Source organism: Oryctolagus cuniculus, chromosome 15 (assembly GCF_964237555.1).
Source record: "Oryctolagus cuniculus chromosome 15, mOryCun1.1, whole genome shotgun sequence".
Taxonomy (NCBI): domain Eukaryota; kingdom Metazoa; phylum Chordata; class Mammalia; order Lagomorpha; family Leporidae; genus Oryctolagus; species Oryctolagus cuniculus.
The window spans coordinates 85,127,891-85,254,073 of record NC_091446.1 but is presented as its reverse complement, the minus strand read 5'-3'; the positions used below and the strand labels follow the sequence as shown (position 1 = coordinate 85,254,073).

At 56.7% G+C, this 126,183-nt stretch overlaps 2 protein-coding genes and 2 long non-coding RNA genes across 6 annotated transcripts; 2 read left to right on the top strand and 2 right to left on the bottom strand.

The window, feature by feature from the left end:
* Positions 1-7,839: 7,839 nt before the first annotated feature.
* RASGEF1A (RasGEF domain family member 1A) lies at positions 7,840-65,374 on the bottom strand. 3 transcript variants are annotated; one of them, XM_070058383.1, is made up of 13 exons: positions 65,242-65,374; positions 15,754-15,957; positions 14,080-14,202; positions 13,616-13,753; positions 12,913-13,134; positions 12,478-12,552; positions 12,234-12,326; positions 11,390-11,492; positions 11,224-11,303; positions 9,904-10,095; positions 8,912-9,035; positions 8,669-8,741; positions 7,840-8,207 (listed from the first exon to the last, which is right to left on the bottom strand). In XM_070058383.1, exons 2-13 carry the CDS (start codon positions 15,949-15,951, stop codon positions 8,183-8,185), a joined length of 1,446 nt encoding a protein of 481 aa, XP_069914484.1. In that variant the 5' UTR covers positions 15,952-15,957; positions 65,242-65,374; the 3' UTR covers positions 7,840-8,182. The 3 variants fall into 3 exon arrangements, with proteins under 3 accessions (XP_069914484.1, XP_069914485.1, XP_069914483.1); XM_070058384.1 differs by lacking the exon at positions 65,242-65,374 and adding an exon at positions 63,672-63,781; XM_070058382.1 differs by lacking the exon at positions 65,242-65,374 and adding an exon at positions 30,085-30,198.
* A 13,422-nt stretch (positions 65,375-78,796) lies between these two features.
* On the bottom strand, positions 78,797-84,409 carry LOC138845424 (uncharacterized). The gene is made up of 2 exons (XR_011382632.1): positions 84,123-84,409; positions 78,797-79,811 (listed from the first exon to the last, which is right to left on the bottom strand). It is a non-coding gene; the product is annotated as an uncharacterized lncRNA (long non-coding RNA).
* Positions 84,410-111,096: 26,687 nt separating this feature from the next.
* On the top strand, positions 111,097-114,498 carry LOC103345531 (uncharacterized). Its single transcript, XR_515397.4, has 3 exons — positions 111,097-111,371; positions 111,469-111,617; positions 113,969-114,498. It is a non-coding gene; the product is annotated as an uncharacterized lncRNA (long non-coding RNA).
* An 8,977-nt stretch (positions 114,499-123,475) lies between these two features.
* Positions 123,476-125,810, top strand: FXYD4 (FXYD domain containing ion transport regulator 4; the record flags this gene model as incomplete). The annotated part of the gene is given in 4 exon segments (XM_070058140.1): positions 123,476-123,602; positions 124,792-124,852; positions 125,663-125,695; positions 125,787-125,810. Coding segments are annotated over 3 exon segments (97 nt in total), but the record flags the coding sequence as incomplete, so codon positions are not given.
* Positions 125,811-126,183: the final 373 nt, after the last annotated feature.

The window sequence follows — 126,183 nt, the reverse complement described above, 5'->3', positions numbered from 1 at the left end:
GCACCGTTCACCTCGCTCCACCTCACGTCATCACAGGAACGGTAGGTGCCATGCAGGAACGTATTTTGAGAGACACCACATTCACGTAACTTTTATTCCAGTATATAATTGTTCTACTTCATTATTAATCATTGTTAATCTACTATGCCTAATTTGTAAATTAACCTTGATCACAGGTACGTATGTATAAGAAAAATACAGTGTGCACATGTATATAGTGTATACAAAAACTGTGTGTGTGTGTGTGTGTGTGACACCGCATCACCACTCACGTCCATAGTTAGCATTAGGGTCCACTCCTGGTGTTGTGGATCCCTGCGTTTAGACGAGTGTGTGAGGACGCGTGTGCACCACCGCAGTGTCACACACAGCAATTTGTTTCACTGCCCTTGAAAATCTTCGGTGCTCTGCCTGTTCACCCCTGCCTCCCACTAACTGCTGGCAAACCCTGGTCTTTGCCTCCATAGTTGGAGTCACTCCGGGGAGCTTTCCAGGTGGGTTTCTTTCCCTGAGTAATCCTCATCTACGTTTTTGTTGTATTTTTTCATGGCTTCGTGCTGGAAAGTAACCCCATAGTCTGCACGTTCCAGTCTGTGCCGTCACCCGTCAGAGGACGTGTTAGTTGTTGGCAGTGATGAACAAAGCTACCGTGAACACCCAGGTGCAGGTTTTTATGTGGTCCTAGTTTTCAGCATCTTTGGGCAGATACGTTTACTGGATTGTGTGGTGAGGGCATTGTTCAGTTCTGGAAGACACCACCGAATTCCTCCAAAGTGAACACACCGTTTTGCCCTGCCCCCTGCAGTGAGTGATGTGTGTGATGGCGTCAGCGTTCTGGAAGTTGGCCGACCAACAGGTCTGTGGTGGTGTCTCGTTTTGTTTGCAGTTCCCTGACGACTTAGATGTGCAACCTATTTTCCTGCACTTGTTCTCCTCTGTACCTCTTCTTTGGTGGGGTGTTGGTTTCTAGTTTTTATTGTTGATTTATGACTCGGTAATAGGGAAGGGTTTCTTAAAGACACTGTAGCTTGTTCGAAAACCCTCGTGGGTAGCTTTGAATTTCTCAGGCCTTCAAACGGGAGAGATCTGTGTGTGGTGTGAGGTGAGGGTCACCTTCACTGCTGTCCAGCACCACCTTACTGTTGTGCAGAGCACCCCGTCGTCCACCGGCTGTCCCTGCAGGAGCAGCACTGGGGGCTCCTGTCACCGCACCCCTAACCCGCGGTCTGACTGACTCTAAGCTGGTTGATACCCGGGAGAACTTGTCCACTCACCTTTTCCTGAAAGGCCATCCTGGGCACAGCCTTTGCACTTTGATATAAATGCTAGAGTAAGCTGAGTAAGTCTCATAAAAAACTTCTCTGAATTTGGCTGGGGTCTCATTAAATCTGGCAGCTCCCTTTGGGAAATGCTGACATCTTTACAAGGAATCTTCCAGTCTTTGAACACGACATACTCTGGAGTTTCATAATTTTTCACACAGTAAACACACGTATATTATTTTTTAGATTTTTTTTCTAGATACTTTGCATTTTTATGCCATACCTGTCTTCTGTTTGTTTCTATTGCCTGTTGCTATTTGGAAGTCATTTATTTTTGTATATTTTGTCTTCAGAAACTCTTTAATGATACATTTCTGGTTTGTTTTGCAGTTGCACAACTGTATCATTTACTCACACCACATGAGTGCTGGAAGCTTTCACTTCAGTTTTTTGGTCTTTGATTTCCGTTTTTTGCCTCTTGCTGCTTGTTAGGACTTGTCCAGCAGTGTTGATGGAGGAGGTTAAAATGCACCCCCGCTCGCGTTCTGCAGTGCAAGGGCTGGGAACAGTCTAAAATCCTGTACTGTATGTTGCATTAATGAATTAATCGATTTTCTGAAGTACTTTGCATTCCTGGGCAAACCCCAGTGAGTCACAATGTATTATTATCCTTGCTTGACATTGCGGGATTGGGTTTGCATACATACACACATCTGTGTTCGGTGTGTGTGTGTGTGTGTGTGTGAAATGTTTTCATCCATGTTCATGAGTCAGATTGCCCGTAACTGCCCTTTCTCGTCCTCACTGCACTTTTCTGTTAAGGTTGCTTATAAAAGTAAGTTCCGGAGGTCCGCTTTTGTCCTGTTTCTAGAAGGGATCTGTAAAACTGGAATTACGTCTTCCCTGAACGTTTGGCAAGGCGGCCTGAGAGCCCCGTGGCATGGCAGGAACTTTCTACCCAGGAAGATGACGGCTCATTGGTTCAATTTACTTAATGAGGCCGGCGCCGCGGCTCACTAGGCTAACCTTGCGGTGCTGGCACACCGGGTTCTAGTCCCGGTCGGGGCACCGGATTCTGTCCCGGTTGCCCCTCTTCCAGTCCAGCTCTCTGCTGTGGCCAGGGAGTGCAGTGGAGGATGGCCCAAGTGCTTGGGCCCTGCACCCCATGGGAGACCAGGAGAAGCACCTGGCTCCTGCCTTTGGATCAGCGCGGTGCGCCGGCTGCAGCGGCCCGGCCGCGGCGGCCATTGGAGGGTGAACCAACGGCAAAGGAAGACCTTTCTCTCTGTCTCTCTCTCACTGTCCACTCTGCCTGTCAAAAAAAAATTTACCTGATGATTGTAGGACTATTCAGATTTTCTGTTTTATCTAGAATCATTTGATTGAGTTTATTTAAGGTAAATTGTAGTTCTCTAGAAGTCTGTACTTATAAATTTGAAAACTCAGATGAGATGCATGGAGTTGTTGGCAGTGTGCTTTATCTGCGTGGATGTGCAGGACTCACGGTGATAACCTCTTTCTCCTCCTGATCTTGTTCATCTGTGCTGTCTGTTTTTTCTGGCTCAGCCTTGCCGGCGGCTGGTGGATTTTTTTTTTTTTTCAGTCGTTTCAAGAAGTGGACCCTTGGCAGCCAGGTGTGAGGTTCACGTCCTCCTGAACACAGCACTTCCAGTCTTGTTGAGTCAGGTGCTTTAACTCCTGGTGCGGGTGTGGGTACATCATGTAGCTTTCAGTCAGTCCATCGTCGGGGAGGTGATGGTGAGTACTGTATCACGCTCACTGGGCATTTGGCTGTCTTCTTTTGTGAAATGTCAAGGGTTTTTTGACTTTTTAAAAAAATTGGCTTATGTTTTTTTAAATGAGTTTGTGAGAGTTCTTCTATATTCTGAAGTTGAGTCCTTTGTCAGGTGTATGTACAGTCATCCCTCCGTATCGCAGGACCCCCATGGGTACCACAGTGGGTGGAGGCTCAAGTTCCCTGTGTAAAGTGGCCTAATAGTCACGTGTAACCGAGATGTAACCTCCCAGGTGCTCTAGCTCACCTGTAAATCACTGACGACACCCAGTGCAATGTCAGTGCTCCGTGTCACTCATGCTGTTTAGGGAATAATGACGAGAAGGGAAGTCTGTAGTGTTTTTCTTTCCTAATATTCTTGGTCCATGGATGGTTAATCCATGAATGTGGGACCCAAGGCCAACTGTATTGCAAAGTTCCTCTCCCAAGAGAAGGTTTGCTTTGCACTCCCCTAATTATGTCTCTTACTAAACTTCTCAGCTCTAACAAAGTTGAATTCTTCAGTTTTCTTTTTCTATGGCTAGTGCTTTGGGTGTGCAATTTAAGAAACCTTTGCCTACTCATTGTGTTGCCTTCATGTAAGGTCTGTGATGGCTTTGGAAACAGTTTTGTATACGAGTTGCTGTAGGAGTCAGGATTCATCCTTTAGCGTTTCTGGAAGTGTAGGTCTGCTGATAGCAAACTGAATTGTAATTTGTCTGTAAATATTTTTATTTCATTTAAAAAACGTACTTTTGACGACTCCAGGTTCTGGATCGGCAGTTACTTTTCCGTCTGGCACGTTGCTGTGACTGGATACCCCTCTGTCCCTGACCGCCATCCTTCCTGCTGGGAGCTCTCAGCCTGACAGCTGGCAGTGCCCGAAAGGTCTTGAAGACCTCGCCCCTGCTGCCCCCACCAGAACACCTCTGTATGTGGGCTGGTTTCTGTTTCTGCTCATGCTTTATCAGTTCTGAAAAGCTTTCGGCTGTTACGTTTTCAATGCCGTCTCTGACTCATTCTTTGCATACTCCTGAACATCTTAAATAACATGTGCACCTTCAGACTGTTAGTAACAACATCTTAAAATGGTTATTGTATCTCAGCCCATTTCTTACTTTCCAGCTCTGTTCTGTGTTACAGTCTGGTAATTTCTTCAGAATTATAAGCAAACAGATTTGAAAAGAACCAAATAGAGCAACTAGAAATGAAAGCTACAGTAATTGGGTTTTTTAAAAAAATGTTTTTTCATCTGATTGCAAGGTGGGAGTGGGAGGACCATCTTCCATCTGCTGGTTCTTCCTGAAATGCCCACTGCAGCAGGGATGGACCAGGAGGGAAGCCAGGACCAGGAACTCCATCCTGGCCTCCCATGTGGGTGTCCCGGATGCAAGCACTTGGGCCCTCACTCAGGCCCCAGCATGCGTTAGCAGGAAGCTGGGACAGCAGTGGAGGAACCAGGACCCAGACTGGCAGATTTGTTTAAACCCAACAGACGGGTGTGTGAGATTAGACCCAGTGATGGGGAGGTTGTTAGCACTGGAGTGCAGATCTGCTTGGGGCACTTACGGTTTGTGCCAGTTCAGGGCCACGTGCAGCTACTCACTTGCTCAGCGCAGTCTGCTGGGCCAGTGCGATGTATGCACGACACTCTGACTCCCTGGTTGTGTTCTAAATGACCAGGGGTAAAGTCCCCCGCCTCCATTCAGTGTCAGGGTCGAGACGGGCAGGCTCCCTCACCCTCGCCCTCGTGGGGTTGCAGGTATGTTGCAGGTGGCTACTGGGATGCCAGCTTTATAGGCCGGGGGCTCCCATTTGATCCCCTGTGGACCTGCAGGTGGAAGCTCCTGGCCCCTGCCCTGAGGGCAAAAGCCGGCTGCAGCGCCTCCCCGACTCGTCTGGGTCCCTGCCTTTGCTTGGGTGTTGGAATTTTCCACAGCTTTGTCCATGGGCCAGCGCCTGGTCTGCCAGTGCCCGAGCCGTCAGGCGTGTGATGTCGTTTCCACTGCACAGCCTTGTTGAGCACACACCCCCGCACCCCTGAGCATCCTGGTTCGTCTCTTGGGGTGGGTACTTGGCGGGCTTGGAGGCCACCCTCTGTCTTCCTCACAACAGCCTGACCTCGCTGAGGGAAGTGGGTTAACATGGTGGGAACTGACCGTTAGAAAGTGTTTCCAGCCTCCCGTCTGTGGGGCCTTGTCCTCACCACGCGTGTGCTTGCTACTGCTGGAGACGCTCTGGTGACGACGCCGTGGCTGTGTTGGGACTCCAGGTGTTCCCTTCCGAGGGGTGCCGCGTGGCGAGCTGGGTGCCACAAGTGTGTGCCGTCTAAGCGCCGTGTCCAGGCATCTGCAGCTGGGAACCGTGCCTGGGAGAGGTGGGCTAGGGACAGACAGGAGCGGCCCACGCCTGCAGCCCTCACAAACGTGTGCGGCCAGGCCTCCCGACTTCAGAGTTGCAGGTCCGGTGGGACCTGAAGGTACGTTTCCAACAAGGCTGCTTCCAGGGCCGCCGCCGCCAGTGACCTGGCCACCCCTGGCCAGCCCAGCACGCCCACAGCCAGGGCACAGCCCCAGTGCTGTGCGGCCCCTGCTTTGGCTGAGAGGCACGTGAAACTGGCAGAAGCAACAGCCAGGAAACGGTGTCAGTGCCAGCAGGGCTCACATCTGCACAGGCGTCCTTGTTTGCTCCACAAACAGCCGCACACCTGCCGCGTACTGTCTGCCCCTCAGCCCAGCCTTCAGCCCCGCAGCAGTGACACCGGCCATTTAAACTTGCAGTCAGCTCCGCACGCACACACCGGCTGCATCTCAGTGCTCAGTACCCACCCGTGGTTAGCCGCCACTGAACATTCCTACACTGCAGACTTTTCTGTTGGGCAGGGCTGGTCTATGGGAAGACACTGAAAATGAATTTTTGGGACCGGCACGGTGGCGTACCGGATAAAGCCCTGGCCTGCAGTGCCGGCATCCCATATGGGTGCTGCCAGTTCAAGGCCCGGCTGCTCCTCTTCTGATCCAGCTCTCTGCTATGGCCTGGGAAAGCAGTGGAAGATGCCCAAGTGCTTGGGTTTCTGCACCAGTGCGGGAGACCCAGAAGCTTCTGGCTCCTGGCTTCTGATCAGCTCAGCTCTGGCCACTGCGGCCACTTGGGGAGTAAACCCAGTGGATGAAAGACCTCTCTCTCTCTCTCTCTCTCTTTCAAATAAATAAATCTTAAGAAAAAGAGTGAGCTTTCACTTCTAAAGGCACAGGGCAGGGTCCAGAATAGTGGGACAGGAACTCCCAGGACTCATTCCAGGAGTGCCCCACCCCGGCCTGGGCTCCCCAGCCTCCCTTCCCCGGCCAGAGCCCTACAGCGGGCACGGACGCAGGAGCCCTGTGGTGACTGAGCCGCTGTGCTCCCGTGCCACCAGGGTCTTTGGGGAGCCCACTTTGAGGAGGCCGGCCTGGAACGTGCCTTTTCTAGCCTCGTGTCAGCGATGTGAAAAGTGTGAAAAGCCCGCCGTGAGCAGGGGCTTGCAGGACTGGAGGAAGGCCGCTCGCCCGGTTTGTCAGGAAGCCCTGCGGCCGCCCCAGCGACATCCCAGCTCCCGCCCCACAGCACACACGCAGGCCACGGAGGGGAGCGACTGTTCTTTTATTGATGCAAGTATGTCCAGCCACACCGAGAACTGACATCCTGCATTACGGTACAGCTTTATGTTCAAGAGTTCATGTCAAAAACGAGACAGCAAATTGGGGGTATGTGTCCAATGGGGCAAATCATCAAGTGGCAGACGCGGACAGGGTTTCAAGTAAGGACTAAAAGTGGTGAGCCGTGAAGTGCACACTGGGGGGACGGCTCCGGCACACACGTACAGAACACGTTCCATCACAGGATCCCAACTACAGATTCTCAAGGTGCAAGCCTCTCTCTCAGACATCAACAGAGCGGCCCGCACCGGGGAGCCCGTCTCAAAGTGCAAACACAGGGACAGTCAGTGCAAGCATTGGTTCCGGGCAGCGGGCGCCCGAGGCCTGGCCTGTTCCTCTCCAGCCCCCCCCCACCCCCCGCCTCGGGAAATGTGGAAATCAGAACCTGGCTGGTCCCGGCCCAGGCTTCCCCTCCCTGTCAAGGCTGCTGCCCGAGCCAGGCATTCGGAGACAGCCAAGGACGATGAGCTCTTGCAAGAGACGGAATCAGCCAGGAGGGACCGGCTCGGCTTGTGTCCCGGCCCACGATCAGGGAGATTCACGCCAGGAAGTCGGCCACGGAAAAGCGGAGTGCACACCTCCAGGTGTTGTGCAGTTGGATGGGAACGGGTGCCGGCCTGGCTGGGTCTCCGCGTTTCGCATTCCAGTCGGGGGCAGGACGGGGGAGGGCAGTCCACTAGGACCTGCGTTTGCTTCTCTTTCCCTTGAACCTGGACACCAGCCAGCGCAGCCCGAGCTGTCACCGTCCCCAAGGCTGCCGTGTAGCGCTCTCCTCCCAGCTCAGCCCGGCTCTCAGAGGCAAGGCTGGGAAAACAGCTCCACGGCGCCCCCTCTCAACAGTCTCAGCTTTTCCTCCTCTCTAAAACGTGGCTGAGAAACCACCAACCAGACGCCCCCCCACCCCGCCCCTGAACCCAGAAATCCCTGATCAAAGAAAACAGACATGTAAACTCTGGGAAGCACACACTCCGGAAGGAAGCGCGTGAGCCCCCCAGCCACCCACCCAGCCCCTCGCTGAGCCCCCGCGGCCTCTAAGGCACTAACCCGACGTCAGGGACGCTGGCGGCAAACTCATCCGGGCAGGCCGGGCTCACGTTGGTTTTGGTTGGGTTGTTTTTTTTTTTTTTAATTTTTTTTCATAAGGTGTGAATAATCAAAAGTAGAAAATAAAAATCTACATCTCATTAGAATAAGATGGGATCATGAACGCCATCTCCCATGAGACTCTTTCCCCGCCCCTCCCCATAAGCAGGGCCCTGCCCTGTTATTTAAAATAAACCAAAAAAACTTTGTTAAGTGCCAAAGGTTGATGCATGAAATAATTACCATTTTTTCCATAAAAGTTATATACAAAATGGACCCCAGCCAGTGAGGCCGCCTCATCTGAACAGCCCAGCAATCCGGACGGAAGCTCGCTGCGCGCCAGTGCGTCGTCCTGTGCCTGCAGCACCTCAGGCCCGGTTGAGCAGAGTCGTCCTACAGGTGCACAGGGAACAAGGTGAGAGTCAGGCCCCCGCGTGGGCAGAGGGCAGGTCCACGTTGTGCAGAACCTGCAGCCCCTTGCAGAAGAGCAGACCCGGGGCCGGGCTGAGGACGGCAGCACCGGCATCCAGCATGGGCGCCGGCTCAAGTCGCCACTGCTCCACTTCCCATCCCGCTCCCTGCTAATGCGCCTGGGAGAGCAGCAGAAGGTGGCCCAAGTGCTAGGGCCCCTGCACCCATGTGGGAGACCCAGAAGAAGCTCCTGGCTGCTGGCTGTGATCTGACCTAGCCCCCTGGCCGTGGAGGCCATCTGGAGAGTGGACCAATGGATGGAGGATCTCTATTTCTCTCCAGTTCTGCCTTCCAAATAAATCAATCTTTTACCAGCAGAAGAGAGGTGCGTGGTACCTCCCACCCCCACCCCGTGGGCTCGGGGGTCCCTGGCAGGGTCCAACCTGAGGGTCTTCCAGCTGTCCTTTTCCATGTGGTTCTCAGGGCCTTCACTTTCAAACGAGGCGATGAAGAGACCTGAGAGGCAGAGAAGCCCCTAGATCCCCACCCCCGCACCCTGTTTTCCCCTCCAGGCCCAGGACAAAGGGCGGGTCTCTGGGTGGGTCCCAGGGCTTCCCAGCCCCCCGTTCCCCCCCCCACAGCCCTGCAGGCGGAGCCGGCCAGCCAGCGTCACCTGGGCAGCTCACCTTCCTCATTGTAGATGGGCGCCGTGAGCAGGTAACTCTGAATCTTCTTGTCCTTCTCGAAGGGACACTCTACCTGCGTCCACGTCATGAACTCGTGGATCTGTCTGGAGATCTCCCAAAATTTCTGAAGGCACAGGGTGTCCATCTGTCGCCTGGAGCTTATCACCCTCCCTCAGGGGCCGGGGCTGGGGGAGGCGGGTGCTGGTGCTGCAGGGCCAAGCCCGTGGCCGCTCTGCCCAGGCCGTCGGGCTGCTGTGTGATCTCAGCTCCCCACCCATGGCTGGGGCCTTACTGTGGGAAACGGGTGCCCCGCCCCCACCCCGCCATCCTTGGGCAGGTGCCCTGAGCCCCTCCCTCCCTCTGGAATTCTCTGGCCCCACCTCTTCTCCGCCTAAGCTGCTCTGTGCTTTCAGCTGCCCCCCTACCTGCCCTGTGCCCTAGGATATCTCTCCCTCTCCCTCTCCTCCTCCCCCCCCTCCTCCTCTCCCCCTCTCTCTCTCCCCTCTCCTCCTCTCCCTCTCTCTCTCCCCCTTTCCCCCTCTCTCTCCCCCTCCCTCTCCCTCTCCTCCTCTCCCCCCCCCTCTCCTCTCTCCCCCCCCTCTCCCCCTCTACATCTCCCCTCTCCCCCTCTCTCCCCTCTCCCCTCCCCCCTCTCTCTCCCCCTCTCTCTCCCTCTTCCCCTCTCCTCCTCTGCCCCCTCCCTCCCCCCTCCCCCCTCCCCCCTCCCCCCTCCCTCTCCCCTCTCCCCTCTCCCTCTCCTCCTTTCTCCCTCTCCTCCTTTCTCCCTCTCTCCCCTGGCCAGGTTAGCTGTAGAACCAAGGCCCTGGGTACATGCAGGCTCCCTGGGACTCCAAGCTCTGTGACCAGGTCACCCCACCACCACCAAGATGGGCTCCCATGCCCCCCACCCCCGCCCCCGTGGCTCTCAGTCCTAACCTCCTCCCAGCCTCAGGCAGGGCTCGAGCAGCCCCTCCCCCAGGCCCCAAGCTCACCTTGAAGTTCACGTGGCCGTTGGGCAGGTGGTTGGTGTGGATCTTGTGCAGGAAGTAGATGTCCTTGACGAAGAGGTTGAACACAGGGATGACAATCTTCTCGCGGCTGCTGTTGGCCGTCTGGGACCGCTGCGTGGCCCCCTGCAGGGCGGTGCGGTAATTGCAGAAGTTGCTGGAGGGGTCCATGTGGTGCTGGGGGGGGGGGCAGGGAGGCCCTGGTGAGTGCCCGGCTCCTGCACCCCCTCAGGCCTGCTCTGGGCACTGCCTGCAGCTGCAGGTGGAGCCCAGGAGCCAGTGCGGGGAGGGGGGAGCCCCAGGTAACCGCAGGACGAGGCCTTCTGAGTTTGTCTCACCCTCCTCCCAAAACTTTCCCTTGCTCCTCTCCCAGGCCCGACCAGATCCGCCAAGACAGACATTGTGCAAAGCAGAGGTCCTATGAGGGCAGAGATCAGCCCAGCTGCTAAGTCGCCCGCATCCCCTGTGGGAGCCCCGGCCTGCAGCCCCTGGCTCCAGCTCCCTGCTAATGCAGGCCCTGGGAGGCCTGATGATGGCTCAAGTGGTCCCCGCCACCCACACAGGAGGCCTGGACTGAGCTCCCGACTCCCAGCTTGAGCCCAGACCAGTCTGTCTGCAGGCATCTGGGGGTGAGCCAACGGATGGGAGCTCTGTCTGCCTCTGTGTGTGTGTCTTTCTCTGCCTGTCAAACAAAATAAACTCAAATAAAAATATTTTTTTTGACAGGCAGAGTGGACAGTGAGAGAGAGACAGAGAGAAAGGTCTTCCTTTGCCATTGGTTCACCCTTCAATGGCCGCCGCGGCCAGCGCACTGCGGCCGGTGCACCGCGCTGATCCGAAGGCAGGAGCCAGGTACTTATCCTGGTCTCCCATGGGGTGCAGGGCCCAAGCACTTGGGCCATCCTCCACTGCACTCCCTGGCCACAGCAGAGAGCTGGCCTGGAAGAGGGGCAACCGGGACAGAATCCGGCGCCCCGACCAGGACTAGAACCCGGTGTGCCGGCGCTGCTAGGTGGAGGATTAGCCTAGTGAGCCGCGGCGCCGGCTCAAATAAAAATATTTCTAATGCATTCTCTTTCAAAGATGTCCATAAGGCTGCAAACAAGCTCCCGCCCGGAGCCAGCCTCTGGGTGACCAGATGGCCCCGGAGCAGCGGCCGCGGAGCAAGGGAAAGGCAGGTCAGACTGTGCGGCCACAGCTGTCACTCGCCGTTCTCCAGAACTCCCTGGGGGCCGAGAATAGCCTGCCGTGGAGGGCAAGCATCCAGCCAGCCAGCCGCGGGGGCACGGGCTCGGGGGTCCCTACCTCCAAGACGTCGAACTTGGCCGTCTTGACCTTGGACCACGTCTTCTTCAGCCGTGCCACGGGGCTGAGGTTCATGCCGGCTGCGGGCACAGTGGGGAGGCTGGGTCAGGCAGGGCAGAGGCGGCAGGCCGCAGGGGCTGCCCCGCCCGTGCCCCGGGACACTCACAGATGATGGCCATCATGGAGTTGAAGTTGCCGATGTTGAAGCACTCGCGGGCCACGTCGATGAAGAACTCCAGCATGCGGGTGCGGTGCTTCTTTTTCACCACCTGGAGGGCGGCGGCACGGCCTCGGTGTGGAGTCACCAAGGGGCCGCCAGGCAGGGGGGCCGAAAGGGCCCCGGGACTTGGACGGGCCGAGGGGGCCGGGGCTGGGGTCAGCTCCCTCGGCCCAAAGGGGATGGGGCCACCTCCCTCTAGGGCCTGTGTGGGCTGGCAAAAAAATGCTTGCTGGGGCTGGCACTGTGGCACAGCAGGTAAAGCCACCACCTGCAGTGCCGGCATCCCATATGGGCACCAGTTCAAGTCCCGGCTGCTCTACTTCCAATTCAGCCTTTTGCTATGGCCTGGGAAGGCAGTAAAAGGTGGCCCAAGTCCTTGGGTCCCTGCACCTGCGTGGGTGACCTGGAAGAAGCTCCTGGCTCCTGGCTTCAGATCAGCCTAGCTCTGACTGTAGCGGCCATTTGGGAATGAACCAGTGGATGGAAGACCTCTCCCTCTCTCTCTCTCTCTCCCTCTCTCTCTCTCTGTCTCTCTCTTTCTCTTCTTTTGTAACTCTTTCAAATAAATAATTTTTTTTAAAAAAAGAGTGTTTGCTGAGCATGGGGCAGGGGTAGGGAGGTGGGGCACTCCTTGGATGGAGGCCCCATTGTCACTCAAGGAATTGCTGTGTGAGGGACACCTGACGATGGAGATGCCATTGACAGACAGCTCCGTCATCTAGCTTGAGGCTGGGGCAGCAGCCAGAGCCTCCTGGGGTACCGAGGCACACAGGCATGGCAGTCAGCTTACCCGGCACACTTCAGTGGCCACCAGCATGCTCAGGCAGTTGAACCAGTTGTCATAGGCCTCCAGGCTGAAGGTCTTGGTCAGGTCCCCTCGGCACTGGGAGGGATCCAGCAGGTCAGGGGGATTGGGCAGGTCTGGAGCCCTGTGCCCCCTCCCAGCACACCTCGCCCTCCCATGCTCCCAGAGCAGGTGCTGCAAGGGTCCAGCAGGTGTCACAACCCCACCTGCCAGGGCCCTGCCCACTCACCCTGTGGTTGTCCCGGGAGTCCGTGTGGCTGATGATCTGTATCAGGTCCTCGGGGTGAATGCTACTGACCCTCTCCTGGGGGCACAGGGACAGCAAACGGGGGGCAGGTGACGGCCCTGTCCCTCAGAGGAAAGGGACAGAGCTACAGAGTAGTGCGGTGGGGAGGGGGTGCAGCCCGGGGCACAGACCCTCTGCCTTCTCACAGCCCTCTGTGGTTCCCACCTTCCGGCCACCCAGGGCTGCCAGGCCCCTGTGGGCCTAACACCAGGCACAGGCACCTACTACTCATATGGCCACGCCCAGCCTGAGGCACCCAGGTCAGGGCTCATGAGCCCTCTGCCCCAATTGGCAGGGGCTATGCAGTGCTGTGCACAGAGGGGCCCTGGGTGAGCTGCAGAGGGCGCACCCCGCCACACCTGCACAGGCAGCACTGACCAGTTCGATGTGGGTCAGCTGCTGGGCCAGCACCAGGGGGTCGCAGCACACGCCCAGGATGTCCTTCTGGGCGGCTGGTGGCTTGGCCTTGAGGACGGGCCCTTTGTCCATGGCTGGCTGCCGGAGCTTCTCCCGCAGCTCCTGGAGCTGGTTCCGGGTGGCCAGGGACAGCAGCAGGCTCTGTGTCATTTGGGCGATGGCCTTCTTCACGGTGCCGTTCTCCTGTGGGGGGCCGGGGGGGTGGGGGGGGTGAAGGCGGTGCTAGCATGGGCTGGCGGGACATGCCTGGCAAGGAGCCCGAGACCCCAGCCAAAGCCGCCGTGAACCTCTGACCTCTGACCCCAGAGCCGGCTGCCCTGAGAGCCTGCTGGCTGCAAAGTGTGATTTCTCCCACAGGCAGCCCCTGAGCTGTTTCTGGCTTCTCCCAGGCAAGAGCCGCTGGGAGCCAGGACAGCAGATAGAAATCTTAGAGCCACTCCAACAGGTCCCCACTGCAAGGAGCCGGGGGGGGGGGGGGGGGGAGCAGGGGTTGAGGGAGGGGCAGGGGCTGGGGGAGGCACTGGCGGCGCCAGGTTGCAGGGCCAGCTGAGCTGTCATTAGGGGATCGGGGACCCAGCCGCAGCAATCCCCTAGGGCAGTGCCAGGACAGGGGGCCTATGCAGACCCCCCACCCTCACCCTGCAGGAGCCGAGGGAGCCCTGACCTCGTCACACTGGGTGACACGGTGTGTGATGGCCTTCAGCTCTGCCATGGCCTTCTCGTCCTGGAAGTCGTAAGGGAATGCCTCCGTCCACTCCTTCAGCAGCTGCACGACCTTGGCCGAGAAGGACTTGAGCTTGGCCTGGGGCGGCAGGGGCAGAGTGAGACCCCCAGGCCTGAGCAGGTGGCATAGGCCCCCCAACCCCCAGGCCTGGGCCAGCACCTCCTGTCCCCGCGTGTTCGGGTGCTATAATTAAAAAAGCACCCCATAAAAGCCGAGCGAAAACTTGGCACCCCATGCAAGACTCTCTTGGTGCCCTCTTGCTGAAAAGCAAAGTGGGCAGGTGCAGGGGGCAGGGGGTGGGACCCCCAAAGGGCAGCAGCCCGGAGGGAGTTCCAGAGGGTGCAGCCGGATACCCTCCCCCACCCCCACCCCCGCCGACCCCCTCCAGGGCGGGGTGCCCTTACCTTCTCGGGCCCCGCCTCCAGCCGCTGCCTCTGCTCCAGGCAGATCTGCCCCACGCGGGCCAGCAGGTCATGAGGAGGCACGAAGACCCTGGAGCTCAGCAGGAACGTGAAGATGTATGTCCTCTGAGGAGGGAGACAGGTGCAGGCTGCCTGGACCCTCACTCCCCGCCCGCAGCCCCCTCCCCCCGCTGCCCAACCACCCCAGCACCGGGCCGAACCCAGCCCTGCATGTGGGGAGACTCGCAGGCCAATGCAGACCCCTTGTGCAGCCCACAGGGCTCCCCAAGCCCTCCGTTGCTCTAGACCCTGGTAGGCCTTAGAGGGCAGGGTCTCCCCAAGCAGCACGGGGCCCAGACGGTGGGGCATGGCCTGAGGAGGGCAGAGCTGGTCAGTGGGGTAGGTGTGGGTTTGGGAGGCAGGGCCCGGCACAGCCCAGTGGGGCAGGAGCCTGGGGCCTGAGACCTGGTGACAGGCCCGGGCACGGCCTCTGACCCCAGCTGCCAAGCCAGAGCCCCACCCCCTGCATCCACCTGCCATCGGCACTGGGAGGGGCCCTTCCCAGGGTGAGGAAGGGGGGAGACTCTACCCCAGCTGGGATCTTGCTCGGCCACACGCTGTTGGGAGCAGGGCTCCCTGGAGCAGGATTCAGGGGCCTGGGGCTCCTGCTGGCCGCACCAGCCCTCCAGCTGCTGGGGGAGAGGGGGAGCCCCAGGCAGCAGGTGAGGCTGGGATGTGGAGGGAGAACACACGGGGATCACAGCTCCGAGCTCTCGGCCAGAGCTGGAGCTCCAAGGAGAAGCTGTGTATCTCCAAGGGGGATGGGGGAGGTGGGGGGGGCACGGGTGTCAGCTGCCCACGAGTACGGGGAGACAGTGAGGGAAGGGGCTGGGGCCTGGTGGCTTCTCCTGCCCCCAGCCGGCTCCACTCTCTCCTGGGAAGCTAGTGGCAGTTCTTGGGGTCACAAGACAGGAGGAAGAGGGAGGGGTCGGCAATGCCAAGGCTACTCCTCCTGGACCTGACTCCTCCAAGAGCGGACGCCGGAGGCTGTGCCTCCTCCAGGCCAAGGCCAGCCTGCCCCGCCGCTGCTCCCGGGAGTGCCTTGGTCCCGCCTTCCCTTGGGGGGAGGGGTGCACAGCTCATGCCAAGGGGCAGGCAGGCCTGCAAAGCATGGTTGCTAAGAGACGCCACCCCCACGCGTGACCAAGGACGCCTCCTCCAAGCGCGGATGGTAGCGTCTGCAGGTGCAGAGGCGGCGGCTGCTGTGTGCCCCTGGGGGCGGGGCAGGGCTGGCTCCTCCTCCTGCTGGACCACAGCCAGGGATGGGGGGTGGGAAATGGGGTTGGGGGGTCCCTTATGACTTCCCAGTTGAGCCATGAGCTCCAGGACCCCAAGTGCCAGCCCTGCACTTGGACCCTGTCTCATCTCACAGTCCCACTCAGAACTCAGGGCCCCTGCTGGCCCGTGTGTGTGTGTGTGTGTATGTGTGTGTGTGTCCACCTGCCTGGGGCAGTAGCAGGAAAGCCACTGCTGACTGCCCCAGGCCGGCCACCTGTGCTTCCAGGGAGGGCAGAACAGGAAGTGAGGACCCACGGGGGTGGCACTGGGCCCCGCTTCCCCCCTGCCCAGAAGCAGCACCCCACCCACCGCCCCTACTGCCCCAGGCCCTGCACTCACATCGGGGTAGTAGTCCACCGTGGGGACCAGGTGCTCCATCAGGGCCTCCAGGGACCCCGAGATGAGGCGTCCGTCTTGGAAGATGAGCCCTCCCGGGCCGCCGCCAGCCCCACTTCCCCGCTCGCCCATGCTGGGCTGCATCTGTCCGCTACAGCTGGGCCCAAGGACGCTGGAGAAGACCACGGCCGTCTGGGGCATAGCTTCCTGGGGAGGGGAAAGAGGCTGTGAGCCCCTGGGGGCTGAGAAGTGTTTGTCCGGCCCCTGCTTGGGCGCACTGGACCACGTGGTAGGAGCCTGGACACAGAGCCAGTCTCCTGGTGGTACAGAGGTATGTGTTACAATGCACGCTCACGGCCCATCCCCAGCCTGGCCCCTCACTCAGGCATCCTTCGAAGGAGCAGACCCTTCCTCGTTCCCACATCGCAACCGACGCCCAACAGGAAAGAACTCAACTCAAGAAAGCCTGGGATGTCAATCCAGCCCAGGGGTCACCACCTCCAGGAAGCCTTCCTGGATTGATCCCAGACTGCTGGCCCCCGCAGCTGTGAGTGGCTGTGTCATCTGACTGTGTGTCCTCTTGCCAGCTCAGAGGAGGACAGCGAAATAATAGAAGTGGGTTTCTGGGACCCCAGCACCTTGCCCACACACAGACTGGAGCGGCTGCCCCAGCAGGGCATAGTCCCAGGTTCAAAAGGTGAGTGGCGGGCAGGTGGTGATCTCGCTCTTTTGGCCTCTTCACCCCAAGATCCCAGGCTCATCAAAGATGACAACTCCAGGCCACCAGCCTCTCCCGCCGTTGCTCTGGTCAGGGGGTGTTGTGGGGGGACGTTCTAGCACCCCACTAACTCACACAGCCCCCACCCATCCTCCAGCGCAAGGCCACCCTCCGTCCAGCCTGCAGGGAGACTGGGAGCCAGTCTGGGACCACAGCCACTGCCCACTGCAGAAAGGGGACAGGCGAGTGGGCAGGGCCTAGTCACTTTGGGGGGGGGCTAGGGAGGGCCAGCAGGGGTGCCCCAGGTGGGCGGGGGCTTCTGGGGGCTCAGAAGCCTCCCAGGGAATCACCAGAGCCCACAGCGGCCTGGCTAATAGGTGGAGGGGCCCTGGGGTCTCCCCAGCCCACCTGTCACTCCTGCTGCCTCCCAGGAACCAAGCCTCTGCAGGCCACTCCCACCGGGCCTGCTCTCGCACCTGGAGTCCACCTCTCCTGTGCCAGCCACGTGGCGCCCAGCCCCCTCTCGGGCCGTCAGAGCTGGACGCCGGCCCCGTCGGCACCCCCTGGGAGGGAGTGCACGGCGACAGAGGTCATCCAGCACACCAAGCTGAGACCCTGTGTGTTGCATGTGGCTCCAGGGCTGGCTCTGAGACCCCGTAGCAAACCCCCCCCCCCCCGCAAGACATTCATTACTCTCCAATACTGCAGGTGAGGACAAGGCCCAGCAGGGCAGGTCACTGCCCCAGGTCCCGCAACGAGATCGAAGATGGCCAGAGCCTGAGCCTGCCTCAGCCGCTTGCGGCTTTGGAAGGATCCTCTGACTCCCAGGGCCTCAATGTCCTCTCTAAAATGGGCACAGAGAGGACTACTCACAGGCTAGCCGAGAGGATCAAATGAACCTTCAGCGTAAAGTGCCAGGTCGCCGCCTCCCCGGAGCTGACTCCCACCGGCGTGACTGCCCGGGAGCCCCCACAGCCACAGGGTGCCCAGGACACAGACACCTTGCACGGCTGCTCCAGAGCCAGGCTTGTTCCCTGCCTGCCTGCACCTCCTCCCTGTCAGGTAGCCCTCCCCCACAAGGCACCGCTGTCCCAACAGCAGCAGCAGCGTGACCCGAGTTCCCAAGCATGCCTCCTCCTGCAAGACAGCAGGCGATTCCCACGCAGGTGCACGGAGGCCCGGGAGCTCAGTCTCAGAGAGTGCCCACCCCCAGGTGCCTTGTGCCAGCTACACCGGCCCGTGCTGTCACCTGGGGACCTTCCAAAGACACCCCCAAGAATCCGAGTCCACTGGTTGAGGTGGGGATGGATGGGGGTGCAGCCCTACCACTGGCAATCTCGTGGTTTTCCAGGTGCACATGGGAGCAGAAGGCAGGGGGCGCCTTTGTCCTGCCTCAGCTGCATGCAGCCCACCACCCCCCACCCCCGCCCCAGGCTGCAGGGACCGCTGAGAACCAGGATGGCGCAAGGCTGGCCGGCAGCCGGAGGGCCACAGCAAGGAAGCTGCCGGGACCCCCGCCTCCCCCAAATCCAGCTGGGGGAGGGGACAGGTTTGCACCCCCAAGGGCCTCCTCTCAGCGCCTTGCAGCTCCTCCGTGGTTCAGGCAGGAAGGCAAGCAGTTTCTAATTATAGACCTCAGCCACTCAGGGGGGAAAAAGTGCTCACAGGGAGGCGGGTGCGAGTGATTCACCGTCTCCTTACACTCCCACTCATGCCCCCCCACGCCCCCACGGGCCAGTGGCCCCAGGCTGTAGGCTGAGGGGGAGGGGCCCTCCTGCCAGCTAGAGAGAGCCTGGGACCGCACCGGACTCTCTGGGGGCGCCACAGAGGAAGGGGGGTCTTCCTGTCTGGGACCTCAGAGGACGCCCGCCCTATTACTGCGACAGCCACACGCAGGGGTCTGCACCCCCTGCCGTGACTGGCCCTGGAGGTGAGGTGGGCAGAGCAAGCAGGGGCAGGGGGCTTCTTGGGACCAGCACCGCCGCCCCCCACAACCAGCACCGCTCTGCCAGGCTCTGCCCGAGCTGCCCCAGCTGCCACCTGTGCTGTCGTCAGCAGTGAGGGCTCACGCCTGCCATCCTCAGCCCCTCCCTGGGCCTGGGGAGAGCTCCCCGCGGCTGCAGCCCCGTCTCCCGCACGCCCAAGTCCTGCCCTGCGCTCCCTGCCCTGGGCCCAGATCTGCCTCTGCCTCCACGGGGTGGCTCTGAGCCTCAGTGTCCCCAGCTGTCAGCCAGGGGGCGGGGCCTCTCATCCCTCCTCCCTGCAGGGAGCTGCTGTGTTAAGCTGACAACACAAGGGGTCAGGTGCACCCTGCATCTCTGCCTTGCTCACCGCTGCCGGGGGGGGGGGGGGGGGGCAGCAGGGAACAGCCCGGAGCTGCCAGTGGGCGCGTTCTGCCTGCTCACTCCAGGCGGGCTGCTGCCGGGAGCCTCCCAGATTCTCCCCAGCAACGCCCAGGGAGGCACATGGAGGTGGGATCCGTGGGCTCTGCTCCCTGGGGAGCACGCCCATGCCAAAGCCTCCACTCCCTCGCTCTCATGCCCCCCCCAATCCGGGCCGGGCACGAGCTCCTGGCTCCAAGCACTCTCAATACTTAGTGACTGCTAGGCCAGGGACGCGGCAGACCCTGCCCTGTAAGACCCACCTGGGGAAGGGGAGGAGACCAGGGAGCCATCCCCAGGGCTCAGTCAGGGCTCTGGGGCACCCCCTCCGCTTCCCCGCGTGGAGTCTGGAAGTTTCTGAGAAGTGCAGGGACGAGGACAAGCTTTCTGTAACTAATCGCGTGAGTCGGGGCTGAGCCGTGCGCTGGGTGCCCTCAGAGGAGGGCGCGGGGCTCACTCGGCCCTGTCTGCCCCTCCCACGGCGTCGCAGCGCGCCCCTGAGTGTTCCCCAGGGCGGCCGGCAGGGGGCGGCCTGCAGGGGACTGGCCCGGCCTGAGCAGGAGACACGGGGCGGCAGAGTGCACGGCCCCACACTCTGCCCGAGACCCCAGGACCCACACACTCTCCGAAGACCCCCACGCTGAGAAACTTTTCAGCGTCCGGGAAACCGGGGCCGGATCCGCCAGGAGTGGGGGCGGGGCGCGCGCCGGGCTTGGCCAGGGGGGTTTCTTTCCCAGGCAGCTCTATTTTTTCACCTACTCAACAAAAACCGAGACTATTTTTAGCCCTGCAAGCTGCTGGGCATCACAATTAGCGACTGCAAATTACACATCCCGCCAGTCTGCCTCCGCGGGCTGCCGAGGGGGGCGGGAAGAAGCAGTGGTCCCCAGGGTGGGGGTGGGGGCGGGGAGCTTTCGCCCGCCCAGGGCCACAAAACCAAGAGGGCCCGTGGAGAGGCTGCGATCAGGTGGAGCCGCGCGGACAGCTGGGACCTGGCCGGCGACCCCGGGCCCAGCTCGTGCCGGGCCCCACCCAAGGGACCCCAATAGCCCTTCTTGGGCATCTGTCTGGCTCCGAAGTTCTGGGGTGCAAAAGCAGGAAGCTATCATTCCCTCATTCATTCATTCCCTCATTCATGCATTCATCCCCTCATTCATGCATCCTCTCATTCATGCATTCGTGCATAACTAGGACCCGCGCAGACACTGGATGCACCCACGGAAGGAACGTCATCACTCCCAGGCCCCACAGAGCACCCACAGGGGCAGGAGAGGCCGGCGTGCACGAGGGCCGCGGATAACGCAGGTGGCACCGTGGATCCCAAGAAGCTCAGTGCTCCGGACAGAGGAGAAAGGGGATGGGGGTGCAGGCTTCGCCCAGCTCTGCCCAGGGTCCAGGGTCCAGGATGGAGTTCCCCTTGGCAGGAATTTCTCCCTGGTTCTGGCAGGGACCCCCAACGCCCTTGGGAGTGGTCTCAGAGAGGACAGTGGGGGCCCTCACGTCACCGAGAGCTCAGAGCCCAGTGAAACCTGCAAAGGCAACGCCCAGCTGTGTGGGGGGGCAGCCCTGGGACAGGGGTCCGTGCGGATGCCAGCTTTGTGGAAAACCTTCCCTGGGTCACAGGATTCACTTGCCTCTGTGGATTGTCACCCACCCTGGATGGGAGACGGCTCCAGGCCAGGAGAGCTGTCTCAGAGCTGGCGGGGGCCCCGCTCTCTGGGACACGGGGACTCTCCGCCACGTGTGAGCTCAGCCATCTAACCTTGCAGGAGACAACAGGTGAGGGGTCCTGGGCCTCCTGGTTGGGGAGCAGCTCCGGGACTCGCCTGGGGATAGCCAGCCAGCCTGCACCTGCACTTCCTCCTCCCCTCTCCCCAGCACTCACGCCCCCCTCCCCAACAGATCAGACCAGGGCGGCAGCTGTGTCTCCTCCCCACTCCCCAACCCCTGCCTGGCCCTCCCTGGTCCCCAGATCCTGCCATTCCCAAACGGGGGTTCACAGACCAGAAAATACAGGGAAAAAACGTGGCCAAGCCACAGATGTGTCAGTTCTGCATGGGACTGGGACCCTCCAGCTGATGGAGGCAGCAGCAGAGCTGGGGGAGGGCTGTCCCCCTCCCCACACCTCCTCCCCCGGGCCCCCACCGCAGCTTCTAAGCCCAGTTCCCGGGTCTCCATCTCCCCAAAGCTTGCGAGAGCCCTGGTCCTGCCTCCTGGGCCACACCTGGGAGCCAGCCCTGCTCAGAATGGGAAGATGCTACTGCTTGCCTGGACCGCGAGCGGGAAGTTCAGGACGTGGGCTTGGATGGCACCTGAGCTCCACACTGGTTGGGCCGCGCGGCGCTGGCCTAGGCACGGACTTGGGGGCTGGTGCCACCCTTCCCCGACCCAGTCTCTGAGTGGCCCCTCACCTCCCCACGCCCAGGAGAGACAGGGCCCCGGCTGCAGGTGGGAGAAAGAGGAGGGTGTTGCCTCCTGCTTCCTGGACCCCTGTCCTAGGCCCAGGGGCTCAGCGCCGGTTCTGGTCTGCCCAGGGGGTGGCGCCCTCTGCCAAGAGGCCTCTTCAGTCCCCGCCCCCTTCCTCCCTCTGCACCCCTGTGGCCTCTGCAGCCGAGAAGCCCTGGGGGCACCCAGCTGACCCCAGCCCTGCAGCCCCCAAGCCCCTGGGCAGCGGGCAGGGGACAGGGCCAGGTTTGCCTTGGCACAGCCCCGCTCCAGCGAGGAGGCGGCTCCATGGGAACCCGAGCACTCACGGCACCCAGGCTGGTGTTGGGAGCAGGGCTGATAAACTGGGCTTTGTTCCACACACACAGGGTCCATATTCCCCCACCCTGAATTCCTTCTACTGCCACCACTGTGGAACTGACCCCGGGGGAACCCGCCCTCTTGTCCACCGACTGCCCGAGACAAATTCTGCCAACTTGGGAGTTTTCCTCCTCTCCTTCCTCCTCCGTTCTGTCCAGTCGACAGAGCATCATTGTCCACCAATAACCATCCCGTTACCGCGGCTGCAGAGCCCGTAGATGGAGCACGTGAGGCTGCCGGGAACGCTGGCCCCTTCCTGGCAGGCGGCTGCACACTCGACTTCCCTGCTGGAGCCTCCTGCACAGACCACCCCCTGGGCAGACCAGAACAGGGCGCTGTGCTCCTGCGCCCTTGGCCAGATCCTTCCTGGCTGGCGCCAACTCCAGGGCTCTACCCGGCACCCGTGCACGTGGGCAGGCGGCTCTGGGGCTGAGCAGAGGGGAGCAGGTGCACACAGGGAGTCCCCTCAGGGGGTGCAGACCCTCCACGATCCACTTCCGAGGTGGGGGTCCATGAAGATCGTTGGACCATGCCAGGAAGTCCCCAGGGCCCTCCCCACACTGGCCAAGTGCACACAGTGGGCTTCTGAGCTGGGCCCAGAGCCAGCCCGAGGAGCGGCGTCGAGCGGCCGTGGACAGGGACAGCCGGCAGGCGGGCGGGGCCCCAGGGGCGGCTGCTGGGTGCTGCAGATTCATGCAGGAGTGGGCAGCGGCCTCCGCCCTGCCAGAGGTGCTGGGAGACGAGAACATAGAGCGCTTTTGTTTTTAAATGGCATCTAATTAGGCTGAGCCAAGATTTTTATTTTTTCCTTTGTGTTTAAAAACAACTAAAAAGCGATTTTCTCCGGCTGCAACTGCCGCCTTCCTGGCTGACGCCCAGGGCAGCACCAGGGAGCCAGCGCTTTCCTAGGGCTGCTCAGTGGGGTCCCTGAGCTGATGCTGGGGTCTGAAGCGCCATGGCCCTGTCTGGCGGTCACAGCCCCCGAGAAACGGGAGAGGACCTGGGTCTTGACCCCACCCCTTCTGTGCCCTGAAAACCGTGGCCCTCGTCCCTGGGAGTCAGACCCCGGCCAGCCCCAGGAATGCCACTGGCACTCGGCCACCTCTGCCTGTCACCTCCGCCAAGCTGTCTTCCAGATAAAGTCATCGGCCCCAGGTCCCACAGGTCCAAAGTGGCTGCAGAACTGGGGATTCGAATCCCGGGACTGTAACCATGGTGACCTGACCTGACTCCCAGAGCCAGCGGGGGGGGGGGGGGGGCAGGGGAAGGAAGGGCAGGTGAGGGCGAGCGGTCAGGGCGTGCGAGAGAGCCGAAGTGAGATGCAGAGGGTGCGGGGTGGGGGTCTGAGGGGCCTGGGAGCCTTCCCACCCTCTCCACAGCTGTCCGCTGCTGTCCACTTTCCAGGTGGGGCGCAGGCAGAGCTCCGTGCGCTGCCCACATCGCCTGCTGTGTACTATGGGAAAATGCGGGGATTTCAAACTTTTCTTTGGCATCAAACTTATCTTAATTCCATTTTCCATGAACTTTGTCCCTCCAAGGAATAGCCTTTTTTATTTTATCTTTTGCTTTTATTTATTTGAAAGGCAGAGAGAGAGAGAAAGAGCGAAAGAGGAGAAGAGAGGAGATTAAGAGAGGGGAGGGGAGAAGAGAGGAGAGGAGGGGAGGGGAGGGGAGAAGAGAGGAGAGGAGAGGAGGGGGAAGGGGAGGGAGAGGAGAGGGAGAAGGAGAGGGAGAGGAGAGGGAGAGGGGAGGGGTGAGGAAGGGAGGGAGAGCAGAGGGAGAGGGAGAGGAGAGGGAGAGGAAAGGGAGAGGGGAGGGGAGGGAGAGGAGAGGGATAGGGGAGGGGAGGGAGAGGAGAGGAGAGGGGAGGGAGAGGAGAGGGAGAGGGGAGGGGAGGGAGAGGGGAGGGGAGGGAGAGCAGAGGGAGAGGAGAGGGAGAGAAGAGGGAGAGGAGAGGAGAGGGGAGAGGAGAGGGGAGGGAAGGGGGAGAGGGGAGGGGAGAAACAGAGACAGACGTCTTCCATCCAGTGGTTCACTCCCCAAACCCCAAATGTGCACAGCAAGCTGGGGCTTGGCCAAGATGAAGCCAGGAGCTCCAGCCAGGGCTCCCGCGTAGGCGGCCGGGACCCAAGTACTGGAGCCGTCACTGCTGCCCCCCGGGATGCACTAGTAGGAAGCAGGACTGGAACTCGGCACTCTGTGATGGCACGTGGTACCCAAAGCAGTGCCTTCACCACGGCACCACCATGCCCACCTGCCCTCGGGCTTCTCCAAAGTGCTGAGTGGTTGCCCAGGTGGCAGGGGAGAGGGGCCAAAGGCTGAGCCGGTCACCAAGGCCACAGGTGTGCTCAATCACACCTGCATAACGACAGCGCCATAAAACCCCAAAAGGACCGAGTTTGCAGAGTCTCCTGTCGGTGACCACGTGGAGGCTCCAGGACACGGGCGGCCTGTGCAGTGTCCTGTGTGGGGGATGGGCAAACCCAAGTATGTGTTTTCCTAAAATCTATGAGCAAACAACCCCCAGCAGGGCCCAGCGGGTGAGAGGCCCAGGTCACAGCCTGGGACTTGCCATGGGCATCTGGGGTCGGGGTGTCTGGGCCTGCGCCCTCAGCCTGGGGGCGGGGAGAGGGCCTGATGCTGTCTCTGGGTAGGGCAGGCCAGACTGAGTGACAGGTGCGTGTGACGGAGACTCTGTACTGAGCCACCCAGACTACAGTAGGAAAAGCGCTGGGTTTTCCCGCATCCGTCTTTGTATTAGCCACTTTTTGTTACTTTAGCTAAAGTACCTGAGCAAGAGACGTTAGTCAGGAGGGAAGAGGGCTCCCAGAGCAAGCCCGGGCGTCTGCCGAGGGTGGAGGTGCGGGAGGCAGGGGAAGCCAGCAAGCAGAGGGAGAGGGAGACGGGGAACTGGCGCTCCCTCTCCCTCCGCCTCTCCTTGAACAGCCACTGCCGTCTGCCACCCAATGCAATCCCTTCCCAAGGCTCCCAGTCTGGTTCACTCCCATCTTTAATCCATTACTCAATGCATGGCATCTGGAGACACCAAACTCGCAAGGTCACACAGCCAGGTGGCCGCTAGCCTGGCAGTCAGATCAGCCGCACTCCACAGGGGACTTGACTCTGCCTGACTCCTTGCAGAGATCCTCAGAGGCATGGCGATGGCTCAAGGACTTGCGCACCTGCCAGCTCCATGGGCTGGATGGAGTTCCTGGCTTTGGCCATGGGCCACCCTCAGGCATCTGGGGAGTGAACCAGCAGATGGACTCGCTCTCTCTCTCTCTCTCTCTTCCTCGGGGGTGAGAACCCTCTCAGGAGTGGGACCCAGATACCTGAAGTCCTGCGTCCCACAGAGAGGTGCTGTGACTGCCCTGAGCCCTCGCCCACGCCACCACACCACCAACATCCAACCAAGTCCCCGCACAGAAACGCCCATGTGACCGAGTGACATAGATACAACATAAGCCTCAAATGGTGAACCAAAACCCTCACGTGCGTAATAATAACAATAACAATAACTTTCTTAAACCACACTCACGTCACAGAAGCAACCCCAACTCCGACTCCAGACAAGTGAGAAGGATAACCCCGGATGGTGGCTCCACATTGACTGAGACGTGGCCAAAGCTGTAGTCAGAGAACAATTCATGGACTTCTATACATTGCAGGTAAGCGACAAGGAGCTTCTAAACACAACAGCGGGTGTGCAGCCAGCTGGAGGCACAAGTTGCTCTAAGTTAGTGGATTCAATGAACAAGAAAATGCAGAGCCGCTTCTAAAACTCAAGAGCTAATTTTCTGAAAACACAGAAATGATTTCCATCATCAGAAGGAAGTGAGGGGCAGAGGGGAAGGAAGGAAGAAAAAGACGGGAGGGAGAAAAGGAAGGAGGGAGGGCGGGAGGGCAAAAATACACTGGGCATGAAAAATGGAATCTACGGGCTGGCACTGCGGTGCAGCGGGTTAACACCCCAGCCTGCAGTGCCGGCATCCCACATGGGCGCCAGTTCGAGACCCAGCTGCTCCACTTCCAATCCAGCTGTCTGCTAAGGCCCGGGAAAGCAGTAGCAGATGGCGCAACTCCTTGGGCCCCTGCACTCGCGTAGGAGACCCAGAAGAAGCTCCTGGCTCCTGGCTTCTTATCAGCACAGCTCTGGCCATTGCAGCCAATTGGAGAGTGAACCAGTGGATGGAAGACCTCTCTCTCTCTCTCTCTCTCTCTCTCTCCCTCTCTCTCTCTCTCTGTCTCTCCTCTCTGTGTAACTCTTTCAAATAAATAAATCTTTTTTAAAAAAAATGGAATTTAACTACAGATACTGTAGAAGAAACTTGAAAGGGACCAATGGGGCAGGCGCTGCAGCTCACTAGGCTAATCCTCCGCCTTGCGGCACCAGCACACCGGGTTCTAGTCCCTGTTGGGGTACCGGATTCTGTCCCGGTTGCCCCTCTTCCAGGCCAGCTCTCTGCTGTGGCCAGGGAGTACAGTGGAGGATGGCCCAGGTGCTTGGGCACTGCACCCCATGGGAGACCAGGAGAAGTACCTGGCTCCTGCCATCAGATCAGCGCGGTGCGCCGGCCGCAGCAGCCATTGGAGGGTGAACCAACGGCAAAGGAAGACCTTTCTCTCTGTCTCTCTCTCTCACTATCCACTCTGCCTGTCAAAAAAAAAAAAAAAAAAAAAGCCATCTAAATGTCAGTCGTGGCCGACGCAGTTCCCAGACGCATGACTTCAAGCCTCTGAGACTGAGATAATTTTATATGAGATTTAAACGGTTTCCACTACCCAGTTCATATAGGAAAGCATTCCATTGGCTTTGGAGCGCTAACACAAACATGATTTATAGAGTGACAAATGCGCCTTCTATTAGGAGGCGGAGACAAATTCCCGCTGATGAATATAGATGAAAAACACCCCAGGCAACACGGCGGCGACTTAGCAGCAGTGAACTCAGCTGCACTTGCAAGCACCCCCGGGCCTGACCCAGTGGGACTTCTTCCAGGAGCGGGGGCCTGCTTTAGCTCAGAGACGCTCGTAAGTCAACCCGCTAACAAGTCCGAGGAGGACGGGCACTTGATGACTTCGCAAGATCCAGGAAAGCCTCTGATGAGGCTGCACGTCCCTTCCAAGTGCACACTGCTGGGCATGAGCGTGGGAACGGGCACCGCGCTCGCGACCTGGACCGTCCACCGGAAACCGGGGCCAATTTCAAACTCGGTGAGGCTTCTGAGGCTGCCCCCAACCGTGGCCATCCGGTAGCTAACAGAGAAGAAGTGAGGGTACACTTCAGATGAAGACGCTGCCCCTGCCTTCCACACAGGTGCTGGGACTGCTTTCCCAGGAGGCCAACTGATCATTTACCCAGGAGCTGACCCATCCGCCTCTCCCGGCCACAGCGGCTGCGGGTGGGGGTGCCTGTGTGTCTGAGCAGGTCTCTGTGTGTGCCTCACCCTGGCTCTCCCGGCCCGCACAGCCATTGCACAGAGGCACCTGCTGTCCCCAGTGGGCCGGCTCTGCTGACCAGGTCAGCCATCTGCACCCCCGCTGCCACGCCATGCCCACCACAGTGGGGGCACCCTCCGCAGGTGCCTGGCCTGGGCAGTGTGTGGCCAGGGGTGGGGTGGGGGCGGGGCAGGCTCCGGTTGGCTGGCCTCAGCATGAGGGCCTCCGGGGCTGTTGCTGCCCTAAAAGCAGACCCCATCAGAGACGTCTGACTCACCCTGGCAGCCCCAAGGACAGGCAGGGGCGGCTCGCGCGCTGCCTCACTGACATTTGGGAAATGCCAGGGCCGCCCTGCCAGGAAGACTGGCTGTGCGAGCCGCACAGCAGGGGCGGGACTGTGGGTGCAGTGGCTGTGGCTGTGCTGGGAAACGCATCTGCGAGACCACAAGGCCAGGGCCTCCGCAGAGGACAGAGCCGGGCAGGAGAGCAGGGCAGGGCCAGGGGAGACCCCACCTCCACCTCAAGCCTCCGTACCCAGTGCTTCTCTGGCTTCACGCAGGAGCCCCCCCAGAGCCCACCAGCCTCTGGGTTGCTCCCCGTCCTGGACCCCACAGGGACCCAGGCGGCCCAGCACCTCGCACAGCAGAGACATCGTGCTCCGGAGTTGTCTCTGACCCCAGGCAAGCCTCAGTTTCCCCACATGGAAAACAGGAAGCAGGACTAGAACAGTCTGGCTCCTTCCTTCACTTGTTCAGTCAGCAAACATCCAGGGGCGCCCTTCCCCCCCCCCCCGACCTGTGCCCTCCTACTCAGGCATAGTGGGGAGCCCAGGGACCTCAGTATCTGCAGGAGACGTGCACACACCACAGCACAGCGCAGCCTCCTTGGGGTGGGGAACTGAATCTCAGAAGACAGGGAGGGAGGGCTTCCTGGAGGAGGTGATTTTTGAGATGGGCTTCCCAGGATAACCAAGGGTTTTCCAGTGATCGAGTGGAGGAAAGGCCAGGAGCTGGAACAGTTGGGTCTCCAGGCTGACCGGCCTTCCGCTGGCCACTCACCAGCGGTTCCCCCCAAGGCAAGGCCCAGGAGCCCAGATGTGGGAGGTGTAGGCAGCCAGCCTGGCCTCACACCAGCGGCCCCTCCCCCTGCACTTGTCCCACCAATCAGCCAGCAGCTCTCCCCCATAAAGCCCCTGCTGACTGCCCAGGCCCCATGGACGCGACAGCTCTTGTCCTGGGAGTGACCCCAAAGGCCGTGCTGGCCCCAGTGCTCTCTGATGTGGCCGGGGAGAGGCAGGCAATGGGGGGGCGATGGGGAGCAGGGGATGGAACTGCCCCCTGCCTGCTCCCATCTGCCCTCCCCCGTGCCACATGCAGCCTTTCTCACCTCTACCACCCCCTGCCTGGGGCCAGGCTGACTCCGCCCACTCAGGCCACATCCCTGCCCTGAGAACACATCACCATCTGTGTGCCTCCCACCTCTGCTACCACCCACCCCAGCCTGGAGCTTCTGATTCGTCCTGGGCAGCGGCCCCCCTCTAGCCCCTCCACGTGACAGCCAGAGGTGCCCTTGCAATCCCACCAGGAGCCCACCTACCCTGGGCCCCGCTGCGCCCCTCTCAGCTCCCAGCCTCCGGTCTGGTCCTGGACACCCAGGCGGCGCTCTCTTCCAAGCCCTGCCCTTTGCCTGGTGGAGCCCGGACCCCAGAGCCCCTGCTGTAGCTCTTTCCTTCCATCAGGCCTTGTACACTTACCCCACCACGGAGCCCCTTCCCCCAAGGCATTCGAACGCCACCCCCACACTGGTGGGCAGCCGCTGGGCACCTCTGCATCAGCCCTGTGCTGGCCAGGTGAGCACCTGTGGCCCCAGTGTGGTCGGGTGGGGCTCAGCAGCAGTGAATGGAGTGGGCTGGGGCAGGGCCTCTCTGCCCCCTGCCAGCCCGGTCCCTGAGCAAGGTGGACTTGGGGCAGGGCCCAGCCAGCCCACAGCAGGCCCCCATGTGCAGCAGCCACACCATGGTGCTGTGAGCCACGGATTTGGGGGCTGCAGGGTGCCACAGACTGCGTACTTGTCACATATTCTTTTCAGCACATCCTAAGTATTTCACTTTGCCCCTGTGAGCCCGGGAGGACCAGGACTGGGGGCAGGGGAGACTGTGGGGGGAGGGGGGATGGTTCTGTGCTGAGCTGCAGCACCTGTACACAGCAGGTGCTCAATAAACACACACTGGGTAAGTGAAGGAAGCAAGGAACAGTCCTACATCTTGTACTCCGCTGGGGCTGGCTCTAAACCCCCCATCTGCACCCCGCCCGGGCTCCGGGGTCTGCACGAGCTGGCTCCACGCTCCGGGTGGGGTGCTCAGAACCCCGCAGCACACCGCACACACCACCGCCCACCCTTCAAAGCAGCCTGGGAAACGCAACGCAGGTGTGCAGGATTCACTCCCCGGACCCTGCAGCTGCCTCAACCCTGGGGCCCAGGCTGGGCTCCTGTCTCTTTAAACACAGGCGTGCGTGGGGGACCACAGACAGGCCCTGCCCATGCCGGTCTCACTCTCACGAACACGCCCCCACTCTCGCCCACGCACCACACACACGCGCTATCCCAGCTCCCGCAGCTCCTCCTGGGGTAAACAGGTGGTTCTGCACCTCTCCCGCGACTGGGAAAGGAGCCAGGGTCGCCGGGACCGACCGACTCCCCCAGACTGACGGAAGGGCCCTGTCGCCCGGGTGACCCGCCCGCCAGCCCCCAGCTCCGCCAGTGCGGCCAGGAGGAGCCGTGGCAGCCTGGGCGCCGGCCCACCTGGCCTCAGGTGCCGCGGCGGGGATGAGGAGGAGGCACGCAGAGAGCCAAGCGGGGACCCCCGGGGATGTCCTGGGTGGCCGCAGCTCTCTGTCCCCGAGCTCGGCGGCGCAAGGACCCCGCCCACGGTCCCGCCGCGCCCGCGTCGCCGCCTCCCGCACCCGCACCCGCGCGCCCCGCGGCCCCTACCTGCGACTCCAGCAACATCCCCGGCCGCTGCTCGAGCGCGGTCCCCGGACCGCGGACTTCCCCGCGCTGCCCACTTCCCAGCCGGAGGGGCGGAGCGGGGCGCGCCCGGGGCGGAGCCTAAGCGCGCTGGGGGCCGAGGGGCTAAAGCCGGGTGCGGGTGGTGGGGGGGTGGTGCTGAGCGGGCGCTGAGCGGGCCAAGGGTTGTCCCTAGGGCCCCCGAGGGCCGCCCTCGCCCCCGGATCACCTCACCATGGACACACCCCTGCAGAGCCGCGGCAGGTGCGCAGCGCGTGTCTGGCTCCGGTGCCTTCCCGGACGGGGCGCCCCTTCCACGCGCAGCCCTGGCTCCAAACGCTTCACCGTGCTTGGCAGCTGCTCTTGGGGGAGGGCCGAGACGAGCCATGGCGAGGGCCCTACCTGGCCCAGGGACCCGCGAGGCGCCCCAGCACCATGCAGTCCCGACGAGGGGCAGCAGGCACCCTGTACCCCCGCTCAGAGACTTTGGGGAATGAAGACTTGGAGCGCTCAGATGTGTGGAGTCCGGAGAAGCAGCGGGAGGGGCTATTGGCCGGACAGAGGCAGGGGATGCACAGAGAAGAGGCAGCGACCACCCCAGGAGAGCCGGGCCATGGTGGCCCTGACCGCGTCCAGCAGCCCAGGACGCCCTTCCCCCCTTGTCCACCAGGGGGCGCCAGGCCCCGGGCTCCAGAACCAGCGCTATTAGCGACCTCCCGTTACCAGGGCTGTGGGTGGGAAGTGGCAGGCAAAAGTGAGGCAGCAGCCCCCAGCCCCGTCCTCAGCTTTCACGCTGGTCTCCTCCCCTTGCTGTCCCTGCGCAGGTGTGACAGCATTCCTGGGTGCACCTAATCCACGTCCTGCCTGCGGGTGAAGGGGGGAGGGGAGGTCAGGGCCTGACCCTGCAGGGCAGCCTTCTGCTTGCAGCTGTGGGTGGGGCACACTGAAGGAGCCAGGTGTTGCGTGTGGCCAGTGACACCTGCTGGGACCTAAGACACATGAGGGGGGGGGGGGCGGCGCTGTGGCCCATCGGGTAAAGCTGCCGCCTGCAGTGCCGGCATCCCATATGGGCGACATTTCGAGTCCTGGCTGCTCCTCTTCCGATCCAGCTCTCTGCTATGGCCTGGGAAAGCAGTAGAAGATGGCCCAAGTCCTTGGGCCCCTGCACCCACGTGGGAGACCCGGAAGAAGCTCCTGGCTCCTGGCTTCGGATTGGCACAGCTCCGGCCATTGTGGCCCTCTGGGGAGTGAATCAGTGGATGGAAGACCTCTCTCTCTCTTTCTCTCTCTCTCTCTCTCTGTCTCTACTTCTCTCTCTGTGTAACTCTTTCAAATAAATAAAATAAATATTTTTTAAAAAAGGAATAAAACCTTTGGAAAGTGAACAAGCTCATAGGGGAGTCTCTCTCTCTCTCTCTTTCTCTCTCCCTCCGCCCTCTCAATAACAACAACAACAAAAACTCAGGCAAAGAACTCAGAGATAACTTCACACAGAAAGCAATGTTCAGGCTAGCCAAGGGCAATACTCAGAAGAAAAAGCATCCAACCTCCTGAGTCACCATGGGAACGTACTCACCCACCAGAACGGCTGCAACGCCAAGGCAGAAAATGCCAAGTGCTGGCGAGGAGGTGGCACAGCCGGATCGCCCAGCTGCTGCTGACGGTGCCGGCGACTGGCACAGCTACGTGGGAGCACAGGCAGACCGTGCCCACGAACACAGAACATATGCAGGCCCAGGAGCCCCAGCCTGGGCGTGGGCCTGGCAGAAATGGCGGCAGGCTCACAGCGAGAGACACATCCAGGAGTGCTCACAGCAGCTCCAGACTGTGGCGTGTGCACGCAGCGGAGCAGCCCCCAGCTTGGAGGATGAAGAGAGACAGCCACACACCAGGGTGCACCTCCCAGCCATCGCGTGCCGCGAAACCTGCTGAGACAGCAATGGCACAGGTGTGGCTGGAGCCTCCAATGCGAAAAGCCAGCCTTGGGCAGTTGGCACCTTCGGTTGGTGCTCACCCATGGTCCCAGCATGCCCGCTGGGAGTGGCCACGGCTGCCCCTGCCCCTGGTGTGCCTTGATACCAGCGGTGCCATCAACGTCCCCTTCTGCCGGGCAGGCATTTGGGGCGGCAGTTAAGATGCCACCCCTGGGGCCGATGCCGCCTGTGGTGCTGTCATCCCATGTGGGTGCCGGTTCAAGTCTCAGCTGCTCCACTTCTAATCCAGCTCCCTGCTAATGTGCCTGGGGAAAGCAGCGCAAGATGGCCCAAGGGCTTGGGCCCCTGCACCCATGTGGGAGACCCAGGTGAAGTTCCTGGCTTTGACCTGGTCCAGCTTAGCCACTGTAACCATTTGGGAAGTGACCCAGTGGGTAGAAGATCTCCCTCCTCCTCTCCTCCCCCTCCCCCTCCCCCTCCCCCTCTCTCGCTGTAACTCTGGCTTTCAAATAAATAAGATAATTTTTTTTTGACAGGCAGAGTGGACAGTGAGAGAGAGAGACCAAGAGAAAGGTCTTCCTTTGCCGTTGGTTCACCCTCCAATGGCCACCGCGGCCAGCGCACTGCGGCCGGTGCACTGTGCTGCCGATGGCAGGAGCCAGGTACTTATCCTGGTCTCCCATGGGTGCAGGGCCCAAGCACTTGGGCCATCCTCCACTGCACTCCCGGGCCACAGCAGAGAGCTGGCCTGGAAGAGGGGCAACCGGGACAGAATCTGGCGCCCCGACAGGGACTAGACCCGGTGTGCTGGCGCCGCTAGGTGGAGGATTAGCCTAGTGAGCCGCGGCGCAGGCCAAGATAAATTTTTTTTAAAAAAAAGATGCCATCCCATATCAGAAATTCCTAGGTTTGCTTCCAGCTCCAGGCCGATTCCAGCTTCCTGCTGATGTGCCAGCCCCACGGGAGATCTGGCTTGGGAGTGCAGTTGCAGGTTTCGGCCTGGCCCTCCCTCAGCTGTTGCGGGCATGGCGCAGTGAACCAGCAGGTGCAGGTCTCTCTCCCTCTCTCTGTCTCTGCTTCTCCCTTCTGGTTCTCTCTCTGCCCTTCAAACAAAATGCAAATCAAAGTCTGTTTACCTTAGTATTTCCTTTTGAAGAACAACATGCTAGGCAAACCAATCGCCAGGGTTCTGCACCAGGGGAGTGGGGTGCGTGGGAGGGCGGCTGACCCTTTGGCTGGCCCACAGCATGGAGGCAGCGACATGGCCAGCGTGGACAGCCCAGCAAGGCAGCGGGCGTGAGGCAGGCAGCTCCCTGCAGCCTCAGCTTGCCCTGTGACGGGTTAAAGCTTGTCGTGATGACGGACTTGGGGCCAGCTGCATCGGCCACCCCGGGAAGCAACCACGCGGGCATGTGTAACTGGGCGTGTACCCAGCCGTCACTGACGCAGTGACTGGCGGCTGCTGGCTGCACCCCAGGGCTGTCACCGTCCCTCCGCAGTCAGCAGCCGGGAGTGAAGCCAGCCGGTCTCATGCTGGCGATCCTGACCCCTGCCATCCCCGCCCTGCCCTTCCTGTCTGTTGGTCTGCTCTGCTGATCAGGGGCAGCTGGCTGGTACAGGCAGGCTGCGGGCCATCTGGGCAGGCAGGCACAGACAAGGCCAGGCTGGGCAGGTGACACGTGGGCAGGAAGCGGGTCAGGACAGACACAAACCCTTCCCGGCACGGGGCTCTCCACAGTCACTCTGTCCCCCGAACAGGCGGGACCGGTAATTCAGGGCTAGCACGAGTGTGGGCCAAGGCCAGGGCCCTGGCAGGACCAGGAGAGAAGTGGGCGGCAGACGGGTTTCCACAGCACCTGTGGGGCAGAGGCACGCCCCACAGCGGACATTGCCCGGGGCATAATGCATAATGCAGGTGTGCATGTGGGTGTGTGCACGTGTAGGTGCACATGTGTGGGGGATGGGTATGTACACACGCGCACGTGTGCCTGGGTGGGTGTATGTGAGACCTTGTCTGTGCGTGTGTGCACATGTGCTCTACTAAATGATGTGCATATGTGGAAAGTGTGTGCACGTGTGTAGGTGTTCACGAGTTGTGCATGGGTGTGTGCCTGCGTGCAGGTGTACATGAGGGTGGGGGTATGTACCTGGGTACAGGTGTGCATGAGTGTGTGTGTGTGCACATGTACAGGTGTGCATGAGTGTGTGTGTGTGCACATGTACAGGTGTGCATGAGTGTGGGGGGTATTGTGTGGATATGTGCATCTGTACAGGTGTGCATGAGTGTGGGGGGTATTGTGTGGGTATGTGCATCTGTACAGGTGTGCATGAGTGTGTGTGTGTGCACGTGTACAGGTGTGCATGAGTGTGTGTGCACGTGTACATGTGTGCATGAGTGGGGGTGTGTGTGTGTGTGTGCACGTGTACATGTGTGCATGAGTGTGGGGGTATGTGTGTGTGCACGTGTACATGTGTGCATGAGTGTGGGGGGTATGTGTGTGTGTGCATGTGTACAGGTATGCTTGAGTGTGGGGGGTATTGTGTGGGTATGTGCATGTGTGGTGTGCATGTGTGTGTGTGTGCACGTGTACAGGTGTGCATGAGTGTGTGTGCACGTGTACATGTGTGCATGAGTGTGGGGGGTATGTGTGTGTGTGTGCACGTGTACAGGTGTGCTTGAGTGTGTGGGGGATATTGTGTGGGTATGTGCATCTGTACAGGTGTGCATGAGTGTGTGTGCACGTGTGCAGGTGTGCATGAGTGTGGGGGGTATTGTGTGTGTGCACATGTACAGGTGTGCATGAGTGTGTGTGCACGTGTACAGGTGTGCATGAGTGTGGGGGGTATGTACATGTGTGCAGGTCTACATGTGTATGGACACACATGCAGCTGTGCAGGAGTGTGTGTGTGCACGTGTACAGGTGTGCATGAGTGTGTGTGGGTGTGTACACGTATGCAGGAGTGTGTGTGTGGGTATGTGCATGTGTGGTGTGCAGGAGTGTGTGTGTGTGCACGTGTACAGGTGTGCATGTGTGGGAGGTAGGTGTGTACATGTGTGCAGGTGTGCGAGTGCACAGGTGTAGGTGTGCATGTGTGTGTGCACGTGTACAGGTGTGCATGAGTGTGGGGGTGTGCACACGTATGCAGGAGTGTGTGTGGGGGTGTGTGCATCTGTGTAGGTGTGCATGAGTGTGTGTGGTATGTACACATGTGCAGATCTGCATGTGTGTGTATGTGTGTGCAGGCATACATGAGCGTGTGTACACGTGTGCATGTGTGGGAGGTAGGTGTGTACATGTGTGCAGGTGTGCGAGTGCACAGGTGTAGGTGTGCATGAGTGTGTGTGTGTGGTGTGGGGGGGGTGCTGCGGACAGCAGGTCCCAGGGGCCTCCAAGGGGTTGTCTCTGCGTGAGCCCCTCCTGTCTCCCACGGGAACGTGTCCTGGTGTTCTCAGCCCCTCCTGCAGCTGGTAGACCAGAAGTCTCCACGTGGTGCCAGGCAGGGGCCCCTGGGGGAGATGCCGGAGCGCAGCTGCCCGCTCCAAGCCAGCCTGACACTCGCCTTCTTCCACACAGGCTGGTTTGATCACCTGGGACATGACCACTTGATTCTTACCTAAGACCTATGTTATCGCCCACCCTCTGAATTATCCCTATCCCTACCCCTCTGCCCCCAGTGCCTTTCAGACCCATCCTGCCACCTCCTCCAGGAAGCCATCCAGGCCCCCCTTCGGGTTACCAGCCCACTCACACCGTGCACCTCACAGCCTAGTCTTCTAGTTCACCCTCAGGGAAGGCCAGTGGATGTGAAGATCTGCAATCGAGTGTGCTGTGTTAGACTAGTGATGTCTGACTCAGGTCGGGGTGGGGGGCAAGGGAAGGTGTACCAGGGCCCTGGGGTTTGCATCCTTTAGCTCCTCATGGAAAATCTTCAAAAATGTTGCATTCTTGGGGCCAACACTGTGGCACAGTAGGCTAGACCTCTGCCTGTGGTGCTGGCATCCCATACAGGTGCCGGTTCAAGGCCTGGCTGCTCCACTTCCAAGCCAGCTCTCTGATTTGGCCTGGGAAAGCCGTAGAAGATGGTCCAAGTGCTTGGGCCCCTGCACGCACGTGGGAGAAGCGCAAGGGCTCGACGCCCAGCTCCAGCCTCCTGCTAATTCACACCCTGGGAGGCAGCAGTGATGGCTCAAGGGGCTGGATCCCTGCCGTGCACGTGGGGGGCCTGGATTGGGATTCCAGCTCCCGGCTTCAGCTCAGGCCAGTCCTGGCCGTTGCACCCATCTGGGGAGGGAACGAGCAGATGCCAGCTCTGTCTGTCACCTCTGTCTTTCTGCCTCTCAAATAAATATTTTTTTTTCATCGAAGACGCATCGTGAAAATACTGAACAAGAGGCTGAGCAAGGGAAATCCGGCCTCTCCCACCCCAGGCCCTCCCACTGCTTGTTTGTTTGATTAAAGATTTATTTTATTTATTTGGAAGAGAGAGTTACAAAAAGAGGTAGAGCCAGAGAGACAGAGAGAGAGAGAGGTCTTCCATCCGCTTGTTCATTCCCCAAATGACCGCAACGGCCAGAGCTGAGCTGATCTGAAGCCAGGAGCTTCCTCCGGGTCTCCCATGTGGGTGCAGGGGCCCAAGGACTTGGGCCATCTTCTACTGCTTTCCCAGGCCATAGCAGAGAGCTGGATCGGAAGTGGAGCAGCTGGGACTCAAACCAGCGCCCATGTGGGATGCCGGCACTGCAGGCCAGGGCTTTAACCTGCTGTACCACAGCGCCGGCCCCGGGCCTTCCACTGTTAACAGCAGGCACAACTTGCCTGAGGTCATCAAAGCACTTCCCCGTGCACACGGGGATCTTTTTTCTGAATGAAAAAGGTTCACGCCGCACACTGCTTCAACTCGCTCTTTCCTCAGGGCATCCTGTAACAGCTGCAGTGTCCTGCTTGGCCGCTGGGCTGTCACACGTGTGACAAGTCCCCTGTGCAAGGACACTGAAGTGTCTCCCAGTCTCTGCGACAGCAAACATTCCTGACCCCCGGGGGCTTGACCACATGACCACACACGTGGCTGCTGGCTCGGAGGCTGCAAGTTCACGCTCTTCCAGGAAAAGCAGCAACAATGGCCAGAACCCGCGTTTCCAGAACTTCAGAATTAACCGAAGTCGTGCAAGACTCCGGGGAGCACTCACTCATAAGACAACAGTGCCCCCAAGGGCGCAGAACAAACCTCACTCCCGAGAGACGGCCGCTACTGGACCTGGTCGGCAGTTCCCGGGCACAGCTACTTGCAAGGTGTCCACACGTAACACCTGTTGCCCAGGGCTGACTGCCAAAAACAGCTCCAGAAGTGGGTGCTGTGCTGCAGCCGGTTAAGCCTGGATCCTGCATCTGTGTGCCTGGTTCGCGTCCCAGCTCCCTGCTAATGAGCCAGGGAGGCAGCAGAAGATGGCCCAAGTACTTGGGCCCCTGCCACCCACGTGGGAGACCAGGAGGGAGTTCCTGGCTCCTGGTTTGGGCCTGGCCCAGCCCTGGCTGTTGTAGGCATTTAGGGAGTGAGCCAGCAGTTGACTGCAATTCATTCTCTCTCTCTCTCTCTCTCTCTCTCTCTGCCGTTCAAATAAATAATCTTAAACACAAAAACTATGATGGAGCCATTAAGTATCACGTGGTCCCCAGAGACCTAGACGCAGCTGGGCACCTCGTCCACCCGCAGAGAACCACGGAGCAGCCTTTCCCGAGTGGCCCAGCCTGCTGAGGTCCCCGGGAAGCACCTGCGTGGTCCTAGCCGCTGTTCTGTGGCCCCAGTGAGCTACTTGGCTGCTCACTGGAGCCCTGGGAAGCAGACACGCAGCCCTGCCCACCCAGCCACTGCCCAGGAAGCAGCCGGGCAGAACTCCCTGCACGGGTGGGCCCCAGCCCTCAGATGCTGACAGGTGCTCACCTCACTACCCGGCACCCTGCACGGCATCCCCCTGAGTGATCCCGCACTCTCACAGCTCTGGGACGTGAATGCAAGCCCCACACCTGCCGCTGGGCGCGCCACGCTGAGGGTGAACCACTGAACCTGTAAAAAGGCACAGGGACAGTCCCACAATCCTGCAGCCACCCACACACCTGCAGGCATCACCAACCTCAGTTATAGCCGGAAAAGCTACAGCAAAGCCAACGCAGCTCGGCCAGCCAGTGCCCGAGGACACAGGGCCAGCAGAAAGCCCCTTAACGACCAAAGCCACCCTATAAAACTGGGAAAGCAACTGAGCTGCTAGAGGTACAAAACCCAGCAGAGGGGCACAGGACACATGAAGAAAGAAGGTAATACAACGGCTCTGAATCAATACGATAACTCCAGCAAGAGGACACACACAAAAGGAAACGGACAGATTGCCCAACACAAAATCCAAAATCCTAGGGTGTTAAGAGAATACAGATAATGCAACATTAGGAAGATAATTCCTGATATGAATAAGAAATTCAGCAAAGAGATAGAGGTTGGGGCCAGCGCTGTGGAGTGGTGGGTAAAGCCGCTGCCTGCAGTGCCAGCAGCCCAGATGGGCGCTGGTTCGAGTCCCAGCTGCTCCACTTCCAATCCAGCTCTCTGCAATGGCCTGGGAAAGCAGTGGAAGATGGCCCAAGTCCTTGGGCCCCTGCACCCACATGGGAGACCTGGAGGAAGCTCCTGGCTCCTGGCTTTGGATCAGCGCAGCTCCAGCTGTTTCGGCCATTTGGGGAGTGAGCAGTGGATGGAAGACCTCTCTGTCTCTCCCTCTCTCTGCCTGTAACTCTATCTGTCAAATAAATAAATAAAATCTTAAAAAAAACTCTCCAAAGCATATTATAATCAAAATTTAAAAAATCCAGGACAGAGAGCACTCTAGAAACAGCAAGGCTGGGAGAGGGGTTCAGCCCAGCGGCTAAGACACCCACATCCCACGCTGGAGAGCCTGGGTTCCCTTCCCAATTCTGGCTCCTGACTTTAGCTGCCTTCTAATGCAGACCCTGGGAGGCAGCAGGTGATGCTATTTTTTTTTAATAATGATTTATGTATTTGAAAGAGTGACAGAGAGAGAGGGAGAGACACAGACAGACAAGAGATATCTCCCACCCGCTGATTCACTCCCCAGATGGCCACATAGCCAGGGCTGAGCCAGACCGAAGCCAGGAGCTTCACCCAGGTCTCCCACATGGGTGGCAGGGGTCCAGACACTTGGGCCATCTTCTGCTGCTTTTTCCAGGCCATTAGCAGGGAGCTGGACTAGAAGAGGAGCAGCTGGGGCATGAACTAGTGCCCATATGGGATGCCGGCGCTGCAGGTGGCGGCTTTAACCCCAGCCCCAAGGCAGCAGACTGTGGCTCACGTGGTTCCACCCACATGGAAGACCCTGATTAAGCTCTCATCTCCCAGCTTCAGCTCCAGCCAGCCCTGGCCACTGTGGGCACTGGAGGGGTGAACCAGTGAATGGGAGAATGCCAATACTCTCCTCCCCCCCCTCCCTCCCTCCCTGTCCCCCATCTTCTTCCCTCTCACCCTTAAATAAAGAGAAAAGTGTCGAGTCACTTCTAGGGGAATCTCCTTAGATTAAAGGCAGACCTCTCAGCCTCTCAAAAGTCCTGGTGGAAAAAGAAACCGCCAACCGCGGAGGTGATGCCAGCCAAGCTCCTCTCCAGACGCAGGAGAGGAAGAAAGCAAAGGCCGGGGAAGTCCAGCCCCAGCAGACGAGCCCTGCAAGAAACGCCTAGGGGAGCCCCCGGAGCAGGGGCCGGCGACGACCACCACCGACCACCACCGGGGACAACACGAGAGCGCCCAGGACACAGCAGCGGGGGGCAGGCACACAGAACAGAGCTGAGAAGCCGAGGGATCCACACTCCACGTCTACCCTCTCCTGGACCTCACTTCCTATAAACTTAATGAAGGTGTTTTTTTTTTTTTTCACCAATAACCAGTCATGATCTTTTTGTGGTACTCCTTTAAGTGTTGGTGTCAGGGTTACACTGGTCCCTCAAAATGAGCCGGGCAGCGTCTGATACTTCTCTGTTCCCCGAAAGAACCTATGCTGGAGCTATTATCCCTCTTTAGCTGTGTAGCAGAACTCACCAGGGAAACTTACCTGGTTACCTCTCAGGGGAAGATTTAAAAACGAATTGCATTTATTGAATACATACGGTGCTATTCGGCTTTCACTTTGTTCTGCATCAGTTTTCTGAATGTGTGGGTTTTTGAAGAAACAGGTGCATTTCACATCAGTTGGAAAGCTGTGAGGCTGGCATTGTGGTGCGGTCGTGGCAGCCGGCCTCCGTATGGGCACTGGTTCAAGTCCTGGCTGTTCCACTTCTGATTCAGCTCCCTGCTAATGTACCTGGGAAAGCAGTGGAAGACGGCCCAAGTGCTTGTGTCACTGCCACCCATGTGGGAGACCCGGATGGAACTCCTGGCTCCTGGCTTTGGATTGGCACAACTCTGGCTGTTGTGGCCATCTGGGGAGTGAATCAGTGGATAGAAGATTCTCTCTCTCTCTCTCTCTCCCTCCCTCCCTCCCTCCCTCCCTCTGTAACTCTGCCTCTCAAATAAATAAATAAATCTTTTTTTAAAAACAAAAAAGGAATACAAATTATAAAAAAAAGGACCAAGTTGAAATTTTCAGGTTGAAACTACATAACTAGCCGGCGCCGTGGCTAAATAGGCTAATCCTCTGCCTTGCAACGCTGACACACCGGGTTCTAGTCCTGGTTGGGGCGCCGGATTCTGTCCTGGTTGCCCCTCTTCCAGGCCAGCTCTCTGCTGTGGCCCAGGAGTGCAGTGCAGGATGGCCCAAGTGCTTGGGCCCTGCACCCCATGGGAGACCAGAAGAAGCACCTGGCTCCTGCCTTTGGATCAGCGCAATGCACCGGCCGCAGCGCGCCGGCCATGGTGGCCAGCGGAGGGTGAACCAACGGCAAAAAGGAAGACCTTTCTCTGTGTCTCTCTCACTGTCCACTCTGCCTGTCAAAAAATAAAAAGAAAGAAAGAAACTACATAACTGAGCTGTAGCTTGGGAAAGCAGTGAAAGATGGCCCAAGTCTCTGGGCCCTGCACCCACAAGGGAGACCTGGAATAAGCTCCTGGTTCCTGGCTTCAGATCGGCACAGCTCCAGCCATTGTAGCCATTTAGGGAGTGAACCAATGGAAAGAAGACCTTTCTCTCTGTCTCTCCCTCTCTCTGTCTGTAACTCTACCGCTCAAATAAATAAATAAAATCTTTAAAAAAAAAGGGGGGGGGGGGTGGCACTGTGGCGCAGTGGGTTAAAGCCCCGGCCTGCAGTGCCGGCATCCTATTTGGGTGCCGGTTCTAGTCCCGGCTGCTTCACTTCCGATCCAGCTCTCTGCTGTGGCCTGGGAAAGCAGCAGAAGATGGCCCAAGTCCTTGGGCCCCTGCACCTGCATGGGAGACCTGGAAGAAGCTCCTGGCTCCTGGCTTCGGATGAGCACAGCTCCAGCTGTTGCAGCCATCTGGGGAGTGAACCAGCGGATGGCAGACCTCTCTCTGTCTCTGCCTCTCTCTGTAACTCTTTCAAATAAAACAAATAAATCTTGAAAAAAAAAGACAATCCAATTTAAAATGGGCAATGGATTGGAATAGACATGTCTTTATAGAAGCTCTAAAATGGCCAATAAGGACATGAAAAACTTCTCCGCGGTCTCAGTTACTAGGTGGATGAATCTGTTTTCCATGGCTGTTACGAAACACCTGAGGCCAGAAACTTGATAAAGAAAAGGTGTTTCTTAGCTCACAGCTGGGGAGATTCAAGAGCATGCAGCAGCATCTGCTGAGCCCCGGGGAGGCCCTCCTGGCCCCATCACCACGTGCAGAGCGACAGCATGGTGGGACCACGAGTGGGCGACAGAAGGCAGGACGGCTCAGGGCCAGGCTTGCATTTTTTTTAAATATTTTTTTACGGGGGCCAGCACTGTAGCACAGTGGGTTAACGCCCTGGACTGAAGCACCAGCATCCCATATGGGCACCGGTTCAAGACCTGACTGCTCCACTTCCAATCCAGCTCTCTGCTGGGAAAGGAGCAGAGGATGGCTCAAGTCCTTGGGCTCCTGTGCCCCCGTAGGAGACCCGGAAGAAGCTTCTGGCTCCTGGCTTTGAATCAGCGCAGCTCCGGCCATTGCAGCCATTTGGGGAGTGAACCAGCAGAGGGAAGACCTCTCTCTCTCCCTCTCTCTCTCTCTCCCTCTGCTTCTCCTCTCTCTGTGTAACTCTGACTTTCAAATAAATAAATAAATAAAATACAATTAAATAAAATAGTAATATTAAAAAAATATTTATTTACTTATTTATTCAAAAGGCAGAGCAGGCCGGCGCCACGGCTCACTAGGCTAATCCTCCGCCTTGCAGCGCCGGCACACCGGGTTCTAGTCCCGGTTGCCCCTCTTCCAGGCCAGCTCTCTGCTGTGACCAGGGAGTGCAGTGGAGGATGGCCCATCACCCCATGGGAGACCAGGATAAGCACCTGACTCCTGCCATTGGATCAGCGCGGTGTGCCGGCCGCAGCGCACCGGCCGCGGCAGCCATTGGAGGGTGAACCAACGGCAAAGGAAGACCTTTCTCTCCGTCTCTCACTGTCCACTCTGCCTGTCAAAAAAAAAAAAAAAAAAAAAAAGGCAGAGCAACAGAGAAAGAGAGAGAGAGATCTTCCATTTGCTGGTTCACTCCCCAAATAGTTGCAACAGCCAGGGTTGGGCCAAGCTGAAGCAGGAGCCAGGAGCTTCCTCCAGGTCTTCCATGCAAGTGCAGAGGCCCAAGCACTTGGGCCATCTTCCACTGCTTTCCCAGGTCATTAGCAGAGAGCTGAATCAGAAGTGGAGCAGCCGGGACTCGAACCCGCGCCCACATGGGATGCTGGCACTGCAGGTGGTGGCTTTACCCTCCGTGCACAGTACTTGCCCCAGGACTGCTTTTTAGCTGACTACTCGCCGTCCCGGGAACTTCTCTCACTCCACAGGACTGGCACAAAGGACAATGCCCCCTTGACTTAACTGCCCAGCACTAGGTCCTCTCTTTCCCACCACAGTGGGGACCCAGCTTGCAGCGCAGGCGCCTTGGGGGACCAACACGGCCAAGCCACAGCATTAGGGAAATGCAGAACAAAGCCACAGAGAGTTCCTTCCTCCCACTGCCTGGGATGGCTGTAACGGAAAAAGGCGAGAACCGAAACTCATGCCTGTCTTGTGAGAACATAAAATTGTGCAAACCCTTCTGAAAAGTCTGGTAGCTCCTCAACCTGTCAGAGTTACCCCCACAACCCCAGCCATCCCACAGCCACACGGACACCCAAGTCATTTAAAAGCAAACGTCCACCCCCAAAACTTGTGCACCAGCGTTCGCTATGCACGTTACAAAGTGCAAGCGATCTGAACACCCATCAACTGGTGCATGTATAAACAAAACCTGGGGAGAAGCACCTGGCTCCTGCCATCGGATCAGCGCGGTGCGCCGGCCGCAGCACACCGGCCGCGGCGGCCATTGGAGGGTGAACCAACGGCAAAAGGAAGACCTTTCTCTCTGTCTCTCTCTCTCTCTCTCACTGTCCACTCTGCCTGTCAAAAAAAAAAAAAACCTGGGGCATTCGTGGGACGAAGAAGGAATGTCATCCTGACCCCTGCTGTGCCATGGATGGACCTGGGAGCACTGGGCCGAGTGACGGGGGTGATTCCGTTGATTGGAAATACCCGGAATCCACAAAGCCATGGGTCATCAAGCAGAATCTGGCGATGGGAGAAGGGGAAATGAGGGGGAAGGGGCTGGGCCAGGGGTCTCCTTTAGGGAGCACAGGAGCTGTTATGTTTGGCTTCCCAAACTCAGATGTCCTGTGTGAAGGGCCGATGGGTTAGAGGGCGGAGACTTGATCTGGGAGGTGGACCAAGTGGGAGATCTTTGGGCCGCTGGGTTTGCCCCTGGAAGGAAGTTCTGGAGAGAGAGTTGGTGGCGGCACGCCCGGTGTGCTTCCTGTCTGTCTCAGCCAGCGACCACCCCGCTCCGCCATCCTCCAGCTCACCACACGCTTAAACCAATGCGGCCCCGTCTTGCACGGTGGGCCTCCGACACTGTATGCTGCGCTAAACCTTCCCTTCCTGCACTGTTGTTCCATGCAGCAAAACCAACAGCCGACTAACACAGAGACAGCCCAGAGCGCCACGGCCATGGTTGCTTAGCCTTGTGGATGGACCGAAAAAAAAAAAAGAGGGGGACTGGCGCTGTGGCATAGCAGGTAAAGCCACTGCCTGCAGCGCCAGCATCCCATATGGGCGCCAGTTCGAGGCCTGGCTGCTCCACTTCTGATCCAGCTCTCTGCTATGGCCTGGGAAAGCAGCAGAAGATGGCCCAAGTCCTTGGGCCCCTGCACCTGCATGGGAGACCTGGAAGAAGCTCCTGGCTCCTGGCTTCGATTCAGCGCAGCTCTGGCCACTGCGGGCAATTGGAGAGTGAACCAGTGAATGGAAGACCTCTCTATCTCTTTCTCTCTGCCTCTCCTTCTCTCTGTGTAACTCTTTCAAGTCTTTTTTTTTAAAGATTCATTTTATTTATTTGAGAGGTAGAGTTACAGTGACAAGGAGAGACAGAGAGAAAGGTCTTCCATCCACTGGTTCACTCTGCAAATGGCCGCAATGGCTGGAGCTGTGCCGATCCGAAGCCAGGAACCAGGGGCTTCTTTCCAGTCTCCCACGCGGGTGCAGGGGCCCAAGGACTTGGGCCATCCTCTACTGCTTTCCTAGGCCACAGCAGAGAGCTGGATTGGAAGAGGAGCAGCCAGGACTAGAACCAGCGCCCATATGGGATGCCGGTGCCTCAGGCAGAGGATTAACCTACTGTGCCACAGCGTCGGCCCCAATAAATAAATCTTAAAAAAAAAAAAAAAAAAAAAAAAAAACACAGAATTATTCACTTTGAAACAGACACTGCCAGCGTGCCCCTCACGTGAACCACAATAGAATGATGGGAATAATCGCACTGCAGGCTTCATTTGCATTTCTTTAGTTATGAATTACATTTAAAATTTTTTTTCTTGAATTGTCTGCTTAGGGATTTCCCTTTATTTGGCTGGCTTTGTGGCTTTTTTTATTTAAGATTTACTTTTATATATATATATATTTTTTGACAGGCAGAGTGGATAGTGAGAGAGAGACAGAGAGAAAGGTCTTCCTTTTGCTGTTGGTTCACCCTCCAATGGCCGCCGCGGCCAGCGCGCTGTGGCTGGCACACCACGCTGATCCGAAGGCAGGAGCCAGGTGCTTCTCCTGGTCTCCCATGGGGTGCAGGGCCCAAGCACCTGGGCCATCCTCCACTGCACTCCCTGGCCACAGCAGAGGGCTGGCCTGGAAGAGGGGCAACCGGGACAGAATCCAGCGCCCCGACCGGGACTAGAACTTGTGTGCCAGCGCCACAAGGCGGAGGATTAGCCTATAGAGCCGCAGCGCTGGCCGATTTATTTATATATTTTTGAAAGAGTGACAGAGAGAGAGGGAAAGACAGAGAGAGGTCTTCCCTCTGCCAGTTCACTCTCCAGATGGCTGCAACAGCCAGGGCTGGGCCAAGCCGGAGCCAGGAGCCAGGAGCTTCATCCGAGTCTCCCATGTGGGTGGCAGGGGCCCAAATCCCACTTGGGCCATCTTCTGTTGCTTTTTCCAGGCCATAGCAGGGAGCTGGATCAGCCAGGACTCGAACCAGTGGCCATATGGGATGCCGGCCCTGTAGGGTGCAGCTTAACCCACTAGGCCCAGTGCTGGCCCCTGGGTCGCTTTTCCTACTCATTCAGCTCTTGGTGATTACCCACTGGCACTGTTCTATCGGTGGCGACATGGTCACACACCCCAGTGGAAAAGTCCTGGCCCAAATGAGGCTTACACAGCCAAGGGCCACCACAGGCACCCAACAAGTAAGGCGCAGCAGCCGGCAACGCGAGTGCCGGGCAGGGAACCAGAGCAGCAGGCAATCAGGACCAGGAGAGGCCAGGCAGGTGCCGCCTATCCGTAACTTCTCAGCAGAGACGTTCTCGAAGCGATCCAGGTGGGACCGCAGGCAAAGGCCCAGCACAGGTGCACACCCGGCCTGTTAGGGCAGCAGGGGGCGGTGGGCCTCTGGTCTAGTGGCTATGCCACCAGCTGTGACACCCAGTGCAGAGTGAAGAGGCCCGGGTTGGGCGCGGGAGTGGTCAGAGGTGAGCCAGGTGAGATAGGAGTTGCTGGGATTGCTGTGCAAAGGAGGCGTAAAACCACAGAAACCCCTCATCTCATGGTTTGCAACCAAGCGCCGGCAGGGCGGTGACCGCTCCCCCCTGCCCCGGGTTCCCCTGCCACCTCCAAGCTCCTGGCCATCCTGGGCAGTGCTTGCTGGCAGAACCACCTCCCTTCGGTGTCAGCCCCGTCCCGCAGGACCTTCGTCTCTCTGTGTCTCCGCACCCTCCTTCAAGGACGCGAGCCACTGGGTTGGGGCCCGGCCTGACGCACTGTAAGCTGATGACATCTACAAAGAGCAACTCACACTGCTGGACCAGGCCGGAGGGGGCGTGACCAGGTGGCTGTAGGCTGGGAGGGCTCCTCTTCAGCCCCTGGCCCCTGTGGCTGAGGTGGCCCCTCCCCTCTCACCCCCCACTCATGCTCTCCACTGCCCACCCAGGGGCTGAGCCGGGAATGGCCCCCAGCGGTGGTGGGGGCCGGGCAGGGGGGTCTGTGCCATGGAGGTGGCAGCAGGGACAGGAAGTGGCCAAGCCTGGACTTCAGAGGACGCAGACCAGATGTGGGTCTTGAGAGCACGCAAAGATGATGTCACAGCCATGGTCCCAGGGGCAACCTGGGCTCAGGCACCTGCCACCCCCTCCCTGGTACCCGGAACAGGAGGCACAGAGGGGCCTCAGCCGTGGCTGAGGCTGGGGCCAGGCACAAGAGTACCTCACACTTGCTGGACCACGCAGGAGGGGGCGTGGCCAGGTGGACCCAGCCAGAGCGGGAGAGACGGGCACGCACTGAGGGCTGCGTGGAGGTCTGCCCTGTTGGGCTCACATCCCCGCCTGCCCCGGGGCCACAGGCAGACCCCACCCAAAGGGTCCAGAGAGCAGGGGTTTGGCCTTGTGGTTAAGACACCTGAGTCCCACTTCATCACAGGGCCTGGGTTCAGGTCCCAGTTCCGCTCCTGACTAATAGGCACCCTAAGAGGTAGCAGGTGCCGGCGCCGCGGCTCACTAGACTAATCCTCCGCCTTGCGGCGCCGGCACACCAGGTTCTAGTCCCGGTTGGGGCGCCGGATTCTGTCCCGGTTGCCCCTCTTCCAGGCCAGCTCTCTGCTGTGGCCTGGGAGTGCAGTGGAGGATGGCCCAGGTGCTTGGGCCCTGCACCCCATGGGAGACCAGGAAAAGCACCTGGCCCCTGCCTTCGGATCAGCGCAGTGCGCCGGCCGCGGCGGCCATTGGAGGGTGAACCAACGGCAAAGGAAGACCTTTCTCTCTGTCTCTCTCTCTCTCATTGTCCACTCTGCCTGTCAAAAAAAAAAAAAAAAAAAAAAAAAAAGAGGCAGCAGGTGCTGGCTCTAGTACTTAGGATCCCCTCCACCCTCATGGGAGACCTGGACAGAGATCCTGGCTATGGCCTGGCCCAGACTGGGGCTGGTACGGGCATGTGGGGGGTAAACCAGCAGACAGGAGCACCATCTCTGTGTGTGTACATGCATGTGTGTGTGCGTGTGTGTGTCTGCCCCTCAAACAGCATGTTTAAAAATTACAGGGTACAGGGCTAGTGCCGTGGTGCAGTAGGTTGATCCTCTGCCTGCAGTGCCAGCATCCCATATGGGTGCTGGTTTGAGTCCCAGCTGCTCCACTTCCGATCCAGCTTTCTGCTATGGCCTGGGAAAGCAGTGGAGGATGGCCCAAGTCCTTGGGCCCCTGCACCTGCATGGGAGACCAGGAAGAAGCTCCTGGCTCCTGGCTTTGGATCTGCACAGCTCCAACTGTTGCAGCTAATTGGGGAGTGAACCAGCAGATGGAAGACTCTCTCTGTCTCTCCCTCTCACTGTCTGTAACTCTAATTCTCAAATTCATAAATAAAATCTTAAAAAAAATTAAAGGGTAAGCAGCCACCTACCGTGGACCCTGGTGCCTGGGGGACACCCTCCTGGTTGTGACACCGGCAAGGTTGCTGTCCCTGCACCCACAGCTCCCAGCACTGTCTGGCACCCCATGTGGCGGAGACTCTGAGAGGCACCGGATACACTTGGGGCAAGGAGCTGTGCCTGTGGGAGGCGCCCACATCCCTGTCTGCTGTCTGGCCCGAGGGCACTGTGTGGGAGGGAGACGGCAGGTGCACCAAGGACCCAGACCCAGGAAGACAGGCTGGGATGGGGCAGGGGGGCTTCCTCCGTCACCAGGATTCCCTGACAGCTGCAGATTTCTGCAGCAAACTGACTTTCTGGTCCCCAAGTCCTGGGATGCGGAGGGACAGCCGCAGGCCGGGGAGCCTGGAAGGGTTCCTGTGGGGCCTCGACACAGCAGCCAAGGCTCCCAGTCCAGGCCTGAAGACAAGCGCTGTCCTGGGGACGAGGCCCCTCAGGCTGCTGAGCAGAGGGGAGGGGCGTCTGCACCCAGGAGGGCACCTGAGCACTGTTGGTGGCCCCCTGTCTAGGGGCGGCAAAGGGACTCTACGCCCTCCTGGGGAAGCCTCAGTACCACGTCCAGGTGCAGCCAGGTGTCACAGCTGCAGCTGGAGACGTCTGAGGCTAGGGGCCAGCTGGGGTCCCCGGGGGCAATGCCCCGCTCCACTCGGGGTTCCGAGGGCTGTCCCTGGCTTGCCCCTCCCCCACCTCTAGGTAACAGCAACCCAGAGCCCTGCAAAGCCACTCCCTCAGCATCCTGATGGCCCAGCGACCCTCTGAGCCCACATCACAGCTGTCTGTGCCCGAGACACAGGAGTGGCTCCCAGCCCAGGGCCACCCCCACCCCTGCTGTGCACCTGCAGGCAAAGTGGAGCTACCAGGCCTATGCGGCTGGCACTGCCTAGGGACCAGCTGACCTGCTGCTGAACCCATCACAGCTGGGGAGAGGAGGGAGGCCGGGCCTGTCTCAGGACAAGCCTATGAAGTCAGGGCCGTTTCCAGATATGGAGACGCAGTTGGGCCATCCCACGTCACAGGCCCAGGAGGCAGCGGTCACCTCTCTGATGGACCACAGGCCCAGAGGGAAGGGCTGGGGAGGTACAGGCCCTACAGGAAGGCTGCCTGGAGCCTCACTGGGGAAAGGCATGCGAGTCCGCTCAGTCTGCAATCCCTGTGCACCTGCCGCCCCTGGGCGGGGTGGCGGGGGTCTTCCCGGGGTGCAGGCACGCCACAAGGTCTACTCTCCTCTCACCTGCCCCAAACTCAGGGGTTTGGGCAGCCACGGAGGAGCCCGTGCTGTGCATTGGCCTGAGCCACGTGCTGGCTGGACACCTCTGCAGCGGGCTCGCAGGCCCCAGCAAGCACCCCAAAAGTGGCTTCCTGGCCCTACCCCACCCCCAACAGAGCCACTCCCTCTGCATCCTGACAGCCCAACGACCCTCTGAGCCCACAGCCCGCAAGCCAAGCTCCTCCCCAAGCTCTCCACCGGGAGCACCTGCTCCCCTTCCCTGGGGACCCCTCGACCTAGCAGGGAGCCCAGGCACGGCTGCCACCTCCACGTCTCCTCTGTGTCCATATGGGTGGGGGGCCATGCACACCCAGCCTGGGGGCCCAGGAGCCAGGCTGGGCTGCAGGCAGGACCACACCAGGTCTGGCCGGGCTGTGACCACCCAAGGTCCCTCTGTGAGGCCCCCGTGACACGCCACACTGCGTCCACTTCATCCTGAGCGTCCTATGAGACAAGGCATGGGTGGATGCAGGTCCTCCAGCTCCCTGGAGGGCTGCGGCCATCTTGTCGACCCTCAGGAAAAGCACTAGGCTCGGGGCCAGTGCTGTGGGCAGTGGGTAAAGCCTCAGCCTGCAACGCCAGCATCCATATGGGCGCTGGTTCAAGACCTGGCTGCTCCACTTCTGATCCAGCTCTCTGCTATGGCCTGGGAAAGCAGCAGAAGATGGCCCAAGTCCTTGGGCCCCTGCACCTGCGTGGGAGACCGGGAGGAGTTCTGGCTGTTGCGGCCAATTGGGGAGTAAACCAGCGGATGGAAGATCTCTGCCTCTCCTCTCTCTGTGTAACTGACTTTTTTTTAAAATTTTTTTGACAGGCAGAATGGACAGTGAGAGAGAGAGACAGAGAGAAAGGTCTTCCTTTGCCGTTGGTTCACCCTCCAATGGCCGCTGCGGCCGGCGCACCGTGCTGATCCGAAGGCAGGAGCCAGGAGCCAGGTGCTTCTCCTGGTCTCCCATGGGGTGCAGGGCCCAAGCACTTGGGCCATCCTCCACTGCACTCCCGGACCACAGCAGAGAGCTGGCCTGGAAGAGGGGCAACTGGGACAGAATCCAGCACCCCGACAGGGACCAGAACCCGGTGTGCCGGCGCCACAAGGCGGAGGATTAGCCTAGTGAGCCACGGCACTGGCCATGACTTTCAAATAAATAAATAAATCTTAAAAAAAAATATTTACAAGCCAGGAAGACACACATCCTGGCCATGCTTCCTGGGCTCCAGGCATCCAAGCAAGAAGTTAGGTGGAAAAGGCGGGAAGCCCAGCAGTCGAGGGACCACAGAGGCTGCCTCAGGGCCCCGTCTGTGGCATTCAGTCATCTGTTGGCACTACCAGGGCTACGAGCCACAGCTCTCCCCAGCCCTGCCATGCCTGCTCTGCGCCATGCCCACTGAGGCCACGTGGGACCCCCGTGCAGTCAGCAGCACCAGCCGACAGACGGGGGACGAGCTCCGAGCTCTGGCCCCTCCGGCCCAGCCTGGCGGGGAAGTTGGGGACTTTCCTCCCCCCGGGCAGCGGCTGCCCTGTTCCCGGGCATCTGGAGAGGAAACCGGGAAGAGCCAGGGTTTTCAGCCCCTCCTGGGAAGCCCCCGGGGCCACTGCCTGGTCACTGTGCTTGCCCAGCCCAGGCCCCCCGTGCAAGCGCCCGGAAGGAAGCGTGCTGGGACACGGGAAGCCCTCCAAGGAGTGGGCATTTCCTGTCCCTCACACCCACTTCTCTGCTGGCTCAGCCACGCCTCCTTCCTGCCCTGCCCAAGGCCACTACACCCAGCCTGGCCAGGCACGCAGCGCTGGGTCCTCCAGGGACGCTCCAGAGTAAAGTCCCAGGACACCCACCCTATTTCCTCTAAGCCTGTAAGCTACTGCACCAGGGACTTGGCTCACGGAGCTGCCTCTGCTCCCAGTCCCGCCCCTGTGGGCCTGAGGGTGCCCTTGGGACAGACCCATCACAGCAGTGTTCTTTGCTCCTTGCTGTAACCTGTGAACAGTGCTGCTGGCCCATTTTACAGACATACAACCTGAGGCCAGAGATGTGAACTGCTCTGCCTGGTCTGAGCCGAAATAGCAACCGAAGGCCAGCCTTCAGAGCCTGCTGCTGGGGGTGGGGGGAGGCCCAGCCTCAGCTTGGGGAGCACCAGGCCAGGGGGTCACCCTGGGCTCCCCTGGAAGGAAGGCGTGGGGCTGCTATGCGGCTGATACTGCGCGCCCAGAGGCGGAGGCCAGCGTGGGAGCACGGAGTGGGCTGGCCTTCCTGCCTCCTACGGTTGCCAAGCAACGCCGAAAGCTGCTGCCTGCATACAGATGGGGGGCCCTCCCCTCTTCCCTGTCGCCTACCCCCAGCACCTCTGTCACTCCGTTCCCAGCGGAAGCCGCCCCTTGGAGCTCAGGTTCAAAGAGATGGCCGGAGTCGGAGACCGGAGCGGGCAGCCGTGGGCACAGCTGGGCTCCAGCACCGGCTGCACCTTGCTCCTGCTTTCTCGGCTGGAGAGGAAGCTTCTCCATGCATGACAGAGGCAGAGGGGCTCACCACAGCTGCCAGAGGAGGCCTGGGCGTGTGCCGTGCTGAGCAGTCGGGGTCCGGGGGTGCAGGCGGCAGGGGAGACCCTGGGGCCACCGCCCAGCAGTCCTGGGGTAGGACACTCAGCGGCGTCTCTGACCCCGGGCACCAGGCACTCAGAACTCACAGCCTGGCCTCACACAAGGAGCACCCTGGGAAATCAGCACCTGCCCGCACTGAAGGCAGCGCTCATGTCCCCCAGGGAGAGGTGGGGCAGCCCTGCCACCCTGCAGATGGGGAAACTGAGCTGGGGGTGCCATGCTGCTCGTCCCGGGCCCAGCCAGGCTGTGGGTCTCGGCTCTGGGTGACGTTCCTGGCCCAGAGTGGGGCGGGGGGCAGCGCCTGCCGTGCCACGGGGGCAGGGAAGGAGAGGGTAGCTGAAGACACACGTGGAGCCATCCCTGGCCCGACGGGTCCAGACCTCAGAAGACGACCCAGGACAATCTTTGTGCCCTCAGCACCCTCCCCACGGGGCCTCCAAATGGAGTGCCAAGAGCCCCATGCCTCCAAGCTCCGCCCCCCTCCCCTGGGGGTCCCCTGCAGCCCCCTCCTCACTCCGCAGCAAACATCAAGGCCTGACCCTCCTGGCGAACCCCGTGACCCTGGGTTCCTCATCTGCGAGGAGCAGCGCAGCTAACACAGGTGCGACCTTGCGACACCTGTAGCGGCGTCGCCATGGCAACTTCCTCCCCTCCCCCAACCCCCTCCCCCCAGCCCCTGGCCTGCTGCCCACACAGTCCTTTGCAGAGACCTGCTGCCCAGGCATGCCACGGAGCAGATCTGGGCCGGTCCTGTCTCTCCCTCCCTCCCCCCCCCCCCACACCGCTTGCCTATAGGGTCCCCCAGGCCACACGCCGGCTGCAGGGGAAGGCGGGGCCCTGCCTGCGTCCCCTCCTCCTTTGGCTCCTGGAAAAGTCCCCCAAGGTCACAGCTGGTCTGGGCTTGGGCTTCCTGCCGCTCTGGAGCTTCCACTCTCTGACAGGAAGTGGGGGCTGGGGTCAGGAGGGATGCAGACCGGGGTGTGGCGACCAGGCGGGGTGCAGGGTGAGGGAGCCCACAGGGCAGGCAACGCAGACAGGGGCGGAGCCTAGCCAGGGTCAGGGGGCTTGGCTGGGCTTCAGGTCCAGACCCAGGGCCTGGAGTGGCCGGGACACAGAACAGCCAAGGCGGACGGTGCCAAGCTCCTGGTAGAGGGGCACCTGCCCTTCTGGGGAGCGGGACTGGGGGCAGGGCCAGATATGGGGCCGAGGCACAGAGCAGCGGCTGGGGCCGCTAGCGGCAGGGAGCAGAGGCCAGCACCTGCCATTGGTCAGCAGGTGGGCAAAGGCCCAGAGCTGCTGAGCCCCTGTGTGAGACCCTGACTGTCATGGCTGTGCCACTTCGGGGGCGTTTCTCAGCCTCTCTGGGCTGTGTGAGGTGGAACGGTCTCACGTGAGAGCAGTGGGCGTCCACACACCCCCACGAAGTGCAAAGCCCGCTTGCACTCCCCCAGCTTCTGCTCTCAGCCCCGCCCCTACCCAAAGCCACCCACCAGTGCTCAAAGGATCCCTTTAAAGACAATCTGAGCCAGGCACAAAGCAGGGAGAGGGATGCCAAGGAGACAGTCCGTCCCAGGGGTCCCAAAACCCTTCCAGTTCATTCGTGCCCCTACCCCGAGGAAACTGGGCCACAGCACTGCCTGATGCTGTGAGAGCCGACAGTGTCAGGGCAACAGGCAGGGTGGCCCTATAGGTGGACACAGGAACCCTGGCATCCCCCACGCCCAGCCCTGGCCCTGGGCCAGCCCTGGTGGCCACAGCGAGAGAGCAGTGAGCACTGGCTAGGGAGAGCTGTTGGACCAGGATTCTGTGTTAGCACTGAGCCTCGGCCGAAGGCCACTGGCGCAAGACATGACCAAACGCAAACGTGACAAAGGCCTCAGTGCTCTGCTCTGTGGGGAGACCCTCAGAACAGCCCTGTTGGTCCCCCCCCAGCCCCTGAGCCACTGTCACCAGAGGCCCCCACTCAATTTGCCACCCTGGCTCTGGCACTCAGCAGGGCTTGGGACGGCAGGCTGGGCTCAGAAAGGGCCCAGCCAGGGGCGCTAGCAGGTCCAAGGTGACACTGATGTCGCCGCTCTCGGGATCTGCTGATCTAACGGAAGCAAAAGCCCTGCCCCCACAGCCATGGCCAGGGCGGCCCAGGGTCAGCGGGAACAGGGCCAGGCTGAGTGTGGGGCCTCCGGACGAGGGTCACACTATAGGGGGAGAGCCCCGGCCTGCAAGGAGAAGCCCTCACCTGGCAAAGACCCCTAGAAACGCCCTCTGCCCTGTGAGCAGGTGTCCTGGCCAAGGCCACTCCCCACCCAACCAAGAGCGAGGCAGGACAGCTCCTAGGTGTAGGAGATTCCGCCCCCGTGGGGTCTTCTGACCCAGGACGTCAGAGACCCCCGCTCCGGCCTGGGCCGCACCCCAGCATCACCCACCACAGACTCCTCAAGGCACAGCAGGGCAGGGCTCGGCTCCCCAGGGGCCACCCTAGACGGCAGGGCAGATGCTGAGTCGAGGGCCGGTGCTCAGCAGCCTTTCACAGTGGACACCTGGCTCCTGTGGGCACCCCGGGCTCCCTGACAGCTCTACCTTCCCGCTCTGCATTGTCTGTTCCACCCATCTACAGACACTGTTCCCGGTGTCCTTAGCCATGACAGTGCCCATGCTGAGCCATCAGCCGGGACTTCAGTCTCTTGCCCCCTCCTTAGCCAGTGGCTCACAGCACAGATAGAGAGGCAGGCCGGACATGCAGGATGCAGCTCCACGACCCTGGACGGGCTTCACACCATGCAGCCCCTGAGCCAGCGCCCAGAGAGACCCCCGCCACCACCCCTCAGCACACCCACATACACTGGACACAGGACTTGCACCCGCCGCCCACACACACACCACAAAATACAGGTGTGGGAGCTTACACACGTGAAAACACATCAGACAAGAACCAAACACACGTGTCCATCACTGAGGGAGTGGATGAAAAAAACAACACACAGGGCTGGTGCTGTGATGTAGCGGGTGAAGCCGCCACCTGCAGCATCCCAGATGGGCGCTGGTTCGAGTCCCTGCTGCTCCACTTCTGATCCAGCTCTCTGCTATGGCCTGGGAAAGCAGTGGAAGATGGCCCAAGTGCCTGGGCATCTGCACACATGTGGGAGACCCGGAAGAAGCTCCTGGCTCCTGCCTTTGTCCTGGTCTAGCCCCAGTCGTTGTGGCCATTTGGGGAGTGAACCAGCAGATGGAAGACCTCCCTTTGTCTCTCTCTGCCTCTCTGTAACTCTGCCTTTCAGATACATAAACATATTTTTTTAAAAAGACCCAATTTAATAACACATTTAAATCTGAAAACACAAGATGTCCAATCTGATGCCAGGTGAGACCCCTGGAGGATAACACTCTCACGTCTCAGCCCCGCCAGGCCCAGGAACTGGGGAAGCAGGCACTCTCACACATCACAGACAGACAGAGAGGGGCTGGCATCCCGAACCACAGTGCCTGGTTCAGGCCCCAGCTACTCCACGCTTCCCACCCAGATTCTTACCAAGGCACCTGCGGTGACGGCAGATGAGGGCCCAAGTCCTTGGGTTCCTGCCACCCTGGTAGAGACCCCGATGCAGCTCCTGGCTCCCGGCTTCAGCCTGACCCAGCCCTGGCTGTCGCAGGCATTTGGAGAGTGAACCAGCAGATAGAAGATATTTTCCTGAGTGTGTGTGTGTGTGTCCCTGTTCCTTTTTCCTATTTTTTTTAAAGTGTAGCTGTGGAGGGCAGTTTGACAAAAGCTGTCTCAGTGACAGATGCACCCTTACGTCAATCTAATAGAGAGAGGACGGCCTCTGAAAAGTTCACAGAACTGTCTATTATGAGAAAAAAATTATGCATGGGCTTCCATGTTTTTATTTATCAGGAGGCAGAGAGAGAGACAGAGGAAGCTCCAGGACCAGGCTGAAGCCAGGAGACAACTCAACCCCGGTCTCCCCTGTGGGTGGCAGGAACCCAATTACTTTAGCTTCCCAGGGTCTGCACTGTCAGGAAGCTGGCGTTAGGGGCCGGAGCTGGGAATCGAACCCAGGCACTCCGATGGAGGACATGAGTGCCTTAACCACTAACCCAAATGCCCATCCGGATTTCAATCACGCCTTGCACCAAAATGGATTCGTATTCATGTTTTACCTCCTTTTCTCTACATCTTTTTGGGTGCACTGTGATGAGAAAACAAGGCGCCCACGACGCACGGCCAGAAGATGGTGCTGCTGCCAGTGGGGGGCGGGGGGGGGGGGACTTCCTGCACAGGTGACCTTGGCCAGGAGGGGCTTGGGAAGGGACATGCCCTGGAGACCCTGCTACTTGGGGCTGCTGCTAACAGAAATAAAGCACTAGTGCTCGTGCACACAGGGGCCGGGGCTCAGCCCTGAAACTGGGGGCGTGGCTTCCCTCACTGTGCCTCTCCCTCCCACCTGAGCCTGTGGCTGGGCCGGCTGGGGGCTTCTCTCCCTGTGTTCCTGTAGCCTGGGGCATCAGGCACCACCTCTCCCAGGAGCTTCCAGGGGTGAGGCAGACAGAAGGCAGCCTTGCTGGCCGGTTTCCACGGCAGCAGAAGGATGGAGAGGCAGGAAACCGGGCCCAAGCCAGCTCTGCCACCCACTCGCTGCACACCGAGCAGGTTCCAGCGGGAGCCTTCGCACGGGGTGGGGTCAGGGTCCAAGGCCGCTCCACCAAGCCACTGGGCCCTCCCCTCACTCTGACGGTTCCAGGGCACCTGCCGCGGACTCAGCTCAGCCCATGTCCAGTCTGGCCCAGCTGCCCCCTGGGGCTGCAGAAGAACCAATCTAAGCTGGGATGCAATCCCAAAGACCAGCCTGCTGCCCTGGGACTGCCCACTGGGCCGCAGAACCCCATGCAACTGTCCTGGCCCCTCCCTCCCCCCATCCCATACTCTGCCCTACTTGGACCCCATGGGCAGCCTGCGGTCCCCACCCCCACCCCTGTGCACTAGCTGTTCCCTCTACATGCTATGGAGAGCCCTAAAGAAGCCCATTTCAGAGATGAGGAAACTGGAGTTCAGAGGCAGGAAGGAACTTGCCTGAAACGTTACAAAGCTGTCCTAGCAGAGCTGGCCCCGGAGCCCAAGGCAGGTGATTCCAAGAAAATCGGTGACAAAGGCCTCCCAGCACCTGACCTGCACCCCGCCTCCCACTGCGTGCTCCTCACTTCCTGACAGCCAGGTCTCCTGCCGCAAGGCAAGGGGTCCCTCTCCTGCACCTGCTCTGCTCTCACAAACCTGGGTGTGGGAGGGGGCACCGGCCCAGGCCCCACAGAGGGGCAGCTCTGACAGGCAGGTGGAGACAAATGGGACGGCAAGCGGCAACTGGGGACATCTTGGGCAGAAAGGAGCTGGGGCTGCCCCCGTGAGCACGTGCACTGCGTGGCTGTTCCCTAGCAGAACACTGTGTGGACTGAGACAGGAGCTGCTGCAGAATTGCCTAGAACAGCCTAGAAACCCAAAGAAAAGCATCTCCCTAAGACCACGGCCACCGTCATCATCACCAACACCCACCCCCACAACGCGCCACCTGCACCACCCACGCCACCAGCTCCCGTTCACGGAGCTTACACATCCCAGACGCCGAGCCAAGTGCTCTACATACGCTGTCACAGTTCCTGCAAACCAGGGCAAGCAGCCACCCTCAGCTCCCTCTTGGAGCAGAGCTCAGAGGCTCAGAGGATCCGAAGCCACTGGCCGTCCTGGGGACAACCCCGCGGCCGCACTGCACCTGCTGTTGGGAGAATGCCAACTGTCCCTGAGCCACGCCACCGTCACTGGGCAGGAGGACAGGTCGGTCTTAGAAGGCTGCTTGGGTCCAACACAACAAAAGCCCTGTCTCCCCGCCTCGTGTCCACCACCATGCGGGGGTCAGGTGTGTGACAAGCTGACGGGGAGGGGACACCTGCCAAGGCAGCGAGCAGGCAAGCACTGCACACAGCCAGCATCAGGATCTGGGACCCAGCATTCAGAGGATGGGGACTGGGGGATGGGGGGATGCAGAGGTGGTGGGGGGAGGGATGCCCTGCCAGGAGGCTCCCGCCAAGCAGGACGCCCTGGGAACGGACACGGGCTGACCCCCAGGCAGGATTCCCTGCACGGCTCGCGAGTGCTGCAGCCCTGCCCCGCCCCCACCCCCAGTCCCACCTGGTCGGCAGCATTGACTTCCCAAGATAACAGGCTCCCTCCTTGGATGAAGGGGGTTGCTCCCAACCCCACAGTCCCCAGCCCCCGGGGCAGTGACTCCCCCAGGACAGGGTCCAGCAGGGCGCCATGCCCTCCCACGCTGAGATCGGCCTGGGACACCCGTGTTCCCACTGCCTGCGCCAAGACCCAGCAGGCTGCACTCAGTGTTTTCACGATGGCAATGCAATCTCTGATTTAGGGCCAAGGGTTCCTGATCCCTGCCAGGAGCTCCCTCAGGGGACCAGCAGGTGGCGCTGCAGCTGTGCCTGCTGGCCTGGGGTGGGGGCTCCCCCAGACTGACAGCAACCTGGTGGGGCCAGGACAGGGGGCGCTCCAGTGTCCCAGCTGCAGAGGTTCAGGGACCCCCAGGGGCGTCAGTGGGAGAGCTCTCTCCTGATAGAAACCACATCTACACTTAGCAAGCTTCAGGAGGGAAGGGGGTGCAGCCTCACCTGAGTCCCCAGGAGCCCCAAGCTCTGGAAACCCTTGTGTTCAGCCCTTTATTGAAAGACGGGACAATGGGGGCTGGTGTTGTGGTGTAGCAGATTAAGCCACCACTTGCGATGCTGGCATCCCATATGGGCGCCGATTCAAGTCCTGGCTGCTCCACTTCCAATCCAGCTCCCTGCTAATGGCCTGGGAAAAGCAGTAGAAGATGGCTCAAGTACTTGGGTCCCTGCCACCCACAAGGGCAACCCAGATTGAGTCCCTGGCTCCCATTTTTTTTAATAGAGAGGGAGGTCTTTCATCTGCAGGTTCACTCCCCAAATGCCTGCAAGCGTCCCAGCTGGGCCAGGTCAAAGCCAGGAGCCAGGAACTCCATCCGGATCTCCTATGTGTGTGAGTGGCAGGGCCCCCAAAATATTTGGGCCGTCATCTGCTGCTTTCCCAGGCACAATAACAAGGAGCTGGATTGGAAGCATAGGCCGGCGCCACAGCTCACTAGGCTAATCCTCCACCTTGCGGCGCCGGCACACCGGGTTCTAGTCCCAGTCGGGGCGCCGGATTCTGTCCCGGTTGCCCCTCTTCCAGGCCAGCTCTCTGCTATGGCCCGGGAAGGCAGTGGAGGATGGCCCAAGTGCTTGGGCCCTGCACCCCATGGGAGACCAGGAGAAGCACCTGGCTCCTGCCATCAGATCAGCGCTGTGTGCCGGCCGCAGTGCGCTGGCCGCGGCGGCCATTGGAGGGTGAACCAACGGCAAAGGAAGACCTTTCTCTCTGTCTCTCTCTCACTGTCCACTCTGCCTGTCAAAAAAAAAAAAAAAGCAAATGGATTGGAAGCAAAGCAGCTGGGACTCGAACTGGCGCTCTCTGTGGGACGCTGGTGTCACAGACAGCGAGCCACAATGCTGCTGCCCCTGGCTCCCAGCATTCTCTCCGGCCCAATTCTCGACCTTGTCATGCAACTAAGGCGTGAATCAGCAGACAGGATTCCACCCCCGCCCCCCGGCCCTGGGCTGCCTCTCAAATAAATGATTTTAAAATAATAGCAAGTTTACAAGATGTGTTAAATTAGGTTGCATAAAAACTCAGCAGAGTCCCAGGGCTGGCAGGCTGGTCCCTCCCTGCCATGAACGTGCAGCCACAGCGCACCCGCACACGCCCAGCACAGCCACTCGCAGTGTGGGCCCAGGGCTCCGGCCCCACCCCCACAGCCTGCTGCTCTTGGCCTTGGGCCCTTACTGGCATCCATCCTGCCATGGAGATCTGTCTTGCTGCTCCCCTAACAGTTCCCATATAAGACAACTCTGTATTTCAGGACCTGCCTGGCACCCTCCACCGCGTTGACCTAAAGCCTCAGGTTTACCGCTTTAAAATCCCCAGTGTGTCAGCGAGGTCACAGGCCACGCAGCTGCCCAGCCCCGCCCTGGCCTGACCCCAGGGAGGAGCCAGGCCATCGCAGGCACCCCTGGAGGCCTGGCCACCAATGCTATGGTCTCTCACCTCTGCCCAAGCCACCCACTTCCGGGCCTTTTCCAATCACAGGTGGCCAGCTGCAGCTCTCCGGGCAGGGCGAGCCGGTGGCATGCCTACGGTGGATCGAACAACCCTGGGTATCTTTATCACGTCATTCTTTCTCTACTTCCCATCATCACTGCTTCTTTGATGTGCTATCGGTGCATGTCTTTTAAATTTTCTAAACAGAGGACCCTTTGAGAGCGATTTAATCTTACAACTGCACTTTAGCCAGCAAACACGGTCTGAAGGCCCGTGTTGCTCTGAGAACCACTGAGCTGTCTTCACCGCTGGTGTGCAGGCAGTGTTCCCAAATGCGGGCCCACCAACCGGGACACGGCCAGCGGTGACAGTGGCCCTGTCTCCCCTCCAGGATCCCTCCTCCAGGTCAGGAGCTCCCCTCCCAGCCCTGCCCACCCAACCCTGCCAGCTCAGCTCACTGTCAGCCCCCCGGGCCTTCACCTCCCTCTCAATGCAAGCAGGTGCATCAACCCAGGTGCCTGCAGGTCACCCAGGTCAGAGGAAGGAAGAGCCCTGCCTGTGGCAGGGCTGAGAGGGGGAGAGCCTTAGCTCCCGGTGGGCAATGCGGGTAAGGCCTGAGCTCTCCTAAGGGCAGTTCCTCCGCTGTGGTCTGGCCTCTGGGGCACTCCTGCCCCCCATTCAGCCCTGAGGGAGCCTTACCCACTACAGATCCCAGTGAGTGAACAACTGATGCAGCCTGTGCCGCTCAGAATCATTCATTCACGAAAGCACCGAGGCACCGCCAGGAACCCCCCAAGCCCTTTCTCTGGAAATCTACAACTTCGATGCCCTGAATCCTCCCTGCTGGTCCCCCCGCCCAGCCTCCTGTCTGCCCTCCTCAGCTACAAGGGCAGAGACCTGGGTCGCAGCAGCCACGGGCAACCCTCGGGGCGTGCACCCGACATGCGGCCAGGGGGCTGCCCCTCTCCTCATTTAATCCAGACCTCAGCCCAGCAGAGTTGTTCCACACTCACGACAGAAGGGGTCGGGGTGCACACTCAGGCTGGAGGGGGTCCTGGGAGAGGGGAGGCTGGCCCTCTGAGCCTGGGAAGCAGCTGGGGCCACCTTGGTGCCCCGCCCCGCTGGGGCTGGGACCCCGTGACATGGCACCAGATGGGTCTGAAGCCCAGCAGAAGGCACCCTCTCTCCCAGGCCGCTTCTGCACTTGCAGCATCCTCCAGGAAGCGCCTCTTTGTTAGCGGTGTTGTCACGGCAACCGCATCCAGGGAGAACTCTCTCTTCAAGGTAGAGTCTGAGGGTGACACTTGGAGAAACGGAAGTGGTGGTGACAACAGGCAGGGCGCTGGTCTCCCAGCCCCACCCCCGCTAGGCTCCCTGATGCTCAGAGCTCTGGGGGGCACAGGAGCCTGTCCTTTCCCTAGATGAGGACCTCCACGCTCCCACCACACACAGCAGCTCAGGGCTCTCCACCCCTCCCCCACAAATGTGCGCTGAGCCCCTGCAGGGCCACAGCCAGGAAGCCCGGGCACCCCGCAGAGCGTGTCCCAGCAGGAAGCAGGCTCCCAGGAAGAGCCCCCAAAAGGGGGAGAGTCCAAGGCTAAGATGCACAGGGGGAAGGACACCCAGTCCAGGGGGGGTGACAGGGGACAGGACAAGGCTGCACAGGAAGGGCTGATGACACGCATGAGCTGACAGAAGCAGCGTGGGGGACCCCACAGCCCAGTGGCTTGCAGGAGGAGCCTGAGGTGGATCACGCCCAGGGACACGAGGACAGGGACAGGCCACCTGTGGCAGCACAGGAAGCATGAGGAACCCAAGGACAGGCTGCGGCTGGCATGGGGTCAGCTCAGCACCCAGGAGAGGAACCCTGAGGAGTGTCCCAGGACAGGGAGCCACAGGATCCCAGAGGACCAGCAGGAGAACCAGGGCCAGAGGGGAGCTTGGGAGACAGAGCACTGGGGCAGAGACAGTACACATCTGAGCCAGCCTCCCGTAGCGACGGGCGCCGTCACAGAGCAGTGGGCTGGGAGCGTGGACGGGGCACGGAGCCAGCCATCTCCAGGGTCAGCCTGTGCGGGCGGCAGAGGAGGCAACAGCTGGATCAGGCGGAACAGGCAAGGTTTGCTGTTTCCAACACTGGAGGGGCTTGATGCAAACCACTTCACCTCCAGGGGTCCAGCATCTGCCTGCTGGGGCAGCGCCAAGTCACCTGTGCACCGAACAAGTGCCGATGCCACACCCTGGGGCTCCCCACGGGCACCCTGTGCTCTCCCGGAGGTCCGGCCCCCAAACTCACAGCCAGCTCATGAGCGGCAGCCTGGCCTCCAAGCCCCCCCGCCCGGGGGTGCTGCTGCCTACAGGGTGGCTGGCCCACGTCCCAGCACCTGGACAATCTCCCAAGTCCTGGGAGAAAGGCAAGGAGACCCCTCGGGGGCAGCACCATCGGGGCTGGCCTGAGTCACTCCAAAGGTTCAGAGCCTGCTGCTGTCCCCCTGGGTCTCCTGTTTCACTTCCCTCTGCTCTGTCTTCCCAGGCAGGGGACAGCATTCAATCCACCCCCCGACCCCGTGCCGGGCAGGCAGCACCAGGGAACCCTTTCTTATAGCGCCCAAGACAAGCCATGGCCAGCGGGTCCCAGGAGACGAATCTGAAGCCACGCCCTGGCCCCAGCAAGCAGGTCAGGATATCCCAGGGCTTCCAGTTCTCCCTCAACCCATACCTGCCCTGGGGTTTTAAGACAAGGACTTCCTGCGTCCCCTCCCCCCAGCAGGGACCTGAATGGGTTGGGACAACCCACTCTGGTCTGGGCCGGGGTGTCCCTTGTCCCCTCCCTCTGGGCTCACACACACCAGAAATGAGGGCAGCAGGTCCTCCCCACCCCCACCCCTCCCAGCAGGTCAGGGCACCCATCCCCCACTCCAGGACGCCTCTCTCTCTCTCCCACACCCCGCACACACAGTTCTCACTGAGTAAACTCCGCAAGCCAGTGGGCGGGCGCCGGGAGGCAGGCAGAGGGAGAGGCAGGTTTCGGATGGATGTTCTCGAGCTCAGAGAGGCCCGGGACGGAAGCAGATGGCTCAGGAGGAGAAGAGGGGGCAGGAGGAAGGAGGAGCCCCAAGGAAGGCAGCACGAAGGGACTGGGGACCTGAGCCCTCCTCCCTTCCCCCAACCACGCCCAGGGCACCCCTCCCTGCAGAGATGCAACCCAACACCTGCCCCACCCAGCCCCTCTCCTAGGGGGAGTGAATGGGCCTGAGCCTCTGCCTCCAGCTCCGCCTAACCGGGCTGATGGTCGTGAAACGCGGGTTTCTGTGGCTACAAACCCGAGGCCAAGGCTGTCCCAGGACAGCCCCTCATGGGGAGTCCTAGTACGGAGCCGGGGGGCGGGGGGTGTCGCCACGCTCGGGCACCCAGGCCGTGTCTGGCTATGCAGGCTCCACCAGCGCTCCCTGTGATGAGCCAGGAGAGGGGTGGGTCTGCTCCTTACCTGGCCAGGTGGAGGCAGGCCTCTCCCAGCACTGGGGGCCACTGGCACCTGCGATGCTCTTCAGTCTCTGCCTGGACTCCCAGGCCACTGCCCAGCACAGAGACAGCCTCGCCTGGCATTTCTCCCTCCTCCTCCTCCTCCTCCTTGTCCTCCTCCTCCTCCTCGTCCTCCTCTGTCTGCAGTTGCTAAGTTACACCAAAAAACCCCTCTGCTCTGTGTGAACTGTTCCATTTCCACGATTTGCCAGGTGGAAGGCAGCCATCAGGCTGAGAGCTTGAAGACACCTTCCGGAGAAAAACAAACTGGCTGGCCGGCCTGCTGTCCCTTGTGGCACACCTGGCTGTCACCTGCCTGGACTCCCAAACCTGGGGTCCGCGTGCACAGCTTCAAGGCATCGCCATGGAGCCTGGGGGAGGGGGAGGGGGTCCCCGCTGCTCACTCCTTCCCAGGGACGGGGCCTGTGCGCGACCTCGGGACAAGGACCACCCAGAGAGCGGCCCGGTTCTCTGGACAAAGGCTTCTGAGGGGCAGAGAAGGCACCCCCACTTCCTGGCTGGGGTCCCCACCACCGCACAGCAAGGCGGAATTCGTCTCCAAACCAGGGAAACCACAGGGTCATTCTCCCGCTGGGGAAACAGTCTCGGCGGGTGTCCCACCCCTCAGCCGGCTACGGCTCTGCTCTCCTGGGGCCAGAGCGCCTCGGTGCAGGGGAGGCTGGGTTGTGATGGTCCCCCGTGTGCCTCCCAGCGCCTCGGCCCCCTGGCAGGGCCCTGCCCTCGCCTTAGAGGGGAGGGTGAACCCCAGGGGGGCTCGCTGCCCTGCGCAGGGAAGCAGAGAGCCAAGACCACCGCCACACCTCAGCCCCCAGGAAGCACCCACCAGCCTCAGCGCTCAGACCTGGCCAGGGACCTGCCAGGGGTCCCTCCGAAAGCCGCCGCAGGAGACTCCCTCACTTAGGCAAAGTCGGACCAGGGCCAGCTCCGCCTGCCCCGACTCCGCCCCCCGCCAAGGCCTGGGATACAGGCAGATCGGGTGAGCCTAGCCAGGCGCAGGGGCAGAGGGGCGCGCGTCGCCGTGGCCTGGCCCTGTCCCTCCCCTGCAGCGCTAGCTCCCCAATGCCTCGCCACACAGCCAGAGCGCGCGACGCCGCGGCGGAGCCCGCAACGCACAGGAGCAAATGGAAACTTCCAACTGCGCAGCCCCGAGCTCCGCGGATTCCCCGGCCCCCTCCCCCACGCCAGGCCCCAGGGCAGCGGACCCGCCTGCCGCGTGCGCTCCCGCCACGCCTGCCCGGGGCCCCCCGCAGGGGCAGGGGGCGCGAGGGGGGTCCCCGCGCCGTCCAGCCCCGGGCAGAGTTGACAGCAACTCCGCGCGCGGGGCTCCCGGTCGCCTCCCCGCCGCGCGCCCGCGCGCGCGTGCCCCCCACACAGCCCCGCGCCGGGAGCCCCGCTTCCCAGACCCGCGACGGCCGCTGCGGGCGGGACCCCGGGCCGCCTCACGCCCCGCCCCGCCCGCGCCGGCGGCCGCAGGGGAGGGCCCGAGGGACCCGGGGTCGGCGGCCGCTGCCTACCTCGGTCCGGGCCAGCGTCGCTCCCGCGCCGCCCTCGCGCCGCAGCCGGGCCCCGAGCAGCGCGCGGCGGGTGCCGGCGGCGGCTCATGCTAGGCGCCCGGGCCGCGGCACCCGCCCACCGGCCGCCGCCGCCGCCGCCGCCGCCTCCGCGCTGCGCCAGCTGCGGGCAGAGCGGCTCCCTCCGCAGCCGGCGCCGGGGAGCGCGAGCGAGCGCGGAGCGAGCACCGAGCGGGCACGGAGCGGGCGGGCGCGAGAGCGCGGGGAGCGGAGCGAGGAGGGTGCGGGGCGAGGGTGCAAGGACGCGGGACGTGGGCGAGGAGGGTGCGGGGCCGCCGCGAGGAGTGCGAGGACGCGGGGGCCGGAGCGGGGAGGGTGCGGGGCGAGGGTGCGTGGAGAGGGAGGCAGGCGCCCGCAGAGATTGGGCCACACTTTGGTTTGAGACTGGACAAAGCGAGCAACAAGCCGGAGATGGAGTGGCTGCCTTGTTTCAAAGCCCCGTGGGGACCCGCGCCCCGCCGCACCCCAGCACTGCCAGAGTGATGGTCAGCGCCCTGTGACCGCGACAGGCCTTCTGGGCAAGCCTTGGGCCCTGAGCGACTCCGCTTCATCCTCACCATAGCCCTGGAACTTTGGTTTTGCGCCCATTGGACGGATGAATCAACTGATGCCCCCGGGAATCGCGGGGTCTCAGGGCCAAAGACACCTTGAGAGGTTCCACAGCCCCCGCTGCTCACAGACTCCAAGAGCCGGGTCTTCGGGTGCCCAGTCCAGCCTCCGCCTTCTCTAAGGGGCACCCTCTTGCCCTGAGGGTCGCGAGTGACCCCTGCAGGCAGAGCGGGGTGGAGAGGTCCCGCGGCACTGCCAGAGCGGGCCGGGGACCGCGCTCACCGGTTCCCCTGTGCAGGCTTCCTGAGCGCCTACTCTGCCGCTGCGCGTTCCTGGAGCACAAATCTGACTGAGCTAGCCATGCTGAGCCCAAGGGAAGCGTTGGAAACCAAGGGAGCAGCGAGGGCCGTGGCCTTGGGCGGAGGCCAGAGAGAAGCAGAGGTGTCAGGGTGACCACGTTAGCCATCAGCCCGCTGTGGACTTGATGCAGTGGGGGCTGTGGGCCGTGGTGTGATGGCCCAACTCTTTTTTTTTTTTAATTTATTTATTTGAAAGGCAGAGTTACAGAGGCAGAGAGAGAGAGAGAGAGAGAGAGAGAGATCGTCCATCTGCTGGTTCACTCCCCGGACGGCCACAACAGCCGGAGCCAGGAGCTTCTTCCAGGTCTCCTATGCAGGTGCAGGAGCCCAAGGACTTGGGCCATCTTCCACTGCTTTCCCAAGCACATTAGCAGGAAGCTGGATTGGAAGTGGAGGAGCCGGGACTTGAACCGGCACCCATGTAGGATGCTGGCACTGCAGGCGGTGTTTTTACCCACCACGCTACAGCGCTGGCCCCATGGCCCAAGTTTTTAGAGAGAGATCCCATCTGTCAGGTCACTCCCCTGAACATCCGGGACTGGAACTGAGGGACGGAACTCAGTGGAGGTGCCCCATGTGGGTGGCAGCAAGCCTATTTCTGGAGCCATCATTGCTGTGTCTCTGTGTGCTTTAGCAAGAAGCTGGAGTGAAGAACCAGAGCCAGGAATCGAACCCAGGTACTGTGATGTGAAACATGAGCATGGACTGCTAGAATAATGCCCAGGGCCGGTGCTATGACGCAGCAGGTTAAGCCTCTGCCTGCAGTGCCAGCATCCCATATGGGCACTGGTTCGAGTCCCAGCTGCTCCACTTCCAATCCAGCTCTCTGCTAAGGCCTGGGAAAGCAGTAGAAGATGGCCCAAGTGCTTGGGCCCCTGCACCTGCATGGGAGACCTGGAAGAAGCTCCTGACTCCTGGCTTCGGATGGGCACAGCTCCAGCCGTTGCAGCCAACTGGGGAGAGGACCAGTGGATGGAAGACCTCTCTCTCTCTCTCTGTCTCTCTCTCTCTGTGTAACTATGACTTTCAAATAAATAAATAAATCTTTAAAAAATAATAATGCCTATTCCCTGGATCTTCTCACAATGTGCCTCTTTGCTTGTTTATTTATTTACAAAGGCAGAGAGACGGAGATCTACCATCTGCTTGTTCAGTCCCCAAAGCTCACAACAGCTGGGGCTGGCCCAGGCCAAAGCCAGGAGCCAAGAACTGAATCGAGCCTCGCGAGTGGGTGGCGGGGGTCCAGGCACTTGAGCCATCCCCTGCTGCCTCCCGGGGTGTGCTTGAGCAGGAAACTGGGATCAAAAGCAAGCGCATCCCAGGCAGTGTCTTAACAGCTGCCCAACTCACCGTCTCCCTGTACACAAACATCTTCCCATGGAAATTTCGAGCACATACAGTAGTCGGGCTGAAGAGGTGTTGTGTGCCCAGTGACCCAGCTTCAGCAGTTAGCACAGCTGCAGCCACACCTCCTTCCAACACGCCCTGTATTCTCTGTTAGTTCATTCTGAGGGAACTTTCGGATTTCTCTTAAGTAGAACACGCATAAAAATCATTGATTTGTGCTTGATGGATTTTCAATGAAAAGACACCCATTTGGGGAAGTTGTTAATAGCCATGTGCACCGGGGGTCTCTGTGGGGAGGTTTTTGACAGCAGACTCCTTTTCTTTCGTTGATACAGGACCATGCAGATTATCCATTCTTGTCAGACCCAGACGGAATGACCGCCAGGGAGCTGCGGAGGAGGAGGGTTTGTGCCTGCCTGTGTGAGACAGGCTCTCTCTCAGGGCTTTCTGAAGATCCTAAGCAGGTGGCTTCTCCCACCCCATGCGGTGCACATCTCTGCCTCTCACCTAGGCACAGGAATCGCGAACGTTCCTTAAGACCTTAGCTCTCAACGCGACACCTGCCCAGCACTGATGCCTCCAGCAACGAGGGAACCCCAACTCCTGCCTCTGGCTTCCATGTGAGACTGCTTGTTACCCAAATAGCTTTTGCCTTTAGAAACTCCTCCTTGGGGCCGGTGCTGTGGCGTAGCAGGTAAGGCTGTCACCGGCAACGCCAGCATCTTATATGGGTGCCAGTTCAACTCCCGGCTGCTCCTCTTCTGATCCAGCTCTCTGCGACAGCCTGGGAAAGCAGTGGAAGATGGGCCAAGTCCTTGGGCCCCTGCACCCACGTGGGAGACCTGGAAGAAGCTCCTGGCTCCTGGCTTCAGATCGGCACAGCTCCTGCAGTTTCGGCCATCTGGGGACTGAACCAGCAGATGGAAGACCTCTCTCCCTCTCTCTCTCTCTCTCTCTGCCTCTTTTCTCTGTAACTGACTTTCAAATAAATAAATAAGTGTTTAAAATAAAAAGAGCCGGCGCCATGGCTCAGTAGGCTAATCCTCCACCTTGCAGCGCCGGCACCCCAGGTTCTAGTCCCGGTCGGGGCGCCGGATTCTGTCCCGGTTGCCCCTCTTCCAGGCCAGCTCTCTGCTGTGGCCAGGGAGTGCAGTGGAGGATGGCCCAAGTGCTTGGGCCCTGCACCCCATGGGAGACCAGGAGAAGCACCTGGCTCCTGGCTCCTGCCATCGGATCAGCACGGTGCGCCGGCCGCAGTGCGCCAGCCGCGGCGGCCATTGGAGGGTGAACCAACGGCAAAGGAAGATCTTTCTCTCTCTGTCTCTCTCTCTCACTGTCCACTCTGCCTGTCAAAAAAAATAAAAATAAAAAAAATAAAATAAAACCTTAAAATAGGAAGGAAGGAAGGAAGGAAGGAAGGAAGGAAGGAAGGAAGGAAGGAAGGAAGGAAGGAAGGAAGGAAGGAAGGAAGGAAGCCCTCCCTGCCCCACTCTCCCTGAACCTGCCCATCCTCTGGCAGTACGGCCCCTGTCACTGCCAGATAAACACTATTCTTTGGAGACCCTTTCCCCGACACGTAGCCTGACAGCTCCTTCCTAGGCCACTGTAGTAAGTCATGTTTTTCCAGGATTTGTTCACTTGGTCCAGATTTCCAGGTTTACTGAGAGTGGCTCATGACACTGCCGTGTTATTCCTGGGATGTTGTAGAGTCGGTAGTGATGTCCCACTTTTCGTTCTGATATTTAGGGTCTTTGTGTGGGCTTTTCATTTGCTTGGTTTGATTCTGATTCTCCAGATATGTGCAATTGCTTTATCTTTTATTTGTACATTTATTTGATTATATAATATTATATATGTGTGTATATATATATACACATATATATCTTCAGGGAATACAGTGTGATATTTCAAGGTATTTATATGGCATGTACTGGCCAAGTCTCAATATTTAACATTTATATCTCCTTATCATTTCTTTTTTTAAAGATTTATTTACTTGAAAGACTTACACAGAGAGAGAAAGAAAGGTAGAGAAAGAGAGAGGTCTTCCATCTGCTGGTTCACTCCTCAATTGGCTGCAATGGCTGGAGCCGCACTGATCTGAAGCCAGGAGCCAGGAGCCAGGAGCTTCTTCTAGGTCTCCCTCAGGGCTGCAAGTGCCCAAGGACCTGGACCATCTTCTACAGCTTTCCCAGGCCATAGCTGAGAGCTGGATCGGAAGTGAAGCAGCCAGGACTCGAACCAGCACCCATATGAGATGCCGGCACTGCAGGTGGCAGCTTTACCCGCTGCGCCGCAGCGCTGGCCCCAAGCAGTTTTGCTAAGGCAGCCTGGTGGTGGTAAGTTCCCTCAGGTTTTGCTTGTCTTAGAAAGTTGTTGTAGCTTTGCTAGATACAGCACTCTTGGGTGGCAGGGTTTTCTCCTTGCAGACTTTATCATCTCATTCTCTCCTGGCCTGCAGGGTTTCTGCTGAGACAGCTGCTGTTAGTGTAACGGAACTTCCCTTAAATGTGACTTGGTGCTTTTCTCCTGCAGTTTCTAGAATTCTCCTTATCTTGCACCTTTGACAATCGGACTAAAATATGCTACAGTGTATATCTTTCTTGGTCGTGTCTATTTGGGGTCCTGGGGGACTCCTGTACCTGGATGGCCATATCTTTCCCAAGATTGGGGAATTTTCAGTTATTTCACTGTCTAGATTTTTGTATGCTCTCCCCCTTCTCTTTGCTTCCAAGGAGCCCCAAAATACAAGTGTTTGTTCATTTGATGTTGCCTCAAAGCTCTCAGAAGCTTTCCTCATCCTTGTATTATTACTATTAAGTATTATTATTACCACCATTACACTTATTTTTATTGTATTGAAATATCTCACAAGACCTGTCTTCCAGTTCAGACATTCTTTCCTCTGATCTCATCTGTTGCTAAGGCTTTCAAGTGAGTGTATGCTATCTGGATTATCAGGCTCATCACTTCTGAAATTTCTTTTTGGTTCTTTCTCAAGATCTCGATCTCTGTGCACAATTTCTCATCCTGTCATGAGTCGTTTTCCTAACTTTGCTCAACTGTCTGCATCGTCTTGTGTCCCACTGAGCTTCCTTCTAATTGCTCTTTTGAATTCTTCAGCAGGCATTTTGTCCAACTCCATTTCCCTGAGATTTGTTGCTTCAGAGTTATTGAGTGCCTTTTGAAACACCATGTTACCGGAGCTGGTGCTGTGGCGTAGTGGGTAAAGCCGCCGCCTGCAGTCCCCGCATCCCATATGGGCGCCGGTTCGAGTCCCAGCTACTCCACTTCCAATCCAGCTCTCTGCTGTGGCCTGGGAAAGCAGTAGAAGATGGCCCAAGTCGTTGGGCCCCTGCACCCACATGGGAGACCCGAAAGAAGCTCCTGGCTCCTGGCTTTGGATCAGCGCAGCTCCAGCTGTTGTGGCCAACTGGGGAATGAACCAACAGATGGAAGATTCTCTCTCTCTGCCTCTCCTTCTCTCTCTCTCTCTCTCTCTCTCTCTGTGTGTGTGTGTGTAACTCTGCCTTTCAAATAAATAAATAAATAAATCTAAAAAAAAAAAAAAAACACTGTGTTACCTTGTTCTTCCATACTTGTATCTCCACACCAAGATTTGTGCACCAGGGAATCAGTTGTGGCTTTCACAGTGAGTGGTTTTTTTACTGATGGTGTGTCTCAGGATGTCAGATTAAAGGCTATATTGGCTTTCATTATAGCTGGGTCTCCTTATAGCTTCTTTGGCTTTAACTGATGCCTTTGGACACAGTGTGTGCAGTGGTTGGGTCAGCGGCTCTGCTGACTCCAGGAGCTATGTAGGGGAGGCCCAGATGGGTGTGGTGCCCACAGCACTGGAGGTTTGCCAAGTGCATGGGAGCGGTGACTCTGGAAATGCATGGGGGACTTTTTCTAAGCAGTGACAACGGCAGGTGTGGTGTGTGTGCTGTCAGACTGAGTGAGGCTTGGGCCCTGTGAGTGGGTTGTCAGCGGGTATGTAGCATAGAATGAACGCCCTGAGCCCAAGGATAACCAAGGCTGTGGCTGAGGGGAGCCTGTAGTTGGGATGCTATGTATGATTCCAGTTTTCTGAAAACTCATCATATATTCTTAATGGCCCAGAATTTGTTCTATTTTGGTAATGCCCATGTGCCCTTGAAGGGAATGAACGTTCTGTATATATCAATTAGGTCAGCGTGGTGAACGAAGTCTAAATTTTCTATATTCTGGCTGAACTGGATCTCATACTGTTTTGGTCCTGCGAGGAGTATCTTCAGATCCCTCACGGGGCCTCCAATTTGAAACAACCCAAAAGCTTTCCAATAGAGAATGGATACACAAACTGCAGTATATCCATACAATGGAATACTATTCGGCAGAAAAAAGAATGAGTCACTACTAAACACAATGGCGTGAGTGATTCTCAGATGCTTAAGTGAAAGGAGCCAGACTCAGAGGGACACACAAGGCCCTTCCTACATAGAAGGGCTACAGGACGCTGCCACTGTATGACATGTGGAACATTCTAGAAGGACCCACAGTGCATGCCCCCACTTGTATGACATGTGGAACATTCTAGAAGGACCCACAATGCATGATCCCACTTGTATGACATGTAGAACATTCTAGAAGCACCCACAGTGTGTGCTCCACTTGTATGACACATAGGACATTCTAGAAGGACCCACAGTACATGCTCCCACTTTTTTTTTATTTTTGACAGGCAGAGTGGACAGTGAGAGAGAGAGAGAGACAGAGAGAAAGGTCTTCCTTTTGCCGTTGGTTCACCCTCCAATGGCCGCCACGGCTGGTGCACCGCGCTGATCCAAAGCCAGGAGCCAGGTGTTTCTCCTGGTCTCCCACGCGGGTGCAGGTCCCAAGCACTTGGGCCATCCTTCACTGCACTCCCGGGCCACAGCAGAGAGCTGGCCTGGAAGAGGGGCAACCGGGACAGAATCCAGTGCCCCGACCAGGACTAGAACCTGGTGTGCTGGCACCACAAGGCGGAGGATTAGCCTAGTGAGCCACGGCGCCGGCCACATGCTCCCACTTGTATGACATGTGGAACATTCTAGAAGGACCCACAGTGCATGCTCCCACTTGTATAACATGTAGAACATTCTAGAAGCACCCACAGTGTGTGCTCCACTTGTATGACACATAGGACATTATAGAAGGACCCACAGTGCATACCCCTACTTGTATGACATGTAGGACATTCTAGAAGGACCCACAGTGTGTGCTCCCACTTATAGTACATGTAGGACATTCTAGAAGGACCAACAGTGTTGCCCCCACTTGTATGATACATAGGACATTCTAGAAGGACCCACAGTGCATGCCCCTACTTGCATGACATGTGGAACATTCTAGAAGGATCCACAGTGCATGCTCCCACTTGTAGTACATGTAGAACATTTAGAAGGACCCACAGTGCATGCCCCCACTTGTATGAGATATAGGACATTCTAGAAGGACCCACAGTGCGTGCCCCCACTTGTAGGACACGTAGGACATTCTAGAAGCACCCACAGTGTGTGCTCCCACATAGGACGTGTTGGAAGAGGCACCTCTACTGAGGGGCTGGCAGTGGGCGACCAGCTGACCACAGCTTGGAGAGAACGTCAGGGTAATGAAAGGGTCCCTGTCCCTTGAGTGAGGTGAGGGTCACACGACTGCATGCCTCTGTCATGACTCAAAGGGACCATGTTTGGGCTCTGTCTGAATCCTTGTTCCCACAGAAATAAGTCAAAGCAGAGGCAGCATACTGTGCATACGTGAGGGCAGCGTTTATCTTTTTATTTTTATTTTTAAAAATATTTTATTTACTTATTTGAGAGGTATTTACAGTGAGAGTAAGAGACAGAGAGAAAGGTCTTCCTTCCGCTGCTTCACTCCCCAAATGGTCGAGATAGGCAGAGATGAGCCAATCCAAAGCCAGGAGCCAGGAGCTTCTTCCAGGTCTTCCATGCAGGTGCAGAGCCCCAAGGACTTGGACCATCCTCTACTGCTTTCCCAGGCCATAAGCAGAGAGCCAGATCGGAAGAGAGGCATCTAGGATTAGAACTAGCGCCCATATGGGATGCTGGCAGCGCAGATGGAGGTTTAGCCCACTGTGCCACAGTGCCGGCCAGAGGGCAGGGTTTATTTAAAAGAGCAATACTCGTCATGAGTGGGCCAGAGAGGGGAAGGAGGCGGGGGAAGGGGACCAAGCAAGAACAAGAGCAGAAGGGCCCGCCCACTTACCAGCCTCTTTTTTATGAGATAGGGGGTGGAGTCTGGGTGGAATTCAGCACCATGGCGCTGCCACATGGAGTTTAGCTTCCTCATGGCCAGCATGGCCTCTCCTCCCCCTGGTCCTGGATGACATACAGGTGCATCATGGGAAAGTGGTGTACCGGATTGACAGGTGACAGGATAGTTACAGTGCAGGACTGGCAGAAATTCCAGCTCCCTCCATCAACTATAGGCCAAGAGGAGTTGGTTTTACTGTGTTACATTTAAAAAAGATAACTCTTATGCTCCAGTACAATTAGGGCTTTTGTGAATACCTTGTCATCTGTTTCTGTCTGTGACTGTTTTGCCACATCCCTTTTAACGTGCAAAGAGGGAGGCATCAGGCTGACTCGCTGGTGCCAGAGAAGGCCCCATGGCCCCTTGCTGGAGTGTGGAGGTGGCTTCAGTGCACCCCTCCCAGGGTCCCTGTATTGGAAACATGGACCCAGTTCCATGGCCAAACGCTCCCACTGCTAGCTGAGGCCAGCTGCTCCCCCCAGGTCTCTTCTGATGGGGACACAGGTGCAGAAGAATCTTCTGGTCATGGCTGGGATCCGGTCCCCTGTGGGGGTGCTGGCGGAGGTCCCCAGATACAAGTGGGCGGCTCCATGAGTGACGCTTTGCTGGGGCCAACTTTGGGGTGCAGAGACCTCTGTAGGCTATGGGACAAAAACCCCTGTGTCTTCCATGACTGGAGCACCTGGACCTGTCTTGCCTTACATGATTTGGCCCTTTAGGATTTTTGTTTTAAGATTAGGTTAGGGGCCGGCGCCGTGGCTCACTTGGTTAATCTTCCACCTGTGGCACTGGCATCCTATATGGGCGCCGGGTTCTAGTCCCAGTTGCTCCTCTTCCAGTCCAGCTCTCTGCTGTGGCCCAGGAGGGCAGTGGAGGATGGCCCAGGTGCTTGGGCCCCTGCACCCACATGGGAGACCAGGAGGGGGCACCTGGCTCCTGGCTTCAGATCAGTACAGCGCCGGCCGTAGTGGCCATTTGGGGAGTGAACCAACAGAAGGAAGACCTTCCTCTCCCTCTCTCTCTCTCTCTCTCTCTCTCTCTCTCTCTCTCTCTTTCTCTGTCTATAACTCTACCTGTCAAATAAAAACAAGATTTGGTTAGGGGACTGGCGTTGTGGTGCAATGGGTAAAGCCGCTGCCTGTGGTTGCCAGCATCCCATACAGGCACCAGTTTGAGTCCCGGCTGCTCCACTTCCCATCCAGCTCCCTGCTAATGCACTTGGGAATGCAGCAGAAGATGATCCAAGTCCTGGGGTCCCTGCACCCATGTGGGAGAACCAGAAAAAGCCCCAGGCTCCTGACACTCCCCAAATGCCCCAGTCCTGGCTGGGCGGTCATTTGGGGAGTGAACCAACAGATGGAAGCTCTCTCTCTCACTCTCTCTCTGTCTCTGTAACTCTACCTTCAGATAAATAAAATAAATCTTTATAAAAAATGTGGTACGTGGTAAAATATATAGAATTATTGCCCATTTTGAAGTATTCTTTTTTAAAAATATACTGTGATATATTGGGAAGTGTCTAGCTGTTTTCTAGGGCGGTGATACCTATACCCGCGCCAACCGGCAGCACCTGGAGTCCCCAGGGTCCCGACCGCAGGAGGCAGACACAACCCATGATGTGTAGATCAGACGCCCTGGAATCTGGGCATGTCTCCTTACACGACAAAGGGACTCCACAGCTGCGGTTAGCTGAGGCTCTCGACGTGGGACGATACCTGGTGGGGCCAGAGTTGGAGTGCCAGAGGGAGGGGCGAGCGAGAGAGGTCTCAGATGCTGCACAGCTGGCTTTGCAGATGCAAGATTGGACCACAGCCGGGGAGAACGGAGAGGATTCTGGACCGGGAAAGGCAACTGTCAAATAAGATGACAGGGGGATAGGGGGATAAAGGGCTGTGATGAGCTGCAATAGCCAGGCTCAGAAGTCCAGAAACATCTGAGCTTCCAGGAAACTAGGGGGGAGCCGAGTCCCCCAAACGGGCCGTTTTCCATAGCCGGATAAGGAAGTCCCTCTGCCTCCAGCTGCGGACACACACACAGGTAACCCCGACAATGGGTTCATCGTTAACCAGCCTGTCACAGTCCACCGCTCTGTCCCCACGTCCCCACCCTGCAAGGAAAGTCACCTTGAAATGACCCATCGCTTTCTGTTCTGCGTCTCTGCCTTTCTCGGTTTACCTCCACCCAGAAAACCAGCCTCTTCTGCTCTGCTCATTGAAACATGGAATAAAATGTTGTCACAAAATAAAGCCCACGAGAGCCTTAGACTGAGTTTGTCCTCATTTTGTCCTGACAGGGCAGACTCTCCCCTGCATCCTCTCCAAGGGGCAGCCCTGCTGACGCCCCGACTCCATCCCCGTGAGCCTGACTTTGAACTTCTGACTTCCGGAACCGTGAGATCGTAAACGTTCCTTGTTCTGTACCACAAAAGGTGCAACAAACTCTCCCAAGTGTTGACCTTGCAAGGCTTGCCGGACTGCTGTTTGCCTTGTGTTGTCTCACTGTGGGTTTAACTTCCATTTTCCTGATAATGAATGGTGCTAAATATCTTTTCAGGTGTCTGTTAGCCATTTGGGTTTACCTGTTAGTTAAGTGCTTGTTCAAGGATTTTACTCAGTTTCCATTTTTCCTATTTTTTTCACATATTTACATGAATTGTGTATCCATCAACACTATCTACTCTATTTTTTTAAAGATTTACTTATTTATTTAAAAGACGAGAGAGAGAAAGAAAAAGAGCTTCCAATCACTGGTTCACTCCCCAAATCACACCAACGGTCAAAGTTGGGAACTGGGAGCTTCAACCAGGTCTCTCACGTGGGTTTCAGGGGCCCAAGTACTAAGGCCATCTATGGCTGCTTTCCCAGGTGCATTAGCAGGGAGCTGGGCGGGAAGCAGAGCAGTGGGAGTTTAACCGGTGCTCTGATGTGGGACGTGCGTATCACAGACAGTGGCTTAACCCACTGCGCCACAATGCTGGCCCCACCCCATCAATTCTAGAACATTCCATCACCCTGAAGGGAAACCCTGAATCATTTCTATAAATCGGCAGCCATCAGCTAGTGTTAATACACTTTCTGTTTTTGGAGATTTGCCTATTCTAGACATTTCCTGCAAGTAGGATGAGATACTATGTGACCTCTGTGTCTGGATTTTCTTCCCCTCGAACTTTTTTTTAAAGATTTATTTATTTGAAAGTCAGAGTTACACAGAGAGAGGAGAGGCAGAAAGAGAGGTAGGTCTTCCATCTGCTGGTTCACTCCCCAGTTGGCCACAACGGCTGGAGCTGTGCCAATCCAAAGCCAGGAGCCAGGAGCTTCTTCTGGGTCCCCTATGCGGGTGCAGGGACCCAAGACTTGGCCATCTTCCACTGCTTTCCCAGGCCACGGCAAAGAGCTGGATCAGAAGTAGAATCCCCTTGCACTTTTTAACTGGCAGATTTTAAACTGTATACATTTATTATGTACAACATATTGTTTTGAAGTATATATACATTGTAGAATGGCTTAATCAGGCTAATTAACATATATGTTGGGGCCATCACTGTGGCATAGTGGGTAAAGCCACCGCCTGCAGTGCCAGCATCCCATATGGGCGCTGGTTTGAGTCCTGGCTGCTCCACTTCTGATCCAGCTCTCTGTTATGGCCTGGGAAAGCAGTAAAAGATGGCCTAAGTCCTTGGGCCCCTGCACCCACGTGGGAGACCCAGAAGAAGCTCCTGGCTCCTGGCTTTGGTTTGGCCCAGCTCCGAACATTGTGAAAATTTGGGGAGTGAACCAGCGGACAGAAGACTCTCTCTCTCTCTCTCTCTCTCTCTCTCTCTCTCTCTCTCTCTTTCTCCCTCTCTCTCTCTCCTTTTTTCTGTGTATAACTCTGCCTCTCAAAATAAAAATAAATCTTTTTTAAAAATATTTTGATTACCACTTAATAATTGTATGTTTTTATGGGGGACAGTGTGATGTTTCAATAGATGTATACAAGGGGCCAGCATTGTGGTCACTGCCACAGGAGGAAAGCAAGCAGAGGTCGATGAACACGCACGTCTCATGTGTGCACGGGAGAAGCTGATGAACACACATGTCTCATGTAAGCATGGGAGAAGCTGATGAACACACATGTCTCATGTAAGCATGGGAGAAGCTGATGAACACACATGTCTCATGTAAGCATGGGAGAAGCTGATGAACACACATGTCTCATGTAAGCATGGGAGAAGCTGACGAATACACGTCTCATGTGTGCACGGGAGAAGCTGATGAACACACATGTTTCATGTAAGCATGGGAGAAGCTGACGAATACACGTCTCATGTGTGCACGGGAGAAGCTGATGAACATGTATGTCTCATGTGTACATGGGAGAAGCTGAGGAACGCACATGTCTTATGTATGTATAGGAGAAGTTGAGGAACACACATGTTTCATGTGTGCACAGAAGTTGATGAACACGCATGTCTCATGTATGCACAGGAGAAGCTGATGAATATGCATGACTTGTATGTGCACAGGAGAAACTGGTGAACACACGTCTCATGTGTACACAGAAACTGATGAACACACATGGCTCATGCATGCACAGGAGAAGCTGTGAACACACGTGTCTCATGTGTACACAGAAACTGATGAACACACTTGACTCATGCATGCACAGGAGAAGCTGTGAACATACGTGTCTCATGTGTGCACAGAAACTGATGAATACACATGGCTCATGCATGCACAGAAGCTGTGAACACACGTGTCTCATGTATCCACAGGAGAACTTCATGGGTAGATTTGTGCTTCAGAACCAAGGAGGAAAGGCTCTGGGGAGGCCGATTCTGGACAAGTGACCAGGAAAGCACAGTCACGGGGAGGGTCTCCTCCCTGGTGCAGAGAGGGAGACGCCCTTACAGGTGGAGGTGTCCTTTGTAGATGTGAGTTTCCCCAGTGAGATGATGACAAACTCCAGGCTTTTAAATTAAATTGTATTTATTTTAGAGGCAGAAAGACAGAAAGAGAGAGATGTGACGTCCACTGGCTCCCTTTCCAAATTCCTACAACGCCCAGGCTGGGCCAGGACAGAAGCTGGGAGGCGGGAACCCAGTCGGGGTCTCTCATGGGGGTGGCAGGAACCTGATGACTTGAGCCATCACGGCTGCCTCCTAGGGCAGCAGGAAGCTGCAGTCAATATGCAGAGCCAGAATCGAACCCAGCCATCCCTTAGGGAATGCACGGGGTCCCAAGCACCAGACCTGACGCCTGTGTCTTTCTCCCTCCAAGGTCTCAGCACGATTGTAGAGCTTGTTACACACCATGAGCAAATTATACTCCCTTGTTAGAGCTACTCCTGTTTCTCAAAATAATCAGCTTAAAATAGCCCTGATGCCAGGCGTATTTTGGGGTGGCATATTTTGGTCTCCTGCAGGCATATTCTGGGATGGCAAGTCCTGCCATACTCTGCCCCGTCTCCGCTCTCTCCTCAATGCCCTCCACTCCAACATCTAACTTTTCTCCCAGAAGGGGACCTGGTGACACCCCAGGATCTCACACCGTTCAGAGCCGGGCTTCTGTACAGAAGTCATTGTTTCCGACCCCCACTGCCTCCCACCGGCCGGCACCCCCAGACACTGGTCCAGCCGGTTCCTCTCTCCGCCAGCACGCGCCTCCCAACGCCCAGGGTGAGGCGTCTCTGCCTTCCGCGCGAGGTGACAGTCACCTTCCATCATCACATTTCTTAGGCTCGATAGAAAGTCCCATTAATGTCAACAATCTGGAACACGGTACAGCCCAAGGAATTTCAATAGCTCCCGTCCGTAGTCAGCCGCCTCTGCGGAGGGCGTTCAAGGTCGCTCTCCACCGCTTGGAGGACGCGGACAGCCAGGCTCGGGGCTTCTGGTCCAGCAGGAAGGGGTCCCGCAAGCCTCCACTCTGTTCGTGCAGCAAGGGAAAGACAGAGCAAACCGGACACCCACCGTTCTTCTTAGACCTGTGGGAGAAACGGGGCCACCGGGCAGACCGCCGCTCCCAGAGAGGTGGGAGGCTTCAATGCCGGAGCAGAAGCCCCCGCGAGAACCGGGCTGGGGCAGGGAACCCCCACACTGTGTGGCGGAGGCCGAGACTCAGGGACTCCGCGGGGCCGCTCCCAGGAGCGCCCGCACCTTCGAGAGTTGAACCCCCAGGAATTCTGCCAGCCCCCCCCAACAGTGACCGCCCGAGGAGAGTCCTCTGGCGGGTGTGTGGGGCGGGAGGCATCATTATTTTCATCAGACCAGAGCGTTTTGTCTGTCGTTGGGAGAGAGTGCTTTGCGGGAGCTCAACTCCTTGGGGTTTGACCAAAGGGAAGTCCCCAGCCCAGCCCCCTCCCGCCAGGGGTCCCACCTGCAGGTGACAAGTCCAGGGAGACAGGCTCCCGCAAGAAGCAGAACCAAACCACTAACTAATGTCTTTCTGGATTTCAACCAATAATTACAAGGCACACTAAAAGACAAAAGGCACAGTTTGAAGCGATAGAACAAGAGAACCAGACTCGGCTATGAAACCGATGCTGGAATGATCTGACCAGGAATTTAAAACAGCTATGATTCAGAAGGAGCGACAAGCAAAAACGGAAAGCCACTGTTGCCAGTTAGCTGCCTTACAAGAAATTCCTAAAGGGGGGCCGGTGTTGTGGCACAGAGGGTTAAACCACCCCTTGCAATCCCAACATCCCACATCAGAGTGCTGGTTTGAGTCCTGACTACCCTGCTTCCAATCCGGCTCCCTGCTAATGCACCTGGGAAGGCAGCAAGAGATGGCCTAAGTACTTGGAGTCCCTGTCACCCACCTGGGAGACCCGGATGCAGTCCTAGGCTCTTGGCCCCAGCCATTGCGGTTATCTGGGGTGTGAACCAGTGGATGGAAGATTCTATCTATCTATCTATCTATCTATCCATCCATCCATCTACCATCTATCTATCTCTGTAACTCTACCTCTCAAATAAATCCATAAATGTTATAATAAGAGAGAGAGATAACTAGGAACATTACAGATTGGGATCCTGCCACCTGAGATCAAGCTCCTGGATCAAGCACCTTTGAGACCTGGATCAAGATCCTGGCTCCTGTCTTTGGCTTGGTCCAGACCCAGCATTTGGGGAGTAAACCAGCAGATGGGAGATTTCTCTATGTCTTCAATCTATCTATCTCAAATAAATTAAATACAAGCCTTTTTAAAAAAATTTATTTATTTATTTGAAAGTCAGAACGACAGAGAGAGAGAGACAAATCCTCCATCCGCTGGTTCACTCCTCAGATGGTCACAATGGCAAGGGCTGAACCAGGCTGAAACCAGAGTCCAGGAGCTTCTTCCAGGTCTCCTGCCTGGGGACAGAGGTCCAAGCACTTGGGCCATCTTCGCTGCCCTTCCCAGGCCATTAGTAAGGAGCTGGATCAGAAGTGGAGGCCAGCGCCGTGGCTCACTAGGCTAATCCTCCGCCTAGCGGCGCCGGCACACCGGGTTCTAGTCCCGGTCGGGGCGCCGGATTCTGTCCCGGTTGCCCCTCTTCCAGGCCAGCTCTCTGCTGTGGCCAGGGAGTGCAGTGGAGGATGGCCCAAGTGCTTGGGCCCTGCACCCCATGGGAGACCAGGAGAAGCACCTGGCTCCTGGCTCCTGCCATCGGATCAGCGCAGTGCGCCGGCCGCAGCGGCCACTGGAGGGTGAACCAACGGCAAAGGAAGACCTTTCTCTCTCTCTCTCTCTCTCTCACTGTCCACTCTGCCTGTCAAAAAAAAAAAGGAGAAGAAGAAGTGGAGCAACCAAGACTCAAACCAGTGCCCATATGGGATGCTGGTGTCACAGGTGGTGGTCTTAACCCACTGTGACACAACGCTGGCCCCTACAACAAGTTTTTTTAGAGGGACATTACATAGTGATAAAGGCATCAAGACTCCAAGAATGCAGCAATCCTTAATGTGCATGCATCTAACAACAGAGCGTCAAAATACATGAGGCAAAAACTGACAGACCTGCAAGGTGAAATGGAATACATAGTACTACAGTGGACACTGCATGTGGTAGCAGGAGACTTCAACTCCTACCAAAAAATGGACAGCTCCAGGGGCAGACACAGTGGTTAGGATGCTGCTCAGGACAATGTCAGCCTCTCTGAAAGGCCTGCATCAAGTCCTGCCTCCATTTCCAACTCCAGCTTTCTGTTCATACAGGCTCTGAGAAGCAGCAGGTGATGACCCAAGTTCTTGAGTGCCTGTCCTGGGTGTTGCAGGTATTTGGGGAGTGAACCAACTAATGGTAGATCTCTCTCCCTCTCTCTCTCTATGTGTCTTTCTGCCTTTCAAAATAATAAAAATAAATAAACTTTTTTTGAAAAAAAGGAACAGACCCACTAGGCAGAAAATCACTAAAGATACAGTTGAACTCAGCAGTACCATCAACCTGCTGGATATAATTGACAACCATGCAGCCCTCTCAAGTTGGAGTGGAACACTCACCAAGGCAGAACACATTGGATAAGTCTGAAAGAACAGAAATCATACAGTGTTTTCTCTAGGACCACAGTGAAATCAGTAACAGGGAGAAAGCTGGAAAATCCCAAAGTATTTGGAGATTAGACAACCTCTAAATGTATGCGTCAAAGAAGAAATCACAGAGAAACTAAAAGTATGTATTAACTAGGTGGGAAGTGAAATATAACATCAAAATTCGTGGAGTACAGTGAGAGCAGTGCTTATAGGGAAATTGTTTATTTGAGAGGCAGAAAGAAAGAAAGAGAAACAGACAGACAAACAGGCAGAGAGTTCCTATCTACTGGTTGACTCCTGCACACGCCTGCAGCAGCTGAGACTGGGCCAATCCAAAGCCAGGAGCCAGGAACTCAATCCGGATTTCCCACATGGGTAGCAGGGATCCAACGACTTGAACCATCACCTGCTGCCTCCCAGAGTCTGCATTAATAAGAAGCTGGAATCAAGAGCCGGAGCCAGGAAACAAGTCCAAGCACTCCAATATGGGATGCTGGTGAGGGCTTTTGTTTGTTTTTTATAAAGATTTATTTATTTGAAAGATGAGAGAGAGAGAGAGAGAGAGAGAGAGAGAGAGAGAGAGAGATCCTTCATCCACTGGTTCAATCCCTAAATGACCGCAATGGCCAGGAACCCAGAAATCCACCAGGTCTCCCACACGGGTGAGGGACTCAAGTAGTTGGGCCTTATTGGGCCATATTCTGCTACTTTTCCAAGTGCAATAGCAGGCAACTGGGTCAGAAGCAGAGCAGCCAGGACTTGAACCCGTGCTCCGATAGGCTGCCAACATTGTAGATCACAGCTTCGCTCTATGTACCACAATGCCAGACCCAGGACATGGGTATTTTAACCACTAAGCTGTCAGCCAATGTAAATTTATAACATTGAATGCATGCATTAGAAAATAAGAAAGACTGGGGCCATTGCTGTGGTGTAGTGGGTAAAGCATCTGCCTGCAGAGCCAACATCTCATATGGGCACCGGTTTGAGTCCCGGCTGCTCCACTTCTAATCCAGCTCTCTGCTGTGGCCTGGGAAAGCAGTAGAAGATGGCCCGAGTCCTTAGGCCCCTGCACCCACGTGAGAGACCTGAAAGAAGTTCCTGGCCCTTGGCTTTGGATCAGCTCAGCTCTGGATGTTGTAGCCATTTGGGGAGTGACCCAGCAGATGAAAAACCTCTCCCTCTGTCTCTACCTCTCTCTGTAACTCTGTCTTTCAAATAAATAAAATAAATCTTTTTTAAAAGTAAATGTGACTAAAGAACTCATAAAAAAATCAAATTATATATCAATGAAATTGAAAGCAGGAAATCAGTAGAGCAACAAAATCAAAAGCTAATTATTTGACAAGATTAAGGAAGTTAGTAAGCCTGTAGCCAGGAAGAAGGCAAAAAAGACTAAATTACTAATAATATTTTAATTATATGTAATTATAATATATAATATATTTAATTATATAATTATATAATATAATTATATGATAAATACAATAATAAAATTATATAACAAATATGTTTGTATATAATTTGAATATATTATATTTTAATTATATATGATAATTACTAATGTCAGAAATGAGAGGGGCATAATTACCTACCCCAAGCTAGGGCCATTGTCCAGGTCCGCTCAGATGTGCACAAACAAGGCAAGCATGGCTGAGCCTGGGGTATCCTTGTGGGAGAGGTGCAGGGGCCTCTGAGGTCCATCCCCATCCTGAGCCAGGACGCTCCACGTAACAGTTGGAAGGACACTGGCCAGGAAGGGATGGGGAACCAGCCTTACCTGTACCCAATGCTGAAGTTCGATTTTTCTTCTTGCAGATGTCCAGTTCCTCTCATTTCACAGAGCAGGGACTGTTTTTATCACACAGAAGCAGGAAGGGCACACAGGGATGGCCAGGCCCCTGGAGAGCTTCTGCCTGTGACAAGGAATCACACCCTGCAGCTGCCCCATAAGGAGCCAGCCCAAACAGGGCCTCTGCACCCACGTCCAAGGCTGAGCACAGCTAGGCGGTGGCAGGTGTCAGCTGTCCTAAGGCTCAGACCCTGCAACTCTGCAGTCCACTCAGCCTGGGGTGTTCTTGGCAGCAGGCCACAGGAAGGTGTTCTGTTCGTCAGCACCAAGGACAGTGCCCACTGCCATGCTTCGTGCAATTCCTGGACGTTGGGCATCAGGATAGAAAGACCTTCTTGCTGGCACCAAAAGGGGTCAGGCTGAGGGTAGGGCTATAACCAGGTGTCCTATGTGTGCCATCCACCCACCCTGGTCAGCACAATCAAGGATATCTCATTGCACTTTAGGGGCCAGGAGGCAAAGATTTGGAGTGAGTGGATGGCACGGGGGTAACGGTGGGACTGACAGTTTCCACAGAGAGAGATGTGGTATGTCCTCCAAAATGGTGAGATCTTTTTGACAACACAGAGTGGCCTTGTGGCTCAGAACATGCCTCCTTCCCTGGTGTGCTGTCAGGATGGAAGTACTTTACTGGCCCCTTCTGTGTAGATGAGTGCAGAAAGAGCTGGTGCAAGAGAGAGAAGGTCCCACTGGGACAGGGCTGCCCCACGCTCTTGACAGAGGTCCCAGCCCCACTGCTGCAGGGATCCACGTGACTGTAAGTACTCTGCTTCCAGCCCATCACTATCCTCTACTCACCCTTCCTTTACTCCACTTAGATCCACCAACCCCTATATGTGCAACCCTCTTCTGAGTGTCACAGCAAACTTGGATAGATAATATTGAGGATTGTTGGGCAACTACTACTGTGGTTAAGTGATACTGTGGGGTGGGTACTACTGTTAAGTGGGTACTATTGTTGGGTAGGTACTAGTGTGGGGTAGATACTACTGTTGGAAAGGTACTACTGGTGGGTAGGCACTACTGTTGGGTAGGCACTACTGTTAGGTAGGTACTAGTGGTGGGTAGGTACTAGTGGTGGGTAGGCACCTACAGTAGGTACTAGTGGTGGGTAGGCACCTACAGTAGGTACTACTATTGGATAGGCCCTTCTGTTGGTAAATACTATTTTTGGAAAGGTACTACTGTTGAGTAGGCACTACTGTTGGGTAGGTACTAGTGGTGGGTAGGCACCTACAGTAGGTACTACTATTGGATAGGCCCTTCTGTTGGTAAATACTATTTTTGGAAAGGTACTACTGTTGGGTAGGCACTACTGTTGGGTAGGTACTACTGTTAGGTAGGTACTAGTGTTGGGTAGGCACTACTGTTGAGTAGGCACTACTGTTGGGTAGGCACTACTGTTGGGTAGGCACTACTGTTAGGTAGGTACTACTGTTGGGTAGGTACTAGTGGTGGGTAGGCACCTACAGTAGGTACTACTATTGGATAGACCCTTCTGTTAGGTAAATACTATTTTTGGAAGGTGCTACTGTTGGGTGGTTGCTACTATTGAATAGGTACTACTTTAGGTGGACATTACTGTCGGGTAGGTACTATTGTTGGATAAGTACTTCAGGACAGATGCTACTGTTGAGATACTATTTACTATTGTTGCGTAAGAACTACTATTGGGTAGGTTTTAGTATTGGGTAAGTGCCATTCTTGGTTGGATACTGCTATTGCATGGGTGCTGCTGTGTATGTACTGCTGTGGGTAGGTGTAGCTGTTGGGTGAGTACTACTGTCAGGTAGGTGCTACTGTTGGCTAGGTGCTATTGCTGGGTATGTACTATTATTGGGTAATTACTACTAAGTGCTGTTGTTGGGCACATACATTGTTGAATAGGTACTACTGTTGGGTAGGTTAGCACCTAGTGCTAGTGTTGGGCAGATACTCTTATTGGGTACATACTGTTGTTGGGTAAGTACTGCTGTTGTATAGGTACTAGTGGTGAGCAGGTGCTACTGTTGTTCCCATTCTGCAAATAGGAAACTGAGATTCTGAGCATCCAAGTCACAGCCAGTCATGGTGGAGCTGGGGCTCCAACCCACATCCTTCTCCCATTAGCATCTGTGTGCTGTGCTGTGCAGCTCCAAAGGCAGGGAGTTCCTGGGACAGAGATTCTGGCATAAGGATGACACCAGAGCTGACCCTTAGCCTGCTTTCTCTAGGTGGCCAGAAGCCTTATAGATTTGGACGTCAGACCATGTGTGGTACTGGAATTACAAGGTTTCTGCACCCTGAAGCCTTCTCTTGGCTTTCTGGAGGGTCTCCTGCTGCATCTACACACTGGGGTGGGGATGGGGGAGCATAGAAGTAAGCGATTGTCCCCCCCTACACGTCACTGCTGTCATGGCTCGGTCGACACACATGGACTTTTGGGAGGCAAGTCACATCCAAACCACAGCAGTGCCTGGGAAGTCCTTGAAAAGGTGGAGACACAGAGCTTCAAGGTCAGCCTGCACAGGGCCCTTTCTCTCTCCCTCTGCCTTTCTCCCTTCTCCACAAGTACAGGGCACAGGGCACAGGGCACCCCGTCTACTCGCTAAGCCAGGGGAAAGAAAGTTGAACACTCTGGACTTTCTGGGGGTCAGCGTGTTTGTCGAAATCCAACTCCTGCCCCTCCTCACAGATTAAATGACTCACTTCCAGTTGGGATGAAAAGCTCTTACGTGGGTGCTGCTGTTAACAATGTTTGCTTTTCATCCAAACAGATCATAGCCGGTTAGAAAAGTCTCTCCTTCCTTGTGATCTGCCTGCTGGGGAAATGTCAGCTTCCGGAAGCCGGCAAAGGGCTCTGGCAGGAGTGGGGGGGTGGGGTGGGGGTGGCACAGATGTAAGCAGAGTGGGTGAGGGTCATGAATGGTGAAACAGGGGGGTTTTCAAAAGGCCGGGTCTCGCTCACATTGCTGTGTGCCCAGGTACACAGCATCAGGAGGCTCTTGGTGCAGGCGCACTGACGAATCAGTGAGTGAGTGAGTGAGTGAATGAGTGAATGAATGAATGGTGGAAGCAAGAGCAGAAGGGGGAAGTGCAAGGAGACACCACGGCTGCACAGACCCCAGAGCCTTCCCGTCTCCTGGGAAGCTGCAGCCCCTTGCCAGCAGGGAGACATGGAGCTGGGAGGGGCTGGGACTGCTCCACTCAGGGCAAAGGCCAGACCTGGCCCCCGCCGCAGGTGCACCCTGAGCCAGCATGCGTGGTCCACAGGCAAGTCCCCAGCCATCCCCCAGGAGCGGCGCCTCAGCTGGTCATGGCGAGGGTGGCCCCTAGACTCCTGCCCGGGGGTGGGGTCCAGAGAAGGAGCATCCTGCCCCATCGCAGGCAGAAGGTGGCTGGGCCACTCCCCTCGGCCAGGGGCAGTGGACTGGGAGACCCTCCCCTCCCAGCTCTGAGGTTGAAGCTCCAGAGGGGACCTGAGGGGCGGCTGGTGCTCACTGAGCTCCCTGGTCTTCCCCCAGCTGCAGCTGGTGTGACAATGCCAAGAAACCAACAGCAAAGAGGGAGTCAGACAGATGGGGGAGGGGGCTTGACTCCCAGAGAAAGATCTGGAAGGCACCGGGTGGAAGGACAGGCACAGGCAGCCGTGGAAGAGGAAAGGTGGCCCAGCTCTGACCAGGTTGGCAGACCTCTGGGGTCTGCAAGGCCTTTGTCTGCTACCCATGTGCACATACATGGGTGTGCAGGCACAGGGCAGGAGCATGCACACTCACATGCACCCGGGCATGGCCGTGTGAGCCAAGGCGTGTTGCACTCGGGAAATCTTGCAGGCATGGAACCCACAGTGGGAAAGCCGGTGACATTTCTGCTTCTGAGTCCCACGCGGAGGGGCCAGGGGTACCGAGGGCTGAGGGTTTGGGACCCCAGGGTGGCAGGTGGGAGCGGAGCCCTCCATCCTCCTCCCTCACTTGCTCCAGGCAAGCAGCAGGGACTTGGGTCTCAGAGGCCAGAGGGAGAAGTCCTGGGCAGCTCCGGTGACTGCAAGGCTGGCCCCTGCGGCCATGTCTTTCCCTGTGCAGGAACAGAGAGCGCATCATGCCGGGTGGACAGGAAATGGCCACAGCAAGGTGACCCTCCCACACACACACTGCCCCGTGAGCCTCTGTGACTGAACACGCAATGGGAAAAACAGCCACCACGAAAGCAGACCCCAGCGCAGCCCGTGGGAACCGACATTCAAGAAATCACAGCTAATTGAGCAAACAGAATAAGACTTCAGAATGAGTATAATTAATATCCCCAGAGAGATGCAAGTGAATCGGAAGCCAGAAAAACATTCATCTCCAAGTCCTGACAACATCTAGATTGCAAAGGAAGAAGTAAAACTATCCCTGTTTTTAGAGAATCTGATCTTTTTTTTTTAAGATTTACTTTGCTTATTTGAAGGGCAGAGGGGCAAAAAGAGAGGGTGAGACAAAGAAAGAGACCTTCCATCCATTGGTTCACTCCTCAAATGGCTGAAACAGCCTGATCTGGGCCAGGTCAAAATCAGAAACCTGGAACCCCAACCAGGTCTCCCACATGGGTGGCAGGGGCCCAAACACTAGGATCATCTTCTGCTGCATTTCTCAGGCCATTAGCAGGGAACTGGATTGGAAGTGGAGCAGCCAGGACTCAAACCCAGTGCCCATATGGGATGCTGGTGTCACAGGCAGCAGCTGTACCCACTATGCCACAGGACTGGCCCTGACCTGATCTTTTTTTTTTTTTTTTTTTTTTTTTTGACAGGCAGCATGGACAGTGAGACAGAGAGAGACACAGAGAGAGAAAGGTCTTCCTTTTGCCATTGGTTCACCCTCCAATGGCCGCCGCGGCCGGTGTGCTGCGGCCGTCACACCGCACTGATCCGATGGCAGGAGCCAGGTGCTTCTCTTGGTCTCCCATGGGGTACAGGGCCCAAGCACTTGGGCCATCCTCCACTGCACTCCCTGGCCACAGCAGAGAGCTGGCCTGGAAGAGGGGCAACTGGGACAGAATCCGGTGCCCCGACCGGGACTAGAACCCTGTGTGCCGGCGCCACAAGGCAGAGGATTAGCCTAGTGAGCCACAGCACCGGCCTGACCTGATCTTGTGTTTAGCAAATCCTAGGGAAAACACACACGCGTGCGCGCGCGACTCTCAGAGCTAATAAATATTTCAGCAAGGTTACAGGGTACAAGATCAAAAAGCCAGTTGCATTTTGAACAATTACAACGACCAACCTGAGAATAAAACGAAGAAAGCAAGTCTGTATTAGTTTGATAAAGGCTCCTTGGAAATGTGTTGTAGTGCTGGAGGCTGGAAGAACTGCTGGAGATGCTGGAGGGAGGGAGGGGCTCCTTCTGAAGGGGCCGGGGGGAGGTTCTGTCAGTTCCCTGCTATGTGGCAACACAACTCCAGTCTCCACACGGAGCTCCCCCTGTGTGCCAGTGACTGTGTCCACACTTTCCCTTTATTTGTAGGGCCAGCTACATCTTGACTTCATCCTCAGTTCACTAGCTACACCTGCAGGGACTCTGCTTCCAAATGAGGTTCTGGGAGTTAGGGCTTCCCCTAGGAGTGTTTGGGAGACAATCAAAACCAAAACATGTTCACTTACACTAGCACCAAAAAGATTGAGGCATTTGTAAATGAATTTCATTGTAAGAGTGCAAGGTTTAAGCACTGAAAAAGCTAAACATGACTTCAGTAAGTGGAAAGATATCCTATATTCATGGATGGGAACTTTCAAATTGCTAAGATGGCCACACAGAGCAAAGATTTACACGTTAACACTATCTTTTTTAAAAACTTATTTATTTTACTTGTAAGTCAGAGTTACACAGAGAGAGAAAGAGAGGCAGAGAAAGAGAGAGGTCTTCCATCTGTGTTCACTCCCCAATTGGCCGCAACAGCCGGAGCTGCACTGACCCAAAGCTAGGAGCCAGGAGCTTTCTCCGGGTCTCCCATGTGGGCGCAGAGGCCCAAGCACTTGGGCCATCTTCTACTGCTTTCCCAGGCCATAGCAGAGAGCTGGATTGGAAGTGGAGCAGCTGGGACTTGAACCGGTGCCCATATGGGATGCCAGCACTGCAGGTGGAGACGTTACCCGCTATGCCACAGCACCAGCCCCATGTTAACACTATCTTAATGGAGAAAGAATATGGTGCTAAGACAACTGAATACTCACATGCAAAAGAAATAAGTTGGACCCCTACCTCACATCACACGCAAAAAGTTCACTGGAAATAGAAAACTTACATGTCAACGATGACCTACACAACTCTTAGAAGAAAACAGATGGACAGTCTCCAGCTATGGGCTTGGCAATGATTTCCTTGGTTGACACCACCAGCACAGACACTAGAATCCTTGTGTATCAGTGTTAGGAATGATAAGATGGTGCCTGGAAGCTCCCCCAAAAAAGACAAGCACAGGGGCCGGTGTGGTGGCGCAGTGGGTTAAGCTGTCACTCGCGACATTAGCATCCTGTATCAGAGTGCGAGGTTGGGGTCTCAGCTACACCACTTCAGTCCCAGCTCCTCGCAAATGCTCCTGGGGCAGCAGCAGATGGCTCAAGAGCTTAACTGTTTGGGTCCCTGCCACCTGCATGGAAGACCCGGATGGAAGTTCTGAACTCCTGGCATCAGTCTGACGCAGCCCCACCACTGCAGACATTGAGGGAGTGAGCCAGTGAGTGGAAGACTTTGTCTCCCCTCCTCTCTCTGTCACCGTGCCTTTCAGATAAATAAATGTTTAAAAAAAAAAAAAGCCAAACACAGAACTGCTATATGACTCAGCATTTCCACTCCCAGTGCACATCCCACAGGCTCTGAAAGCCAGCACTGAACCCGTGTTTGTCACCAGTGTTTCTAGAAGCTACTAGGAGGGTGCAACCCAAGTGCCCATCGGCACAGAGTGGACAAACACCATGGGGTGTGTGCAAGTGAACAGCACTCGGTCACACAGCTGAATGAAGTCTCTGTCTAGCTCTCTGCCTTTCAAACACAAGTGAAAATAAATACTTTTTTAAAAATCCAAACAGGGTCCTGGGCTCACTGACCACACATGTGCATATAAAGGAAGACAGTCACCACATGATGCTAATAACAGCAATCCAGGTCCTATACATTAATAAAACATCCCAATGACACTGCCACAAGTTTTTTTTAAAGATTTACTTTATTTGTTTGCCAGACAGAGTTACAGATAGAGAGAGAAAGAGAGGGAGAGGGAGGGAGAGAGAGAGATTGACCTTCCATCCACTAGTTCACTTCCAAATGGCTGCAATGGCTGTTGTGAGTTTTGGGAAATGAACCACCAAATGGAATATCTTTTCTCTCTCTCTTCTCACTTTCTGTCATGCAAAGATAAAAAAAGAACTTTGAAAATAAAGACTTTCTTATGTCAATGCATATTCTTTTATATTTACTCCATTTATAAATACATTTTAAAATATTTTATTTTTTAAAAAAATATTTATTTTATTTAAAAGACAGAGTTAAAGAGAGAGAAAGGGAGACAGTGATTGGAATCTTCCATCTGCAGGTTCACTCCCCAGTTGGCTGCAATGGCCGGGGCTAGGCTAAACTGAAGCCAGGAGCCAGGAGCTTCTTGTGGGTCTCCCACACGGGTGCTGGGCCAGGCCTATAGTGGGACCCCAGAACCCCATCTGGGTCTTCCATGTGGGTGTCAGGGACTCAAATACTTAGGCCATCTTCTGCCACCTTCCCAGGTGCATTAACAGGACTCTGGATTGGAAGTGGAGCAGCTGGGAGTTGAACCAGAGCTCCAATATGGGATGCCAACATCTCAAGCAGTGGCTTAACCTGCTGCACCACAATGTAAGCTCCAAAATTACAAAGTTTAAAGAAAATATTTTAGAAACCAGTGTTGTGGCATAGTAGATCAAGCCACTGCCTTCAGCATCAGCATCTGAAATGGGCACCAGTTCAAGTCCTGATTGCTCCACTTACAATCCAGCTCCCTGCTAATGCTCCTGGGAAAGCAGCAGAAGACGGCCCACATCCTCGAGCCCCTGCACCCATGTGGGAGACCCAGAAGAAGCTCCTGGCTCCTGGCTTCAGTTTAGCCTAGCCCTGGCCATTGCAGCCAACTGGGGAGTGAACCTGCAGATGGAAGATTCCAATCGCTGTCTCCCTTTCTCTCTCTTTAACTCTGTCTTTTAAATAAAATACATATTTTTTTTAAAAATAAAATATTTTAAACTGTGTTGCTCCCCCATTCACAGAGGAACGACACAGGACCCTGCGCTGTTCTTTTGTCTGCTCGGCCCTCCCCAGGTTTGCTGCTGGTTCTTCCCGGGTTGGCTACCGTCCCTTCCACCTCCATGGAAGGGCGGTTCCCCCTGCCACTTTCCCCACTTCCGCGGGGGAGCGGCACACCGCCGGCCGGCTCTCTCGGGGGCTGCTCAGGTGTTCCTTCAGATAGATGTTCCTGGTGCATGTTGTCTCTCTCCTCCTTTATAGTCCTCTTCCACCAATCCCAACTCGGCTGCCCACACGCCGAGTATGCTGCTCTCCTCCAATCAGGAGCGGGATCAGCTCCTGCAGCTTATTGGTCGAACTGGAGGCAGCTGTGTAGAAGTTGTTTACTCCTCTCCCAGCGCCATATTGTGGGAGAGCAGATGCATAGAATAAGTCTTAATTCCAGTAACTTAGTCTAGGCCGAGTTGCTCCCCACAAAAATGTATTTATAAATGGAGTAGATATAAAAGAATATGCATTGACATAAGAAAGTCTTTATTTTCAAAGTTCTTTTTTTATCTTTGCGTGACAGAAAGTGAGAGGAGAGAGAGAAAAGATATTCCATTTCCTGGTTCACTTCCCCAAACTCACAACAGCCAGGACTGAGCCAGACTGAAGCTGGGAGCCTGGAGTCCCATCCAGGTCTCACATGTGAGTGGCAGGAACCCAAGCACTTGGGCCATCCTCCACTGCCCTTCCGGGCCACAGCAGAGAGCTGGACTGGAAGAGGGGCAACCGGGACAGAATCTGGCACCCATATGGGATGCCGGCGCCACAGGCAGAGGATTAACCAAGTGAGCCACGGCACAGGCCCCTAACTCTTTAAAAAAAAAAAAAAAAAAAAAGCCGGTGCCGCGGCTCACTAGGCTAATCCTCCGCCTAGCGGCGCTGGCACACCGGGTTCTAGTCCCGGTCAGGGCGCCGGATTCTGTCCCGGTTGCCCCTCTTCCAGTCCAGCTCTGTGCTGTGGCCAGGGAGTGCGGTGGAGGATGGCCCAGGTGCTTGGGCCCTGCACCCCATGGGAGACCAGGAAAAGCACCTGGCTCCTGGCTCCTGCCATCGGATCAACGCAGTGCGCCGGCCGCGGGGGCCACTGGAGGGTGAACCAACGGCAAAGGAAGACCTTTCTCTCTGTCTCTCTCTCTCTCTCTCACTGTCCACTCTGCCTGTCAAAAAATAAATAAATAAATAAATAAATAAATAAATAAATAAATAAGTGAGTGACTGGCCTTGTGTGATGTCACTTGTAATCCTGGCATCCCAGTGCTAGTTCAAATCCTGGCTACTCTGTTTCTGATTGAGCTTCCTGCTAGTGGGTCTGGGAAGGCAGTGGAAGGTGGCCCAAGTGCTTGGATGCCTGCCTTCCATGTGGGAGACCTGATAGAGTTCCTGGCTTTGGCCTGGGCGGACCTGGCTGATGTAGCCATCTGGGGAGTGAACCAGTAGATGAAGATTTCTCGCTCTCTCTCCCTATCTCTCTGCTGTTTCTCCCTCTTTCTCTGTTTCTCTGCCTTTCAAATAAAATAAATTATCTTTTTTTAAGATTTAATTTATTTATTTGAGAGGTAGAGTTACAGAGAGTGAAAGGGAGAGACAGAGAGAAAGGTCTTCCTTCCATTGGCTTACTCCCCAAATGGCTGCAATGGCCGGAGCTGTACCGATCTGAAGCCAGGAGCCAGGTGCTGCTTCTGGGTCTCCCACGTGGGTACATGGGCCCAAGGACTTGGGCCATCTTCCATTGCTTTCTGAGGCCATAGCAGAAAGCTAGATTGGAAGAGGAGCAGCCAGGACTAGAACTGGCACCCATATGTGATGCCGGTGCCACAGGCAGAGGATTAACCTACTGCACCATGGCACTGGCCCCTAAATGATCAACTTTTTAAAACGCGAAAGCACATGAGGCAGATTGTCCAGGGGAATCCATACACAGAGCAGTCACTGTCCCTTCTGCTGCCTTGGCCTTGGTGACAGGAAGGCCACAGCCAAAGTGGAGGACACCTGCCACACCTGGGCAGTTGCATGGCTTTAAATAATAGATGGTGTTCCTCTGGCCTCAGAATCAGCCCTAAAGGCATTCGGATCCAGCTGAAAAGCCCATGAGAGTATTTCAGGCATGGAAAGCCAAGACACTCTGGCAAAAAAAAAAAAAAAAACAAAAAAAAAAAAACACCTAAATGAAAGATCTCTGTGAGTGAGATCCCAGTGGAAAGAACAGGTCTTCAAAGGAGGTACCTTTCTCTGAAGGGAGGAGAGAACCTCCACTTTGACTATGACCTTGTCTAAACAAGATAAGAGTCGGTGAACTCAAAAGGCTTCCATAGCCTTGGAAACTCATGACTGGAGCATAGGGAGATTACTGATGCCATAAACAGGAGTGTCAATTTGTAAAGTCAACAACAGGAGTCACTGTGCACTTACTCCTCATGTAGGATCTCTGTCCTTAACGTGCTGTACACTGAGGCTTAATGCTATAACGAGTACTCAAACAGTATATTTCACTTTGTGTTTCTGTGGGGGTGCAAACTGTTGAAATCTTTACTTAATGTATACTAAACTGATCTTCTGTATATAAAGAGAATTGAAAATGAATCTTGATATGAATGGAAGGGGAGAGGGAGTGGGAAAGGGGAGGGTTGCGGGTGGGAGGGACGTTATGGGGGGGAAGCCATTGTAATCCATAAGCCATACTTTGGAAATTTATATTCATTAAATAAAAATTTTAAAAAAGAAAAAAATAGATGGTGTTCGTGTATTACCGGTGCAATTACAATAGAAGGGGTTAGATCTGCTTCAAATCAAAGAGCAGGTGCGTGTGGGGAACACCTGCTGAGTCCTGACCGAGCCTTCATGTGGATTCCTGGGCTGTCTTCCTGGGTCAGGAATTCCCAGGAGGCCCAAGGGAGCGGCCACCAACTCCAGGGCTCTGCCAGGGCCTGGGGCAGAAGCAGAGGCCACCTCATCTTTCCCTTAAGAACTGCTCCTCTTCCTTATGTGTGTCAGAGGGACAGCGACAGAGGTGACAATGACCACTCTCCAGTGGAGACACCAGTGGCTGGGTTTGGGATTCCCTGCTGTCCTTGCCTGGACAGTCCATTTCCTCTGGACAGGAGCCCCACTGCGTGTGTTGGGGTTGGTGGGGTGAGGGAGTCGTGGTACCGAGAATTAAGCCACTGGGCAGTGCCGGTTCTAGTCCTGGCTGCTACACTTCCAGTCCAGCTCCCTGTGGACGCACATGGGAAGGCAGCAAGTGATAGATCAAACATTTGGGGCCCTGCCACTCATGTGGGAGACCCGAATGGAGCTCCAGGCTCCTGGCATCAGGCTGGCCCAGTCCTGGTTGTCGCAGACACTTGGGGAGTGGACCGGCAGGTGGAAGATATCTCCCTCTCTGCAGTTCAAATGAATGCATGAGTGAATGGATGGGTGGGTGGATGGGTGGATGGATGGATGGATGAGTGTATGGATAGGTGGATGGATGGGTGGGTTGGTGGATGGATGGATGGATGGGTGGGTGGGTGGATGGATGGATGGATGGATGAGTGTATGGATGGATGGATGAGTGTATGGATGGATGGATGAGTGTATGGATGGATAGGTGGATGAACGGGTGGGTGGGTGGATGGATGAGTGTATGGATAGGTGGATGGATGGGTGGGCAGATGGCTGGCTGGATGGGTGGATGGATGGGTGGGCAGATGGCTGGCTGGATGGGTGGGTGGATGGATGAGTGTGTGGATAGGTGGATGGATGGGTGGGTGGGTGGATGGATGGATGGGTGGATGGGTGGATGCATGGGTGGATGGGTAGGTGGGTGGATAGGTGGATGGATGGGTGGATGAATGGGTGGGTGGGTGGATGGGTGGGTGGATGGATGGGTGGGTGGGTGGGTGGATGGATAGGTGGATGGATGGATGGATGAGTGTATGGATAGGTGGATGGATGGATGAGTGTGTGGACAGGTGGGTGGATGGGTGGGTGGGTGGGTGGATGGGTGGATGGATGGGTAGGTGGGTGGATGGATGGATGGGTGGGTGGATGGATGGGTGGGTGGATGGATGAGTGTGTGGACAGGTGGGTGGGTGGGTGGATAGGTGGATGGATGGGTGGGTGGGTGGGTGGATGGATAGGTGGATGGATGGATGGGTGGATGGATGGCTGGATGGGTGAGTGGATGTGTGGATGTGTAGATGGGTGAATATTTAGCAAATGAACCTCTCAGTCCTCCCGGTCCTGGTCCACGGTGCGCTGCGGACACTTGCTGATCTTGCCAGAAGGTGGCAGCAGAGCGCCCCAAACGACCCCCCGGGCTGTGAGCTCTTCCGCGGGCACGCTCTGCCCGTCTCCGTGGCCGCTCCCAGAGGCGGCCCTGGCGGCTCCAGCCTCCGCACGGAGACCCCGCTCCCCACCTCTGAGTTTGTTGCACCGACGCTCTGCGGCTCCTCTGTCCCTGTTCCCTCCCTGAGGCACCGCTGTGCCCTCAGGTCAGCTGTGTCCTGTGCGGTGCCGCTGCTCCGCGCGCTCCCTTCTCCGAGTGTCCCGGCCCGCCCCCGCCCCCGCCCCCGTCACTGCGAGGGCCGCCCCCTGGGAACACCTGGGCCTCGAGGTGAGCTGTCTCAGGGTGGGCGCTTTCTGATGACGGCTTGCATTCCTTTGGCCACTGTGTGCACGAGTGTGTGTATGCGTGTGCATGTGTGTACATGTGTGTGCATGTGTGTGCATGTGTGTGCGTGTGTATATGTGTGTCACTGTGTGTATTGTACATGCATGTGTGCATGTATGTATATACGTGATGTGTGTTGCATATATGTGCACATGTGTGTGCATGTGTGTGAATATTGTATACACGTGTATATATGTGTGCATGCATTGTGCTTTCTGTGTGTGCATGTGTGAATGTGTCTGCATGTGTGTATGTGTGTGCTGTGTGTATATATGCATGTGTATGTGTGTGCTCTGTATATGTGTATTGTGTGTGCATGCATATATGTGTATATATATTGCACAAGCATGTGTGCTTTCTCTATGTACATGTGTAAATGTGTGCATGCATGTGCTGTGTGTATATGTGTATGCTTGTATGCATGTATTTGTGTGCGTGTGTGTATCTGTGTATATACATGTGTGCATGCATATATGTGTGTGCATGTATTTATCTGTGTATATATTGTGTGCCCGTGTATATGTGAGTATGCATTTGTGTATGTGTATACATGTGTGCATGTGTGTATGTGTGTGCATGTTTTCATACACATGTATACGTGTGTATATGTATGCAAATATATGTGTGCGTGTATATGCATCGTGTGTGCATGTGTGTGCATTTGGTGTATATGTGTATGTGTGTGCACGTGTCTATGTGTATGCATTGGGTATGTAAATGTTATCTGTGTATTGTGGATGTGTGTGTGTGGATGTGTGTGTGAATGTAGGCAGAGAGAATATATGTGTTTAACCACACAAACACACACATACAACTTTTTTGTACTGATACAAATATTAAACATACTAAAAATAGAAAAGCTATGAAATAACCCAAACACACTAAGACAAATACCGAGGCTGGTGCTGTGGCATAGTGGGTCAAGCCGCCTCCTGCAGTGCCAGCATCCCATATGGGCGCCAGTTCGCTCCACTTCCGATCCAGCTCTCAGCTATGGCCTGGGAAAGCAGTGGAAGATAGCCCAAGTCCTTGGGTCCCTGCACCCATGTGGGAGACCCAGAGGAAGCTCCTGGCTCCTGGCTTTGGATCGACTCAACTCCAGTTGTTGCAGCCAATTGGAGAGTGAACCAGTGGATGGAAGACCTCTCTCTCTCTCTCTCTCTCTCTCTCCCTCTCTCTCTCTCTCTCCAACTCTGGCTTTCAAATAAATCAATACTTTAAAAAAAAAAAAAAACAAACCTGGAAGGCAGGGAAGGCAGGTGTCTGGCACTGCGGTCAGGTCGCTGCTCGGGACGCCCACATCTCGTCACTCTAGTTCCAGCCTCACTCCTGACGCCAGCTCCCTGCTGATGCAGACCCTGGGAGGCAGTGGCGGTGGCTCAAGTCACTGGGGCCCTGCCACCCCCATGGAAGATCTCAACTGAATTCCCAGCTCCTGGCTTTACCCCAGGCCCAGTTCTGCCCATTGGGAGCCTTCAGAGAATGAACCAGGAGATAGAAGCTCTTAGTCTCTCTCTTTCTCCCTCTCAAAGAAACTGGAAGAGAAGCAATGGTAGGCCGGGAATATGAAGGCGCAGGAACGAAAGGCTTGATTGATTGGAAGTGGAGCAGCCGGGTCTCGAACTAGCACCCATATGAGATGCTGGCACTGCAGGCGGCGGCTTTACCCCCTGCTCCACAGTGCCGGCTCTTGAATAATGGTGTCTTAGGTATCGCCTGCCAGGAGCCCGACCAGCCCATCACTGGTGGGACAAGCACAGGCCTGGGGCTCAGCTGACCTCTTTCCCTAAGGCAGGCCTGGGCAGGACCCCAGGGAGCAGAGCCCCAGAGGGGGCGGAGCCTATGCCCCTCCCCAGAAGGGACCACAAAACCACGTGGGTGCTGTTCCCCTTCTGAGTCTCACCTCTGCTTCCTTCCATCCACCCCCCATCCATCCATCTGTCATCTGTCCTCTCTATCCGTCTGTCATCTCCCTGTCTCCCCCCCTCCCCCTCCCCGGGCTCTCTCATCCTCCCCAGCTTCTTCCTTCTGATCGGAGAGCTCACACTGAACTGTGGAAGGGCGCTGTGAGGGCTGGATCTTGTGCTTGGTCTTCAAGGCGTGCTGCCAACGTTTCAAACGAGGAGGCTGGGGGTCTGGGTCAGCAAATCGCTAACAAGAAAAGGAAGTTCCCCTGCAGATCCACTTCGCCAAGAGGTGCTGCTGTCTGCTTTTCCTCCACGCAGCCATCCGACAAATCAAATGTGGGGCTGCTGGGGGTGTGTGTTTCTTCTGATACTCTCATAGCACTGCATTCCGTTTGTTTTTGTGGAGAGAAAGGTCTTCCTTTTCCGTTGGTTCACCCCCCAAATGGCCACCCGGCCAGCATGCTGCACTAATCTGAAGCCAGGAACCAGGCGCTTCCTCCTGGTCTCCCATGGGGTGCAGGGCCCAAGCACCTGGGCCATCCTCCACTGCACTCCCGGGCCACAGCAGAGAGCTGGACTGGAAGAGGGGCAACCGGGACTAGAATTGGCGCCCTGACCAGGACTAGAATCCAGGGTGCTGGCGCCGCAGGCAGAAGATTAGCCTATTGAGCCGCGGCGCCGGCCTGTGGAGCTGTCCTTAAGACCTGAGTTTCGGGGCTGGCGCTGTGGCGTAGCTGGTAAAGCCACTGCCTGCAGTGCTGGCATCCCATATGGGCACCAATTCCATTCCTGGCTGCTCCACTTCCAATCCGGCTCCCTGCTAATGCGCCTGGGGAAGCAGTGGAAGATCGGGAGACAGGAGCGAAGGCTCTAAGAGGCCGGGGTGCAGGAATCAGGAAAACGGAGGCGCTCTGATGCCTCCAGGGCCTTGGAGACCTGAATTCCCGCAGAAGCATCCCCTGCCTGGCCCGTGCATTGCTTATCCTCACCATGGCAACAGGGAGACCTGGGCGGGGCCGCGAGGGTGGGCCGTGGGCGCCTCTGTGAGGCCACTGATTGGGCGGCTGGGCGCTGGGTGGCGCGAAAGACCTCCCGGAAGCCCGCCCCTGGGAAGGGAGCGGGGAGGGTCCTGGGCTCAGGTAAAGGCCTGGGCCTGGCCAGAAGGGCCATCTTCTGCTTTCCCAGGCCACAGGAGAGAGCTGGATCAGAAGTGGAGCAGCCAGGACTTGAACCCGCACCCATAGGGGATGCCAGTACCGCAGATGGTGGCCACTATGCCACAGCACTTGCCCCAGTTTCTAGTTGTTGCAGGCATCTGGGGAATGAACCAATGGATGAACAATTCTCTCTTGCTCTATGTCACTCTGCCTTTTAAATATTTAAACAAATTAACTTTAGAAGGAAAAAAAAAAGGATGTAATGTCTACAGATAAAAAATTCTCTTGGATGAAGTACCTGCATGTAAAGGTTTGCAAATAGTAGCAGAAAAACTGAATTTGGAAACCAAAGAGAACAGAATTTAAAGACTATACAGGAAAGCTAGTTACCTGTGGATCGGTTGCGAGACTTTATAAAGAATTCCATAGATCAAAATTTAGGAGGTTGAAAGACACCCCCCCTTGAGGAGGTTCAGCAAAGTGCACACAGGCGCAAGGGGGACTCCAGCAGCTCACAGGGAGGCGGGTGACCGCCTGCTGCGTAGAACTCCCCAAAGACCCACCTAGAAACTCTGTCTGCCTTACAAGGGAATCATTTGAAGTTGTCAGCACCTGCCCCCGGGGTGGTCCAGCACCAGAGAGAGGGGACAAAGCGACGGAGGAGACAGATGTCACTGAGGCAAAATCCCCCTTGGCGAGGAGGCAGCCAGGACACAGGGCACGAGACGCAAGGCTGCCACGTGAGAGCCAGAGCCTTGGTAAGGCTGGGGCTCTGAACAGACCCCGCGTCTGTAGCCGGGGCTCCCTCCGGCCTCCACAGGACTCCCGGTGCCCCTAACCGTCTCTGGGACTTCCCCAAAGTACCACAAACAAGGGACTTCCAAAGCAGCGGGGTTTTTTCCTCTCACAGTTCTGGAGGCCACGGGGGTCAGCAGGGCCAGGCTGCCTGCAGGGGCTCCTCCAGGCCAAGGTCTGTGCCGTGTGGCTCCCACAGCGTGGGAGCTGCCGGCACTCGTGGGCTGATGGCTGCATGCCCCACGTCTGCTTCCACAATCACATGACCTTCTGCTCTTCTCCCTCGGCCGCTGTCTTGTAGGGACACTTGGGATGGTGTTCAAGGCCACCCAGGTAATCCAAGATGATTTCGTGAAGATCCTTAAATTCATCACATGTGCAGAGACCTCTTTTTTTTTTTTTTTTCTTCCCAATCAAGGAACAGTCACAGGTTTCAGGATTAGGACATGGACATATCTTTGTGGGAGCATTTTTTCTTTTTTAAATTTTTATTTATTCATTCATTTATTTGAAAGAGTTACAGAGAAGCAGAGAGAGAGAGAGAGAATCTTCCATCTGCTTGTTCACTCGTCAAATGCCCTCAATGGGTAGGAGCTGGGCTGATCTGAAGCCAGAAGCCAGGAGCCTCCCCCGGGTCTCCCACGCAGGTGCAGGGGCCCAAGGACTTGGGCCATCCTCTACTGCTTTCCCAGGTCATAGCAGAGAGCTGGATTGGAAGTGGAGCAGCCAGAACTGAACCGGTACCCATATGGGATGCCAGCACTGCAGGCAGTGGCTTTACCTGCTACACCACAGCGCAGGTGCCAAGGCAAGACATCTCACCCACTAGCCTAAATGCCTGCCTATTTCACTCAGAAATAACCCAACAGAAAGGTAGACAGCAGCTCGCCAAACAGCAATGTTTTCTTTTTAGAGATGAAAAATTTTGGAACATTTTTTAAACTTCTACATGAACTTGTTCAGAATTTATGAGTTACACTGTGATGTCTTGATACACTGGTGCATAGCCATCACCAGGCCTGGGCAGCAGCAGCTGCTCAACGGTGGCCTCACCCTCGCATGGGGCCCTGGTGCTGGCGGGACACAGCCCATCGACAGCTGCAGCCCACCCATGGTGGCAAAGGCCCCCACACAGAGCATGAGCAACAAGTGCCTGGGCCCCTGCACCTGCGTGGGAGACCCCGATGGAGCTCCTGGCTTCTGGCTTCTGATTGGCCCAGCTCCAGCTGTTTGGGCCATTTGGGGAGTGAGCCCATGGATGGAAGACCTCCTCTCTTTCTCTTTAACTCTGCCTTTCCAATAAAATAAATAAATCGTTTTTTTAAAAAAAAAATCTGCAGACACCTAAGATCTGGTCTCCCCACCTTATGAGCTGCAAGGGTGGGCAAATGATGCTGATGCCTGAATGGTCCTTGCCTGCCCCCTGCTGGTCACAGAGGGTAGGTTCAGCCCGTGCCCTGCAAATGAAGACCACCTCTGGATGCCCCAGGCTCCCCTGGCTGCCTCCAAAGCCAGGCCCCAGACAAGGCCCTGCGTGGTGCATGATCCACTCAACTTGCGTCTGTGGGGCTACGGCCACAGCAGACACACGAACGGAGACACCTGGAGTCCGAAATGTGGGAGACACGAGCCCCAGCAGAGGCGCCAAAGCCAGGATGTTTCAAAGATGCAGACATCCCAGTGAGAACAACTCAGAGACCCAGAGTGAAAGAGGTGTAGAGCGATGCTGAGCAAGCCACCCCCAAACAGGGCCCCAGAGCCAGGAGAGCCGCAGGGAGGGATTGCGGGACAGAGACACAGAGCAGCCTGCAGAGGCCCTGCCTGCCTCTCCCCAGAGACTTCGGGGGCAACAGGAGGTGGCTTCTCAGAGCGAAGCTAACACAATGGCTGTAGGTACCCCCGCCTCTCCCAGCTAGCTCCGTCCCGTGGAGCCCCGCCAAGAACTGTGATCGCGAGGGGCCGATGATCTTCCTGGGCATCGCTGAAGACCCTGGTAGCAGAACCAGCTCCCACCGCCCTGCCTGGGAGAGTCCAGTGCTCTGGTCAGCCGGGACTCTGGGAGAGGCGAGGTGGATTCCTCCTTTAATCCTCCTCACCCCACGCCTCACCCCTAGGCCATGTACAGGTGTCTCCAACAAACACCACTGCCCTGCCTAGAGGCTGACATCTGGACCTGCCCACCTGCATCTGCATTCTGGCCCCATCGCCGTCTGGCTGGCTGACCTGGGGTGCCTGCCTGTGTCTTGGTTCCCTGTAGAGGAGGTGGAATTTTTGATGGCACCATCATGGGGAATGAAGACCCAAGAGCTGAGGGAAATCACTGAATGACCCAAACCTCAGTTTCTCTTCCGGAAAATGGGCACAGTAACTCCACACCCAAAGGCTGAGCGTCTCAGTGTGGTGAGAGACCAGGGGTGACCTGAGACAGGAAAACCCAGCCATGGGCTTTCCAGTGGCCTCCTCTCTCTTCTGCACCTGGCCAGCTCCTGCCCTTCCTCTTCGTCCCTGTCCACAGAATCCAGCTTCCTCAGAACCCTCTCCCATTCTTCATCAAGTCCAGGCTACCCAAACAAGCGGCTGCAAAGCCTCACGCAAGCCCCCTCCCCACCCATAAAGCTTCGCCAGCGCCTTCGCCAGTGGAGCTCTCCCCTGCTCCTGCAAAAGCAGCTGCGTTCCAGAAAAGTCTCGGTGATGTCAACAGGGCCCCAGCTGACTCGCTCAGCCAGCAGGCGGTGCACCTGAGCAAGCCCACCCTTACGTGGAAAGGTAGCTTTCTTGTGGCTCAGAGGCAACCCCACCTGCCCAGTGAGCTTGTTTTATAACATGTTTCTGAGGCCGGTGCTGTGGTGAAGCGGTTAAAGCTGCCCTCTGCAGTGCCGGCATCCCTTATGGGCACCAGTTCAAGTCCCGGCTGCTCCACTTCTGATCCAGCTCTCTGCTATGGCCTAGGAAAGCAGTAGAAGATGGCCCAAGTGCTTGGGACCCTGCACCTGCATGGGAGACCCAGAAGAAGCTCCTGGTTCCTGGCTTCAGATGGGGGCAGCTCCAGCCGTTGTGGCCAGTTGGGGGAGTGAATCATCGGATGGAAGACCCCTCCCTCTGCCTCTCCTTCTCTCTCTATGCAACTCTGACTTTCAAATAAATAAATCTTAAAAAAAAAAAAAAAGTTTCTGTCTTGGCACTGCTAGCAGTGGACAGGTGTGGCACCTGTCTCCTCCCATGCACCTTGCTTACCTGACAAAAGCTCTGCCCCCCAAAGATGTCAGGAAGGTTTGCTCATGGCAGCAGAGAGATTTCTTCTGCCAATGACGAGTTACTTTGTGGTTTTGGCGTTTTTCTGCTTCCTTTTTTTCCTACTAAAAGTAGTATGGTGGCAACACTTCTGCAATATTCTGCACCCTGTTCTGCTCCCCCCTCCTCGCCACACGAGAGCACCCCCAGGTTCTGGAGTCCGTCCCAGCAGCCGCCACCCAACACCCAAGCCCCCTCCCACGCCCAGCCCCACCCACAGCTGCACCCTCCCCCATGCCCTGGGTCCTTTTCACTGCCAGTCCCCCAATGTCCTACCTCCCCATCAGTCTCCTCACACACCCAGGCCACCTGCCCACACTGGGAGCCACCCCTCCACCTGCCCACACGCACACCTGGCTCTCCTCCCCATGCCCAGACCCCTTCCCAGGCCAGAACTGCCCCTTCCAAGGCCTTGGGGGACAGCAAGGTGGTTACTGAGCATGGACCAGGCACCGCACAGGACAAGAAACACCTGCACGTGGGAGAAACACTTGATGAGATTTTCCTGAATTTGACAGCATTCAAAACCTTTACAAGAGATTCCCAATGACAAATGGTGAGGCTGATTCCTAAGCTATCAGTTTAAAAAGTTAAAACTAAATAAATAAAAAGTGAAGCCACGTGGGAAGCCCATTTATCTTCCACGTTTCCATAGACATTATTCTCTTGTTCTAAATCACTACTGTCTTATGAAGCAGGGATCACGACTCACAGCTAATTGTTACCTTTCAAATTAATTACGTGACAAGCAATTAACCTCGAATGTGTGGGGCTGCTGTTGTGGCGCAGTGAGTTAAGCCGCTGCCTGTGATGCCAGCATCCCAAATAAGCACCGCTGGTTGAGTCCCGGCTGCTCCACTTCTGATCCAGCTCCCTGCTGATGCACCTGGGAAAGCCGTGGAAGACGGCCCGATTGCTTGGGCCCCTGCACCCCTGTGGGAGACCCAGTTGGAGTTCCTGGCTCCTGGCTTCCACCTGGCCCAGCCCCGGTTGTTGTGGCCATTTGGGGAGTGAACCAGCAGCTGGAAGATATCTCTTTCTGTCTCCCCTCCCCTCTATAACTCTGCTTTTCAAATAAAATAAATAAATCTTTAAAAATTTAAAAATGAAATATGTGACTCTTTGGAATTTTACTTTGTGCTTTCAAATTTGCAATTGGTTTTGCCTTCCTAGCATTCTAAATATAGACTTTCAGACAAAATTTTCTATATTCAGGGGCCAGCACTGAGGCGTAGCAGGCTAAAGCCGCCGCCTGCAGTGCCTGCATTTTATATGGGTGCTGGTTCCAGTCCCGGCTGTTCCACTTCCAATTCAGCTCTTTGCTATGGCCTGGGAGGGCAGTGGGGAACGGCCCAAGTCCTTGGGTCTCTGCACCCACATGGGGGACCTGGAAGAAGCTCCTGGCTCCTGGCTTTGAATCAGCACGGCTCCAGCCATTGTGGCCATTTGGGGAGTGAACCAGTGGATGGAAGACCTCTCTCTCTCTCTCTCTCTCTCTCTCTCTCTCTCTCTCTCTCTCTCTCCCCCTCTCTCCCTCTCCCTGCCTCTGCCTCTCTGTAACTCTGCCTTTCAAATAAATAAGTAAATCTTTAAAAAGAAAAATCCTTTCTCTCTGCCTCTCTCACACTGTCCACTCTGCCTGTAAAAAGAAAAAAAAAAAAGAAAGAAAAAAAGGAAAATCCTGCATTCACAGCTCTGTGTTCTTGTCTTAGCACTAACCCCCTCCCCCACTTCAGTTCCCACTTATGGGTCTTGCCCTCCTGCTGGGGCAGGTGTCCACTCTGAGGGACACTCGTGGGTCCTGCCCTCCCGCTGGGGCGGCTGTCCACTCTGAAGGACACTTGCGGTCTTGCCCTCCCACTGGGGCGGCTGTCCACTCTGAGGGACACTTGTGGTCTTGCCCTCCCACTGGGGCGGCTGTCCACTCTGAGGGACACGCTGGGCTCATCGCTGCCAGGTGCCCCAGCTGTACCACATCCAGCTCCAGAGCCAGAGCTTGCTGACTGCCTTCCACAAAAGGGGCCGAGACCCACGCAGCCCGCTCTGCCCTAGCGCCCCAAGAACGCTGGAGATTCCTGCTCCCCACCGCTGGCGACAAGGAGAGAAAAACAGCAAACCCCACCCGTGCCTCAAGGAAAAACTGGTTCTCCGCCTCCAGACCCTCAGCGTGGAAAATTCCAGTGCTGATCACTGGGAGTTGATATATTAATATTTTACTAGCTTATGAAGAACTTGTATTCAAAGAACAGTTCCCAAGAATTTATACATTAAATTACCAGTCATTTTAATGTTATGTTACAGAAAGGGGGGGGGGGCAGGAAGCAGCTTTTAATTGAACTTGATTGGATTTTTTTCCCTGTTGTTTACTAAATTCCAGCTTCTTCAATAGGTCTTTTTAGTTTGGTAAATACTGCTTTGAAGTACTTGTTATTCTATTTGTAGCCCAACTGAAGGGGACTAGTAACACTAGCTCCCATTGTTTATTGGTGAAGCAGAATAACAAATGATTATACAATGTTGCTGGGGGCGAGGGAGAAGGAAGGCTTTGTCAAGCTCAGATTGCATTTGTATCCAGAATTCCAGGGGCCACAGGTTCAACGAATAACTGAACAAACTTCTGAAAACTAAGGCCATCCATCATTGCAGCCTACATTAACAAACAGCACTCAGACTTGCTAACCACCACTGGCTTTCCATTCTAACGCTGGAGCAATAAAAGCATTCTTCCATCCTGCTGCTACCACTAGGAGCTCTCCTTACCAGATACTTAACCTCATTACGACTAACTTATTTTGATAAAGATGTAGATAAAGAAGTTTGGTGGAGAGACGTTTCTTGGAATGAGGGCCAGGGGTGCAAGATAAGAAACCTTTTTCATAAATTACACTCTAATCTAAAATCTGGGTATGTATTTGACTTCATCAGATCAGTTTAACTGGAAAAAAATGACAGAGAAATTTACAACCAACAGGCGTGGCTCTGGAATGTTTTAAAGGCTTGTTTCTGTCACTGCCTTTAAGAAGCGGCCTCTCCACCCCAGCACTCGGCATCCTCCCACCCATCAACCAATGCTGGAGGTGTAGAGGCAGACCCAGAGCTCCCATCGGAGGGTTCACTTCCCCAGTAGGACTGGGCTGGGCTGAAACAGGAGTTGGGAACTCAGTCCGATTCTGCTATGTGACAGGGGCCCAACCACCTGCTGCTTCCCTGGGTCCATAATAACAGGAAGCTGGCTGGATCAGGAGCAGTCAGGACTCCAACCCAGGCACTAGGATGTGGGATGCGGGCATCCTGATATCTAGTGGTTACCTTAGCCGCCAACACACACCCTAGGGTGTGGCACAGTGAGTTAAGCCACTGTTGTGAAACCAACTGTTGCAGGTATTTGGGGAATGAACCCGCAGGAGGAAGATCTGTTACTGTCTCTCTGTTGTCTCTCTGACACTCTACCTTTCTGGATGGAGCTCTGGGACCAGCCACAGATTTGGGGAGTGAGCCAACCTCTCGCTCCCTCTCTTTCTTTTTCTGTCTCTCTCTGTCACTCTCCCCTTCAAAATTCAATCTTGGGGCTGGTGTTGTGGCATAGTGGGTTAAGCCACCGCCTTTGAAGCCAGCATCCCATAGGAGCACCAGTTCGAGTCTCAGCTGCTCCACTTCCTATCCAGCTCCTTGCTAAAGCTCCTGGGAAAGCAGCAGAAGATAGCCCAGGTGGCTAGGCTCTGCCACCCAAGTGAGAGACTAAGATGAAGCCCCTGGCCTCAGCCTGGTCCAGCTCTGACTGTTGCTGTCATTTGGGGAGCGAACCAGCAGATGGAGGATCTGAGGTTCTTTAAGTTTTATGTATTTATTTATTTATTTGAGAGACAGAGTTACAGACAGAGAGGCAGAGAGACAAAGAGATCTTCCATCTGCTGGTTCACTCCCTACATGGCCACAACAGCCAGAGTTGAGCCAATCTGAAGCCAGGAGCCAGGAGCTTCTTCTGGGTCTCCCATGCAGGTGCAGGGGCCCAAGCATTTGAGCCATCTTCTACTGCTTTCCCAGGCCATAGCAGAGAGCTGGATTGGAAGTGGAGCAGCCGGGACTCGAGCCGGCACCCATATGGGATGCCAGTGCTGCAGGTAGAGAGGCTTAGCCTGCTACGCCCCAGCGCCAGCTCCCCCTTCTCCCTTTCTTAACTGCCTTTCAGATCGATAAATCTCTAAAAATATATAAAATAAAACAGACACACACACATCAAGGAGAAGTATTTAATTTTAAATGTCTACAAACTTGGTGAACCATCGAAGTGGTGACTTTACACGTGTTAACTGTTTGTGGACTGACTCATATCTCAACCAGGCTGTTCTAAACTCACGTTAAAAAGGAACCACTTGTGGTTTTATAAGGAGAGTGGCGCTAGGGCCGGGCCCTCCTGCTGTGAGTCACACCTCCGCCTCTGGCCTCTCAGTTCCTCATCCTCACGCGGGAGCAGTGGGGCTTCCCATGCGTGCTCAACACGCCCTCCCTGGGGCCCAGTGCTCAGGGAACACACAGGTCGGGCACTGCACTGAGGGCACAGAGGGAAGGGGGCGGTCTCCATAGACTGATATGGGCAGTGAAAACCAGGCCTTTAAGAACAAGATGGCCAGCACTGTGGCACAGCAGGTAAAGCTGCCACCTGCAGTGCCAGCATCCCATATGGGCACTGGTTCCAGTCCCGGCTGCTCCACTTCTGATCCAGCTCTCTGCTGTGGCCTGGGAGGGCAGTGGGGAACGGCCCAAGTCCTTGGGCCCTGCACCTGTGTCAGAGACCTGGAACAAACTCCTGGCTTCTGGCTTCGGATCGGCACAGCTCCAGCCATTGTGGCCATTTGAGGAGTGAACCATCAGATAGAAAACCTCTCTCTCTCTGCTTCTCTGTAACTCTTTCAAATCAATAAATAAATCTTTTTAAAAAAATTTTTTAAAATAAATGTAAATGGCCGGCGCCACGGCTCACTAGGCTAATCCTCCACCTGCGGCGCTGGAACCCCGTGTTCTAGTCCTAGTCGGGGCACTGGATTCTGTCCCGGTTGCCCCTCTTCCAGTCCAGCTCTCTGCTTTGGCCTGGAAAGGCAGTGGAGGATGGCCCAGGTCCTTGGGCCCTGCACCCGCATGGGAGACCAGGAGGAAGCACCTGGCTCCTGGCTTCAGATCGGCGCAGTGTTCCGGCCGTGGTAGCCATTTTGGGGGGGTGAACCAATGGAAGAAAGACCTTTCTCTCTCTCTCTAACTCTGTCAAAAAATAAAAAATAAAAAAATAAAAAAAGTAAGCAAAAAAAGGTGCCAGTGATAAAACCACACCAAAGGCTAAGTCACTTTGATGATCTTTTGCTAATTATAAGGTCATCATAAAAACAAATAAGTAAAAATCATGGCTAACACGCACCTGACACCAGGACAACGTTATGATTTCCAAAACAGGACAAGGAGACGCAAGGTAGTAAACCCCGGCCCCAAACTCCACACCTTAAGAATGTTCCAGTAAACCCTGCCCAGCCACCGCTCCCTGCCCTCCAGAGCACACAGTGGGCTGGACCCGCGGCTCCTTGGGTGCAGCTGTCCTGAGCCTGTGCACTCCTGCAATGCACGCTTCCACTTTGCCTGCAAATCAGTGTTGCTTCTCCGCTGAGCTGCACCTACAGCGGGTCCTCACGTTCCCGGACTCGGTCACCCACCACCAGCAGAGGCTCAGACAGGCAATCATAGGTTTATTTTAGGAAACACAAGCCAGAAACAGCTACAGGAGGCAGCAGGCAGGTGAGAAGTCAGAGGCGGGCTTCAAGCGGGGCTGGGGGGAGGAGTTTCTAAATGCACCCACTCCACCCATATTCTACTGAGTAATCTACCGGTCCTGTTGTAGTTAAACTCCATCCAGCTATTGCTGTCCTGTGCCAGGGTCTCTGAGACCACGAAGCAGAGACGGTGCGCAAAGAGGGCCCTGGGAGAGACGGGTTAGGACGGCGCACCTGCCTGGGAGACGGGTTAGGACGGCGCACCTGCCTGGGAGAGACGGGTTAGGACGGCGCACCTGCCTGGGAGAGACGGGTTAGGACGGCGCACCTGCCTGGGAGAGACGGGTTAGGACGGGGCACCTGCCTGGGAGAGACGGGTTAGGACGGCGCACCTGCCTGGGAGAGACGGGTTAGGACGGCGCACCTGCCTGGGAGAGACGGGTTAGGACGGCGCACCTGCCTGGGAGAGACGGGTTAGGACGGCGCACCTGCCTGGGAGAGACGGGTTAGGACGGCGCACCTGCCTGGGAGAGACGGGTTAGGACGGCGCACCTGCCTGGGAGGGACGGGTTAGGACGGCGCACCTGCCTGGGAGAGACGGGTTAGGACGGCGCACCTGCCTGGGACAGACGGGTTAGGACGGCGCACCCGTCCTGCGCTGCGGGGCCCCGGCAAGCCGAAGGCAGGTACCTGGGCAGGTAGGAGGGGAGGCAGAGGCGGCCCCGGGCTCCTGGACGCAGGAGAAGCTAGGGCCTCACTCCGGCCGGCCACTGCCCGCGCTGAGCGCACCCCTGCGGCTGCCCGTCAGCCCAGCGGCCCCTCACACCCTCCAAGGCCCGCGCTACGCCGTCGAGGCCGCGAGGGAGGCCCTGGAGCGAACAAAGGAAACACCCACAGCGCCCGGAGCACAGAAGCGGCTGCGGGAGCCCGCGGCTTCGCTAACGCAGTGCGGGCGGCGTGACAGGCACCGCTGCTGAGCAGAAGCAGCCAATCCGCGTGAGGAGGGGCGGAACCACTTCTGCGTCGGGACGGGGGGCGGGGGGAGGTGCTGCCTGCACATCCGGGGCTTTCGCCTTACCGGCGGCTGCCTCCCGAGGTTCCGCCTCGGAGGGCGTTCCCTAGCGCTGATTGGTTGGTAGTTACCAGGGCCTGCTCTGATAGGCTATCTCTTGGCGGAGGCCTCGCCTAGAAGATGGGGCGTTGTCTGTGCGTTGCGCAGGCAGCGAGTCCCAGGCAGCCCTGCCCTCCGCCGGGCGAGCGGGGCCGGCGCCCGTCTCCCGGGGCCTAGCAGGGGGAGCGGTCCCCAGGCCTGGCCGTCCTAGGGGGATCTGCGGGCGCAGGGAGGTGGGAAGAGCAGGGGGGCGTGGGGAGGGGCCGCGCGCAGGACGACCTTTCTTTGTCACATTTTTTCTAAAGATTTATTTATTTGAAACAATTCCAGAGAGAGAGCTTCCTTCGGGTGGTTCGCTCCGCAGGTGGCCAGGGCTGGGCCAGGCCGAAGCCAGCAGCCCAGTGCCAGGAACGCCATCCGGGTGTCCTGTGTGAGTAGCAGGGACCCAGGGACCTGAGCCATCATCGGCCACGTTGCAGGTGCGCCCGCAGGTAGCTGGGACCTGAACCTTCCCTCCACTGAGGGATGCTGGCGTCACAGCCACAGCTAGCCCACCGTGCCACCCTGCCAGCCCCTGTTTCTTTTTTTTTTTTTTTTTTTTTTTTGACAGGCAGAGTGGACAGTGAGAGAGAGAGTGACAGAGAGAAAGGTCTTCCTTTACCGTTGGTTCACCCTCCAATGGCTGCCGCGGCCTGTGCACCGAGGCCGGTGCATCGCGCTGATCCGAAGCCAGGAGCCAGGTACTTATCCTGGTCTCCCATGGGGTGCAGGGCCCAAGCACCTGTGCCATCCTCCACTGCACTCCCTGGCCACAGCAGAGAGCTGGCCTGGAAGAGGGGCAACCGGGACAGAATCCGGCGCCCCGACCGGGACTAGAACCCGGTGTGCTGGCCCCTGTTTCAATTTTTATTTATTTACTTGAAAGAGTTATGCAGAGAGAGAGGTCTTCATCCGCTAGTTCACTCCCAAATTGGCCACAACGGCTGGAGCTGCACCTATCCGAAGCCAGGAGCCAGGAGCTTCTTCCAGGTCTCCCCGTTGGGTGCAGGGGCCCAAGCACTTGGGCCATCTTCCACTGTTTTCCCAGGCCACAGCAGAGAGCTGGATCAGAAGTGGGCAGCTCAACCAGCGCCCATGTGGGATGCTGGCGCTTCAGAAGGCGGCTTTACCCGCTGCAGCGCCAGCCCCGCTGAGTTGGCCAGCCATTCCCAGGAAACTCGGTCATTTTCTCTTGGTCTTGGATGGAGCCAGGTTCCAGAATGCCAGTCCATAATTGTGGGGTGAGGTCTGCTGTCCCTGGCATATTGTAGAGCAGGGATACTTTGCAGTTGACTTAGACATTTGTGCCTTTCCTGTAGCTTCCTTCTGTCTCCCTCTGCCAGATAACTCAAAGTTTTAATGGTGTTATCAGAAGCCTCCTTGGAGAGGCTGATGATATCCACAATTTTTTTTTTTTAACAGGCAGAGTGGACAGTGAGAGAGACAGAAAGGTCTTCCTTTTGCTGTTGGTTCACCCACCAGTGGCCACTGTGGCCGGCGCTGCACCAATCCGCAGCCAGGATCTAGCTGCTTCCTCCTGGTCTCCCATGGGGTGCAGGGCCCAAGCACCTGGGCCATCCTCCACTGCACTCCCGGGCCACAGCAGAGAGCTGGCCTGGAAGAGGGGCAACTGGGACAGAATCCAGCGCCCCAACCAGGACTAGAACCTGGTGTGCCGGCGCCGCAAGGCGGAGGATTAGCTTAGTGAGCCGCGGCGCTGGCCTCACAAATTTAAGACTGTTCCCTCATTTAATTTCTTTAACTGTAGCTCTCTCAGGTCTCCAAATTTCCCCTAAAATTGTAGGAGAGTCTTGAAATCTTTGTGATGGAACAATCTGACCTACTGCAATTTCTGGTGAGTTGTTGGGTTTTCCCACTGACAGGCAAAATAAAGGAATGCAGAGAAACCCCCTTTGGTGGAAGACACTGTGTGCAACGTCTGCATCCCATGTCAGAGTGCCTGGGATCAAGTCCCACCTCCACTTCCCATGCAGCTTCCCACTAGTGCACCTGGGAACAGCAGTGATGGCCCAAGAACTTGGGTTCCTGCCCCTATGTGGTAGACTCAGATGGAGAGCCTGTCTCCTGGATTCAACCTGGCCCTGTCCCAGCTGTTCTAGCCATTTGAGGAGTGAACCAGTGCACAGAAACTTTTGCTTTCTCTATCTCTCCCTTTCTTTCTGTCACTCTGCCTTTCAAATAAATATTTATTTTATTTTTAAAAGAACGCATCCTTTAATTCTAAGACCATATGATACTTGCTGTTCTCTGGCAAATTGGCCAACAGAGTGGGATTGGGTACTATGGGATGGATGTCCTGTAGTCTTTTTTTTTTTTTTTTTACTAGAAAGGCGGAGTTATAGAAAGGGAGGTGGGGGGTGGCTGGACTTCCATCCACTGGTTCACTCCCTAAATGGCTGCAACAGCCAGGGCTGGGCCAGGCAAAGTCAGGAGCCAGGAGCTTCCTCTGGGTCTCCCACGCAGGTGCAGGGGCCCAGGCACATGGACCACCCTGCACTGCTTTCCCAGGCCATAGCAGGGCTGGCTTGGAAGTGGAACAGCTGGGATCCCGGTGCCGCAAGCTGTGGCTTTAACCCGCTGGACCACAGCATGGGCCCCGAGAAAACAAATCTAAAATACACATGCAGGAGTGTTTCAAGGAGACTACGGGACCCGATCCGTCCCTGAGTTAGGAGCCTTTTAAAGCCAGTAGTAAGAGCGCAGCTGTTGCTTTGGGTCTCAGCGGATATTCTTAGCCCTGTGGTCAGCCTTTCTGGTGTTATCTTTACAGGTTGGGTGTTGACAGCCCATCCCATCTGTCCCTGGACCCAGACTTCCGGATTAACCCGACCTAAAAGACCTTCTGGAATGGTTTCAGGATCCTTAGGTGCCTCCTGGAGGAGAGCCAAGAATTCCTCGCCTGGCTGCTTGGGACTGAACACTTGTACTTGGCCTTGACTTAAATACACAGTAGCAGTCGACATGTTCCGTGGTTGTCTTCCCATGAGGGGGAAATGGCACAGTGATTCAGACACCACTTGGGCCTCCCATGTCCTGACCTGTAGTGTCTGGGTTTGAGTCTCAGGTCCTCTTCCTGCTAACATGCACGTACCCTGGGAAGACGGCAGGGAAGGCTCAAAGAGATGGGCTCTGGCCACCTACCTGGGAGACCTGGCTCTTGGCTTTGGTGCAGCCCAGCCCTGTCTGGTACAGGCATTTGGAGAGTGAACCAGCAGATGGAAGACCTCTCTGACTCTGCTCGCTCGCTCGCTCTCTCTCTCTCTCTCTGCCTCTCATATAAATAAATAAATTTTAAAAAGCATAAGGCGGAGCATTTAGGGATATATGGAAACCAGTGAGCCAGAAAGAATCTCATTACATCACCTTTCCTGACACTCCTAGCAAACTGGTTTTTTTTCTTTAAAGATTTATTTATTTGAAAGGCAGAGTTACAGAGAAGCAGTGGCAGAAGCAGAAAGAGAGAGAGAGGTCTTCCATCCACTGGTTCACTCCCCAAATGGCTGCAATGAGTGGAACTGAGCCAATCCGAAGCCAGGAGCCAAGAGCTTCTTCTGGGTCTCTCACGTGGGTGCAGGGGCCCAAGGACTTGGGCCATCTTCTGCTGCTTTCCCAGGCCACAGCAGAGAGCTGGATCAGAAGTGGAGCAGCCAGGTCTCAAACTGGTGCCCATATGGAATGCTGGCCCCGAGAGACCTTTTCAACAGGTCACCCAGCAGCTGGCACTGTAGCGTAGTGTGCTAAGCCTCTGCCTGCAGCACCAGCATCCCATATGGGCTCTGGTTGGTGTCCTGGCTGCTCTACTTCCAATCCAGCTCTCTGCTATGGCCTGGGAAATCAGTAGAAGACGGCTCAAGTGCTTGGGCCCCTGCACCTGCATGGGAGACCTGGAAGAAGCTCCTGGCTCCTGGCTTCAGATCGGTACAGCTCTGGCTGTTGTGGTCATTTGGGGAATGAACCACCAGAAGGAAGACTCTCTTTCTCTCTCTCTCTCTCTCTCTCTCTCTCCCCCCTCCCATCCCCCACCTCTCTGTAACTTTATCTTTCAAATAAGCAAATAAAAATATTTTTTAAAAAAAGTCAGCCCAGAGTATGTGGCTCCACTGTCAAGAAAATCTCCACTTTCTCCCTTCCTCTCTCCCCCCGGGGCTGCTGGGGCTCCTTAGGTGAGGTTTGGCTTGGATCCCCAGGAGCCAATCAGGGAGCGCCCTGGCCCCATCCATCTTCTGTCAAAGGGGCAATGAGAAGAATGAGGCTCGCCCTGAGCCCTCCCCCTGGGGGCGGGGGCGGGGTGCCCACACTGGCCAGGCCCGGATGGAGCGGGTGGCCTTTGTGGGTACCACATTAGGGGCCAGGGTTCCTCACTGTGGCGGCTTCTCTCCTCCTGGGTTACTCGGAGCGGACTGGGGAGAGCACCGACCAACAGCGCCAGCCGCCGTGGCGTCTTCCCGTCCTCCTGCTCAGCTTCCGCTTCCCTGCGCGCTCAGGGTGCCTGGTAGTGCCATCGGGGCCCAGGGGGTGCGGCGCCGGCCAAGCCGCCCTGCGGACGGAGGCCCACCTGAGGTCGGGGCAGCTCCTCTTCCGCCTGCGTCTTGCGACTTTCCGAGGAATCAGACTGTATTTCTGGTTCAATTTCTCTCTCCATCCCGGCATGTAGAGCCCCAGAAGGTGAGGGGCACAGGAACCCCCCTGTCCCGCTGAGATGAGGACAGCACCCACGGAGGAGGTTGCCGAAGCCCAGGTGCTCCGGTGCCCTTTCCAGCTGGCCAGGCATTAGGACACGAACAAGGAAGAGCAGCGTTCCAGGCACAGTGCCAAAAATCCCAGGGCGAGATGCACCACCGCCTGGCGATTTTTATCAGTCCTGGAACATAGAGTGCCCAGTAATTTTCTACCCGCGCCCTGCAGAGATCTCTAAATGCAGAGTTCTCTGACTGGTGCCACACCTGTCGTGTGAGGAGACAGGCTGGAGGAACCCGGAGACCAGGCCCAGACACGTCTCGCACCCTGGTGCTTTTATTCCAGCGGCCAGAAAAAGTGGTCCCTGTCTTGTGCCCGATTCTTCCCTCATACCGCAACCCCTGTCCAGGCTTTTACTGCGTCCCTTGTGAGCGCTGGTTCAAGTCCCGGCTGCTCCACTTCCGATCCCGCTTCCTGCTAATGCACCTTGGAAGGCAGCAGATAATGACCCAAGTACTGTGGCCCTGCCATCCGCAGAGGAGACCTGGATGGAGTTCCGGCCTCCTGGCTTCTGTCTGGCCTCGTAGCAGGGTTCATGTACCGAGACAAGACATCAAGGCCCCTTAACAGGAAATAGTCTTTTATTATACCAGCATAAGGCCCAGGGTTTTCCTTTGTATACGGTTTTAGCCTCTTTGTCTCTGGTATGTGGTTACCTCCATACATTTGATGGGATACTCTAATGTTACATGGCAGCTGCAGGATTGATACAATACTGCACATGCAAAGGTTATTTTTTCCCCCATATACTGAGCAGTAAGCTCTCTGGCAAGGGTTAACATCACTGCTCCGTACTAACAAGCAGGACCAGAAACGGTTACATAGAAGCAGATAGGGACTACAGCAGATAACAACCACATTTCATTCCCAGGACACATGCCTCCTTGTTTCCTCTCCTGACCTTGGGAAGGCCTCCACCACAGCTTTCACCACCATGTCAGTTAGAAACAAGTTTAATTAAAAGGCAAAAGCCTCTGCCACTGCCTAGCCCTAGCTGTTGCAGCCATTTGGGGAGCAACCCAATGGACAGAAAATGCTCTCTGTCTGTCTCTCTCTCTGTCCCTCTGCCTTTCAAATACATAAATAAATGCTTCTTTTTAGTCCTTTCTAGAGAAAAAGGGGACTGGTGGTGGTGCTGTGGCACAGAGGGTTAAGCCACCATCTGCTATGCCAGCATCCCATAGGAGCACCGGTTCGAGTTCCAGCTGCTCCGCTTCTGATCCAGCTCCCTGCTAATGCTCCTGGGAAACCAGCAGAGACCCAGAAGAAGCTCCTGGCTCCCGGCTGCAGCCTGGCCCAGCACCAACCACTGTAGTCATTTGGGGACTGAACCAAACCAATAGGTGGAAGATCTCTCTCTCTCTTTCCTTCTTTCTGTCTGTAACTCTGCCTTTCAAATAAATAGATAACAAAAATTTTAAAGATTTATTTATTTGAAAGTGAAAGTTACACAGAGAGAGGAAGAGACAGAGGCAGAGAGAGATCTTTAAACTACTGGTTCACTCCCCAAATGGCCACAACAGCTGAGGCTGTCCAGGCTGAAGCCAGGAGCCAGGAGCTTCTTCCAGGTCTCCAATGTAGGTGGCAGAGGCCAAGCACTTGGGCCATCCACCACTGCTTTCCCAGGCCATTAGCAGGGAGCTGGATCGAAAGTGCAGCAGCTGGGTCTCGAACTGGTGTCCATATGGGATGCCGGCATCACAGGCAGTGGCTTTACCCACTACACCACTACACCATCCCCCAGTAGATAAAATATTTATTTAAAGCAACAGCAGAGGCCGGCGCTATGGCACAGCAGGTTAAAGCCCCAGCCTGCAGCGCCAGCATCCCATATGGGTGCCAGTTCGAGTCCCGGCTGCTCCACTTTCGACCCAGCTCCCTGCTAATGCACCTGGAAAAGCAGTAGAAGATGGCCCAACTGCTTGGGCCCCTGCACCAGTGTGGGAGACCCCGAAGAAGCTCCTGGCTCCTGGCTTTGGATCAGAGCTGCTCCAGCCCTTGTGGAGTGAATCATTAGATGGAAGACCTCTCTCTCTCTCTCTCTCTCTCTCTCTCTGCCTCTCCTCTCTGTGTAATTCTGACTTTCAAATAAATAAATAAATCTTTTAAAAAAATGAGTTTATCTGGGGGCAGGCATTTGATTCAGCAGTGAAAATGCCGCTTGGGATGCCAACATCCCATCCCCGAGTGCCTGGTGCATGCAACAGTCCTCTGTTTCATTTCCAGCTTCCTGCTAATGTGTACCTGGGAGGCAGCCCGTGAGGGCTCAAGAACTTGGATCTCTCCCACCCATGAGGGAGACCTCAGATTCAGTTCCAGCCTCCTGGCTTTGGCCTGGCTCAGCTCTGACTGTGGTAGGCATTTGGGGAATATAGCAGTGGCTGGAAAGATCTGTCTCTGTCTCTCTACCTTTCATGTAAAATGAAAAGAGGGGCAGGCGCTGTGGTGTAGTAGGTTAAGCTTCACTTGTGGCACTGGCATCCTATACAGACACCAGTTCAAGTCCCGGCTGCTCCTTCTTCTGATCCAGCTCTCTGCTATGGCCTGGGAAAGCAGTAGAAGATGACCCAAGTGCTTGGGCCCCTGCACCCGTGTAGGAGACCCAAAAGAAACTCCTGGCTCCTGGCTTCAGATCAGTGCAGCTCCGGCCATTGTGGCCAATTGGGTAGTGAACAAGCGGATGGAAGACCTCTCTCTCTCTCTCTCTCTCTCTCTCTCTCTCTCTGCCTTTCCTTCTCTCTGTGTAACCTTGCCTTTCAAATAAATAAATACACCTTTTTTAAAAAATACCTTTTTGGACTGCAGGTGACACGGGTCACTGATACCACAGAGGGGTGACTACACTAGTTGCCCAACTAATGTGTCCTAAGCCAGAGTGTGGAGGAGGTTCACTAACCACAAGATTCAGAAGCACCATTCACAGTGCATTCTTGGGGATCAGTTCCAGGCTGTTAGTTACTGACCTTGTGCACCTGCGCGACCGACACGCCCTCTCTCATGTGTGCCCCTCTGTAAAGTGGGAGCCGGGACAGTGCCTCAGTTGGTGATGACCGTGTCTGAATGTGCCCCTGATGCAGGTGGTAATGACACCTGTCCAACTTAGGTTGAAGTTAGGGCAGAACCAATTAATTCCGTGTGTGTGACTCCTGTGAGCACGACCATCAGCGCCCCCAGTCACCCCCAGCCAGTCCTTAGGTTAATGAGCTTATAGTCCTCAGTACTAAAACCCAGCACTTACAAACGAACATAAACTGGTCATATAATGCATTAACGGTTTTTTTTTTTTTTTTTTTTACATTGAGAAGTATTTGCGGGGCTGGTGCTGTGGTGTAAGAGGTTAAGCCTTCGCCCGCAGCACCGGCATCCCGTATGGGCACTGGATGGAGTCCTGGCTGCTCCACTTCTGATCCAGCTCTCTGCTGATAGCCTGGGAAAGCAGTGGAAGATGGCCCAAGTCCTTGGGCCCCTGCACCTCCACGGGAGACCTGGAAGAAGCTCCTGGCTCCTGATTGGCACAGCTCTGACTGTTGCGGCCATTTAGGGAGTAAACCAACCGATGGGAGACCTCTCTGCAACTCTGCCTCTCAAATAAATAAATACATCTTTAAAAAAAAGAAAAGAAAAGAAAAAAGTGGTCTTAGGTCAAGATCACTAAAACCATCGCCTATTAATAAAAAATATTTGCAAGGAGTGAGTGTGGTGGTGCAGCAGGTTAAGCCACCATGTGGGAGCCCCGTGTCTCATATCTGAGTGCCTGCATCAAGTCCAGCCTCTGCGTTTTGAGCCAGCTCCCTGGTAATGCTCCTGAGAAGGCAGCAGATGATGGCTCAAGCCCCTGCCACCCACATGGGAGACCCGGATGGAGCTGCTGGCCCCTGACTTTGGCCTGGGCCATTCCTGGCTGTTGTGGCCATTTGGGGAGTGAGCCAACAGGTTCTCTCTCTCTCTCTCTCTCTCTCTCAGATGGGAGTGTTTATGAGGCAATGGTTAAAATGCAACTTTGGATACCCAGACCCCATTTTGGAGTACCTGGGTTTGAGTCCCAACTGCATCCCCGCTTCTCACTAATGTACCCTGGGAGGCAGCAGGTGTATCCTGGGAGACCTGGATTGAGTCCCTACTTTTGGCTGGGCAGCCCCACCTGTTACAGGCATTTGGAGAATGAAACAGCAGATGGAGAGATCAATGCTTGCAAATAAACTTTTTTTTTTAGTTATGCAGAGACATAAGTGTTTACTAAACGGTCCCTGACCTATCAGGGTGCCTAGGGGCTGGCTTGTCAGTGAAGTGTGTTTTCAGGAAGTCCCTGCCCTGTTCCTGTATGCAAATTCCTTACCAGACCCTTGGAGCCAGGCACTGGAATCTGATTTCTTATCTCTAACAAGCTGAGGGGGAGCTGGGTGGGAGGCACTGAGACCTACAGGGAAATCAGTCTGGGATCACGGATAGCCAGCCAAGGGCACCTACACTGGGTGGTGCAGGTCAAAACCTGGAGGGAACAAAGTGTCAGAGCAAAATAAAATGGCAAGACCCTGTTTCAACTCTATATTTTTTTTTTTTAAGATTTATTTGTTTGACATGCAGAGAGAGAGAGAGTCAGGGAGAGGTTCCATCCAGTGGTTTGCTCCCCAAATGCCCATAATGGCCAGGGCTGAGCCAGGCCAAAGCCAGGAGTTGACAACTCAATCCGGGTGTCCCACGTGGCCCTCCCACTGCCTCCTAGGGTCTGGAGTCAGAAGCCAGGGCCAAGACTCCTTGATGGAGAGGCAGGAATCTTCTCCAGCATCTGAACCCCTAGGCTAGACACACACCTCCCCTTCTGGAGCCTGTTGCTAAGGATACAAAGGCCAAATGAGGGCAGGGTGTGGCCCAGAGTGGGGCTTGAACATTGCAGTCACACCAGGGCGCCCCTTCTGCTCTGGTCAGTCGTGGCCACCTGGCCTCCTTCCACGCCCCAAACACACTCTCCCCTTCTCCCGGCTCTGCCTGTTGCATTCTCCAAGTTCCCTGAGGAGAGAGAATCAGACAGGAATTCCTTAGGATACAGGGAACAAGAAGTGGCTGCCATCTTGCCTAATGTGGGATTCTTCCTCTCCTGTCAGAGGCACCGAGGGGCTCAGGGGTCCGAGGAAGGTTGAGTCGGTCCATGTGGAGAGCTGTACACACCCACACTCATACACACAGAGCCCGGGGAGATTAAAAATGACAGGGGAAAGCCGGCGCCGCGGCTCACTAGGCTAATCCTCCGCCTTGAGGCGCCGGCACACCGGGTTCTAGTCCCGGTCGGGGCGCTGGATTCTGTCCCAGTTGCCCCTCTTCCAGGCCAGCTCTCTGCTATGGCCAGGGAGTGCAGTGGAGGATGGCCCAGGTGCTTGGGCCCTGCACCCCATGGGAGACCAGGAAAAGCACCTGGATCCTGGCTCCTGCCATCGGATCAGCGCGGTGCGCCGGCTGCAGCGGCGGCCATTGGAGGGTGAACCAACGGCAAAAAGGAAGACCTTTCTCTCTCTGTCTCTCTCTCACTGTCCACTCTGCCTGTCAAAAAAAAAAAAAAAAAAAAAAAAAAATGACAGGGGAGAGGCGGTGCTGTGGTGCAGCGGGTTAAAGCCCTGGACTGCAGTGCTGGCATCCCATATGGGTGCTGGTTCAAGTCCCGGCTGCACCACTTCTGATCCCGCTCTCTGCTATGGCCTGGGAAAGCAGGCCCAAGTCCTTGGGCCCCTGCACCTGCATGGGAGATCTGGAAGAAGCTCCGGACTCCTGGCTTTGGTCTGGCTCAGCTCCAGCCATCGCAGCCATTTGGGGAATGAACCAGCAGGTGGAAGATCTCTGTCTCTCACGGCCTCTGCCTCTCCCTCTCTGTAACTCTACCTTTCAAGTAAAATAAATACATCTTAAAAGGGGAGGGAGGGGCAACGCCGTGGCTAACTTGGCTAATCCTCTGCCTGCGGTGCCGGCATCCCATATGGGTGCTGGATTCTAGTCCCAGTTGCTCCTCTTCCAGTCCAGCTCTCTGCTGTGGCCCGGGAAGGCAGTGGAGGATGGCCCAAGTGCTTGGGCCCTGCACCTACATGGGAGACCAGGAAGAAACACCTGGTTCTTGGCTTCGGATCAGTGCAGCGCTGGCCGTAGCAGACATTTGGGGAGTGAACCAACGGAAGAAAGACCTTTCTCTCTGTGTCTCTCTCACTGTCTATAACTCTGTCAAATTAAAAAAAAAAATGTTAAAAAAAGAATGACAGGGAAAACCAAGACACACACCCGAGAGACCACCGCACAAGACCCCAAAACAGCATTCCTACCCGTCTCCTCCAGTAGACGAAGCGACCCAGAAATGTGGGCCCCGCCCGTCTCAGTGTCACCCAGCTTAGAGGGACAGGTCCCAGAGGGCTCAAACACTGCCAGCTCCATGCTGTGTCACAGCGGGGACACACACGCACACACCTGGAGACCTGGACAGAAGAAGCAGGAGCCAGGCAGGGCAGCCAGAGAGCCACCCTGCCTGCGAAGGCAGCTCCATGAGAAGCACTAGGCAAAAGGATCCAGGCTGATGGCGGCCTTGTCCCCAAGGGAAATGGTGTGGTGTGGGGCAGTGTGTGTGTGTGTGGGGGGGGTGAGCGTCACTGATCTTCCCCGCTTTGTCTCGTGGTGGCAGCCTGGTCTCCCTGCCCCCTGCTCTCTGCAGAGGTGTGTGGGAAATTCCTCCAGGTCAGTACCAGCAGAGCCGACTCGGGCTTCGTGGTTTCGTGGCAGCCTCCTGTAGCTGTCCCCAGGTGCCACACCCCCTCATCCAGTCTCACCCTGGGCACCTGGGCTGCATGGAGATCTGGCTGGGGTGCCTCCCAGGGGGTCAGAGAACTCTGTGTTATGGGGAGAGATCCCTCTACCCAGCCCAAGTGTCCCTGGGCCACTCAGCCCCCTAGGTCCCCTCCTAGGGCCACTCTCGGACCCTGCGCCCTGGGGGCCAGTTCTATACCTGCAGCGCCCTTCCAGCCTGCCCAGGCTGGAGACCCTCCCCCCAGTTCCTTGTCAGCCACCTCTGTATACCCCCGGACAAGGACAAATGTCCCTGGGCTAGGGAGAGCAGAGCAGAGAGGCATGGCCCAGTCTGCCGGAGCCCCTTTCCCCTTGGAGAGGCACCGAGAAGCCTCCTGGGCCTGGGTCCTTTCTGATTCCAGCCACAAGCCCTGGGCCAAGTGGAGCCAGGGTCTGGTCAGAGGGTGAGGGGTCCCAAAGGCTGCCCGTGGGCCCAGCCCTCCCTGCCAGTGAGCACCCAGCCCAGGGAGCCCTGGAAGTTCTGGAACCCCACTGTGGGTGCAAGAACCCAGAGGCCTGGAACCTGCCTCCTCCAGCTCTCCACTTAGGATCAGAGGGGCTCCCAGGCCAGTCCATTCCGCTCCCCGTCTCTGCTCATCCCTCAGCTCTGAGCTGGCCTGGCCAGGAGCCGGCCCTGCCCTGCCCTGCCCTGCCCTGCCCTGGGTGTGGTGGAGGCAGGCCATGTCCATAAGAACAAGTTGGGAGGGTGGCTGCAGGAGTTCAAGGAATCTGATCAGCTCCCTCCAGCCTGCTGGCTGTGTGGCCCTGGGCGGGGCCGCCTGGGGTTTTTAAAGAGCGAACCCACCTGGGCTGGGCCATCCACAGCCCTGCAGCCCCAGGTGAGCGCTCAGGTGAGCAGGCATCTGCTAGGGCTTTGAGACTACTGGGTGGAGAGGGCGAGTTCAGGGTCTTAGAAGGGGTGGGGGTGGGGGTGCCCCCCGGGAGGGGGTTCTGAGGAAGAGGTGCCTATTGGGGGGTGGGGCTGAGGACAGGAAGTGGCAGCAGAAGCCCTCTGCGGTTGGAAGCTTTGGGTCTTGGGGGGCAGAAAGACACCTGAACAGCAACCTGGAATAATGTGGGTAGGAGTTGGGACCCGCGTGATCTGGGAACTCGGGGCGGACTTGACCAAGAACAGAGGCAGGCCAGCTTCCGTGGGGGCTGACAGAGTCCACAAGCCCCCCACCCCGGGGTGGAGGAGGCTCAGAAGCGCAGCCCTGGGGCCGTGTGTTTGTGGATGTGTTCACTGCCTTAGGCACGGTCATGAAACCTGACAAACAGGAGCTCCCTGAATTTATCTCGCTTGTCCTGGTTTTACTGGACCCTGGGGCCCAGCGAGTCACCCAGCTGGCCCTGGGAGAGTGACGATGGCCTGGGCATTGAACCCTTGGCAGGACTGCCCGCCCACACACAGAAAGTTGACGGGGGTGGGGGTGGGGGGGCACCTTATCTCCAGCTCTCCGGGGATAAGGGCCTGGGCTGGGGGGTGGTTCCCAGTGGAATGTGGGGCTGCCTGGAGCAGGGTCCTGGGCGCTGCTGCTGGTTCTCCCTGCAGCAGCAGTAGCAGCACTGGGTTCTCTGCAGCTCCGGCGCTGGACAGGAGGAAGCCGCACCCCAGCCACAGCAAGCCTAACTCCCTCTGTGAACAGTGGGGTGGGGGGCTGAAGACCAGCCCCCTTCGTGTGGGGTTTGAAGGGCGGGTCCAACCCTGGACTGCACTTGGCTGCAGGAATCTCATTGCCTGCTCCTGGAGCTCCCTTATTTTCTCTAAAACAAAACCAAACCGGAGCTGATAAGGGCCTCTTCCTTGTGGGTCCGGGAGGATTGCAACTGCAGCTTCTGCAGCGTTCACTGTGTGCCCTTACCTGGAACTGACTGCCCCCATCCCCCACCCGTGCGCCCCCCCATTCCCCAATCTCTGCAGCTGTCACTATTCCAAGCTAGCAAGTGCTCCCTTGGGTTTTGTACCCCAACTCTCACCAATGCCAGGCTCTGCCCCTCACCCGTCTCGTCTTGCTGAACCCACCCTTTACTCCCCCACAGCCCCGCCCTGCAAGCGCTGACATGGACCGAGGGACCTGGGCCCTTCTCCTGGGACTGGCAGGTAGGTGAGTTCCCCCAGCCCCTAGGTGGAACCTTCCTCCACCCCCACCCAAGGCAGAGGAGGCCAAACAGCGCCTCCTAGAGGTGCCCAGTGTCCACTACACATGCTTTTATTGTGACTCAGTGGGAGGACAGGCAGGTAGAAGGTGGTATTGGGAGAATTCTTCCAGCGGTTCCTCAGTCCTGCACAGTAGAAAAGGCAGGAGCAGAAGAGTTATCCCTGTTTATTCCAAAGACTAAGTAGCCAGGCCCTGGAAGGAAACGTCTCAAGAAAGGGTGAAAAGGAGGCTGGAGCCGTGGCGTAGCAGGTAAAGCCACCACCAGCAATGCTGGCATCCCATATGGGTGCCGGTTCGAGGCCCAGCTGCTCCACTTCTGATCCCATGCCTTGCTAACAAGCCTGGGAAAGCAGTAGAAGATGGCCCAAATGCTTGGGCCCTTGCAGCCACATGGGAGACCTGGAAGAAGCCCTAGTTCCTGGCTTTGGATCGACCCAGCTCCTGCCGTTGTGGCCACTTGGGGAGTAAACCAATGAACAACAGAAGATCTCTCTCTCCCTCTCTCTGTAACTCTGCCTCTCAAATAAATAAATAAATAAATAAATCTTTAAAAAAAAAAAAAAGAGGGTAAAAAGATACTGAAACCCCTCCCAGTATGCAAGAATGATAGCAAGAGGCAAGAGCCTAGGGCAGAAGGTGAAATTCTCAGCATATGCAATTTGGGGAAAGGCACAAAGAGGGTCCCCTCCCCTCCTCAGCGGGCTGACCTGGGGGCTCTGGCCACCTCCTCTGCTTCTCTCCCCTGCCCCCAGGCCTGCCTGCCTCGGATGCCAACGACCTGCTGGGTGAGTGAGGACCTGCGTTTCCCCCTCTAAGACCCCACACCCTGCCTTCCTGACTCTGGTCCTGATTCTTTTTTTCTCTTTCTCCCTGCAGATGAAGACAATCCCTTTTACTATGGTAAGCGCCAATGTCCCCCACTGCCCAGCTGCCCTGGCCTGCCTGTCCTGGACCTCTGGAGGGTGGTGTAGACATGACAGGGAGCCAGGATTAAACCTGATCTTTGTGGGAGGTTCACTGCAGCGGGGCACAGGCTGCCCACAGGACATTCAGGAAGACTCAGGCAGTAAGGGCTTGGAGGGCTGGGAGCTGGGCCCCCGGATATCTCACCTTTGACCTTTCTCAACTGCCATCCCCCCGCCTCTGCTCAGGGCGCCGCTCAGAGCACGTTCAAAACCCTTCACTTCTCTGTGCCTCCCACCTGGCCTCGCCCCTCCAGACAGCCACGGGGTGGGGGTGGGGCGCTCCTGGATTGGCAGCCTGTGCCCCGAGC

What these genes read in the sequence shown, in the direction of transcription:
- RASGEF1A (XM_070058382.1), bottom strand. An exon ending in TGGCCACTGAAGTGTGCCGG is followed by an intron (nt 11,493 to 12,233) that starts GTAAGCTGACTG and finishes GCCGCCCTCCAG; the next exon opens with GTGGTGAAAAAGAAGCACCG. An exon ending in CTCCATGATGGCCATCATCT is followed by an intron (nt 11,304 to 11,389) that starts GTGAGTGTCCCG and finishes CTGTGCCCGCAG; the next exon opens with CCGGCATGAACCTCAGCCCC.